We start from the raw sequence: 144,179 nt of genomic DNA on the forward strand, positions 1-144,179 counted from the left end.
GCACACACAGCCAAAGCACTACGGAAGGCAACAAACGCGTGCTAGAGATCGGGCATTCAAAGGACGCCCTGCTGTTCTCATCCGGTAAGTGGTTGCAGGCAAGCTGGTTTAATTTAGAAATGACGAATCTCCCATTTTGGAAATTCATGTTTATGGCTCTTCCGACTTCATGCTCAAGTAGAGCAACTCTAAGCTTCAAACTCTGTAGCTGTGCCGGCGTTGCAACGAAAGGTTACGTCAATCACGGAACATCTATTAGTCTGCTCGACGAACGTCACCGGGCCACCGAAACAACTCCGGATATCATCGTTTGGGTGCTTTTTGCGTGCACCGGGAACAATGCACATTAGGCCTAATTAGGCCTAGCCATTGGACGACGAACAAGCGTTCGTGAAGTCAGCTCGAATTCATCTAGTCAAACACACGCGTTTTTGAAAGGACCATTCAAAGCAACTGTGACCCTGTCATTGTATGTTCCTAGTTTTGTCTGTTTCGTGCTTTTTTTTTTTTTTTTTTTTTTACCGGTCAGCGGTTTCGGCATCTGCCCGACCTCGATTAGCAGACAGCGATTCCGCGACCATCTCTTTACCCCGGTTTGGTTAACCCACGAGAGCAGTCTTCTAACCTAAAGATGGTGCCTCGTGCAAAACTGCATCTGCAACATTGTTTAGTATTGCTTTAATTGAATTCAAAGTCGGTTCTGTAGCGACCTACAGTTCACGTGATCTTCAGAGTTTCGTGCATAGCAGCAAGAGCTGCTACATCTCCCGCAAGTTTGTAGTTCGATCAACATGTCCTTCCAAGTGTCTTTTGGAAGCTAACCCTGTCTCGACCGGGCAGCTGCTATACGGCGCAGCACTTTCCTACGTGTCCGACCGCCTCGTCTGCACTAAACCCACTGTTTGCGGCACTGCTCGTTCTGTTCAAGAGGCCTCAGCTCCAACTGCAGAATGTGTATGGCCCAAAATGGAATACAAGACTGTATAAAGCTGTAAAGAACGAACAAAGACAAGCACAATTGACAGAGACGAGGAAGCATACTTTTAATAGCTCATCCCAAAGAATCGTGGCCGAGATGGGAGGAAAGAATAAAGAGGAATTGTGAAAGCGGCAGCTTCATTTTGAATCGTTCGACAAAGTGTAAAAATCTGCTAAAAATTTTTTTTATTTTTTTTTTTAAATGAGCCAAGTTTATGTCAAGCAAAACTGAGATAAACAGGAATGTGTGCTTATCGAACTAGCTTTGAGCCCTGTACTGTGGCCACCTTTACATTGTTTTTTTTTTTTTTTCTCGAATCTGAGCGATTTCAGATTATTACCTTTGGGAAACGATGGATCCCAAGATAATCCTCAAATTTCAGTCAAAATTGGTTTAGCTTTGGTGTCTAAATTTGGCTCACTTCGAGAAAAAGAACAGAAAATAAACTTCTCTTCAAATATGTGTCCCTTCCAACTCGCCGAAAACGGCAACCCAATCTATCTTTCAAGGCGGCTAAAAAAACAACCTTCGGTCGCAGTGGCACGACAATCGTCTTTGGATGCCGCTCCCACGCGTCATACAGTTCGCAGCAACCGGCGTACAAAACACATCCCGCACTACTTGCTTTGCTCACAGGGTAACAGGGTCCCACCATGACTAGTATAGTTCCACTTCTCCCACACAACAAACATTTACAGCGAAGGATCCCGCATTGCGCGATTTCTCGTTTCAGGGGTCAACGACCAGTCCACCACTGACATGTTTTCTTCCGCATCTGGCTGCTTGGAGCTAGAGTGCCTTCATGTTCGAAGCGGGACATGAAGGCACCCTACTTGGAGCATGCCAGAGACGTGGCTCTTTGTTCTGAAAACTTTGTTCAGAGCAGCGCCGTTTCCGAAAGGACAGGTCGGGAGGCTGTGGTGGGGGTCAGAGTGCGCCGTAGCGGGGAGGCGGCTCGCGAGGAGAGGCAGTGTCGCCGACGGCGCCGTAGTAAGGTGGTGGCGCGGGGCCGGTACGCAGAAGCGGCCGCCCGGCGTCGCTGCGTTCTCGGAGCCACTTCTGGTATGGGGACTGAGGGAACGGGGCCCTGCCCCTTTCGCTCCAAGTCTGCAGCACCACTCCCGCAATGCAGAGGCCGGCCCAAATCAAGGACAGCAGGACGTCTGCAGTAATGGTGGGAACGTATCGGGACCCAGCCGGTACAAGATTTCCAGAAGACATCAATTTGTGCACACACAGAGTGGCAACGCCAGTGATGCGGTTATATGAGGAACTACAGTCGAACCCGGATATATCGAACTCAAAGGGGATTGTAAAATAGTTCGACATCTCGATAACTTGACATACAAAAAAATGTGAAATTTCCGCGCGTCTCTGCTAATACCGAAGGCTGCAACAAACGGGACCTTACCAAATAGAGCCACTAAGAGCCGCTAAATACAGTGGAGCTTAGCTGGTGAAGATCACAAACACCGCCGCGTTTACGCGACGATGTGTTTGCGATCGTTTACGCCTGGCCACGACCTCCACACACCGCCGGCAACAAAACACGAAAATAACTTTAAAAAATGAAAGGAAAAAGTCAGCCCATAAAATAAAGTTAAGCAAGCAACAAAAAAAGAAACCACTAAATTCAGTAGGCAAAAAAAAAAAAAAAAAAACGGCTAAAAGAAAATTGTGAACAAAGATAAGGCGTTCAAGGTGCGATTGCTCAACCGTTGTTGTCAACGCACTCAACTTGAGAAAAACTTTTTTTTATTTTTTATTTTTTGCTTATTTTATTTTGGCGCTAAGGAGTCGCGCACCGACAGCGGTGTTTCGGGGAAAGAGCGCACGCTTCCGTTCCAACAACGGGCACTCTCTAGTACCTACGCGCGCGCGTGCCCCTTGCTTTTGCCATCCTCCACCTTTTCTTTTTTTACGTTTTTTTTTTTTTTTTTTTTTTTTTTTTTTTACAACTGATCATTTGCTGCGTATCCCTGCGTATCTCAGTGCGCGTCTGTTGGCTTGGCAGCCCCGCAACGCCAGGTATGTGCTCGCCGCCGGCGCAATCCGACCGCGGGAGAAGCGACGGTCGGCCGTTTCGTTCGCTGTATGAATTGTCCCCGCCGTGAGAGTTCGATACGGAACAATGTGATTTTCAAGGGGATGTTTTGACTGTTCGATATAAACAATAATTCGAAATACCCGGGTGTGCTATAACCGGGCTCGACTGTATACTTGTTTTCACCTCAAGAACCGCAGTAAAAAAAAGGCCGGCTCCTAGCAGAGCTTTTCTAATTTCCCCCTTCATGAGAATAATTAAGATATGTTAGATATAAATTATATTATCAAGATGTGCACATTTCAAATGCCAAAAACATCGCTCCTTCCTCCAACAAGCAATCTTGCAAGGATTACTCGCGCGACTTATGAACATTACGCAAAACTTGCTTTCTTCTTGAGGTGACAGCAAATATAGCCAATAGCTGCTTGGACACCCACGGTTCAGCCGGGAACCAGGAACCAAAGATGGTAGTATATGTGGATGATTGTAAATAAGTACAAAACGAGCGTGTTAGTAACAGTAATTAAACAGGCGGAAGATACATAGAAAGGGGGGACAGACCCTATGTATCTTTCTCATGTTTAATGACTGTAAATACTTTGTAAAAAGATCCACCAGCAATGGCCCACGAAAAAGAAGACAGATACACGAGGGTTACATAAGTCTCGACAATAGAATGGACGGTCAAACTAACCAAGCTGCAGGCCCTAAGCAACAATCAAAAAACAATTCATTTAGCTCTTTTCTTCATCTTGTCAAATCGACCAAGACCTTCCCAAACCGTAGTAATATTTACTTTATCTGTGCTGTCATTCCCATTTCGGTGCAGGCAGCACAAGAATACAAGTGTGGTGACCTGTTTTCTCAACTGAAATACAGATGAGTAATGGCTACACAAGGAAGATTCATAGCATCAATTTGCAAACTAATGACGTACCATTCATCTGGAAGGGCACCTGGTTGCTGGCACTGTAACCACCGGGAACCAGTGACCGTCGAATCACGTTGAGGATAATGTAAGACAGAGACGTGCCTAGGTACACATCTGCGGCTAGGATGGCGCAGTAGCTTCCCACCAACGAACAAGACAGTATGCTTAGCTGCAACAGAGAACATGCAGGGAACAGGTCAGGATTCTGAACGGCAGTGAATGTCGAAATTGCAAAGAGAAAATGTTAACCAACTGCTTTAGCAAACAAAGGGTGTGGGGAGGGGGGGTGTTAGTCTGGAGGAGCTTTTTGTCAGACTTGGAAAGTAATCCATTCCATGTGACGGATAACTTGTAATTTGTTACCTTTTAAGTCATTTTCTAATTGCCACATTACTTTTTTTTGCAGCAGTAATTTGTGAGGCAATTTTGTTACAAAATATTTGTAATGAACTATTTTAATTACCCGTTACTTTTTTTAAAATATGAATATTATACATAACCTGAAGCAATATGAACAGGCCATTCAGCAGCATAAAGATAGCAAATTCAACAAAATAGGAAACACTGCGAAGAGAAGAATAACTGAAGAGAAGACACTATTTTTTGTATGACCGGTCACTAGAACCAGCAGAAAAACGTGCAAGGCCTACGCAAAATATGCGAAAAACAAAGACCAACAATACAACGCCAAATGGGCGTTGCCTTCTTGATCTCCTAGCGGAGGTAGACGCTGCTATTGAGCATGTGCACTCCTAGCTTTGTCTGCAAAATTCCAGGGATAATTTCCGGTCGCCATAAGACAGCAGGATGGCGGATGTGGTTGCAGCTTTTGCTGCCTTGGCGGCTTACAGGTTACAGGGAGTGCACCTAGATTCCTTCTCTTAAATACAATATTTTATTTTTACAAGGACTGCCATAATGCTGGCATATGAGAAATTGATAGTGTTGCAGAACATTTTTGAAAAACATCAAATTGTTATTTTTTTTTTTTTTATGAGTGTACGGGAGACGTAAAGTGAAGTAATTTGCAATGTAACGAGTAAAGTAACCCACTGCTTTTTAGCAAAAGTAATTTGTGATGAAAATCGATTACATTTGAGACTTGGTAATTTGTAATTGTAATCCATTACATTTTTTAAACAACAGGCAAAAGTCTGCTTTTTTTTTTATGACTACTGGTGTAATACTGTTTGAAGATCTAAAAAAAGGGAGCTTGTGATGAAAAACTATGTGTTGGACATGCCCCGTTTCTCTCATCCTACAACCAGGGGTTACAAAAGCTATGAGTGCAAGCTTGTTATCTCAGGAAGTGCTTGTGCAGTGATAGTTCTTTTGACTGGCAGAGTTCATCCTTGTAGCCCTCAGAAAAGTGTGAATAGCATTTATTGTGACTTGTTTGTGGCACCGAAAATGCTAAGAAAGCGCTTCCAAGAAGAAAAAGACAGCTAGAAAAACACATCTATCACTTATAGCCTGCTGTAAGTTTATAAAGATGTCCAACACAATGGTACTTGCTGTCAAACATAGCTGTGCAAGTTAAACACAATGGGTTGAATGACATTTGCAAGAGCTGAATGACATTTGCAAGAGCAGAAGATGCCCACCATTTTGGTCTGTGGTAGCAGAAGCAGCAGTGGCACCAAGGTGAAGCAGCCCAGGAAGATCCAGTAGCTGATGCTATTTTGCAGGAAAGCTGCTTCACCTGCAAAGAGCACAGAGCCTTGACATTAGCAGCAACAAAGAACAAAAGCCAGGTGCACAACAGCTCAAATCCCTCTTGTATTATCTATGTGAGGATCGAACGCACGGTCACCAACAAGCAATTACGTACAGTGGTACCCTAGCCCCGTCCTCTATAAATGCAATACATATACTGGCAGGATCCACTCACCAACGGGTGTGAAGAGAAATATTGCTGCTATCAGGAAGCCCAAGAGGAGACCTGGCACAACTATGGACAGCACTGGGATGGCCAGGAAGTACCACAGGAGCATCCAAAAGATGCCACCTAGCACACCACCAAGTAGGGCAGCCAGAACTCCTTCTGCAACAACAATCGGCCCCTGCTCAGTCCCCACAAGGACCCAATTTGCTGCAAACTATGGACAGGCTCCTGCCAAGTAAGTGACAGGCACAAGTGACCAGGCCTGCCATAAATCTTACGTCTGCTTCTGTCTTGACACAAGCACTTTCGAGTATCTGAGGACTTTTAAGCGTCTGTCAGGCAACAGGGCCATGCAAATGACAAACCTCCATCGGTTGCAACCAACTGTTCTCACAACGAGGCTGAATGGTATGTCTGCTGTAATAAGCAACATTCTGAAGTCCGGTAGTTGGCATTTGGTACGTGCTGCAGCAGACAAGTATATCTGACAATGCCCAATGAATACCAAACTGCAAAAGTCATCAGACACTAATCTAATGATGCTGGCTAATCAGTTCCCTTTTGACAATACAAAAAAAAACATTCCACAATCAAATGCAATAAAAAGATTACTCACCATTTGCTGACATTCTCGTGACTTTTGTGAAGAGCATGAAGCTGATCAGCGAGAGAGCGAGGAACCCGAAGAAAAACATTTCTGCAAGAGCGGACACAGGACAACATCAAGTCCACACTCGGGCCGAGCAGAAACTGCGAGGCGAACCCACTTACGAAAAGGAAAGTACCGGTGACCCCTGAAGCAAATGATGAGCCCTGCAAGGCTCAAGAGCAGAGACATAAAAAGAGCCCAGGGACCTCCTGAAAGAGAGCAGTCCAAAACATTACCAGGCATCTGAGAGACCTTTTTAAGTGCAAAGGACAAGGACAGAACAAAGATATGGACACGACAAGTGCCTACTGTCCGACCGAGTGTTTAATGCATGAAAAGAGAAAGAGTTCTGTCCTTGTCCTTTACACTTTTGTATTTTACCCACCTAGCCCAACAGTTCATTTTAATCCGCGAGACATAAAGCTGGTGGCACCCTACAAGAGCAACTTAGAAATTAACTGAACCAGGACAGGAGGACAGGGATCCGGATCAATCTCTATTGGCCATCTGCAACATCTCCAGCTACAGCCGGACAGACAACTACAATCGGGGGTGGATTTACGGGTCAGGCTAGGGGGAGTGGTGGGAATTTGGCCGGGGGTGAGGGGGTCACTGCAACAAGGCGTTATGTCAAAAAAATTTAACCTGACAAACAGATGTGACGTCACAGACAAAGGTAATTGCTGTTTCACCAACGACGAGGCAATTTGGGAGAGGGCCATTTGCCCCCCCCCCCCCCCCCTTTTCCCTTTAAATTTACCACTCTACAATGAGGTGCGACCAACTTTTCTATACCTGTTCTTACTCGCACAAATGGGGGAAGGGGACAAATAAGGGCGAAAGGCCGCATTCTGAGCCCCTCCACCAAGACGGGAAGCGTGCCCAAGAACTAACCGCGTTGGTTGCAGGCTTCCACTCGTGAAAACCACAGGCAGCCGTAGGTTGCCACGGGAACGTAGGCGGCCTCGAACACCTGGCCTTCCCGCGTCGTCTGTCTCACGATGACGTTGTAGATGGTGCCCTCGCCGGGGTAGGTCAGGAACAGCGCCCGTGTCTTGGGGTTGTCCCGGTACGCACGTACCTGAGCAAGGAGAGACCATCCAGCTGCATGCACTGCCAAGCATTTGGCCTCCACTTCCTGCCATTGGGTTTATTACTGCACCTTCCAAAATGTATTAAGTGCATTTACAAACCCTTTTCGAGCTATGTTATGGGTAAAGTTTCCGGTTTTCGTATATTTTATAGTTAAATTCGGAGGATATTTTTTAGTATATTTTTAAAGCATAAAGTGCTTTTTAATGCTACACCCCAATCCCAAAATCTTGTCTGCCCGTTTATTCATTTTCTGCTAAATTTAGCGGTGATATTGATATCACAAGGCATATACACGAATTCAGTTTCTCAGCTAAATTTAGCTGGAAAATTGATGTCACGTGGCCCAACACCGGGACATACAGACCAATTCAGTTTTTACGCTAAATTTAGCAGGAATATTGACGTCGCCTGACCTATACACCTATTCAATTTCCCAGCTAAATTTGGCGGGAAAGTGGCATCATATGACCTATACATACACCTTGGGGAAATCGCCGTCACGTGATCTATACATCAACTCAGTTACCTGCTAAATTCAGCAGGAAAAGTCACGTCTTGTAACCTCGACACAAATCCAGTTTTCTCACTAAATTTAGCGGGGGACATCAACGTCACATGACCTAACGTCATGTGACCCATACAGCCATCCAGTTTACCCGCTAAATTTAGCGGGAAAATATACGCCACGTGACACACTAATTCCTTGTAATGCAGTTCATGCATTACAGGACTTTGAAAATCAAGGTCACTGCCAATTTTTTTTTATAGAAAATTTTGCGTTAACCACATTTTACCGCCGTTACATGCCCAATTCTTTACAAGTTGGCATTTAGTTTTATCTTTTGCGGAATTGTCCCGACTATGAAATAAAGAGAAATAGTATCCTTGTACCAACACGTCAGAAGACATTGAAAGTGCCTTTAGCTGTGAGCAACATTTACAAGAATACTGCACCGAATCAGGGCTTGTTGCATAATAATTTAGAGGATTCTTTTCGAGGTTTTTGTCGCTTTTAGGCCTCCTTTTGACGTTTATGCGGAGGACAGAAAAAATTAAGAGCCTCAGCTCGCAATGCAATACCACTGGACACTGGACAATATGTCATTTCCACTCGCAGCTTACGCGAGTGTGAAAATTCTGTCTTTTCCCCTGTAACAAGGCCTGAACCATGGCTAGTACAATGTATGTGTTTCAATCAGTTTCCGCCATAGCCCCAAAATATGGCAGCACTCGTCCATTTTCAAACACAAACATAGACGATGAGAACATCCGTCAATCATCTCGGCTCAGGAAGGAGACTGGAGTGACTTCTACTTGGTACCAGTACTCCAGTAATCCAGTATTTTACCAAGAGTAATGCATGGTATCCCAGCTTTTTTTCGCCGTTGTGACATCGAATATTAGGAGTCTTTCACATAAATCTTGACGGACACAGTCGTTATCGGTAAGTGTATTTTTCGATTTGATCCAGAGACTCGGAATTTGAGTTCTATGCAAAGGAGGGGGCGCCGTCAAAGACAGACAAAAACGAAACTCAGCCTGCAAAGCATGAAAAGAGTGAGATGTTAGAAAGTAGGCGGGAGCCCTTCGGAGCTGGCTCATCCTCTCGTCCGGCGCCCTTGTCCCTTTGGAGCAGCATCCCGCCCGACGTACCGCATGGGCGTTGCTCCTGATGGACGCGGGGTCCAGCATGCGGGACAGCGCGTCGAAGTAGTGGCTCTCGGAGAAGTCCCACTGGTCTAGGTAGTACAGGTACGGGTCGTAGCGGAAGGAGGACAGGCCCCCGTCGCACTGCGGGGGCGGGGCCTCCCTGGGCGCTCCCGCGCTGGCGTGCTGGAACTCCAGAGTGGCGTCGGCGGAGCCCAGCGACAGCCGCAGGAACGGGGACACCTCCACCGGGAACTCCAGGTTGCAGCCTCCCGGCAGGGGTTCTGGGTGGGAGATGTGGAGGTGGGATGCACCCTCTGCGTCGGGCAATTTCTGGGCCCGAAACGAGCTGGCGGAGACCCAACCCCGACGGGTTCTTCGAATGCAAGTTCCAATGCGAGTCTGAGACCGGCCACACCACTTTTATTTGGAACTCAGACTTCCTCTGGCATCATGCAGTCTGTGCGAAAGAGTCTGTGCCTCGAGGGACCCATTACCAGTCAAATATTCAGAGTTCTGCGCCGCCACCGCACGTAGCAGACGAAAAGCGAGAGAGAAAAGCCCCCACAGTTTTCTCGCGGTGAAAAAGCTTAATTTCAAGACGGAACTAAACAGCGTGCAAAAATAGACAAGGACGAAAGGAAGGTGCGAACGACACAAGTGCTGAACTCACAACTAAACATTTATTGAAAAAACACTAACGAAGTAAACCGCACTATCGCTTCAGCACATGTCAAGATAGGCAATTTCTTTTTTGTGAAAAAAAAAACAATGTCTGGCTGACGCATGCATCTTGCCCCTCTTTTGTTATTGCATACGCTTCCAATAATTCCCTGGTATCTGTGCCCCTCCCGATGATGGTGATGTTGTTGAATTTGGGCTGGCATTTACAGGCAGTACAATGCAGAGGCAAGTGACCCCCGGCAGTCGACCTGAGTGGCCGGTCATGTTCACGTGCCCTGTCATTCTCTTCCGCAACTTAATTTCGAGGCGCAGAGAGCTAGAACGTTTGGCCCTTATACCGGTTGGGCAGTGAAGTTTGATTCGATGAGTGAGGCCATCTCGTGCGGAATTCTCTCGGTTTCGAGGCGGTGCACGGTGACAATCGTGAAGCCTAATCTCGAACGCCCGCGTGTGGCCTATCGCTCGATGGCATGTCTCGCCCGAATACGCAGTCTCTGGCCCCGAGCCGGCCGAGGCGCCTCCCATTTGCTGCCCTGGGGTCGAGAGTCGTGTCCCAACGCGTATGTAGGCGGGCAGACATACCTTGTCGGAGACCGAGACCCTTCAACTCGCTCACCGTAAACATCACCTGTTGGGTAAAATATTGCGCACGACGACCAGATACAAGCTTTTTGTTCGATTTTTGCGCTAGCAGTAGTCTTCGCGAAGAGATAAGAAAAATCCGAATTACAGCTCCACTTCACTCGCACTGAAATCTATACGACAAGCCCGCCAAACTTGGTGGAAATGGTACGCACTCGCACCACTTGTTTGCACGAAGGACTAGGGCCGAATGCAGTAAGCTACCTGACGTGCCGTGCGCCGAGACGACGAGGAGAGCAGTCACGTTGCCCTGGTTCACGTTGTGGACGTAGACCACGGCGTCGACTGCCCACGCATCCAAGAGAACGGCCAGGCCGACGTTGGTGCCGGTGTCGCTAGCCGAGCTCGGTGCCGGACTCCGCGTCGAGTAAGACAAACTCACGGGCAGCGTCTGCGTGTGCGCTTGAAACAGCAGGTAACGGGTCGTCGACGGAACGTTGATCGCGTGGAATGGCGTGATCGTGTGGCCGGGCAGCACAGTCCTGGTGCGGAAACTCGGAGAGTCGCTCACGTCAGCGGTCACTTCGGCTGCGACTGTCTTGAGGACGACGCCTGGAAAAGGGATGGTCATGGCTTTAGTTTGCGTCCCTGTGAAGGATGTCGCAACAAGGACAAAAATGATAGGTGAACACTCGAGTTGGTAGCGCAGAAACGTGGTCGTGACGGCCCGAGGCGTGGGCATCCGTGCGACGGGAGTGAGCAGATGGACTCGCGTAAGACCTTCGGCCTCGCTGCTTTCGTCATCTATAGGGAGTATTCACTGGCGGCCATAGCCGTCTGTGCGACTGCTGAGTGCGTGCTGATGGCGAGCTTTCACCTTCTTTTGCAACGTGCATTTCACTCCATCAAGACTGCTAATCCTAGCAGCCTATTTATGTGAGCTCGTTCTAAGCATGTGCTCTAAACAGCACACTCAAATGTGGCATCCAGTGAATACCGCTATACCACGTTGCAGTTTAAGAAAAGCAGGACAAGCTTTTCCCACAAAGCCCAGCATTTTTTAGACTTTAGCAGAACCAACACAGGCGAGGAGGCGAGTCCCACCTCACCTCCTCTCTAGCATTGACTCTGCCAAAGTGGAAAGGGGGAGGGTTTACCGGGTGGAGCTCTTCAGAAACCCGTAGGCACAACGCATCGGGTAGTTTTTGTTACCACTCTCCGCTCGCATAAAAACAACTATTCTTAACTTCGACGTGACTAATATACATATTTTTTTAGCGATCGGTTAGAGAGGCGACTCGAGCAGTTTGGTGAAGACGGGCACCAACCACATACTCGCTGCGGTTCAGTTTTACTGGCGGCCCATCGTTGATTCTGAGACTCGATACGATTGTTGCCGAGATCCGAAAATCCTATCTTTGATCGGACAATTGGTGATATCTCGGCGATAACGTTGGCAAAGGAGAAACCCGAGAGATCGGGCAAGAAGTCGGCTCCTGCGATGTCAACGCGTTCGGACTGTGACTGACAAGAGAACCGCAAGGAAAACTGGCGTCGGGTGTCTCTCACCTGCCGGGTCGTCAGTCACCGCTTGGGCGACGAAACAGATGAAGACTACTAACGTCTTCATTTCCGCGATCGGATGGACATAGAGACGATTTCTTTCAAGCCCCAAATCTTCACCTGTGCGCAGCAACGGCCCACCTAAACATTATCACGAACAGCGAAACAAAACAAAACAAGTTGTATCAGACGTCGAGACAAAAAAACTAGTTTCGTATTTAAATTGATTTATAGTTGTCAAGTAAATTACATATAGTAATTATAAAATAATATAGAAATTATTAAAACCTTAAAATTATAAGGTTAAATTTCAAAATTTAGATACGAAACTGCTTACTTCAGTTCGAACGGAAGCCATCTTCGCATCTCGGTTCTCCGAATGATTCTCCCCCGGACGAGTTGGGTTGCTGTGTTTCCAATCGGTGTGACTTTCGAGATGTGAGTTTTTTTCCGACCACATTTCCCGGGGATATTCCTGAAGTATGGGCAAAGAGCAGGAGCTGCTGGATGCGGCGCGCAACGGCAACTTGGCCGTCGTTGAACGAATCCTGAGTCAGCGAGCCAAGAAGACCGGACCGCTGGCGAGGTAAACACTCGCTTCTTCGGGGCGTTTTCCGACTTTCCTAGTTCAGCTGTCGCGATCCGATCTGTTCGTGAGCGGGCCAAAAGCCTGTAGCGAACCTTCTTGGTAATGATTCCGATCACTGGCGACCCCGGAACTTTGTCGATGGTGTTCTAACGCCGGTGCGTCGGAGCTCACCGGGCAACTCCCACTTCGCGAGCTTGCCTCTTTTGGCACCTGATCGCTCGTGAGCCCGAGCTCGGATGACTCTCCGATCCGAGATCTTCGGAATGTGCGCTTTGATCAAAGTGCAGCGTAAATTTCTTGGATGCAGCGCGAATCGCAACGCATTTCATCTCCTAACCAACCTCCTGACATCTCTCCCGATTTTTTTTTTTTTTTTCGCTCGCCTTTTGGATCGATTCTTTTGAGTGGAAGGTCAATGCCTCGCGCGCTCTTGGGTCCACTGTTTTGGGTTGAATCTGCTTTGGGTTCGTCACATGTTCAATTCGTCTTCTACGCAAAGTCACGATCGTTCTATATTTTCTAAGGAAGCGGCGTCAAGGTTTGACAGTTTTGTTTTTATATATATAGTTATTTTTGTAGGATATGTGTCAGTTGCGCCGTCACCCGTCTTGATGGCGGCTTTTTTCCATGAATATTACCCTAGTACTAATCTCAAATACTAACCTTAACCTCACATTATCTAATACACACACACACACAAAAAAAAAAAAAGGGGGGGGGGGGGTTTACAAACTGGTCGTTTTGAGATTAAAATGTCTGACTCCTGGTGTTGTTTATCTCCGTTCGATCTCGAGCTTGAATATTTGACATGTAACTCGGGTCGACATCGAAAAGCGTCTGTGCTCCTTTCGTTCATGCCTCATTGAACGAAACGGATTATCCGGATTATGGGATTAAGAATGCGGAAAGAAGCGACGCCAAGACAGGGTGTCGGGCTTAACTTATTAACCCCCATTTGAATCATTAACGTCGTTGATCATGATGTTAAAATCCCGAGACTGGGAAAGGAAACTTGAAAGAAAAAGTGAACACAGAAATAAGGGGGAAACGGCGCCCTTATTTCTGACAAGGTTTTCATTTACGTCGTATAGGAACTTATGTACGGTTGGACTACTTTAGAGGTTGTTAAAAGCTTGCACCTGTGTTGTGAAATTAGGTTTACCGACGTGTGCTGGCTGTCGCATCTGCGCTGGCTCGTCTAGTAGGCGGAAATGCTGCTTGTGCAGTTGTTGGAATGGAGAGCAATGTTGCTTCTGTGTAGCTTTTTTTTCTCCCTCCTTTGTATCGCTTGTCAATGCTACGTGACAGCGACCATGCAGCAGGCGAACTGTCAACGAGCTACGATAGAACAATAAAATAAAACCTAAAAAGAAATGGTCGTTTTGTTAGTTGACTTCGCGTGTCTCCATGTTTAAGGGCCATTCTTTTCAACATGATCGTTCACTCGTTCACACATCAACGTGGTCAGCTGAGCTCATGAAAAACTGGATCTATATTTAGTACATTAAGCGTGAATGTAAGCACGAGCCAGATATTCAGTTATATGGCCCCGTTCTCCGTCCAAGGCGTGACTCTGCCGACATCGTGAAAGCCATAGACCGAGGAAATACAGCGAATTGGGACGTTTTCGCGATGTCCAAATTTTGGGAGAATTTGTAGTAGAGCGTTACGACTTAGAAAAACAAAAGACAAACCAGGAACACTGCAGGAAACATACCAATCGTTCATGGCCTCAAATTTCTCGATGTACATGTCGAGCAGTTCACTTCTTATAAGGCGATGCTAACACGGCCAAATATTTCTGTAAAGCTTTTCTATTTATTTGATGCCAAGCGAAAGGAAAAAAATACGCCAGATGTCTGTCCCCCCTTCCCCATCTCGCCTTTAATAGTCGCACAGACATCTCTGACATATCAGCATTCTCATGTAGAGAAAGGCAATATGCCTACATTATATGCTCACACTTTTGTAATTCCTGTTATTTTTAATCAGATCTTGGTAGTTATTTTCGTATCTAACTGTGTAAGTCGAAATTTATTAGTAAGTATTTTACTTTCTTGCTGCTAAAATAAAATCAACAGTCAAAAGTGTCAGTTTTGTTTGACGTCATGTAGTATACCAAGCGAGAAATGTTACTAATATTAAAATAATTATATATATATATATATATATATATATATATATATATATATATATATATATATATATATATATATATATATATATATAAATAAATTCGCGGCTAATGTGCGACCGAACATATTAAAATCATCCCCCAAGAAACTCTACCAAGAACCATTTGTGCAGATTAACGTATTCATCTTCTCGCAATACAGCAGTTTCTACTGGCAAACTAAGGAGCTGCGGATCAAATTATTTTTCCCCCGTGAGCTTAATACTAAATACTAAACCAACTAAAAAAAAAGAAGAAAGTTTTGAAGGGATTGAATTGCGTTGCAAATCATGGCCTAAATACTATAAAAATGTTATAGAAAAAATATTCTGAAACGTTAAAGGTGTCAGTCTTTTTTGGCGCAATAAGACTTACTCCGAGAATGTTCTAAGAAAGCTTGACCGCTCTTTAAAGGGCAACTCCGCTCTATATTTTTTTTTCTTTAAAAAGATGGGATTACGAGTGTTTTTAGCTAAAGCAGTGTCCATAAACACAAGTTATCATTATTTTTTTCTCGATATTGTGTTTAGTTTGATCAATATTAGGGCTCAAAGTTTGGTTGCGGGCCGTCTACGGCAAAACCGAAACTATCTGCTAGAGGGAGGGCAACACTGATCATTAGCCGTGCGGTTAAGAAGGTTGGTTAAAAGGCAGAATAGGTGGGTTAGCCACGCTCCGGGGGTTTGTATGTCTCAAAACAGGAAGCAACTCAAGAGAGGAAAATACACAACATTTGGCATGCATAATGAGGGATATCAGGCAAATTGATCGGAACCGGGAAGTTATTATCACGGGCGACATGAATGCCCCTTTTGGAAGACTTTGATGGGGCTACTGGTGCAGCTGGGAGGATGTTGCTAGAGTATTGCGAATCCATGGATCTGGTAATGGTTAACACCCAAGTGAAATTAGAGGGAAAAATAACAAGCTCAACGTTTTCGCCGGAGTGCGTAATGTCGAAATTGGCACCAAGCGAGTTGAAGCAAACCGAAACTATGCCTACTCGTTATAAGTATATAATTCACAAAAATAACCGTAGGTGCTTGAAATTAATTACACAGAGAGTAAAATTTACAACTGTTCTTGCCCACAAACAATTTTCCTCTCGCAAAACCGCGTATAGAATTTTTTTTTTTTTTTTTTTTCAGTTACTGGATATAGCATTCATGTAGACTCTCGGTTGGTAACAGTACACTATTTTTCGACAATGGCAAAGAAAAGCACGTGTTTGAAAATGGCAAAGAAACGCATTTGGAAGCAGGACCTTCTAAATGATTACATGCAACTGAATTGTGAGTGTGACTGTTTCCTAGGCCCTAGGGATTAGTGCAATATGTCAACGTTTAGAAATAAGAGCAGTTATTTCCATTAATTTTTTTTTTTTCCCAATCTCAGCCTTTAGTACGCCCTCCTCCCTCCCTCCCGGAGGTGGGGAGAACGGTCTATGGAAGCTCCCTATAGAGCAGAATACGTCCTATTCCGAGAGTGTTTCACATTTTCGAAACACTCTCTCCATTCGAAACAGATATAGCGAAAGACATGATGTCGCACCTAGTAAATATAAACTTATTTAAAAAAAAAAGAACTTTTAGCTTTTTTACTCTGGCGAAGAAGGAAGACCATGAAAGCTGTACTATGGTGGGAATGAGGTATTTATAAATGTAAGGATTAAGGGGTGAATGGGTAATTGGTTACTTGAAAGATTAAAGAATCAGACATGTATATAACGATCCGGGGTGGTTATTTATGTGCTCGTCTCGTGTGTTTCTTCTTTGTCCTCGTATGTTTTTCGCACTGTTTCCTACGATGAATTCCCACCAACTCACCCAACTATATCCATTCTTCTGTGATAGCTGGAAAGGTTGTCGCCATCTATGAGCGAAAGCGGCCACCAGACTAGTTGTCTGGCTGCCGCCGTCGCTCATAGATGGCGGTAGCTTTCCAGAGTTTTGTGTCGACATTTGTTCGGTACCGGACACGAAACTGCTGTAAAAAAAAAGGGGGGGGATTAAATGGGGGAATAAAACGGGGGGGGGGGGGGGGGGTGAGCGCCACAGCCTGATTCGCCCAAGGCGCTTGATGGTGTAAGGCCAGTCCTGATGACGAGCAATGCAGGCAGTCCTAATAAAACAGAGCATGTCGCGCATTATGGTTCGTTCCGGTGTAGTGAGCTTCTCGAGCATTCATTTCGTACCATCAAACTTCTTGTAACCCAACAGGAACGAGCTGTGCTGCTTCCAAATGACATCCTCTGTTCACGTTTCCATTGTTGCCAACAAAACCCTCCTGTAAACGAAAAAAAAAAAGGTACCGGTGATGACCAATTGTAAACATTGAAAAACTTAAAAAAAAATCTAAATGTTTTGATTTGTAATTTTTGCTACTATAGTTTGGTTGTGCCTATTATTGTGTCCAACCAATTTGCGGCCAATCGTCGGCTATATCAATTTTGCCGGAGCCAAAAAAAAAAAAAAAAAAAGGAGATCAGACGTGATTTTTAAGCCAGACATGCGATCGCCGATAGACAGGGAATGAGTCGATTTTCGCTTCTGCCGCTGCCTTCCCCTTTGCGCCCTCATCTGTTTCAACACGATTAGTTAAGATAAAATGACTCGGATACGGTTCTGCTTTTGACCTGGCTCCTCTTTGTGATCCCTGGTGCACGGTCACGTGACTTTATTGCGCTGCTTACTTGACGGACAGGATTACGCGTGGTCAATGTCAATAGAAAATCACTCAAAAACACACTGGGCTGGTCTGAATTTCGGGGTTTTCCGAGAGGGACTGCTAACAAAAGGGGAATGGCGTCATTGTCGAGGGTATGCGAACACGCGAAACAGAACTTTGTCACACGGTTTGTCTGACAAAGTTATTTTTGTTTGGAGGCTATATAAGATTGTTCCGGGTGGCTCTGGTGCCCTTTTTTCGTGTTTACTGCACACTAAAACGTATAATTAGTCTTTTTTTTTTTTTTTTTTGTAAAACAGCGGTTAGGCATTTTAGAAAGGGTGCAGACTGGTCGTTGAGGCTTCCCTTTCGTAGCCAGTCTCATCTGTTGGAATGTTCGTAATGGAGCTTTCGAACTTCGCTGGCAGTAAACGCGGGTGTGCGTACTCTATCCTGACAGGAAAAAACAGTTACGACATAAAAGCTTCGCATCAGTTAGCGCATAAATCTAAAAAAAAAAAAAAAAAGAAACATTTATGGGTGAATTTTAGAATTGACATGATTCAGTTTTCAGTGATTTCGAAAGCTCCTTGCAAAGGGACGCGACAATGAGCTGTACTTGTGTTCAAACAAAGCCGACGTAAACAGGTGCGCGAACTTGCGGTGGCTTGGACCAAACCTGGACCCTCTGTGCAGCAGGGAGTGACGGCCCGACCGCCTTTTTTCGAAGGTTGGATTGCCGGCAATTCGAGATCTGTGTCTTAGGGAATCGTTCGGCCCGCGGTCCGAGTAAGGCCGTCAAACAACGAGCCGATAGCGGTAACGAGAGACTCGTACCCCCCATTAATTCGATGGGCAATGCTCGTATAGTTAATCGGTGACTAACATTTTGTCGAGTTTTCTGACGCTGTGCCTGGCGTCGGGAGACTTCGGTTCCTTTGAGCCCAGGATAATTCGGTCGTGAGGGCAGAAGCACGTTGCTCCCACCGTTGGAGTCTGTTTTGTCGTTTCGACGGATCGCTTGGCCTATATACGGAAGAAGGTGACGTGACGGCGTATACGGAGCTTGCAACGGGAGTAGAACAATTAGCGATCTCCTTTCGGACGCATCCCGCTTTTCGGAGGAAACCCGTCGAAACATCGTGGCAACCCCGTCACGACCCAGCGTGCAGGCAGGGTCGTCCTCGTTTTGCTCGCGGCCCGCGAGTTCTCGTTAGGGGGTTTTCGTAGTCCGCGTTTCCCCGTTCCGCTAAACCCTCCGCAACGAAGCAGCCGCTGCTGCGCCGGCGCGCCGATGGCCTTGACAGTATAGTTGCGGTTAGCGTAGCTGGTTGCGGAGGCCGTTGCGGAACAGCCGAAACGATCTACGAAAACTCCTTCTTATCGCGCTGCTGACACTGCGCGCTCACGCCGAGTTATCGAGACGTTGACGCTCCGTGTTGTCGTTGCCTTCTGAACACTTTGTCCCTGTCCTTCGGCGCTTCTGTCCGGTCAAGAACCAACTAGCCCAACCGAACCTTTTGTTGAACTCATCAAACACAAAGTTGGGGCCGAGGTTTGACGGAGCGCCCCGATTGGCTTATCACGACGATGACTTTGCACTTTTTTCGCCGACGTCCAGTCGGCGCGCTCAGCGAACTATTGGCTCCAACTTTGTGTTTGACGAGTTTAGGGCCCTGGGGCCCTAAACTCGTGAAACACAAAGTTCGAGCCGAAAGTTCGCGGAGCGCGCCGATTGGATGTTGGCGAGAAAAGCGCCAAGTCATCGTCGTGGATTGTCCAATCGGTGCGCTCCCTCAACTTCGGCCCCAACTTCGTGTTTCACGAGTTTAGGGCCCCTGGTCTGATTAAAGCCGAGCGTGTTGCAATTATAAGAAGTTCAAAACAACAACAACAACAACCCAACCAAAATCTTCTCAATAAAAAGAGAGAGAGAGAGAGAGAGAGAGAGAAGCGATCAAACTTCGCGATTGCGAGGTTTGATTGTGACGACTTTCATTTGGTTGACAGATACTGCAAGTCTGTGTCATGCTGGAATGCATTCTCCGCGTGTATGTTTCTGCACGGAAATCGATCGGTAAAGCTAAAAGAAGCAAGCGGACAAACCAATGACGCATATAGGCGAGTGGCAAACACTATGCGCCACCACGCCATTCGTCATAGTTTTAAATACGACAACATTTAATGTTGCTATTTAAAGCGGAGATGTTTGGAGGCTCGCTGGCGCGAGTCACCGGCATTTACAAAAGACATATGCGCCGAGAAAGTTACGGAAAGGCGGAGACGACAGCGTTCGGGGACGTCCGAATTCCGAGCTCTGGTTGGAACTACGTGATATCCCGAGAGATCGCCCACCTAGAATCGAGAGAAAATTGGGTACTTGTAGAGCTCGCTGCCGGCTGCACTTTTTTTTTTCCTTGTCGATTTCATTTATAATATGCACGGCCATACCATACACCCGTGGCACGCAGTGAAACTTGCCATCCTTGGCAGGAAATTACCCGCGGCATCCGCTATCTAATCAACTAGGGGTCAGTGCCGTCGTCTATACAAAGGGCTGCATTACGCTACGTACTAGAATAGAAGCAGTGGCAAGAACAAATCCGTTTTAGAAAAAGAAAAATAATGTTTATATATGGCTGCGTTTTCTAGATTACGAAAATAAAGTTTGCACAAAGAAATGAAGTCATCAGCCTCATCTCTTGTGCAAACACACCTCAAAGAAATATTAAATATTGGCTCTGAAGGGGAAAAGTGAAACGAAAAAAGGAACTACAATAGATGGATGAAATAAACTTTTAGCAAAATATAAACACGATACAGTAGGTTCAAAGTAAATTGCACAAAAGAACTAAAAAAAAATAAATAACAATGAATCGCTTGGAGTAAATTAATTTCTAGATCAGCAAATCGCTCGATGATAAATATAGTTAACCGAAGCATTCTCGAGCACTCAAGATGCCAATTGCTCAACGTTCATTGTTTTTGAATGATTTCTGGGATGGCTGGGAAATAAACGGTGCTTCGGGAAGGTAACCGCCTCTGGGGCGCAGTGGCCACTTCCGTCCAGAGTCGAAGCAGCGGAACGACATTCTTGACGCCTCAAAGTGACCCAGTTTCCCCCTTTTTCTCGGGTGCCTTCGCTGCTTTCTCCCGTCCGTTGGGCGTGCCGTGATCGTATAGTGGTTAGTACCTTGCGTTGTGGCCGCAATAACCCAGGTTCGAATCCTGGTCACGGCAACTTTTTTGTTTATTATTATTTTTCTCTTTTTTGTGTGTACGCTTTCTTCGAGCAAGTGCAGACGAAACGTTTCGAGACTGGAAGCCTCGAAACGTTTACTCTGCACTGCAGAATATAATATAATAGAACGTTTACTATGCGCTACGGAATGGTTGTAGGTCATGGTGATACATCCAAAAGTTTTAACTAAAAAAATTGTCATTTTTTTATTATTTTTTTTTCTAGTTTCGGGCTTGTCATCATAAACGTAGTTCATCCGTGCGCTTGCTTGTCTATTATCGGTAGTTATACAGGGTGTTTCTTTTTTCTTTCTTTTTTTCTTATTAAAAAAATCCGTGAAGGCTACACTTATGCGGTTTGTGCAGGTGATTTACACGGTCAGGGGGACATAGTATGCGGAGTTAATCGTAACGATCAGTCGGCTAATTAGGTAAAGTTTGCTCATTAACTTTTTATTTAGTGAAAATAGACATATGGTTTGATTAGAAACTTGCTGAGCGTCATCGAAAACCACTTGATTGTGGAATGTACAGATGTCAACCAATTTGAACATCTGTTGACTAAACTGATTTTGTAACCCTCCCCTGCTTGGGCAGCGTGGCTGCCTGCAGTGTATGTAAATAAATAAATAAGGGTGGTTTCATTTGAAATCGAACACGCTTGTCGGGGTGGGTACTTGCGATTTTTTTTGGATAAAATATATGTAATTGCCCCATTTCTGGAAAGAACGAAACCGCTTTTCAAAATTTTTTTTACAAATTTTTCGCTTTACAAAAAAATATCGAGTGGAGCAGGGTGAAAATCTGTTTTTTACTCCGTGATGTTTCGACCCAGTTCTCTACGCTGGTATGAATACGGGAAGCATGCAAAACTCACAGTAATTTTTTGGACTATTTTTTAGTTCAAAGGAAAATACGTTGGTAGTTTTGTTTATTGAGGTAAAAAATGCCAAACATCGTCTCTTTGACAATCCGGTGACATCTTCAGAGCCTTGTAACTCATGAGTTATTATATTTGTCACTTATTAAATACTATGCGGGTGTGGCCCTATACATGGGCTATCGACGGGCATAAGTTTTGTTTATTTTATTTTCACTGAAGTTTTTATATAAAATTTGAAATATCGTCGAAAATGAAATTACTTGATATTTTGAACCCACTTTATCCAAAAGGCCATTTATTATTTCGTTCAATTATTTTTTTTTTTATTGCTGCCGATCATATGAACTTTTAATTGGCTTGATGCGATTTCCCCCTTTTCTTGTTGTATCTTCTCAAGAAGTGATCGAAATCGCTCCCACGTTCTCTGAACGGCCAAACGCAGTTTACGCAGGTCGGCTTCGCTGCAAAGACTATACTGTTTATTTCTGTGTTCAAATGCAGCGGGTAAATTCATTTCGATTGAGAACACTCGTGCTTGGCTACATTGTATTTTATTAATTTTTAATGATGGCAACTGACATTCCTTAGTCTGATATTCAGCGGTGCAGCGGATGTTCCATTATACGATGTTTAAAGCCAGGGCGTAAAGGGCGGAGAAAACGGAACGAGCTCTTCATGGTAGCCAGACCGGGGTAATATACCGCTAACATGCATGTGGGCGCTGCTACATCGAACAGACCGGTCGATGTATTAACGACCGAGCAGGCGAACATGCAGCAAACCTTAGGAACCTCGCGGGACCAGGACATTTAGCTGCCCATGGTCGGACATGCCTGTGTAAAGCAGAGCTCGACCATCTTCACATAATAGGACACCATAAAAACCAGGTGGCAAGGGAGGTGTTAGAGGCCCCTGCTATAAACGAAGAAGATAACAAGTGCGTGAGCATCCCCTCAATTACCTTGCAAGCCAGAGAAAAACTCTATATGCACGGCACACTTCGTGGGTAGTATGAAAATCAGCGAAAAAAATAAGAGCAATGGGAAAGAAAAAGAAAAAGGGAGAATGGATATAAATTAATAGAAGAAGAGGAAGATGTAATAAAACAGTTGGTAGTCGGCGGTCGGTTCGCCCGCGGTCGGTTCGCCATTCTTTTCTTCTGTCATCTTCCTTCCTTTGTTCAGCTAGTTTCACCCAAGATGTAGTCATAGTCATATGCAAGAACATTCGTGAAAGTACACCAGAGTGTCGTGAATGTTCTCATGTCATTGTTGGCTTTGCTTGGCTCAGTAAAAGCCGACAATGTCATATGTGATAATAATAATAATTATAATTATAACCATCATCAACAACATAAAAAAAGCAACAATCAAGAATCAGTGTAATGAATGTTATTAGGTGCGCAGGAAGAGCCGTTTGGTGCTGGCACACCGAAGCTTACTTATAAACTGAATACACCAATACACAACGAATGCATTGACAATACATGCACCATATTGCGCACCGGGTAGAAAACACACTCCGAAGTGCACGGCATGAATATTACCATCACATCTTGACAATAGTGAATTTAAGGAATTTAAAACACACACACAAGCGCACACACACACACCCGCTCCTGGCCCAGTTTTTCGCCAGCTCTCTTTCCCATTCTCTTCCCCTAACTTTAATGCAATAAATTCCTTGATAACTCTCTCCCCTCTTTGTTCACAATATTACTACGGCTGGGCTTGTCAGTCTTACCTCACTCCTAATTTTATATAGCTATATAACTTCTTACAAGCTAAATCCAGCCTCTACCGTTTCTCAATGTCTCGGTGATCCTGATTAATAATAATAATAATAATAATAATAATAATTTTATTGCACAGATTTCAATACAATACACGAAAAAGAGGGTCCGTCGAAAGCCAATAGCGGCTTGTGGGACTGGACCCAGCAGCGGCGTAAAGGAAAAAAAAAAAAAAACTATAGTACAAAAAAAAAAAAAAAAAAAAAAAAAAATTAGCAATTACAAAACATTTGCAATGTAGCTAAACACAATGGGATCAAATACAACCTATAAACAATCGAAGTTGGAATAAGCTAAACCACAAAACAAAAGCACGAACAAAAGTACGTCAAACTATACAAACCCAAACTTAGCCGAAAGATAGCGGCGAAAACTCAAGAAACGAAGACCAAGCAATGCAGATACTTTTCAGCGCTGTCGACGTATACAAAAAAAAAAAAAAAAAAAAAAGGAGAGATGAGTAAACACATAGAGAAGCTTGTTAAATAATCCAAAGTTGAGTACACGAAACTCTAGCATAACGTTTGTAAAGCTTTTTATAACTGACGCATGGAAGTTATTTAAAAAACAAAAAAAAAAAACAAAAAAAAAACAACCTATCTGACATGTTGTTTTAGAGCTCAGGGACGTAAAAGGAACGCTGTCTTTTTCCATACTTAGTATATGCGCTTGGAACGACAAAAGGTTCGCTAACCTAATTAATAATAATCAATCAATCAATCAATGTTTTTATTCGTGCCCGGGAACAACCTTGCGGTCTTGGTACAGGTGCACTGTGTTAACATGTAAGGCAGAACAGGGTATAAAGCAATAGTACGGACAACACAAACAACGGACAAGCCCTAGAAAAATACACTTAAAAATTATAAAAAGTAAACACAAAGTCACAACATACGATAAGCTTAAGGGTACTACCGCCAACACCAATTGCTAGAAAGAAAGAAAAAAAAATGCATTCAAAGTGGGGAATTTCGGCGTGAACGCCGCAAGTTAGTGCGTACAGTTCTAATTTAAGTGATGGCCTTTAACGTTTTTACAAACTGCAGCGTGTTATTGTTAAATATGTCGAGTGTTTCAGAAAAAGAAGAATTATAAGTATGCCCAAGTCTGGACACAGGATCGTGGAGGTTGAGTAGACGCCTGTTGCAGAAGGACGCATTTTGCCTTGTTGTTTTTAGAGGAATTTTTAAGAGTACTCTTGACGTCAATACCGTGCAATCAGTGACGGCGTGGACAAGTTTGTATAAAAATAAGATATCGGCAAGTTCTCTCCTACGAAGCAGGGTAGGTAGTGCCACGCTACGCTGAACAGGGACAGGGACATCAGTAGTGGTGGGTACAATGCGCGCTGAGCAACGATGTCTATAGATGGAAAGAAACTTGTTCTGAACCCGTTCTATTTTCAAGGAATTTGTGGCACAAATTCCATTCCATACAACAGAAGCGTATTCAAGCTGTGGTCGACACAATGCACTGTAGAGTATAAGAAATGTGCAGGGGTTAATAAACTCTTTAGTGATGCGGCACGCACTACCGAGCGTGCGCAGAGCTGCGTTCACGATGTGATCCACATGACTGGAGAAGATTAAGGTGCTGTCAAACACTACGCCAAGATCTTTGATTCTGTTCATACGTTCCAAAAGGTCTGTCTGAATAACATATGGGAATACAATGTTATGTGTCTTACGAGTGTACGACACGACTTTCGTTTTAGAGCTATTTATCTTTAGGTCATTCCCCCGGCACCATTCTTCAAAAGCATCAACATCTCTCTGTAGCAAAACACAGTCTCGGTCTTCTCGTACCTCCATAAACATCTTAATATCATCTGCGTACTGGAGAAATGAAGAGTGACGAATCACAGTCGAAACATCATTAACAAAAACTGAAAACAGAAGAGGGCCGAGAACGGAGCCCTGAGGCACACCCGTTGTCGCCTCATAAGTAGCAGAACAATTATTATTCGAGCTAACAAAGCACTTCCGGTCACGCAAATAACTTTCGAGCAATGAAAGCAATGAGTTGTGAATATCTAGCTTTGACAGTTTAGCCAGTAACATTTCATGATTAACAATGTCAAACGCTTTACTCAAGTCAAAGTAAATCACATCAAGCTGGCCTCTGTTAGCGACGGCGTGAGCAGCGGTTGACATAAAACAGGCGAGATTAGTTGTGGTCGAGCGACCCGCCATAAATCCATGTTGGTTAGGGATAAGATAACGCTTGAGATTGAATGACAATATTTTGTGTAGTGCCACTTCGAGGAGCTTCGAAAATGTGCAAAGAAGAGATATAGGTCTGTAGTTCGACACATTTGTTTTTGGACCGGACTTATGCACAGGTACAACAAGTGCCGTTTTCCACATGGCGGGAAAGACCTCATTCTTTAGGCAGTTGTTAAAAATCTGTACTAGAACAGGAATAAATATGGCACTGTATGCCTTCAAGAGGACTGACGGAATACCATCATGGCCAGAAGACAATGATGGTTTCATTTTTTTTACACACTCATGCAGTAGCTCCTCGTCAAAGAGTGCAATACAGGATGCATTCCCAGAGACAGCTGGCGCGGCAGTAGTTGAAGGGATTGGATGATGCTTAAAAACAGACTGGAAGTGGCGTGCAAAAATTTCACAAACATCTGTCGTCGAGTTTCCCTGTGAGTCCAGCAGGGTGATCTCTCCTCTACCTTTTTTCTGGGACCGAGAGCGAACATACTTCCAGAATTCTTTGGGATTTTTAGTTAGCTGCAACTCGACGGAATCAGTGTACGCCTGACGATCACGTTTAAAAACTTCCTTGCAGAGAGACCTAAAGTGCCCAAATTCTGATTTTAATTCGGGGGTATCGTTCTTTTTAAACTTTCGATGAGCGCGCAATTTCTTATTCATTAAAGTACGTAATTCGTGCGAGAACCAGAAGGGAAACTTTGAGCCTGATGTTTTACGAAGCGGGATGAATTGATCCATTCCTTCTCGGACGATTCGAGTGAAATCGCGAACCTGTTGATCAACGTCAGAACACAGGATAATTGAGGACCAGTCGTAATTGGAGAAATGATCGTACAAACTAACATAATCTCCAGCGCAAAAATTGTGTCTATTCCCTTCAGGATGTTTCCGTGAACAACGTCTCATGCCCTGTCGGACAGGTATACTAATCTCCAAAGGGGGGTGATATCCGTCGGGGGGAACCAAGCCTGACGCACCCTCAGTTACATCTATGCAGTCAAGATCCGAGAAGCAAAGATCAAGCATGTTGCCCTGGGTGTTCGGGATACAGTTATATTGTCTTAAGTTCGTAAATGATGCGAAATTAAGCAAAAGATGAGATTTTTGAATAATATAGTAATGTTTTGAGGACGCAGAGGCTGTTTCCCAACATATGTTGGGGACATTAAAATCGCCAAGAACCATAAATTTAAATTTTTCAAGGGCGTTGGTTGTGCGCTCAATGCCTAGTAGACATTGGCTAAAATCATCAGGAGAGGTATCAGGGGGCAAGTAATAAGAGCCGAGAAGGATACGCTCGCCATTAGCGCATTGTAGCTCTACCCACACTGACTCAAATGATGTCTCGAGATCTGGACGCCTAACGCATTGTAACGACGTAATAATAATAATAATAATAATAATAATAATAATAATAATAATAATAATAATAATAATAATAATAATAATAATAATAATAATAATAATAATAATAATAATAATAATAATAATAATAATAATAATAATAATAATAATATTATTATTATTATTATCTGCATCATCATGATTATCATCAGCATCGTTTATAAATAATTTTTTTAAGTGCCCAGGAAATGCCGTACTGTCTTGGTGCTGGCCACACCGAAACAAATTACCCATAAACGCAGCAAACGCAAGTTACACACACACAAATACAAATACATTGACAATACGTACACATATACTCTATTGCATACCCAGTAGAAAGCGCATGACATGGCACTGCATGATAATAAAGAAAAAAAAAAAAAAAGAAGCTTCTCGCATCATGTAGAAATATAGTACAATAGTGTTGATTTGATGCCTTCAGCACCGTAAACACACTTTCACGCGGTAAAACTAGTTTAACTGGGCAAACGGTCGTGCGCCTCTTAGTGATAAAAGTAATTTCATTAATCTACAAATAATGCAATTTGTTATTGAAAAAAAAAAAAAAAAAGAAAGTCGCCACCGGGTGGACTCGAACCACCAACCTTTCGGTTAACAGCCGAACGCGCTAACCGATTGCGCCACGGAGGCGAACGGGCTTTGCGTGGAAATAGGATGGGTAGGAAGACGGGCCGGTGAATACCTGGGTTCTGGATTGCGTCGTGGTAGTTGTGTACTTCTCGGATGGTATCGTTTTAAAATAAAACTTTGGTGGGGTCCAGTTGGTTCATATCATTTAAAAGCTTAAAAAGAGCGAACTGAACCGCGGACGAAATAAGCAACTCGTGCGGCAGGGGAGAGGCGCCTGTCTTTGGACGTGTTTCCGTGCTTCAGCTCGCGCTTTTTAACCTTCCAACTGATATCGTTTTGGTTTGCTTGTAGTTTAGTTTGAGAGTTTTTCATTTTTGTCTTACCTGACTGCTACAGTAGTCGCGTCCGGTGTGCTTCTGCCACTTTTGTGTGCATAACTGTGCTAAGCCTTTCATTGCGTTTTTTTTTTTTTTTTTTTTAATATGTTGTGGTTTTTAGACATTGAGCATGAGGGCGAAAAAGCAGGAATTTCTGGGGTTGTTATTATATTTTGTTTTCGTTTCATTCTTGATCCTCGATGCAGCGTCCATCGGGCGTGCCGTGATCGTATAGTGGTTAGTACCTTGCGTTGTGGCCGCAATAACCCAGGTTCGAATCCTGGTCACGGCAATGTTTTTTTTTTTTCGTGATTTTTGTTTTGTTTTGTTTTATTTTGAGCGTTAGACATGCATGGAGACAATGCTTTCGGTTTTTTTCCGGTGTCGAGCATTATCACCGCCGACGCCGGCGGCCTGACAAACGCTGCGAGCCAAGTACGTGGGTCAAATAATCGCTCCTGTTTTCTACTTTATTATTATTATTATTTTTTTATGCGGATACAGTCAACAATGCCTCGTTCTGAGTAAGGAAACATAGCCGGGATTTCTCGGCTAGTTGTCCTTAAAGTGGCGGTGCAACGACTTTCGGACTGTCGCCAATTAACTGCGGAAATTAATCTGTGTCACCTGTGGAACGAAGAACAGAAAACCGTATTTTCTGAACCATGTTGAATAAACCTGAGACTGGGGCAAAAATGAACATAAAAGTCGAAGGAACAGAAAGGGACAGGACAGGTTTACTCAACATGGTTAACATTTACCAGCTCGCCTTACTATTTGATCTCGTATTTTCTTGCGAGCGCTAATTTTTATTAAAAAAAAAAAAAAAAAAAAAGGAACAAATCGATGGTTAATGTGTCTCTCAACTAGGGATGCCGCGAACCTCCCGAAGCTGGGGTTCAAAAGGTTCGAACATTTTCGAACCTCTCAAAGGTTCGAATTCGTAGAGGTCGCAACTTTAGAACGCCGCTGAGGTTTAAATTCGAATAATTCGAAAATGTTAAGGTTTCTGAAAGTTTAAGTTCAAAAATATCAATTTTTTTATTTATTATTATTATTATTATTATTGTTATTTTACAGAGAGTTAGAAATATTTGAAGATTCAGGGTCGAAAAATACGAATATTTCGAATTTTTCAAAGTAAAAGTTTGAAAAGGTTGAAAGTTTCGATTTTAAGTCACCTAGCCTGAATTTCACGAGTGGAAACTAAATTCCGCAGTTTCAAACTAAGTTTTTATAAATTCATAATATATATATATATATATATATATATATATATCGCGAAATGTGCTACATTTTTTACTAAAAACGTTGGCCATTTTTCTTAGGCCGTGAGTATACTCCTTCAAAATTGTAAAATTACCCGAGACTATATTATGAACTTGCACCAGCTCACTTGCGCATTCACATTTTGTTTCTTTCATACTTTTCCCTTCGCAGTCGGAGTGCTAGCTGTGGTACTGACCGTACTACCTGTATTTCTGCTTAATTGTCGTAAATTATAATACAGGCGTTGAATTGGTTGTGATTCTAATGCAATTAAATGCAAGGTGCAAACAAGCAGGACAAGGATAACGGAAATAATCCTTGGAGAAGGGGAACAAGAGGGACAAAGGACAAACACAAATCTTCCAAAACTGGTCGAACGGCTCATCGAAAAGCCCTAAGGCAGTCAGGTGGACGTACTTCCTACTTATTTGCAAACAAGTATAGTAATCTGATTAAACGTCGCCTAAATGCAACACTGGCGTAAGACAACTAAATATGCAGGAGAACGCGTTCACATAAAGGCATCCAGGCTTTCCAAAGAAATTTTAGTTGCTCTGAGCGTTTATTTTCGGCAGGGTGACCCGTGGAAGGGAGAAAACACTGAACACAGGTTCATCACCCGACACAAGTCAGGGTTGAGGAGAAAATCCAACCAGACTAAATCAGGGGACCTCCCGCGGGCTCAATACAGCTGATCAGGTCGCGACCGGTTGTTATCGGGCTAACCAGATTGACGCCTCCGGGAACTTTTCTTCTTCGACGATTGCTTTACAAGTGCGTCATTTATAGCGCGATTATCTAACGGCAAGACTCTGAGTGCAATTTCAACTCCACTTCACACATTGACACCTCGTGTTGTTTATATTTGTTGCCTCGAACCTATTGGGGTGAACCTGGTTCGAACTTCGTCGAACGTTCGTTCATAAGTTCGAAGTTCGTCGAACTGTAGAACTCAACAGGTACGAAAGTTCGAAAATTGTCGAATTTGTTAGCGGAATATAAGTTCGAAAATGTCGAATTTCATAGCGCGAACAATCGTAAGTTCGAAAACAATTGAATTTCTCAGCGCCAAAAATTCGAAAGGTCGAAAATCGTGGCATGTTTTATGTAATAAGTTGGACGTTTCGAAACTACGTCCCTCGAAAGGCGACGTGGAGAGTTGAGAGTAGAGATACCGCGAACTTTTTTTTGCGAACCTGAGGTTCCAAGATCGAACCGAGAGGTTCGAAGGGTTCGCAACGACAGAAAAGACGGCTCGCCACGGGGCTGACGGCGGGGAACAGGGTTTGTTGACTTCCGCGTATCCCCCAGAGAGGCTGTCTCCGTAGTTCCGATAACCGCCACACGCGCCACACGGCTGCAGATCGGCAAATATTTCGTTTCTTTTTTTTTTTTTCTTTTTTGCGATCACGTAGCGGAGTAGCAGTTTATCGGGGCAGGGCGACGCTTTTTTGGTCAGTTGTGCTTGGATAAACAATATAAATATTCCAAACTGCCAATTCTTTGAATGTTAAAATCGTTGCACTACCCCTTTAATAACACCTCGCATCCGGAGAATCCATTTCTTCGCGAAGCGGCCTGTTCACGCACTTGCGTTTCCTTATGACACCCTATTAGCCCCGAGAGCGAACACAAGCGTCGCTGCGGTCGCCGCGCCCTGATTGGGTGAGGTGTACCGTGACGTCAGGCCGAGTACCCCGCTCCGCGATCTCGCATCGGGTCGCTTCCCAGCACCAGTTTCCTGGTTTGGCGTTGTGTGCCGCAAGCTCTTCGAGGAGCCGGACTTCGTTTACCCGGTGTACAAGACGTTAAATTAGGCCGATATTAACGTGCTTCCGTACATTTTATAAGCCTGCTTGTCCCTTTTACCTTTAAAATTGGGTTACAAATCCCGAAAACTATCGGCGGAGGCAATTACGCCGATGAACCTCCCCGTCTGTCCACACGACGCAAGGCAATGTTGAGAGGGGTCGGTGAAGCGGTGACGAAAGTGTTTCAGACGCTGGAATTCTGTTCCTTGCATGTTCATGATTTAGGACGATATTACATCCCGCTTTCAAGGCATCTGAAGCCGCCTTTATATCATGGGCCTTTCGGTGGTCGGCAAATTAGCTCGCGACCCCGACTCTGCGCTGCCACTCTGCATGCGCTGGTTTGCAGATGTTTTAAAGGCCCTGCGTCTGATGATCTTTGAAGTGCTCATGAAACAGGGTTGTTTTACATAAATGTAGCTTCTTCCTGAATTAATTATATAGTTTATACGCGTATGCAGGCATATTTCTTAGAGGATTCACAATTACTGGAAATTAGTTTGTATGGTAGCAGCAAAAACGGCCGAATTTCCCCAGTTGCCTCTATGATATGCAGTAAACTGCCCAAAATATGCACAGCAATAGTGCCGTAATTTGGAATGTTTATACTTTTTCCTGACATTCTTTATTCCAGCCTTTGGTATTCTGAAAATACACCGTTAAGTCTGAATTGTCATTTCCATTTAAGAGTCACTGCCGCAGGTCCCCAAAAGCTTCCTCAGCCTCCAAACTCCCTGCAACTGGACTCTCTGACAACAGAGGAAAACAGGAGTAAAAGCAAGCATTCGAACGTCTGTCCAGTGGTAGATGCAGCATTGGTAGCAGAAAATTTGGAACCTGTGAAGGGTGACAGTCTGCGTGAGAAAAGCTTCTGGTACTTTAGCTTAGGACAATTCGATTTAAGTAAAATCTAAATTTTAGGGCTTAATGGACTAATAACGAGCTAGACACCTTAACTTACGTTTGTTGTATATTACTTGAGGATTGATATAAACAAGTCCACAGATACCACCCGTGTAGTCCATTGAAATACTATCCGAATCCAGCAAAGGTCAAGTGCGAGCAATGTATATAATAAATGTTCCTTGTTTGTTTTTTTTACTTTGCCCCTGCACTTGGGCTGTCTTACTTGTGATTCTCTCCCCATGGCCGAGACTGTATTTAGCACGTTGCTCGAGCAGCATGCAGCTTTTCTGCTTCGGCGATCTTGTTTAAAGACAGAGATACAAAAAAAAAAGAGTATACATAACCTGCCAATTCATTCGAACCATCAGCAGCGTTTATTGTGCGAGATGTAAATCTGTAGTGATGCCCCTGCAATTGTGGCCATATTTCTTTATTTTCACATGCCAGCTGTGGTTCATGCGTTGCCTGGCCTGTCAGCCATGCTTAAAATGTTCGTTGAAGTTTCGCCTGTAGCTACAGGCCATACCTCAATAAAGGCGTATATAAAAATTTACACTTCCTACGAAAAGCACGCCAAAAAAAATTAAATAGAAACGAGCGCGCCGACAGCTAGCGTCGTCACAGCGTCCACAGGGCGAGCGGGGCGAGTCGAGGAAAAATTCTCTCCTCGCCGTGACGTCACCCCGGTTCGCCGAAAGGGGGCGCCAGGCGAACTTCTCGGGGGCGTAATCAGAAAGTTTTTGGGGAAGTGTGTGTGTGTTTGGGGGGGGGGGGGGGGGGGGCTCGAAATGCATGTGTATACTACAGGGTGGGCTGGATTTTAGGGGGGGGGGGGAGAGCCGAGGTACCATAAGCCCCCCCCCCCCCTCCCTCGCCCTTCCTTCAGGACACCACTGCCTAGGACCAAGCTCTTGTGATGTCTTACGACGCGGGAGCACACTGGCACGCTGGCGCCATCTATGAGGTGGCCCTGGAACTACATTTCACTAGACCGACGATTTTGCCATATTTGCGAGATCAGACGTACGTCTATGACAAATGGTCGTTTCTAACATTTTCAAGAGGTTTTCGAAGCCAAGAAAGAATGATGCGGCAACAAAATAGGAAATATACGGAAACTCCACGGCTAGCCCGATGGATATCGCCAGTGTGTCTGCTCTCGTCGCAAGAGGTTTTAAGGCACACGGTCCTTCGCAAGTGTGGGAACCAGCCTCAACTGTCCCGCATTCGGGAAGAGCTGAACGGTATCGTCAGATGAAAGGGGAGAACGGGAGTCCATCTGCTCCGTTGCCTTTGGGCGGCTTTCAGCCTGCGGCGCGGTCCGGGCACAAATGCGCACGACCAGAGCGGCTACACGTCGCTGCACCACTCGGCGCTCAACGGGCACCCGGAAATCGTGGCCCTCCTGCTCGACCACGAGGCGTCGGCCAACGTGGTGGACGGCCAGGGCTCTACGCCGCTCCACCTGGCCGCCTGGACCGGCAACACGGACGTGGTGCGCCTGCTGCTCGAAAGGGGCCCGTCGCTGGCCAACGCCAACCACTCCAACCAGGTATAGACCTTTCCATTGCTTATCACCCGGGAAAAACTGCCGAGTCACTGAACTGTGGAAGCATGTGCAGTGTTTGATATGCCGCGCAACAAAGCTACGGCACATGCTCAGAAGGCGTTCCACAGCCCAGCAGACAAAGATGGCAGCGCGCAGAAGGCGATTTTTGCGAAGGTCTATCCGCCCTCTGTCGGCGACCACGGCCACCTGGAAGACAAGGCCTCTCTCCCTATGACGTCGTCACTAGTGGATCCACGCAGTGCCGCCTATAGCTCGCGTCAGCGTCGCCGCCAGCGCGCTTCGCAGCGTCTCACAACGAGTGCGACGCTAGCAGGCGGCGACGCGGAGACGGACGCGTTCTCTCGTCGAGCTTTGGCGTGTTTGCTGCTTGGGGCGGGTCGGGGATCCACTAACGATGACGTCACGGGCGGGCCTCGCCTTCCAAATGGCATTGCCACATCCGGCGGCCATGACGCTGGTTTCGGAAACCGTCGGGGGACACGGCGTTGATCGGACCGAGTCGGCTGTGTGGCCCGGTTTCTAGGCGGCGAAACTTGAATGGTTCGCGTCATCGGGTGGTCTTGAGCTCGTGTCTCCTGGGGTTACGTTCGGCGCAACGTCATCGCTACGGCTGCGACGTCGTCTGCGTACACTCGTCCATGCTGTTCACTTCGTACATCTAGAGAGCCTAGATTGAATTGAAGGTCCATCTCACACCATGGGGGGAGGGGAGGGGAGGGGAGGGAGGGAGGGGGCTTGCGTAGTGACTGTTTCTACGTCCACTTTAGAGCTTTGGAGTTCGGACCGGAAAGTGATCGAAAGTGGCAGTGAAGTAGCGTCGGTGTTCAACAGGCATTTTTAGAAAACAAATGTGCAGTGAACAGCACTTCTTATAACCTTTTAAACAATGTAGAATAAAAAATAAAAAAAAAAAAACTTCTTAAGGTTACATCAGCTTTCACGCTGCACGTAGCGTTTGCTTGGTTGTGCCCCACACACATCGCAGAATGCGGTACCGTTGCTCTTCACGATTTATTTTGCGCGTTTTATTTAGACAAAGGAGCTGAAAGCCATGTTATAACATTTGCAGTTGATTGGAAAATGCGTGTAGCTCGTACAACCGCGCAAGGACCTTTGTTCCCTCGCACCTGCCAAGAAATATCAAGGAGGTAATGTTTACATTCACGACCTTTTATTTGACATCCCCGTCGTTTTGTATATAGAAGAACTTCTGGACGTTATGGTGTTTAAATCGATAGCAACTTTATGTACACTATTTACAGTCAGAAAAGGGACATCGAAGCTAGGCAGAAACGGTTGTAGCCGGCTCGTTCCCCCGCTGCTCGTGCTCATCTGGTCGTGCTCGAGCCTTGGCTTGTTCAGTCCGCTGTTTTGTCGTTTTCTAGACCGCCGTGGAAGTTTTTACACACTGCCCCCAAAATGAACTTTGTTCATTTTACTCTTACTTGGTAGAAACTTCTAAAGGAAAAAGCAGTTGAATGGGTCTTTTTACAAATACTCTGCCGGGTAATCTGATGGTACCAGATCGTATTTTTCCGTCTCTTCCGATAGAAACGTCTTCAACCGTTCCCATCTGCCATCGCTGTCTCGGTAGTAAGTTGTCTTTGATTAGGACAAGGTCTCCGACTTTTATGTTGTGCGTCTTCGAGGTGATGGTTCTTTGCATATTTCTAGTTTCCAGTAAGTATTCTGTTGACCACCTTTTCCAGAATCTGTCCAGAACCTCTTCGCGGTGTTTCCACATTTGAAGAAGTTGATCTGCAGAAGTGTGGGTAACCTCTGTAAGTCCAAGTGTGGGAAAAGATGTCGGTCGTTTTCCCGTGAGGAAATTGGCTGGCGACAATGCCTCTGGTTCTCCTATGTCGTTGTAGACGTAGGTGAGGGGTCGTGAATTTATAACAGCCTCTACTTCTGTCAGTGCTGTTAGAGTTCATCGGAGGTTAGACTCCTGCAGCCAAGGGCTTTTTTCAGCGACAGCTTGACCGAGCGGACAAGTCGTTCGTAAAACCCTCCCCACCATGGAGCCCGTTCGACGATGAATTTCCAGTGAATCTTGAAGGAACTCACTTGATTCGTGACTTCTTCGTCTCTAATAATGTTCCACAGTTTGTGCAGTTCCTTCTTACTTCTTTTGAATGTTAAGGCATTGTCCGTATAAATTATTTGTGGGATGCCTCTCCTTGATATAAATCGTCGAAAGGCGTGTAGGAAGAATGTTGCGGTCATGTCTTCTACGAGTTCCAGGTGTACTGCTCTGGTCACGGCGCAAGTGAATAAGGTTATATAAGCTTTCTGTGAGTTCGGCTTGCTTTTGACGAAGAGGGGGCCTGCGAAGTCAATCCCAGTCACCTCAAATGGATTGGCCTTTGTTACGCGATCGAGAGGTAACGGTGCGGTGACTTCAGAAGCTGCTCTTGAATTGTAACGTTGGCAGATAACGCACTCTTTGATCACCCGTCTCACCAACTGTCGACCAGAGATAATCCAGTAGCGTTCTCTGAGTTGTACAAGAGTATCATGCACTCCGGCGTGGAGGAGTCTTTGGTGTTCTTGAAGCACGATAAGCCGACAGTATCGGTGTTCTTTTGGTAGAACAATTGGATGTCGCTCGCTATAAGATGCGTTGCTGTGTTGTAGTCGACCAGTAGCGCGTAGCAGGCCCTCCTGATCGACGAACAAAGGAACGTCCTTCAGTTTTGATTCCATAGGTAGTTTTTGAGCTCGCTGCGTGCACTTAATTTCTTGTTGGAATGATGCCCGTTGTACTCTTCGAATCCAATACAGCTCGGCTTCGTGAATTTCATCTGTAGTCAGCGGTCCTTTTCGGTCACTCTTGTGTCTCAGCTTGCGAGTGAACCTGAGGATCCAGGCTGTAGTTCGGTGAAGTCGCTGAATTGAACTGTAGTGGTTTTCATCTAGTATGGCCGGTTCAATTGGTGTTACAGTTTGCAAGACGTTCGCAGCTTTTTTCTCTTCCAACTCACAAGGGAATTCTTCCTTTGGTATCGTCCTCGGGGGCCACGTTGCTTCATTCATTGTAATCCAGGTGGGTCCTTTCCACCATAGCTGATTGGTAATTAGTTGCTCGGCAGATATTCCCCGTGTGATGAGATCCGCTGGATTTCCCTTTCCAGGACAGTGTCTCCAGTTTTGGTTTGTTATAGCTTGGATCTCGCGCACTCGGTTCTGAACAAACTGCTTCCATCTGTTGGCGTCTCCAAGGATCCAGCACAACGCAATCATGGAATCCGTCCAAAAATGTGTCTCCTTCCATTTCTCTTGAAAGTGAGTTCTGATGTGATCATAGATTCTTGCAGCCACGAGGCAAGCCAAGAGCTCTAGTCTTGCCAAGGTTACCTTTTTCAGTGGAGCCACTCGTGATTTGCAGAACATAAAGGTTGAACATGTTTCACCTGATATGTCCGTTGTGCACAGGTATGCTACAGCACCATACGCCACAGTGCTGGCATCCGCGAAAATGTGTAGTACCGTTCCTTGTGCTGTTTCAGTCATTTGATTTCTGTAGAACCGTGGTACAGCCACTTGACCCAGAAGGGGAAGTCCTTCACACCATCGATTCCACTCTTCTAGTATATCGTCGGTCAACGGGCTGTCCCAATCGATGTTCATACGCCAGAGTCGTTGGAAACAAAGTTTTGCAAGTATAGTGAAGGGTACCAGCATCCCAAGCGGGTCCTAAATTCTTGCCGTTGTCTGTAATACGGCTCGCTTGGTGTCTGTTCGGTTTTGAGAAAAGTTGACGACGTTGTCCGACGTAAATGACAATACGTCGGAGCTTGGTGTCCACGTGAGTCCAAGTACCTTTACGATACCTGGCAACTCTCCTAGCGATACCTGCTGACCCTGGTCTTCGTTGATTTTCTTTAAAACTTCTGGAGAGTTGGACGACCACTTGTGTAGTTTCATGGAGGCGAGGTTAAAAATTTCATTCGTCTCGGAGTAGATCTGTAGAGCTTGTTCTTCGTTGTCCGCACCCGTTAATATGTCATCAACGTAGATCGATTTCAGAAGTTTCTCAGTGGTTTCAGGGTACTGTGGGTTCATGAGTCTCAGGTGATGTTGGACTGTCGCTGCTAGAAGAAAGGGACTCGACGTCGTGCCAAAGGGGACTCTCGTCATTCTCCAGATTTCGATTTTCGGAAGTGGATGTTCTGCCTCTGGCTTGCTTTCAAACCACAGGAAACGCAAGGCATCTCTGTCCTTGCAGTTGATGGAAATCTGTAGGAATGCCTTCTCGATATCCGCGACGAGAGCAATTTTATGTGTCCTGAAGTTTAGAAGTAGCCCCACTAAGTCAGCATTCAGATTTGGGCCGCTCTCTAGGTTTTCATTTAAGGACTTCGATCGATGGCCGTGCGAAGAAGCATCAAAAACTACGCGGAGCTTGGTTGTTCGACTTTCCTTGACTACTGCTTGATGTGGCATGTAGTAGGTGACACCGTCACTGTCTTCGCTTTCTACTTTCTCGGCCATACTCTCTTTTTCATATTTTCTTATGACTGAGTCATACGCAGACAGGATATTTTCATTACGTCTGAGCCTTCTGGTGAGCTGCATCAGTCGTTTTTCAGCACCTTCCTTATTGTTCTGTAGGTGTACCAAAGGCTTCCAAGGAAGGGATACCTCGTAACGTTCTCCGTTGCTCGTTATCGTTTCTTCGAAGGACGTTAGTACGGAGTTGTTCGAATTATCGCATTCGTCTTGCTTGACTCCTATAGCTTCCAGATCCCAGAATTTTCGTAGAATGTTTTCGGTGTTCCGCGTTATCGCTGACGTCTTGAGTGCGACCGTTTGGGAGTGTTGTAACACCGTGGAGCTTAGGCTCATGGGACCGTGCACAGTCCATCCGAACGACGTCTCGATGGCCTTGATATTGCCGTTGAGTTTCGTGACTTGTCCAGTTACAAAATCCCAATAATGTTCAGCGCCTATTAAAATGTCAATATGGTTGGAATTGTCGTCGTTAGCGATAACCGCGATCGCATAATTCAGCTGACGTAGCTCCTGTATGACGTTGTTATCCGGTTCTGGCAGTCGTTGATCGCAAATTATGCTAGTTTCAAGAGCCTCAAGGTGGTAAGTATGTCCATCGTGTTTGCTTTGCAGAGTAATCAAGACCCTTCGAAAGTTCTTCTCCTGGTTATGTCCACCGAAATACCCTACTGCAAGTCGTTCGCTTCCCACAACTTTGCAGCCCAGTCTCCGAGATAAGTCTTCGGTTATAAAGGATCTCTGGCTACCGCCGTCAAACAATACTCTCGCCATCGCTTTGTTTTTGGTTCCAGAAGCCCACGCTTCGGCCGTTTGTAACAGCACTATCCTTTGGTCCGAAGTCTCAGTCGTTGATTTTAGCTGTAACGGAGCTGTGCTAGCGACATTCTTTTGTCCGCCGTTCTTAAATTTGGGGTCGCACATCGTGGAAGCGTGTCGGCCTCGGCAGTGCCTACATGTGATTCTTCTTCGGCAGTTCTTAGACATGTGGTTCACAAGGGTGCAGCGGAAACACCTGCCGTGTTTCTGTAGCATCGTCTTCTTTTGTTCCAGCGAAACTGTGGAGGTGCACTCTTCCGTCTTGTGTTCTTTAGATTTGCAAATGAAGCACGGTGTTCTGAGATCCGTTTGTTGAAGTAGTGCAGACGATGATGGTTTAAAATTGTTCTGCTTATCAGGATACCTTTTACCTCCTGCCAGTGCATTCGTCTTTTTTGTCAGAGGGTGCTCCAATCTCGCAGGAGTATACGTTTGTTCTCGACTTTCGATTTCTACCTTCAAGGCTTGGAGTAACGATGTTAGCGCTGCAGGCTGTTCTCTAGGAACTCGCGCTCGCGCTCCTTCCTCATTTTGTTCTTGGGCGTTACCTTCTTGTCGAATCGCCTCTCTGTTATAGTGAAGCATTATCTCTGAAGGAAGGAGCCTCACGAGGAGATGATGTAGCATCGAAGAGTAAGATTCTTCACTCACCCCGAAAGACTTGAGTCCACGTACATGGGCCTGCACATTATCGTAAAGACCTCGAAGCCCACGTACGTCTTGTGCAGAAGGTACCGGGTTAAGGTCAAGTAGCTTTTCCATATGATCTTGTATGAGCCGTTTCTCGTTGCCGAATCGGCTAATAAGGATGTCTACTGCATCCTTGTAGCAGATGGACGTTGATGGGAGTCCGACGATGGCTGCAGCGGCTTCTCCCGTTAGCGAAGTTCTCAAGTAATTGAACTTGTCGCAAGCTGTTAGTGCCTCGTTGTGATGAACCGCTTGCTGAAATTGCTCCCAAAACGGTTGCCATTGTCGTTGTTGGCCGTTAAACTTGAGAAGCTCCAGTTTGGGAAGCTTTACCTTTAAGGTACTCGTCGGTTCTCCAATTCTTGCACTGTTTCCAGGGTTTGTTGTTTCGGTTGGGGTTCGTTGTTGTAGAGTTCGGATTGAGTAGTCCAACCTGAGCCAGGTAGGTGACGGCGCGGTCGTTGTACTCGAATGCCCGGGTGTATTCTTGTTCCGCGTCGTCCCCCAGAAAAGGCTCGATGTCGACATCTGTTTCGGTCATTTGGGTATGCAGACTACCCAATCGCTGCCTGAGGATTTCGATGTCCCGTTCGATGATCGGATCACGTTGAAGAGCAGCGTCGATGTCTGGTATCAGCCTTGTCAGTTGGCTTCGTAGGGCCTTTCGTTTCAGTTTCAGACGATCCATGAGTAGTCGTCAGCCGTGGCTTGAATGGAACGTATCAGTAGTCCTGCGTTAGTTGCTGAAGATTCGGTAGTTCCCTCGTCCAGGTTCCTCTCGTTGCGTCTCGTTCCCGGGTTTCGGCACCATATAGAAGAACTTCTGGACGTTATGGTGTTTAAATCGATAGCAACTTTATGTACACTATTTACAGTCAGAAAAGGGACATCGAAGCTAGGCAGAAACGGTTGTAGCCGGCTCGTTCCCCCGCTGCTCGTGCTCATCTGGTCGTGCTCGAGCCTTGGCTTGTTCAGTCCGCTGTTTTGTCGTTTTCTAGACCGCCGTGGAAGTTTTTACATTGTAGTTAACCCGCTCGTTATACACGAATCAAACAGAAAATGTAAACTAAACGAAGAACTCACGAAATTCGGTTAAAAGCAGGGCGGGAGCCGGATGCAAAGCGAGACTGCAACCACACGAAGACGCGCTTTGCACGATATGGAGGCACACAAGGCGTGCCGAATTTTTCAGTGCTACGTAGTGTACTCACTTACATTTGTTACGTGCAGGCAGGACAGAGGGATATCCAGCTCGCCTTTGTTGTAGATTAAACAAAATGAAGTTAGGCGCATGTGACATGCGAGCTCAGAACGCTCGGAACATCGCCGCCGGGCGTGTCACGTCTGAAACCGAAACTTCTTAGGCACGCAATACGTGGATCTGTCAAAACGATCACCACGACACCGACAACATCATCAGAAACTAAACAGAACGAAACCTCGGAACGGCTACCACTGCGACTGCTGCATTGGAGGGGACGTCGAAATAATAAACTCACTATGTTGACGTCTTACGGAAGTGGCTTCACAGACGCCGAAATAAATTTTGAGATATTTTGACGGTGGATGGATGGATGGATGGATGATGGATGGATGAATACGGCTGAGCCCTTTGGATCGGGCGGTAGCTTACGCCACCTAGCCATTTTGTTTTACCATTTAAGCTTAGAATATTTAAATGTGAAATCTATATTCACTTCGCAGTGCAAAGAAAGTGAGGCTATGAAACCCCCTTGCCATCAGTGATTAAGAAAATACCTAGTTTTCTCTCGATTTCTGCCACCATTCACTTAATCTTTGCTTGGTAATCTCTACAGTCGAAATAGTCACTGCCGTTTGCAATGCTGGCGGACGCCTCCCGCGGAGATTGGTCGCAAGTGCGCATGCGCGGCGTTGTCGCGTGGCGGAGGAACAATCGTGCAGGGAGGCGGAGCCGGTTGCAGACGATCGACGTTTTTGCCACCACCTGGTAGCAGCTCGTATTGCAAACGCAGTTCATAAAGCACGTGGCCCCCGATCGAGCAGTTGGCGTAACACCTCCGGAGTGAGGGGCCGTCTGGGGGCAGACACCTTGTCGAAATGCGGGGTTAGAACCCGACCCACTTACCGGTACGGAACTCGGAAGGGGACCGGGCCCGACAGCCTCCGAGTGGCAACCGCCGTTTCACCATGGGTACACCGAAGGGTCCAAGTGACCCAACGAAACGTGGCCCGACACTCTGTGCCAGACTTGAACGTAACTTATGCGGAATGATTCGCCGATGTTGGAAGAGGGGGTCGGATGAGGCAGTTATTCCCATGGCTGGACAGCATTCACGTTGACACTAATCCAGTGGGTTGTAACGTGTAGCCTCCTCTATACTCACAAAGCCTGGCAGTTCGACGACGGAGCCATAGGGTGCCCGGTCGCAGATTTGGAGCGCGAGGATCGGGTAGCACAGAACATCAACGAGCCAATTCTCGGGGAACCTGGACGTCAGCGGACAGCGTTCACAGCGGTTCGGGACCACGCCAGTCACGTGACTCTCCTCTCATCCGTTGTCTGCCGCTCCACCTTTTCCATTTCGGCGGCCGCTTATCGTGGCATTCTGCCAGGCTTTGTCAGCATATTAGAATATAGAATTTAGATAGAGTATACTCTATCGGTTTGCTTTCTTACCTGGTACTCATTAACTTAGCTTAGACACTTTTTTTGTACCTTGTGCAAGTCTGTTGAGGGCTCTCGCATGGAGGTTTTTTTTTAAAGTTCCTTTACAGCTTCTACCACCTTCTCCTGCATAGAAAGTCTCTAAACGAGGCTTGGAAATAAATGCCTTTCGGCGCCGTGACAACGTGCCTGAGGAATTAGCTTGTAGACGGCACTAAACGCTTTTCGAACGTCGTAACTATACTTCGTTTCACCTTACGGCCTGCCACAGCGGATGCTACGAGTTATATTGGAGCCAATGCGAGGCCGTGTGAGTGTCTCGTGACCTTGGAGAGGATGCGCAGTGACGGGAGGAGAGAGTATCACATGGCTACGTTCACAGGGCTGGATTCGCTAGGATGCCTCGTAGCGTCCGCTGCGGTCTCACATAAGGTGAAACGGAATATAGCTGCATGATCATTTTGCCTAGCGACTGAGGTGACTCCCTGTTGACGCTCGCTCGCTGGAGTCGGCGCTCCGACGACTCGTCTTCGAAACGAGGTCGGTGGCTGGACGCCGAGGCGGTTGCTTTTCGGGCCCCAGGAACAGGAGACGGCCCTGCACTTCGCGGCCCAGTACGGCCACGCGGACGCCGTGGCCCTGTTGCTGTCGCACGGCGCAGAGCCGGGCCTCCGCAACGTGCGCGGGGAGAGTCCCCTGGACCTGGCTGCTCAGTACGGCCGCCTGGAGAGCGTGTCGTTGCTGGCCGGTGCCCAGGCGCACTCGCTGCAGAGGCTGGCCACGCCGCACCACTCGCCCCTGCACCTGGCCGCCAGGAACGGGCACCGACAGGTTGTGCGACTGCTGCTTGACAGGTAACCCCCCTTCCCCCCTTCCCCCCCCCCCCCCCCCCCCCCCCACACACACACACACATACACTCCGAGCTCCTCACGTGAGGCGCTGGCTGTGGAACGCGCAGGCCTGATTTGCCTGATTCGCACACAGCCAGTTAACCCTAACCACCGCAAGGTTGAGGGACCGTTTATGTTCGCCAAATAAAGTTCCTGATGTGTAGCTTTAACCGTCATTTCGAGTTGTACATAGAAAGGGTGGTGCAGTGTCATCACCTCTGGGATGTTGTCATATCTGACGTGCACTGTATTGACTTTTTCTAGAAGTGTCGTTAGCGCTATAATTTCTCGGTGTCATTTCGACACTCTCGAATGTTTTGTGCGAGATGGAGGTGTTTGCCGTGTCCGACAGGGGTTTTCCCGTCAACTGCCGGACGGATGGCGGTACCGCCCTGCACGAAGCGGCGACTTTCGGCAAGTTGGACGTGGTGCGACTGCTGCTTGACTACGGTACGTGGACGAGGAGGCACGTGGGCTGGGGCCAGATGCACGGCGACTCGGCTTCCGCTTGAGATAGCGCTCTTCTGTGTCCCGAGCCGCAGGTGTGGACCCGGATCTGAGAGACGCTCAGGGCCGAAGGGCCACCGATGTCCTCGAAGAACTGAACACGGGCATCGCGAAGCAGGCGAGAGACATGATACGCGGTACGTTTGCCTGCTCTCAAGTGCCTGCTTGGGGCGGTTCTGCGATCTGAACCTCTGACCTCGTCTGGGAGGACGGGGTCCCCGCGATTCTCCCAAGCTGAGATCGGTTTTGATTTCGTCACTCCAGCCAAGTTTGGGATGCTCAGAATGAACTAGTATTCGTGTTTATAAACGTGGAACTTTGTTTACACGCAATGGCGAAAGATGCATTCGCGAACTCTGTTGTTCCTAGTTCGTCTGTCCATTATACAACCTGGTTCACAGTGGGCCACGGGACCAGGGCCCGTTTGCTCGAAGCACTAACCGCGGCTAAAGTTAGCCGCAGTACCTAGGACAGGGATTTTTAAATCACGTGACTGGCTCGGTAGGGACGCGGGGAAACATGGCGGCGCCCCAGCGAGTGAGCGCCGCTCGCTTTGGAAATAATATGTCGTTGTAGCTGCAATATCGGGCGCGATAGTCAGCAACGAATGGTGCAGGAGGCTTTCGCTTTGCTTTACCTCACTTAAACCGCAAAGCATGGGCAATAACATCGCAGCAATTTTTAGATAGTCTTTCGATTCTGGGCATTCTTAAGCCTAAATGAACGCGATAATTGTCGGCATGGCAACGTCTTTGGAAAGCGGATTGCCTTGACTCAATCGGCCGGGTATTGAAAGCACACAAAAGCAGACAGCGTCCCAACAGACTTTCTTCTAAATTATCCAAGCATCGCGAGGAGAACGCTGGAAGTGTAATTCTACGGTCCACGCGCGCTGGCCTTCCTATTATAAAGGATTCCAAGTAAAAAATCATAATAAGGCTTTAACGAACGCGGGTGCAAGGCAAAATTTGTTTTATACTTTTTTGCTTTAGAACGGTTACTAGCAGACGCCAGCACGTGCGACGCGTGCAACTACAGTCGTAGCATGCACCTCGGTGCTTGGATAATTTAGAAAAAAGGTATGTTGGGACGCTGTCTGCTTTTGTGTGCTATCAACAATCCGCTTTCCAAAGTCGTTGACATGCCGACAATTATAGCGTTCATTTAGGCCTAGGAATGCCCAGAATCGAAAGACTAACTAAAAAACGCGGCGATGTTATTTCCCATGCTTTGCGGTTTAAGTGAGGTAAAGCAAAGCGAAAGCCTCCTGCACCATTCGTTGCTGACTATCGCGCCCGATATTGCAGCTGCAACGACATATTATTTCCAAAGCGGGAGGCGCTCACTCGCTGGGGCGCCGCCATGTTTCCCCGCATCCCTACCGAGCCAGTCACGTGATTTAAAAATCCCTGTCCTAGGTACTGCGGCTAACTTTAGCCGCGGTTAGCGCTTCGAGCAAACGGGCCCAGATGCGATGTTCGCGTAGCTTTATTATGATACATGGTTATTTTCCTGACTTTCTCACGCCAGCTTTTAAATAACTTCACTCTTGTCCATCGGTGTGAACCATTACCTCTGGGGGCTGGGCCTCTGGGGTCCAAGCGTCCAGTAGACCACTGGACATTTGACTCGCATTTGGTACGATGCGCGACATCCGCACAGTGTGTAGTTTCACGTCTTTCTTCTGATCATTGAACTAACGTGGCCCAAGGGTCCTACCTGTTAGCCCTAGCTGGACCTCTGCTCCACTTGGGGCCGGAGTTGCAGTAGATCAGTGAGCTCTTGTTCCAGGTAGGGTGTGGACATGAAATGTTCCCGCAGTCTTGTCTCGATAGAAGACTATTTGCCTGGCTTAGCCTCATGCGGATTGTTGAGCTGTATTCTGCCTAATAATCCGGCCTGACATCCTAGACCAGGAGTCTCCAAACTTTTTGGCTAAGGGGACGGATTAGGGATCTGTCGCGGTCTTTATGGCCGAGAACAAAAATATAACTATAAACGAGGAAGCGCTAAATAAATAAACCTAGACAAGCATTCTTGTAAGGACCGCGTACAGTCGGGGGCCGGTCGAAAGACATCCGCGGGCCGGGGTTTGGAGACTCATGTCCTAGACCGTTGCGCCACATAAGGCCCAGAGGCCCATTTGACCACTGGGCTATACACACTGTCTCGTCTGGTTAGATGGCTACTTTCTTCGCATTTTCTAGCCGAGTGTTCAGACCGTGGCGCGTCCATCGCGTAGGTATGCCATGTCCGCGGCATGGTCGGCTCTTCTCTCGGTCCTTCTCTCTCACGCGGACCGTTTGGGAAGTGTTCTGAGCGGGATTCTCCCTGTGGCCAGAGCGCGCGGAGGCGGACAGCGGCGGCTCGGCCGACGCCAGCCCCCGGTCCATCAGCCCTCCTCCGGCGTTCGCGAGTCCCGCTGCCCGGCAGGGACTGCCCCGGAGGAACTCGGCGGGGCTCGGGTCGCCGGACCTGCTGGCCGACATGGCGGCCGCCAGGCACGCCAAGAGGCCCTCGCTCGGGTGAGCCCCGCGCCGAAGGAACGCTCTTCGTATGCGGCCTCCTGGACAGCGTGTGCTAATCATTGGGCGTATGAACCGACACGAATCGATTTCTATATCGAGTCGTTCTTTTTACTTTCGTTGTTTTTGTGTTTAATTGGAGCTCGTCAGAATGTTTAGCCACGTCATCTCAGAAAGAAATCTGAAACGTGTCACCGCGGAAAGAAGAAAATGGCGAATTCTTCTGTCGACAGACGACGTGCGGCTCGCGTCGGGTTAGCTGACACAGGAGTAAGCCGTCTCTTGAACCGTCTGCTAATTTTCGCGTAAATGAATAAAAACGGAACAGAGAAAAAAAAAAATCCTTCTCCGTACTTTTTTTGGCGATGGCTCGAGGCAATTGATGCACCGACACAATAACATGGAGTGAAATGAGGGGCGTCCGTCCCGTCGCAGGGACGTGGCCCGCGTGTCCCTGCGGGCCCACGAGGAGCGCCCTGGCGGCCCGCTGGTGCTGAGCTTGAGCCCCGGCGAGCTGGCCCAGGTGCCGCCGCCAGCCTGCTTCCAGGTCAGGTCCGACGAGGACGGACACTGGGCCGGCAGCGGCTACCTGCCCATGGCGTCCCTGCAGCAACCCAAGCCGCAGGTAGGCGCTGGCGTGCACCTAGCCGTCCCTTGCCGTCGCCGTTCACCGCTCGAAACGAGCGCGGTTTGCGACCCGTTTTCCGGACAGCGGAGTCTACGGCCCACGCGCCGTAAACACCAGTACTCCCGCAAAACAAAAAGCACACACATTTAGAGACTGTACGCGTATATAAACAACTACATAGCTTCTTTTTTTTTTGTATTTTATATACCCTACTTATATATACATATATTACAGTGAGAGCTGTTGTTGGCAGGGTTTCGCAGCGTATCCAGGGGTGTTTTCTGTAATCCGTGCCACGACGTCAAACTGTCACGTGACAAGCTCAAACAGTAACCTTTTCCCCTCTCCCCCAATTTAATCCGAGTGCCATCCAATTTAATTCAAACGCCTTCCAATTTAATCTTTGTGCTGCACAATTTAGTCCCGGCGACGGTGAATTTAATCCACAATATACATGCGCTTATATTTCTTTAGTGGTCGCATTTCGCTTACCCTTTCGATAACTAAAGTAATTGTTTAGTATGATTTTGTTTGGGACAACTGATGTTTTGAACAGTGTTTCGATTACTTGGAGTTATATAGTCGCATGATTGACATAGCTTGATTGATATATTGGTTACTCTTTTGGGAACCTCTCTTCTTAGTGGTGCACTCGACTTTCATTCAGCTGAATTGACCTTTTGTTGACCCTTTCTCATTAGTTTGACATATTGATACAATTCAGATGATAAAAGTGCAATAGACTTTTTGCTCTATTACCCACGCATCAAGGAGAATGCAGGGATTGGTGTTCCACGGGCTGCAAGTACTGGCCTCAGCAGTAGTAAATCTTCTAAAGCAAAAACCTAAAACAAAAGGCATCTTGCACGCGCCTTCGTCAACGCTTTATTCTGGTTATTTACTTCGAATCTTTTATACCGGGAAGGCGTGCGCGTGTGGCACGTGGAACACCAAGCCCTGCATTCTCCTTGATGCTTGGGTAATATGGCAAATTGTTTATTGCAATTCGTGATTACTCTTTTGATTACTTCACACTATTTTGACACTTCTGGCTTTATCTAAAGCTTAAGGAGGTATGGCTTGCAATTTTAATTACTTCAACCCATTAAAGCACGAATTACAAGATTAAAGTTCCACAAACATTTTGGATTACTCCCTCGATTACTTTGAGGAATTATTGACAAAATTGTGACTCTGTAAAAGCTCATTTGACCTTCTGATTACCTTTTGGTTATTCAGGTATCTTTGACACAAATAACTTTATAGAAACAAAATTTTCGTTACTCAGTCGATTAATTTGAAATAAAATTGCCAAATGCGACTACATAAAAGTTTGGTTAAGATTTTGATCACTCCTGTGATTACTCCGCGTTACTATTCACTCAATTGACTTTACTATAACTCATCTAACTTGGATACTTTTTACCTATCCTGGATATATTAGTCGCACAACTGAGTTTATATCAGCATTATTGACATGTTGGTTACCTTGAGTAACTAGACCTATCTGACTTTATATTGGTCTAATTGACATAATCTTCACTTTAATTATTACTTTGAGCTTTTATTCAACCGAGTGATTTATTTTTACCTCAGTTACCATTTTGATCACTTTTTTATTACTAGTTTGATTCGGTCTAATTGACATCACAATTACTCTTGACATTACTTTGAGTAAATTATAGACTAACCGATTTATCATGACCGCGAGTCACATTATAATTACTATTTTTGTTACTTCGAGTAACTATTGACCCAATTGACTTAATTCGCCCTAATTTACATCTTGATGACTTGATTACTTTCAGCTAATATTCAGCAATTGATATGTTATAAACTTAATTCATCTGGTGATTAGTAGTTCGGTTTCTTCGAGTTACTATTTACTCAATAGGCTTTATGTTGGCTTATTGACGTTCTGGCGCCTCTGTAATTACTTCGAGTTATTATGCAAATAGTTCATCTATGATTAGCTCAATTCACAATATTATAACTCTTAACTACCACAAGTTACTTTTGACCCATAGATTTTTCTTTTGATTACTTTCAGAAAATATTCAGCCAAATTATTTATTATAAGCTCAGGTGACATTATGATTGCTCTTTTGATTACTTTGAGTTACTATTGACCCAGTCAACTTTAATTTGGCCTAATTGGCATTTTGGGCACTATTGATTACTTTGGGTTCCTATACCACCTACTCATCTATTACAAGCTCAATTCACATTATTATTACTCTTTTGATTACTTCGAGTGATTTTTGACCCATCTGACTTTAATTCAGCCTAATTGACATTGTGATGACCGTTTTGATTACTTTGAGCTAATATTCAATGAATTGCAATATTATGAGCCCAATAGACATGGCGATGATTATTCTGATTACTTCAAGTTGCATTTGACCAAATTGACTTTTATTCGGCCTACATGACATTTTGATGACTTGATTAGTGAGCTAATATTCACCCAACTGACTTATTAAAAGACTTGTTGACATTATGATCACTCTTTTGACTACTTTGAGTTACTATTGACTCAGTTGACTTTATTTCGGCCTAATTGACATTGTTATCACTGCTTTGATTACTTTGAGCTAATGTGAAACCGATGGATTTATTATGAGCCAGACATGAGGATTACTATTTTGATTACTTTGACTTACTATTGACCCCATGGACTTTAATTTGGCATAATTGACATTTTAGTGACTCTCCTGATTACTTAGAGTTATTATATCACCAGTCGATCTATTTTGAGCTCAGTTCACATTTTTATTACACTTTTGATTACTTTGAGTTATTTTGACCCATTAAACTATAATTTGGCCTAATTCGCATTCAGTTACACTTTTGCTTACTTTAGGCTAATAGTAGCGAGACCATAGTTGGTTGAATAGCTCAAAGTAATCAAAACGTTATTGCAGTGTCAATTAGGCCAATAGTGACTCGAAGTAATCAAAAGAGTAATAATCAAGAATGGGATTTGAGCTGATAGATTAATTGGTGGTATAATAACTCGAAGTAATCAAGAAAATCACCAAAATGTCAATTACACCGAATTAAAGTCTAATGGGTGAGTAGTAACTCAAAATAATAAAAAAAGTAATCGTAATGTCAACTAGTACCTCATTATAAATTAAATGGTTGAATATTAGAACAAAGTAATCAAGAGTCAACACAATGTGACATAGGCCGCATTAAAATCAATCAAGTCAAAAGTAACTCGAAGTGATAAAAAAGTAACATTACTGCGAATTCCGCTCATAATAGTTTAGTTGGTTGTATACCTTGAAGTAATGAAATATAGTCACTAAGATGTGGCCGAATTAAAGTTCGATGGGTCAGGTAACTCAAAGTAATCAAGAGAAACCATAATGCCTACTAGGCTTATAATAAATCAATTGGTTGAATATTTGCTCAAAGTAATCAAGAGCCATCAAAATGTAAAGGCCGAAGTCTGTTGTGTCATAAGTAAGTTAAAGTAATCAAGAGTAATATTAAAGTGATTTGAACCCGTAATAGATCAACTGGCGATATAATAACTCCATGTAATCAGGAGAATCACCAAAATGTCAATCATGCCGAATTCAAGTCTATTGCATCAATAGTAACTCGAAGTTTAAAAGTCATCATCAGGCTTATTGGGCTAATAATAATTAAATTGGTTGAATATTAGCTTAAAGCAATCAAAACAGTCATCACAATGCCAGTTAGGCCGAATTAAAGTCAGCTGGGTCCAAAGTATCTCGAAGTAATCACTAGAGTAATAATAATGTGTAATAAGCTTGTAATAGATGAACTGGTGCATGGCATAGGGACCCAAAGTAATTTGGAGTCCCCAAAATCCCAATTAAGCCGAATTAAAGTTAATTGAGTCAATAGTAACTCAAAGGAATAAAAAGAGTAATCACAATGCCAATTGAGCTCCGAATAAATAATGTTTTAGAATATTACCTTAGTAACCAAAAGAATCATCATAATGTCAATTAGGCTAGTCTATGGGTGAAAAGTAACCCTAGTAGTCAAAAGAGTAATATTATTGTGAATTGAGCTAATAATAAATGAATTGGTAGCATATAAGACCTCGAAGTAATCAAGAGAAGCACAACAATGTAAATTAGCTGACATAAAGTCTATTGAGTAAATAGTAATTCGATGTAATCAAACTATTAATCAGAACATCAGTTAACCTTATAACAAATCAATTGGTTGAATTTTAGATAAAAGTAATCTAGCCATCAACATGTCAAATAGGGCGAGTTAAAGTCCATTGGGTCAATAGTAAATCGAGGTAATCAAAAGAGTAATCATAATATGACTCGTGGTCATGATAACTCGCTTAGTCTGTCATTTACTCAAAGTATTAAGAGTAATTATGATGTCAATTAGGTCGAGTCGACCTCCATCGGGTCAGTAGTGAGTGGAAGTAATAAACAAAAGTTATCAAAATGGTAACTGAGCTGAGAAACAATCACTCGGTGGTATAAAAGCTCGAAGTAATAATGAGAGTGAGGATTATGTCAGTGAGACCAGTATAAAGTCGGATAGGTTAGTTACTGAAAGGTGTCAAAACTGGTGATATTAACTCAATTATGTGACTGATATATCGGGGAAAGATAAAAAGTAACCACTAAGCTAATTGAGTTAATTTAGGGTCGGGTGAATTGTAACACGGATTAATCCAAGGACTAATCAAACTCGCCATGGTCAAAATTAGGTCAAAGTCATCAACGTGGTAACGAAATGTTGGTTTCTATAAAGTTGTTTGTTCAATAATAGCTACATAACCAAACAGAAATCGGAATATCAAATGAGCTCCTACAAAGTTATATTTTTGTCAATAATCTCTCGAAGTAATCGAGAGAGTAATAAAAATGTTCGTTAAACTTTTATTATGTAAATTGTGTTATTAGTAGGTGGAAGTGATTAGAAGTGGAAGCGATTTTAAGTCAGGGGTGTCAGTAACAGCGAGAGGTAGTAAAAAGAGTAATCACAAATTGCAGTTGTACTTATATCATCTGAACTGTTATTAAGGGATACTACAACGAAATTTCGGTGCTCATTTTTTCGTGTATATGTGTTCAAAGGAGCAGTATCACATCGAACATACATCTTGTTAAAAAAGTCTCGAAAAGGAATTTTAAAACGAATTAAACGATTAGCAAAGAGCACCTGGTGGATGTCGCTAACGCCTCGCTTGTAATGCCCGTCTAGGAACCTTGACAGCTAGTGACGGAGATTGTCTCGCCTCCAGCCACGACGAGAGAAGAGGCGAAGGAGGAACCAAATACCGTTGAGAATAATACAGGAAACTCCGGGCTAAAATGGGAGACGGAAGTAGAAAGCGATCCTGGCGGTGTGGAGTGGACAACTCGCCACTTTCCCCGGAAATGAATCAAGTGGGTCTGACTCACTAGAGAAATTGATAGTCTATGAAATATTCCCATTTTTTTGATGCAGCATAGGCAGCATAAGCTTGTGATATTGGACCTCTTGGTATTTTGATGTCAAAATGCAGTGTGTTGTATAGACCAGTCAGGGTTTGTATAGTGATTTTGTACAATCGAAATGATTATTAACCTTTTCTGAGCTTGTTGATTTATTTGTTTTATTCCTATCGAAACCTATGCCCTTGGCTCCAAGTGACCATAATTGGCAATAGTCATCAATTTTTTTGTGAGACCGACTTGAAATGACTCCAAGTGACTAGAAGTGATTATTATTGATAATTATGTGATTTTTCTGTTTGCTTACTCTTATGAACGGCTTCAGGTAACTTTTGTTGGCTATTAGCATCATCTTTGACCAGATTGAACTTAAATGGCTGCCAATGGCTATTGATGAGATAATTGACCATTATCTCTTTCGGCATTGGTGAATGCATATGGTTTCAACTGGCTATTATTGGATATCAGCCTCCACTTTTATATATATTTGATAGATATAGCTACAAATATTAATGAGTAATTAAAACTGAGCTATTTCTATTTATAAACTGGAATTTCTTCAGGTGGCTATTGTTGACTATTAGAATATATTTCTGACCAGATAGGCTCAATGGCTACTAATGGCTGTTAGTCAGTATAATATCAATTATCTGCTGTCTGAGTGTTTATGAATGATAATGGCTTCAAGTGGCTATTATTGGCTATAAGCACCTATTTTGGAATAGATTGGCTGCAAATGGCTACAAACCGCAATAAGTAGATAACTATTACTGGAGCTATTTTTATATTTACGAAATGGATTAGCTTCAAGTGGATAATGTTGGCTATTTTTATTTATTTTTGACCAGATTGAAATGGCTGCTGATGGATATTGATGAGATCATTAAACAATTATGTGCTATTTCAGTACTTACAAATGAGTATGGCTTCAAGCGGCTATTATTGGCTTATGCATCAAATTTTAGATAAATTTGATTGAAATGGGTACAAATGGCTATTAGTGACTAGTGTTGATATTTATGGGTGTTTTAGTGTTTACTAACTGGAATTACTTTAAGGGTCTATTGTTGGCTATTAGCATATATTTCTGACCAGATTGGCTTCAAATGGCTAGCAATGGCTATTTGTAAGTATGATTGACAATTATAGGTTATTTCACTGTTTATGGATGAAAATGGCCACAAGTGGCTATTACTGGCTATAAACATTTATTTTTATTGCAATGGCTTAATTTGGCTACAAATGGCTATTAATGACTACTGTTGACAGTTATGAGTGATTTTTGTGTTCACCAACTGGACTGGCTTTAAGTGGCTATTGTTGGCTTTTATCATCTATTTCTAACCAGATTGGCTTCAAATGGCTAGCAATGGCTATTAGTGAGTATAATTGACAATTATGTGCTATTTCAGTATTTTTGGATGAAACTGGCTACAAGTGGCTATTACTGGCTATAAGCATTTAGATTGGCTTAATATTGCTACAAATGGCTAGTAGTTACTAATGTTGATATTTATCAGCAGGTTTTATGTTTATTAACTGGAATGGCTTTTAGTGGCTATTGTTGGCTATTAGCATCTATTTCTGGCCAGATTCGCCTCAAATGGCTTGCAATGGCTATTAGTGAGTATAATTGACAATTATGTGCTATTTCAGTGGTTTTGAATAAAACTGGCTACAAGTGGCTATTACTGGCTATAAGCATTTATATTGGCTTAAAATTGCTACTAATGGGTAGTAGTGACTAGTGTTCATATTTATAAGCAGGTTTTATGTTTACTAACTGGAATGGCTTTTAGTAGCTATGGTTGGCTATTAGCATTCATTTCTGGCCAGATTTGCCTCACATGGCTTGCAATGGCTATTAGCGAGTATAATTGACAATTATGGGCTATTTCAGTGTTTTTGAATGAAACTGGCTACAAGTGGCTATTACTGGCTATAAGCATTTATATTGGCTTAAAATTGCTACAAATGGCTAGTAGTGACTAGTGTTGATATTTATAAGCAGGTTTCATGTTTACTAACTGAAATGGCTTTTATTGGCTATTGTTGACTATTAGCACCTATTCCTGGCCAGATTTGCCTCAAATGGCTTGCAATGGCTATTAGTAAGTATAATTGACAACTCTGTGCTCTTTCAGTGGTTTTGGATGAAACTGGCTACAAGTGGCTATTACTGGCTATAAGCGTTTATTCTTTATCGAATTGGCTTTAAATAGCTACAAATGGCTATTAGTGGCTAGTCTTGATATTTATGAGCATATTTAGTGTTTACTAACCGGACATGCTTTTAGTAGCTGTTGTTGTGTATTATCATTCATTTTTAACCAGGTTGGCTTCAATGGGCTAGCAATGGCTATAGCAAGTATAATTGTGGATATTCATGAATAGCCATTTGTAGCCATTTGAAGCCAGTCTGGTAAAAGATAGATGGTAATTGCCAAAACTAGCCGCATAGAGCCGTTTCAGTTCATAGACAAAGAAATAGTTGCTAATTATAAGTACTAGTCACTTTAAGCCATTTGTAGCCAATTCAAGCCGCCCGGGTTAGGAACAGATGATTATAGCCAATAAGAGCCAATCCAAGCCAACCAAGTCAAGAATAGATGCCTATAGCCAATAATATCCATTTGAAGTCATTCAAATCTATATAGGCTCCAATTGCATAAATTGTAAATAATAGTTGCTGATAGCCATGTATAGCCATTTCAAGCCAATTCAGTAAAATAGATACTAATAAGCCAATAATAGCCATTTGAAGTCATTTTCCATCATAATCACTGAAATAGCAAGAATTGTGAACTATATTCATGAATAGCCATTTGTAGCCATTTGAAGCCAGTCTGGTAAAAAATAGATGGTGATAGCCAAAACTAGCCGCATGAAGCCATTTCAGTTCTTAGACAAAAAATAGTTGCTACTTATAAATACTAGTCACTTTAAGCCATTTGTAGCCAATTCAAGCCGCCCAAGTCAGGAACAGATGATTATAGCCAATAATAGCCAATCCAAGCCAACCAAGTCAAGAATAGATGCCTATAGCCAATAATATCTAGTTGAAGTCATTGGAATCTGTATAGATTCCAATTGCATAAATTGTAAATCATAGTTGCTGATAACCAGTATGGCCATTTTAAGCCAATCTAATAAAAATACATGCTAATAGCCAATAATAGCCGTTTAAAGTCATTTTCAGTCATAGTCACTGAAATAGCATAAAACTGTCAACCATATCCACGAATAGCCATTCATAGCCATTTGAAGCCAGTCTGGTAAAAAATATATGGTTATAGCCAAAACTAGCCGCATGAAGCCATTTCAGTTTATAGACAAAGAAATAACTGCTAATTATAAATACTAGCCACTTTAAGCCAATTCAAGCCACCCAAGTCAGGAACAGATGATTATAGCCAATAGTAGCCAATCCAAGCCAACCAAGTCAAGAATAGATGCCTTAGCCAATAATATCTAGTTGAAGTCATTGGAATCTGTATAGACTCCAATTGCATAAATTGTAAATCATAGTTGCTGATAACCAGTATGGCCATTTTAAGCCAATCTAACAAAAATACATGCTAATAGCCAATAATAGCCATTTAAAGTCATTATCAGTCATAGTCACTGAAATAGCATAAAACTGTCAACCATATCCACGAATAGCCATTCATAGCCATTTGAAGCCAGTCTGGTAAAAAATATATATGGTAATAGCCAAAACTAGCCACATGAAGCCATTTCAGTTTGTAGACAAAGAAATAGCTGCTAATTATAAATACTAGTCACTTTAAGTCATCTGTAGCCAATTCAAGCCACCCAAGTCAGGAACAGATGAATATAGCCAATAATAGCCTATCCAAGTCAACCAAGTCCTGAATAGATGCCTATAGCCAATCACTATCCAGTTGAAGTCATTCAAATCTAGACCCGCTCCAACTGCATAAATTGCCAATAATAGTCACTGATAGACATGTATGGCCATTTCAAGCCGATTTGGCCAAGAACTGCCCATAGCCAATAATAGTAGACATTTGAATCCATTCATATTAAAAAAAAACACATCGTGATTACTATGTCACTAAATGTCACAATGTTCATTCTGAAGCAATTTAAGGTGATAGTGTTAAGATGATATGCAATTGCTAACAATAGCCACTTGAAGCCATTTTCATTCATAAGTATAGAATAGCAGAATATTGCGACCAATAACCAGTAATAACCATTTTTAGGCAGTTCGAGCCAACCAGGTCAATAACAGATGCCTATAGCCAATAATAGCCATTGGAAGCCAACTCAGCCTGCATAAAATCCAATAAGTCGAAATAGTGACTGATCATTGATAGTCACTAGGAGTCAGTTGGACCCCAAATTTCCCATAGAATTTATAAACATGATAATATAGCCAATAATAGCCATATGAAGCCAAATCAGTCTGCACACAATCAGGTAAGTCGAAATAGTGACTAATAGCCATTGAAAGTCTCTAGAAGTCATTTGGACCCCGAATCTGCCATATAAATAAAAAATGATTGTATAGCCAATAGTAGCCATTGAAAGCCAACTGAGCCTGCATAAAATCAAATAAGTCGAATTAGTGACTGATAGTGATTGATAGTCACTACAAGTCATCCGGACCCCAAGCCCACCTTATAATTTATAAACATAATCATATAGCCAATAATAGCCATATTAGGCCAACTCAGTCTGCACACAATCAGGTAAGTCGGAATAGTGACTAATAGCCAATGATAGTCACTAGAAGTTATTTGAACCACGAATCTGCCATATAAATAAAAAAATATTATTGTATAGCCAATAATAGCCATTGGAAGCCAACTCAGCCCGCACACAATTAAATAACTCAAAATTGTGACCAATAGTCATTAATAGTCAGTATAAGTCATTTGAACTCCGAATCTGCCATATAATTTATAAATATAATCATACAGTCAATAATAGCCATATGAAGCCAATCAGTCTTCACACAATCAAATAACTCGAAATAGGGACTGATAATCATGTACAATCACTAGAAGTCATTTGGACCCAAAATCTGCCGTATAATTATAAATATGAATGTATAGCCAATAGCAGCCATTGGAAGCCAACTCAGTCTGCACACAACAAATAAGTTGAAAAAGTGACCGATAGTGATTGATAGTCACGGAAGTAATTTGGACCCCAAATCTGCCATATAATTTATAAACATGATCACATAGCCATATGAAGCCAGCTCAGTCTGCTCACAATCAAATAACTCAAAATAGTGACCAAAAGTCATTAAAAGTAACTAGAAGTCATTTGAACTACATATCTATCATGACAAATTTTGATCAAAAAGCCAAAATTAGCCATTGAAAGCCAACTCCGGCAGCGCGCAATCAAATAACTCGAAATAGTTACAAATAGTCATTGATTGTCATTAAAAGTCATTTGGAACCGAAATCCGCCATATAATTAGGAAATAAAATCAAATATCAAATAATAGTCATTCAAATCCAATCTGCGACATAACATTACAAATATCACGAGATGGTCACCAATGGTCTCTAAAGTCTATCACAAATGGAACTACCTAATAAACAGCTGCTTGGTCTATATGCCCCGAAATAGCTTAGGATATTGGCCCAGAGCCATTAATAGCCCTTGGAAGGCAATCTAGTTTATACTCGTTCAAATAACTCAGAAATATAATCCAATAGTAATTGCAGTCAATTGCAATCAATTGCAGTAATTGAAGTAAAACCGAACCGGACACTATTTCTACTTCCTTATAAATACTGACTCTTCGTTAAACAGCCAGTGTAGCATTTACTGGCTGTAATTACTACGTCGTGTAGCATTTCCAGACTCATTGGAAGTGAATCTAATGCAATTTAAAATAATGACCTATGGAGCAATTACATATTCGAATTGCTGTGCTTCATTTCTAACTGCAAAGAGCCAGTCGTCACTACAGCTAGTAACAGCCATAGCCTTTAGAGTGGTCCATAAACTGTCAATTTACTAGAAAGTCACTAATTGGCAGTAGGTCTTTGTACCAGGTGTAATACATAGGTCTATATAATCTAAATACTTAGTGCTAATATGAAGCGCACCTCATTATCAGAAATACCTTGAATCAGCTCTTGCTCAATTGAAATCGGCACACCGATTTGCCATATATTCACAATTCCTGATAGTGTGAAGAGAAGAAATAGTGTAGTGAATGACTGTTTTCCTTTTAATTTCGAGCGCATAGTTTACCATCCCACACCGAGAGATGGCAGCACTTTTGTGTCTCCCGACAACCCCATGTATTTTGGCTGGAGTTTCCAGTATTGGTAGTCAATGGTATTTGGAGGAACTCTCCTGTCCCCGAAAATCTCTTTTGTGTGTCGCAGAAGTCGCTATCGTCCTCATACGAGATTATAGAAGATTACCCGTCACTCAAAATTCGTGCAAAAGCAGCCGCTTCAGTGGCTGGAACGACTAGGCAATCCTCTCGCGTCAGCCTCGCCATAGTTTTGCTCGTCTTGAGACGACCTACGTCACGATTGCGTTGAATGTCACGTGGTCTCTGCTGGGCTTTCTCCGAGGGCTTGCCAGAGTGGGCCGTTTATAACGAAGAATACAGCCACCAGGCTCAAAATACAGACATGCGATTGTCATTTACGGATATTGTGAATCGTATTCAACCTATTTTTGAACACGACGGAAATATTTCAAATTTCGTTGAAGTATCCCTTTAATAATAAGTCGAAGTAATGAGAAAGGGTAAACGAAACGTCAATTCAGCTAAAGTCGAGTGTGCCATTAATAACTCGAGGTTGCCGAAAGGGTAATCCACATGTTAATAGTGCGACTAGTAACTCCAAGTGATCGAAATAGTAGGGAGTTTTCGTAGATCGTTTTCGCCGTCCTGCAACGGCTCGCCGCAACCCGCTACGATAGATACCCCGAACTCTACACTCAAGGATATCGGCGCGCAGGCACAGTAGCGGCTTCTCCGTTGCAGAAGGCTTAGCGAATGAGGAAACGCGGTCTTCGAAAACTCCCTAGTGATGAATAGGTCGGTGGTCCCCAACAAAAACTAATTCTATAAATAATTACCCGAATTTATCAAAAGTGTAAGCGAAACACAACCACTGAAGACGAACGCGTGCACGCATATATTGTGGATTAAATTCACCAATCCAAATTGAATGGCACCTGGAATGACCACCCGGAATAAAATGAGCGGAAAAACTTGTAGATGGCTCCTCAGCAGGAACTCCACGGCTTAGGTAATAACGTTGACCATGACATCACGCGAAAAGATGCGTTTTAGCCAATGCCGGCCAAAGGCGGAGGCGGTGAGTGTCGCCGCGCGTGGCATGCTTGTGCCTGGTGCAGCCGCCGGCCAAGCCCCCTCGGCGGTCCGTGGCCCACTCGCCCGGCGTGTACGAGCAGCTGTGCCTGTCGAGCTCGGGCCGACGGCGCCGGCTCTCGTCGGGGGACTCGCGCTCGCCGCCAGCAGAGTACGTGGACATGCGGCCCAACCACGACGCCTCGTCCAGGCTGTGCGAGCTGAGCAGCCTCTACGACCAGGTGAGAGCAACGGGCCAATCAGTCAGAACAGAGCGGACACTCCTGAGAGTGCCTCTGGTTCCCATAACGGTTCCCTCCCGACGTTCTCCAGAGTTAGTAAACAGGATAACTGGGCGAGTTGGTATGGATTCATAATGGAACAGCGCGAATTTTTGCAAGGACAGAGGAAGGAACTGGACAGGACGAGCGCTGCCATCTGCGCTCGTCCTGTCCAGTGTTCTCCAGAGGGCACTTAGTGGCGCTCTTTGGCGAGCCTGCCATCTGCCGTGCTTAACGACGAGCACCGTGCTTGAGCCTCGTCGGTTGTTGTTGTTTTTCCCTCTGGTGGGACGCGGTACGCACTAAAGTAACTGAATCATGGGATACAGTGACTTTAGGGCATACTGATGACGGCCTAGCCAGGTGCCTCGGGAGCGTCCGTCTGTCTGACGGCGGCCGATTCCCGGGTTGCAGGCGGCCAGCGAGTGCCTGTCCGGCCGGCAGCAGCACACGCGGTCGGCGAGCGACACGACGGGGACGTCGGACGAGCGGCCGGGTAGCCTGTCCCTGGGCGCCAAGCGGGCCACGGTCCAAATCCCACTGAGCCCGAGCCACTACGCCCAGCCGCCCACGCCCGAGTTCCCGCCGCCGTCGCCCAGCACGGCCGAGTCCGGCATCCACGACCGGATTAGGCCGCTGAGCAGGGTACGCGCGCCCCGCGGAACTCCGTCAGGTGGCGTGGACGGCGGCCGTTGAGTCCTATCGTACGGGAGTGCTGGGTCTGAAATTTGGTAGCAATAAGTCGTCAGTCTCGATTTTTATTGATGACGAGGAGGAACAACTTAAAATATGAGATCTAAATGTAGCGGAAATCGCCGGTTCTGATGATCTCCTCTAGTCTTCGCGTCTTCTACTTTCGGAAGAAAGATTTACCTACTATTCTCTGGGCATTGCCTAGAATGCAGAAACGGCCATTTCCCGAGAGAAGATTAAATTTCCAATTCTTTATTTTTCTCCGCTGGGAGAGGGAAGGCAGAGAAAAAAACAACTTTGGTGTTGCTCGACAAGCCTCTGCCTTCTCCAGAGCAGCAGGGAAACGACTTAAACATACACAACATTCAAAATAGTGATACAAATGCACACGAAAATATTTATTAATATGTTAATGAATTTAAGGGCAACTTCGTTTTATTTTTGTTTGTAAGAAAACAATGCAGTACTCTTCAGTATCACATAGGAAGACCACACTTCACATATTACGACCTAGTTCTTTACAAAAATTATTTCGTATACATACAGCGTGGACGAAATAGATTTCGTAGCTGACTTTTTCTCTTGAAGCGTTAGCATTAGAACGCTCGTTTTGACGAAAACCCGGCGGTGTCCGTTTGTCAGTGCCGGGGAGAGAGGGAGAAGGAGGGGGAGAGGGTGACACATGCGACGCTCCCATTGGTCTAAAGCGCTGACATCAGCATACGCCAACCTCTCACTCTCTCCCCGGTGCTGACAAACTGACAGACATCGACGGGTTTTCGTCAAAACGAGCCCTTTCGTTTTCGTCGAAGTCGCGCTCACAGACGGTGCGGAGCCAGAGAGGAGGATGTGCCGCGGTGCGGTGGAATCCGGGCGTGCTCCGTTGCCGCTCTGTCGTCGCCGGTTGTTCTTCGCTCTGGGCTTCCTTAGTAGCGGTGCGTTGGCTGCGATGTGTGTGTGTGTAATTAAAACGATCGATGCGGTTCCTCCCTCGAGTGGTTCTTTCCACGAGTGATATGAATGACCGTATCCAAGGGTGTCGACTGTGGTGTCCAGAGGGCGCTACGAGCGCGGGGGCGGTGGCCGGACAAGACCTGGTGCGCACGGCACTTTTGAGTTGTACTCGACACGGAAGACGAGATCGAGATGTTCGAGCTTCGAGGGACACGTCCGAGGCCTCTGCAAGTAACAGTGAACGTGAACACGATTCCCCTGACAATGGAAGTAGACACCAGGGCGGCGGTGTCTGTGCTCCCGCTATACTGTTTCACCTTATGTTGTACCGCAGCGAAGGCTAGAAGCGCGAGCTCATAGCGTTGGCAGCCGCTTTAAGTCACGAGAGCTTGTGCCGCCGAGATGTGTCCCAGAGCAAGGAGCTCGCGCTTGCAGCTTTTCCTGCGGTACATCATAAGGTGAAACAGAGTATAGACGCTTTACACACGCGCCAATTTACAGCCGCCACTGCTGACCTTCTCTTGTCTTGCCGAGATGCCGAGCAACTGAAACGGTAGTTGACGATCCTCTACAAAGGCTGATGCTTTAGAAAAGGACCCAGTCGAATCTAATATGGTAATAACCTGGCCTGCTATGAAAATGATGAAGTGAAATAAACGAAATAAGAGGAAACAAAAACTGAAGGTCAGTTATGGCGGCGACCATGCACAGCTGCTGCAAAGCGTCTATAGAACTGTACAAGAAAAGGCTTCCTAATCTGGTCAAGGAAAGAAGTGGAGCTGTTCTTCGAGCATTTACGGGTAACAATGTGAAGCCGGTAGGGGAGGCGCAGGTTGAAGTGGAGTACCAAGACCAAGTTCACAAGTTGCCGCTGCAGATTATGGACTTCAAGGGTCCCCCGCTTTTGGGACGTGACTGGCTAGAAGTGCTGAGGCTCGACTGGACTAGCATCAAGGCTGTCCAGTGCTTGGAGAAGGGGAGCAAGGAACATGGTCGACAAGCTTTTGAAGGACTTTGCTCAGGTGTTCTCAGACGATCTGGGCCGCCTTCAAGGGATTGAAGCTCACCTAAAACTGAAGAGTGGGTACACTCCAAAGTTCCTCAAGCCAAGACCAGTGCCCCATGCCCTGAAGGCAGCAGTCTCTAAAGAACTGATGGCGCTGAAGGATGCAGGGATCCTGACCCCGGTGGACAGCAGCGAGTTTGCATCGCCCATCTTGCCGGTTGTCAAAAAGAATGAAGACATAAGAGCAAACTACAGAAAAGGAATGAAAAAAAAATTACACCAAAGGGGGGCGTGTGTGGCGTTTCGCAAAAATCGTGCTCACGCATTCCCTTAGAATCCATTAATGGATCTTCCTCTAAATTTTCTGCCTGTATTTCCGTTTGAACTCGTGCACCCCGGTCCCAGGGTTTACCACCACGTTTTATATGCACCAGCTCGCCTGCACTTTACGTATTTTTTTCGTCGTCGTCCTTTGCGCGCTTACCTGTCACGATAATAATGACAAAAAAAAAAAAAAACTATAAAAAATGTTTGGTCTTGCCTCGTCGCGATTACCTTCCATCAAATGGTGATCGGAGCTTACCTTATCCAGTTTCTTTTGTCTCGTCCGTGACAGCCAAGATACTGGGTCGTGAGATAGAACCGGTTTTTGTACGCGCGCGCACTTCGACGTTATCACGTTAGCGGCTCTTGACGTCGCGTAAACAGAGTTTAGAGGACCAATAAAGCAACGCGTCGCCTAAAAACAAGTGAAAAAAAAAAAAAAATAAAAGCTTGCAGCAGAGCTGCCTTTGTATTGTTCCGAGAGATGCCACAAGTGCGGTTTTGATTCGAGGCGAGGCCGCATCGCATTCCGCATATGGTCGTCGCGAGCTCGCCCAAGCCTCTCGCAGTCAGTGGTGCGTTACAGGCTGCCGCCTGCGTCGTCCCGTTGTGGTGTGTACGTTTACGGTAACCCGGACCGCTCGATACGTAGTGCTTGTGCAGCTTGGATCACTCGTTATCGGAGCGGGCCTGGCGGGCGGTCGCTCTGGCGACGCTGATACGGGCTCGCTCGTTCCGAGCGTGTAGCCGTCGATCTTCTCGTCCTTCGAGAGGCTTTTTTGCGACGCGGAAAGAGCTTTTTCTCGCGGACATTTAAGTGCTTGGCCACGCCGTAACTGGCCACAGAGGACTGCGGGAGTGCGTCGGTGAGTGGGCCATTTCTTCTTTCGCTGCCGCAGTGTTTGTGGTGGGCTTAGTTCCACAAGCATGACGACACCGTGTTTGCATACCGCCCTCGCAAAAAAAAAAAAAAAAAAAAGTACGAAAACAAAACAGCTTTGACGTTTCGAGGCATTCTCCGTAGTGCCACCTCGTAAATAAAGCATCGACGACGTGTAAAAAGGAAATGGAGCCTCGAAAATAGAAGGAAAACAGCTCGATCCTTGTCTGGCGCATTGGGAAGTGACGCGGAACTTGGCGTGACGTTCCGGGCGTCGGGAATCGCTTAACGCTCGATAACCGGAATTCTCGCTGCCGTCGTACGCGGAGTTTGGCGTGCATGTCGTCTTCCTCGTTGTTCGCGTCGTGGTTGAGTCAGCCGACTGCGCGAGTGAGTGAGCGAGCGGGACAAGGTCGCGCTTATCGACCGTGGATGTTGCTTCTCGCGCCATGCGGGGTGTCCATCAGGAGTACGTGGTCCAGCGTCGGCGGCGGCTGGGCAGCGTCGGCGGGTCGGTGGACGGCGGCCGGCGGAGCTCCCGGGACGCCGACACCCTGACCGACGAGGACCCGCTGCTCCAGCTCAACGGGGGGGACCTGGCGCCAGCGGGGAGCGTCGAGGAGATCGTCGAGGAAAACCCTTTCGCAGGTGGGTCTCTCAAGACCAGGCGTGTGGACCGGAGTCGTCCCTGACCCGGTTTCTTGGGCTTCGGTGCTCTGCTCAGCGGGGTTGGGTCAGATAAGCGACCGTTCTTCGAGCTGCCCGCTCGTGCCGCGCCCACCTCATACAAAGATCTTTACAACCTGGTATTTAGAAAAAAAGAAAAAAAAAAAGAAAAAAAAAACGTTTTTAAAACGCGCATTGTATTAGCCTTTTTTTATTTTTTTTTTTTTCGTGAACGATGCGTAGATTTGTTGACGCTGGCGTGCATGTATACTCCCAGGTTCCCGAGCGTCTTCCTTTAACTTGACCGTCGACCGTCTTTTTAGCGCTTTTATCCTATGCAAATACAATGAATCACCAACTACCTGAAGCATATACATACCATTATACAGTCACTGAAACTCTATAATGGTATGTATATGCTTCGGGTAGTTGATGATTCATTGTATTTGTATCGGATAAAAGCGTTAAAAAGACGATGGTCACGTCAAAGGACGGTACAGGACTGAAGGCGCCGGCGGGGAAGACCGGGCTCATCGCTCCGTCACCAGTCAGCGACATATTCACCCCGAGCGAGTACACGATTGACTCCACTTTTCTTTTACTTTTATATCGACAACAACCTCTCTCCGAGAGGGTGTGCGTAGAGCGAGCCAACCGGGCTCCGCCCGTGTGCGATCATGAAAACCCCGTCGGGGGCCATCGCCTGCCGGAAGGTTACCCCTGCGCGTCGGGCTTCCCCACGATGAGTCGACCTCGTCTGGCAAGGCGACGGCGATGCCAGCGAGAGTGCGAGGGGCACTTCCGCTCTCGCCGTGGAGGAGAAGGGGCCCTTCGAGACGCTGGCGACGGCAACAACCGCGGCAAGAGGCCTCCCGCAGCGGCAGGGCGGCCAGGAAGGACCGAGGAACCCGTTTCGACCTTGGCAGCCTCCCGCCAGCCTCGACGTCGTCATGGGGCCAGCGACGCAGCAGCCGGCCGTCCACGCCGTTGGATGTAGTGCGAGTCGGTGTTGTGTGGTGTTTCGGCGCTGACTACTGGGCCGCGTGCGTTACCCGATTTGGAGTGCGGGCCCGGAACGGCGAGCCCGATCCCGTTGGGCGAGGAAGCCACGGAGCAACCGCCCGTCTACCTGTTCACCTTCGACGACGTCGGCATGGTGTTTCAGCGCTGGGGTGGGTGCCTGCATGCCCGCCCCTTCCTCGGGCACGGTCGTCACCGGCGCGTGACCGGGGCGGCTGCGCCCTTCTTGCCGCGGCTGCCTCCTCGGACGCCCCATTAGGGCCGTGTGGGTCGCGGCCCCTGTTGCTGCGTCGACCCGAGGCCTAACGCGCGGACCCGTCAGCCCCGGGGCGTCGTCGACAGACTGTCTCGCCTCGTTAGAGCGGGCGGGGCTAACGAGCCCAGTAATTAGCGCGTCCCGCGGCGAGTGACCGCTGCCGCTGTTGCTCGTGTCGGGGCCGGGCTCGCGTGGCGCCGACGGCCGATCGTTTTGCTGGACGCAAACAGCCGGAAAACGGCCTCCCCCCACCCCCCTGGCAGTCGGGTTAGAGTTCGGGGAGGGCGAGTGGGGTTCCAGCTCCGTCGTCTGATTGGCCATGGCTTAGAGGGTGCCACGAGTGCTAGAAGAAAAGGCAGCCAGTCGGATTCTCCGGCAGCCCGACTGTAGCCTGTGTTGCCCATCCATACTGTAACCCAGTTGCATTCCCGAAGCAGCCAACCCGTAGTCGACCGGATTTTCAATTGGTCGTGTAGTAGTGCATAGGCTAAACCAGGGTTTCAAAGTGTCTCTGCACGAACACGATTGGAAATTAAATTTCATCAGAGGTACGATGTGGGGATGTGCATTTCTCTAGTTTACTCGCAAAGAAAAGTAATCCAACTAGGTATACTCGTCACCGAAGAAAAACTGTAGTGTTATATGTAGGTCGTACACCGCACGGAGTATCTATAAGGTTTCGTTGTCGGAGTATAAAAATCATGCTTTTTGAGCTCAAAACATGCGCGTCTTGATAAAATAGCAGACGACTGGTCTCAAATGCTTGTGCAAGTATCTTAATTCACTGCATAACAGAAGAAATTGGCGACGCCCTTCGAGGAGCAAAACTGTTTACTATGGTACCTGAGGAGAAAGAGAGTATAGTGCAGTGTGATGGCTAGCCTGTATCATTCGTGCACATCGTGCAGTGTAGTGCCATGAAACCAGTGAAGTTTCTCCTGTGTGTCAGCATCTTCTGGGTTCATCGCTGTAGATGCACATTGTCAAGTGTGCACCTTCGAAAACCTCTCCAAAATCATTGTGGTATACGAGCTGCACCTTTAAAAATATTTTAAGCACGACGGCGTGTCTACTGCGCTCGTCGCGCAGAATGTCCGAGGAGCTCGTCTGACGATGTTGCAAGGAAGCAAATTTTGGTTCACAACAACACTGTGGCTGTGTTCCAAATTTTCCTTGAATGGATCCAAATTACTCTGGCGGATGGCAGATCATGTCACATGGTAAGACAGATAGATCAACACTGGGTGCGGGTAGGTGTTCGAATGCCAAGGTACGGAACCTTTATCCTAGAGTGAGATAGAGTAAATTTTGTAAGACTGCCGGTGTGTAGGCGTCTAAAAAGATGAATCTTGTGCGTGATCAAGCATTAACCCAGGTTTCTCAGAATAAGCCTATTAAAATACCGGTCATTCGGCATGACAGTACAAGTGGATGTAAAATTGATGACCTAGCTAGTGCCCATCCCCCCACCATTTGCAATTATCTAGACATTTTGAGTTGGCGCACCTGCGGTACTTAACTACAATTGATTCCAGAGCAAAGCATTCCTCCAGCTACGAACATTCTGGTGTCATCTCGACGGCAGGACTTCCGTATTCCGAGGAGCGCCACAAGACGAAGGAGCGGTCGTGCAGTGTGCCACTAGTTTAGAAAATAGAATTTCTTCAGAACCAATGCGCTCGTCGAGTCTCCATTCCGCTTTGCTCGACGAGTTTTTCACGTGGCATCTCTCGCTCCAGAAGTTTCCTTCATTGTGTCGGCTCTGTCGAGTTTCTCTTTAAAGGGGCGATGCAAGAGTTTTTGTGCTTTCACTAAACACCGCTTAAAATTATTCATTGACATTCATAACATGTGGAGCATGCATTCATTTTCTTCTCTCCATAAAATGACAATTAAAAAAAAAAAAAATCTTGGAAAAATTAATAGCGCTTATTCTTTCAACTTGCAGCCAGAACAACTGGGCACTTGATCTGGAGCCGATTATAAGCCTCCAATGTTTGTCATAGCCCCGTGCCGGGGTAGGAAAAGCTCCAGGCACATGCAAAGTTCCACATATTTTAAGGTTCGGCTATTCCCCCCATCGCAGCGATTGGGCATGAGCCACTACCCGAATGCAGGTCGAGGCATTGATTGTCACAAGCCCAAATTGAATGTTCACACGGTGCTCATGTCCTCTGTATGAGCCGCTTTTAAATATCGTCACCATAGGGATTGCGGAGTTTGATGGCTAAATCCCGGGTATCGCATTGCTGACCACGTCAACAATGCGATCCCCACAACCTCGCCATGAGGCTTTCCAAAGGAGAGATTGGTTGAAAACATTCTCTTTTATCCTCAAAATCGCACGGCGACAAGGAAGCTCTCCGTCGGTGGCGTTGCGTTGGAGTATACTTGGGTCACATTAGTGCCAGGAAGCTCGTGTAAAGTGGGAAACAGTCCTACTCAGTGGCTTTGCACGGTCCCTAAGACGACGGCGGTGAGTCCGAAAGACGAGCGTGCGTTTTAATTTGGGGCTTGCCACACGCAGGGCTGTGTCGGGGCTCCAGCAAGACGGAGGACCCGCCGACCCCCGCCGTGGAGCCGGGCAGCAAGCCCCGCCTGGGGCCCAAGCCCGCCCCGCCTCCACGCAGGCGAGTGCCACCCGTGGACACCGGTACTGGGGTGCGTTGCTTTCGTCTGCTTGCCGCGTAGCTCCCTCGCATTGGTACCGTCCGATGAGGTTCTTCCGACGATTCGTTTCATTGACTGCTTTGTTGTAGGCCTCCTTAACGTCCACGAGTGTAGGTTTTCATTGCACAAAAGGAACTTGATCTCTTGTACCGAAAGCTGAAAATAATAATTTTGTAAAACTTGGTGATTTGTTTTTCTGCACCTCGCTTTTATTAGTCGTTTTGTTTGGAGGCAGTTGACTCGGATGACGTGCCGCTCACTGTATTTTTTAAATTTTTTTGTTCTCTTTGTAAACTTTTTGTTGTGCAAGTAGGAGGGAATTGTTGACAACGTTGAATATTAGTACAGTTGATGAAACATTGACGAGACGTTCTAAGTGCAAAATTCTATGGCCGTGATAAAGCTGAGTGTCTTACGGTAAAGCGTTTAGTTCTTTCAAAGCAATGCTTTGCAAGGAAGAATTAATTGGAGCCGTGGCAAAACCTCAGAATTTTGTTTCTTTAGACTGCTCCTTCGCAACAACAACTTTTACGCGAGCCAAGAAGACAAGTGAAGAAACGAAGGTTAGAAATTGTGAACTGCCATCTAGACTTTTCAAATACTGTTACCTGGTGGCGATCGTGGATGCAGTTTGGCGCAACGGCATGCCACTGAGAAGAATTATTGCGATTGTTCACGCTTGCCTAGCTTTTCTTAGTGTTACCATGCCGCGTCAAGGTTGCCAGCTCACTCTATCGGCAGCCTCAAGCGACCGTGGCATCGGCCCTTGCGTCTCCGGCCGCAGTCGTTTCTCGGAGGCGATCCGGCTGCTTTTCACCGACCCGAGCTTGAGACTATAGTGCCCAAAGCGCGTTTCCGACCGGTGCATTTAGTGTCCCGTTTCCCCCCACGCGTCGGAAGTGGTCTTGAAGTGGCAACAAATGATGTCACATGGGTCAGAGTGTCACGCTTTCGGATGTTGCGATTCCGGCGGTTGGTCGTAAAAAGTACTGGCGAAAATCACAAGTGAGTGTGAGTGTTGCAATAATTGCAATGTCCCAACTCCTCGCTGCGGAAGCTTCCGTGGGTTATCGAGCTGGAGGGCGACCTGCTGCAGAACGGACATCTGCCACATCCACGCCCGCCGCTGCGACATTGCCAGGGTAGCGGCAGGAAACAAAATAACGCTTTTGTGACACCATCGGGTGGGAATAGAGAGACCGCTCCTTTGGCGGTAAATGCACCAGTCTGAGAAGGGCTGCAGGCACCATGTGCGAGATGTCCCGTATGTTGGTGGTTGGTGGTGACGGTCCTTGCCACCGCCCAGAACTCCCACGGGGACGGCGAGACTGCGGTGGAGCCGTCGCGACAGCAGCCTTCCAGTCCGTTCGACGAGAATGCGGAGTGGGCCGAGATCGCCGACATCATGGCCTCGTTTGGCAGCGGCATTGCCCGGGAGTCGGTGTTTGCCCGCGACATGGAGGAGGAGTTTGCACGAACCCTGACGAGGCAGAAGAAGCAGACAGGTGCGTGCAGCTGGCGTTGGCCCCTGCCGAAGGGCGCCCTGCTGCTAGGCCAGACCGTCCCTCGTGGGGCGGCGAGCTGGCACATTGTCCGCGACATTCCGGTTCCCACTCAATTAATGCGATGAGAGAAATTGGGCTCGACAACGTATTCGTCGGCGTGCCGTCGTAAAAAGAAATGCTTTTTTGTTATTGCCCGCGTTAATTGATAGAAACGTGTAACTAAGCTTAGTGCTATCTGGAGTGAAAGAAGTGCAGTTAGGTGCATGCCCACGCTCTCGTCTCTCAAAAAAATAAAATCGCGAGAACCCCACATTTTTGTTTGTTTGTAGCTTCCCGTCAGCATTAAAACTTTCTCTCGACTTTCTAAAGGTTACCTCACCTGTCAAAAAAGATTCCTCGGGAAGGTGAATCCTCTCTTAGAGGGGGGAATATCAAAGATCCAAAACGAAAAGTATCGTCGTATGCATGAAAAGATGTGTCCTTTGGGCGCCAAAACGCGTTCCTACTCCTTGTATGTTTCGTACTGGAAGAGTGTTAGCCTCCTTTCAGGGTTTTTTGCGGTGCTCACGGAAGTGCCTTCTCTGGTGTCGCGCAGCTCCGACCGAGGACGGTCTGTCGTCCGCCCGGCCAGAGACCATCGACCAGTGGCTGCTGGAGCTCGGTCTTCCGGAGTATGCCAACCTACTCCTGGTGAACGGCTACGATGATGTCCGCTTCTTGGTACGCTCTTCAGCTCTGCCCGACTCAAACTGTGCAACCAGGCCGGTCCTCCGCCCAGAAAAAGGCTGTTCGAAGCGAGGGCCATGTCTGACTAGTTTGACTTTCACATACTACTGGGAGCATTCTGGTGGCACAGTACAAGGAGCAATATTTTAAGTATAAATAATACTGATGTATTTTTTTTTCCACATGAAATGTGCTCTACCTTAAGTGCCGTTCACATACTTGCAACCGAGTTGGACGGAGAGAGACAAGAGACGACAGAGGTAGTGGCGGATTCAGAGGGGGTGTGGTCCGGATCTCCTGACCCCCCTCTTGAATTCTGCATATGTAAAAATTTAGGGCGGGGGAAAAGGAGGGGGGGGGAGTTTTCAAACATATGATACGCTGACCGCTCCCCTTCCCCCCTCTCCCTCTGGAAATACCTGCGTCTGCTCCCGGATGGAGGACCTGCTCCGCAGGAGGGTATTCGGTGCTCCGCCATCACAAAAAGCTTAAAAACCTGTCCTGTCTCTCTCGGTTTTATTCGGTTACAAGTGTGTGAACAGTGCTTTAGTTTGCGGGTGTGCTTAGGGTAGTCCTGGCGCACATTTAGGGTAAAACTACTGGACAAGACTTTGACTCGAGTCGATTTGAAAGGGAGTCCAGATTTAGCCAATAAACTATATCCAAATTATTTGTAAAGATATCTCCTTTATGCACCCGACCTCTGTGATAAAGAACATGGTTTTAAATTTAAAATGTATCTTCTCATGGAGAAGAGTGCAGCCAGCAAAATTTCGGATGTCTCCCAAGTTTCACGATGCATTTTCCATCGGGGGCCCACACCAGCACTGAAAGAAAAAGCTTGCCATAGAGGGTGTTTGTTTATATACAAGAAGAGGCAAAGGTGGACTCATTGTTTTGTTGTCGTTTCAAGACCGGTGAGGTTCAGCAGCACCTCTGTTCCCCAGAAGTCGGACACCTGATCAGTGCACCTTTGAAGGGGGCAGTAAGGGGATTTCCGAGCTTGTCTCTTTGGGTCAATACCTCAATCTGCGCACTCATCCTGAAAGCCCGAAATTGCAATTGTGTGTGACTTATCTGCCATTGAAAACACTGTCGTGGATTGCTGCACACCACTTTCTCGTAGGAAAGGGGGCACCCGATTCTGTCTGTGTTGGGTCAAGCTATACTTTGCGTCAGCATTTTTTGTGCGACCTTGACAGGGCTAGTACAGTTCGTGCAGCACTCTGAGAAAATATCGTAAAACAAATAGAGAAGGGAAGACGTTTTTTTTCTTGTCCGTGGAAGAGAGAACGGCGCAGCCCCTCTTATCCTTTCTTCCTCGGTCGTTTGAGGTCGCAGCGCTTCGAAGACTGCTCTGGCCTTGCCAACGTCTTCCTGAAAAGTTGACATGTTCCCATTATCAGGTGCTCGAAACATAAAGTGCCACTTTAGAGTTTACCCCTCTAGGTAACTCTAAGTAACCTAGAGCCTCTTCCTCCAGGTAACTCCAAGTAACCTAGAGTTTGCTTCTCTAGGTAGGCTAGAGTCTACTCCTCTGGTAGCCTGGAGTCTGGTGTTCTGGTAGCCTAGAGTCTGGTTCTCTAGGTAACTTAGAGTCTAACCCTCTGGATGACTCTGCTGATGAAACCTCTTTGGGCAGGGTGGAGGGCTCGTGGAAGACCAAGACCTCCTGGATATGGGAGTCTCCAACGCGGACCACCGGCGTGCCATGGTGGAGTCTGCGGCGGAGCGGCTGCCCCGCGTGCCGCAGCTGGAGCCCGGCTCAGACCCCGGACTGGACGCTTGGCTCGACTCGATCGGACTGGCCTGCTACGCCGAGCGCTTCCGTGAGAACGGCTTTGGTTCCGTGGACCGCTGCCGGCTCATCTGGGAACTGGAGCTGAACACTGTGCTGGAGATCAGCAAGCTGGGTCACCAGAAGCGCATCCTGGCTTCGCTGGGCGAGCGTGCTCCGAACCGGTTTGCGGATCTGGACGACCTGGACCTCGGGCTGTCCAAGCTGGTGAGGATTCTAGGGATGGCGCGAGCAGCAGAGTGCATGTGGCCTGGGGCTCTCGTTGGGAATGTTATTGTTATTAGGGTTTAGGGATACTTGTGTGCACGTCATCTCGCTTCCTTCCGTATGTGGTGAGTGCTTTTCTTTCGAAAAGATAAGTCTGGAACAGGTAACGTAATTTCTGATGTCCGACGTAGTTATTTACTATGCATGACTGGTTGTGCATGCACAGCTGTCGATCGGCTAGGTAGAGTTGTTCGTTTATGTGTATTTGTCGAATTATGGGGCAGTGCATTTAACAATTTTGATTTCTGTCTTCGGAAGACTTGCATAACGTGATGGGTGCAATTCGCCTTCGTAAACTAGGCTTGAAACTCGACAAACAAGCTCTTTAAGATCTAGTTGGACACACTTACCATCCCGGTTCCTTTCCCCTTTCGAAAACAGGTCTTGCTCGAAGCCATTACTGATGTTTAAAAGCTGGCTGGACGGAAATTGCTCGCACATCACCAATTCAATTGCACTAAGTACCGGGCACGTGCGGGAAGGAGTGTCCGACGGGTCGTACGATGCGTCGAGCCACCTCGGTATTTCTGAGGCGAAGAGCCGGTCTTCGGATTCACGAATGGCAAGGTTGAATTGCGGCCAAGGTGCCCGCTATCTGGCAGAGGCTATTTGTGGAGAAGGCGCCGTAACCGACATTTCGGTTGCACGCCAAAAAATATTCAGTGGTGAACTAATCCTCAGTCCTCCGCTTGAGCGTGCCAGATGCCCTTCGTTAATTTAGCACTTACATTCCCCCAACTTTTTTCCTTGCACGATGCGTCGGAGAGACGTTTGAATCTGCCCAGGCGTGAGCCAATTGCAGCAACATGCACATTCACGCAACGCCGCTGTTAATCGGCACCCGGCTGGGTTCAACCATCTCTTCACCCACGTGTCCAGCGCGTTCAGTTAATCGGGCAAACGGACGATCACTATTTTGATGGGCACTGCCGTACCTATTGTAGGTGACAGAAGTCGCAAAAGATTTCGCTCTCGAGGGTTTCTAGTAGGCCGGAGAGAAGGATGAACGCCGAACGGAAAGCGTGCTATGGATAACTGCAGATATGGCATAACGTGGGCTCCGATTCACGTCCGATGCCTCACTTACGCGAGCGTTCTCCACCACGATCGACTCGACTACTGCTGGCCGGCAGCGGCTCCGGCCGGTAGCGACTCCGGCCGGTAGCGACTCCGGCCGGTAGCGACTCCGGCCGGTAGCGACTCCGGCCGGTAGCGACTCCGGCCGGTAGCGACTCCGGCCGGTAGCGACTCCGGCCGGTAGCGACTCCGGCCGGCAGCGACTCCGGCCGGTAGCGACTCCGGGTCGTCTGCATGAAACTGCGTTGCGAGGCAGGAGGTGTGACCTCCATGCAACCATGGTTCCTCGGACGCGTTTCCGAATGGTGCATTTACCGCATCCAAAAGAGCGGTTCCTTGATGTCTGCCTAACGACGTGATAGAGGTGGCACGTCGTCGCCGGATGCAATCCTTGCAGTGCTACAAAGCACTGCTGGATGTGGCAGACGTCCGTTTTGCTGCGGGTCGCTGTCGAGCTTGACAGTTAAAAGAAGCTTTGGCAGCCAGGAGTTGAGATGCCACAATGTCGGCGGCACTCACGCTTGCTCGTACTTTTCAAAAAACTTCTACGACCAACCACCAGGATCGCAACATCCGACGGCGTGACACTTTGGCTTTTGTGATGTCATATTTTGCCACTTGGGGGCCACTTTTAATGCATGGGCAGAACGGGACGCTAAACACATTAGACAGAGACTCATTCTGGACTCCATAAGGCAACCGTGTCGCGTGCACTCACTTCAGTTCCGGACGCGGTTTCAGAACATGGGCCTGCGTGAGCTGGGGGTGGAGGAGGAAGACCGGCCGCCCCCCTGTGCTCTGCGCATCCGTCCCCCGACGCAGCTGATGAGCGACCCGGGACGGTCGCCCGCGCCCCTCGGGGGAGGGGCCCCGCCCGCCGCCCAGTGGAGGCACGATCCCGAGCTGCTCGTCCATGGCTGCTGTGACTACACTGCGCAGGTGAGTGACAGTTGGGCATCCTTTTTGGTCGGTGGCGGCGATTTCCAAGCCACCCGTGTGCGCCCGTGAGACAGGCTGCAATAAGCGGCGCTCGCGCGTGGAGCCTCGGACGCTCGACGAATGTCTGGTTTAGCTCTCAAATTTTGCCGTGGTGGTTTTCAAGGCGTGGTTCCGTTCCTGCGTACGGTGGCAACAAAATCCTTTCGAGTTTGGCGGCCAAATCTCAGTGCGACGGCCGGGTTTGACATTCAGTCTCTGGAAGGATTTTCGGACGTCTCAATCCTTTAAAACTCTGGTTCGCTCGAAGGACGGCCAAGAAATCAGTTTTTCCCGGTGTTCTCGCCCTGGAAGACAAAATTTGAGCTTCGAAACTTCCTTATTAATGACCTAAATCTAATGTTGTAAGTAGACCCCAACGGCCCGTTGTTGCTTGCCGGTAAAATAATTAAATTACTCAAAGACATTTTTTTAGAGCGCAGCTCTTAGGGGCCCGTTTCCGGTTTGAGTGGCGTCGCCGTCGGTGTATGTGCAACGTCACGTGACCACCCCAGGTCATGTGACCCCCTGAGGTCACGTGACACCCCCCCCCTGAGGTCACGTGGTCGCGTGACCCCCTGAGGCCACATGACTGCCTGAAGTCACGTGACCCCCTGAGGTCACGTGACTGCCTGAGGTCACGTCATTCCCATGAGGTCAGGTGGTTCCCCTGAGGTCATGTGACCCCCCTGACGTCACATGACCCCCCCTTCCTAAGGTCATGTGACCTCATGGAGTCACCTATCCCTCAGTACGCTTCCATCCTCCTCCTCAAGAGCTGCACTCTAACCGGCGTTACAGTGAATTGTAAACGACTCATTTTTTTCGGTATAAATAAGAAATTACTCTGCCCGCCAAGAAGCTCCTCTTGGGTGCCCGGAAGGCTCGAGCTTAAATGGAACGACGAGCAGAGTCACGCTTCTTTCCGTTGCTCTATGCTAAACTATGCTAAAGCTTGGAAAGCAGTTTACTGAGGGATAGCGAAAACTGAGCGAATTTAGGCCTCTTGGAAGCTCCCGCGGTTCATCTTGCAACTATTCGATTTCCGGGAAGAACCTGCTTTGAGAGCTTGCGGCGTGCATCATCGGAGCTATGCTGCTAGTGTCTGGCCGTGCGAAGGTCGCCAACTATGTTTTTGGTGCCAGGGCCCGAAATTGTCAAGATGAGTGGAGACACGGCTCTTGTTCTAGTTAGCATGAGCGGTACTCGCTCCCTTTCACCTTGTTTCGATCGGTACCCGATCAAGTGTCTAGCAGAGTAAAACTGTGTCAAGCTGGCTAGTTACTGGTAGTTAAGAGGAGACAACAACCCTTGTTTGAACTGTCGGCGTCGTTCTTAGTGTCCTCCTCTTCTTCCAAGGTGCTTGTCCTTTGCCCGTCTTCTTTGCAGTCATCTATAGTGACCGAGAGGTCGAGAAGGGTGGGGCGTCTCTCTCGCATGCTTGGCCTCCAGCACAAGCTCTTTGCATTCCGACAGGCTTCGTCTCGTCTCGTGCACGGTTGGAGCGTACACGAGACATTAAAGCGTTTTCGAAAGTCGGAAATTGTCCGGCTTCCTTGGCGGGAAGCCGGACAACTGAAAGGTCTCCCTGCCTCTCTCATCCCGCCAATGACTATAGTATGTCGCAACGAATAGTTGCGGACACCCAGATCCTTCTGCCTGTCGCACGTAGAGTTGCGCGCAGCGCTGGTCTCTCCTCATTCGACCCATCTCCTCCTACAGTACCTGGGCTCCACGCTCGTCAAAGAGCTCCAGGGCACGGAGTCGACTCGCCAGTCGATCCACAAGTTGAAGGCATCTACGCGCAACATCGGCAAGATCCCCAGCGTGCTGCTGTCGGTGTCGCATCGCGGCGTCAAGTTTGTCGACGCGGTAACCAAGGTAAGTCGTCGGACGAGGAGCCGACCGTTTCTGCGGGCTTCCTTTTTTTTCTCTCTGAAGGCTTTCGCGGCTTGACGGGATCTTTTCGAGTGCAAAACTTAATGTGGGTATCGCGTTTTTGTTGTTTTGTGCAATGGGAACGACACTTGGCTCGACGTTGTTAACGTATTAGTTAATGCGAAAGCAAATTGATATACCTTGGCGCACTAATCGATATCCGACTAATTATTGAAAACATTTTGGGGGGGTTTCGAAATATAATTACCGTTATAGTTCACGTATTGACAGCAATGTCTGATGAAATGTGGAGAAATATTTTATTTATTTATTGTTGAAACAGTTACTAAAAATTGAGGTTTCTGCAGTTGGTTGCACCATCGAAGTACAAGCTCGTTCCCCAAAATTTGTACCACAAGGGTATCTTTTATGTAACTGAGCCGCTACGAGTGTTCATTCTGTGGGTGCCATTACAGTACATTTCCTTCACGTCCCTCATTTACGTTAGATTCTGTTACAACTTTTCGTGCAAGTCGTTTGAGCAGAATGCGACATCAGAAAGCAGCGAATACGCATGGATTTTTGGGCGCATTAGTTTAAGTTCCTTCTGCTGTAGCTACAAATCTTATCATCTTTCGTGAAATCTGTTATTCTATGTAATTACCTTCTAACGTGACGATACAGACATCGACGACTTGAGAACTGTTCACTCCCTTCCTTAGTAATTGGTTCTTGGGCATTCTTATCATGCAAAACCACCCTCTTAATAGCTGTGGAGCCATCAGGAAACAATTTGGACTGGCCACGCCCCGCATTTCTTCGGCCGTCGGTGACCGCAGAGGTCCGACGAGGCAGGCGACTTTCGTGCCGAGTCTTTGAGTTCGGACCGGCCAATAAGAAAATGGGGTGTTTCTGCAGCGGCCGGTGTGCGAGCACGAGATCCGGAACATCCACTGTGCCTGCCAGGATGCAGACGACCTCACCCACTTTGCTTACATCACCAAGGAACACCAGACCAACCACCACTACTGCCACGTGTTCTGCGCTCAAACGATGGTCAGTGCCCTGGCTCCCTTTCCGCCACATTTTTCGGATCTGGGTTCGCCTCTTTCTGCCCGCCTGTAGGGTCGTGCCAGCAGTTTGGCAGTTTTTCTTGAGTTTCGCGAAGGCCACGAGCTTATGCCTGTGGGCAACTGCAGATACACGTCTATCCTCTCTCGGGTTCTCCGTAGTCGTTACGAAGTATTCAATTAATTGTAATGCGCGTTTAGCTCGTAGTTATTTTTATTTTGTCGTTGCCGGGCGCACCGTAAACACCTCCAGTGTGGCCTTCGGGCCTCACCTTACGTGTTTCACGTTTGCAATCAGCGGGCAGTTTGGTCGATAGCATTTATCGAAGCGGGGGTTTTCCCTTGGTTGGGTGTTGTTTTTTAAATGTGTCGTAAAGTATTAGTTACGATAAAATCCAGTTTTGCATTAAATAATAATGAAAAGAAATATCGGGGAGGAGGGCCCTGCATTTTGAACGAGGGCAAGAAGTGCGTTACTCGAAAGGTGGACGGAGGTGGCGGCAGCCCAGCCACCGGCCCCCATTTCGGGGGCCCCTGCCTGACCCGTGTCCCCCCGCAGGAGCTGGCCACGGAGATCATCCTGACCCTGGGCCAGGCCTTCGAGGTGGCCTACCAGCTGGCACTCAGGGACCGAGGGGGCCTCCAGGAGGCGCCGCGGGCACCTCCGGCTTCGTCGCAGCGCACGTGACAGTTGTCCACGAGGTTCTGAGAACCTCTTCGGGCCACGGAACAAAGATGCGGACGGTTCCGCCTCGTCGGGGGCGTCTCCCGTGCCCCCATCCCCGCGTATGGGCTCGCGCCAATCCGCCCGATTGCCGATTCACGTTGTCTTCGGTTCCGATCGGCCTACGGGGAGTCGCGGAGTTGGTTTCCGCGGACCAAGAGCAGTGCCCAGGCAAGCGGTTGGAGGAGGCTACCCCGCGCGATGGTGCACTACGCCCGTGGCGATTGTCGTCCCGCGTCCTCTTGCCGCGTCACGTCGCTGCGCTTTGCCGTTGCACTCCGAGGTCACATTTTGCGTACGCCTTTCCTTCGTTCGAAGCGGTGCCGCCTGGGACGACGCTTTAGTCGACGGTCGCTTAAATTGACGCCGGAAGTAGGAGGCACAATTTGATATGCGAGTCGTTTTAAAGAGGCAACTGGGGCGATGCAATACCACTTAGTCGAGTACAAATTAATGTTAACTGCGCCGAGACAAACCAGAAGCTACGTAACTTCTCTAACCTACCTACCGTTACGGCGAGGACGAAACAATCTTCTTCAAGAGGGTAGTTTGCCGAGCGGCACTCAAGACGTGCATGCATAGCGACGGCAGTGCAACAATGCCGTCAGATCCCGACAACAATCTGACGAACCCCCCCGTTACTGAAGGGCTTTAACCCCTTAACCATTTTTAGTTTTGGGAAATTTCTCACTCTCAGCTGTGCTGTCTTAAAAATGACATTTGTTGCCTTCAAAACAAAAGTTTTTAGCTGCAAACAAAATGGGAGAAAAATTTAAGAACATTTCAGTGCTGCCATTTGTTGGCAGAGGTGCAAACTAAGCCACGAGCAAGCCCGGTTCGTCCAAAACGGTTGAGTGCGTGAATTGCGAAATGTCGACGAGCTACACACTGACCCCGAACGGTTTGGGGAGGGCTCCGCATTGACGAGCTAGGCAAGTCCAAAATGGTTAAGGGGTTAAGCAACCGTTTGTCGAGCGGTCACTTGGAAGTTGGAACTGCACAGCCTTTTTTTGTGAACGAGGTTACCACTTGGTGCAGTGGCGTAGCCAGGACTTTTCTATGACTGCTGTTTTACTTCTCTGGTAGGGTTGGAGGGAGGGAGGAGATAGAGGTAAAGAACAAACATATTCACTTTTTTTTTCTTTCTATACTACCTACACTGAAAAAAACAGCGTGAAAGCAAGAATGTACATTTGGCTGCTACAACAAAAACTTTACTATGTGACTGGTACAACAAATTACGGTAGTTGGAGTTATATGTGACTGGTACAACAAATTACGGAAGTTGGAGTTATTTACTGTTTTTTGTTCACAAGCTGGGTATCGTGAAAGGTGCTGGCAGATTAAATGCACCAGTAAGGAAATAGCGTTGCTCCGGAGCCAGGGGAGAGCAGCGTGATTTCACTAAGCACCTTTTTCACGAGGGTCCCAAGGGGTTCGAGAAAGGCCCCCATGACGTGTGGAAAACTTCAATGTCCAGGAGGTGGACACACCGTTGTCCACCTCCTACAAAACGGAGCAACTCGGGCTTAGAACAATTACTCTTATCGGAGGTTAACGGTTCTTCGGAAAGGGAAAGGAGTGAAACTGTGTTCGACTAGGGCCATCAACTGAGTTATCCTCCCATTCGTCCTAGTCTTTTGGCTGTATGGATTAGGGCTCTCGCTGAAGCGGACAGGGTGTCCACTTGCATGTTTTGGTAGATGCACAAAAAAGAAGAAAGAAATAGAGCAAAAAATTTGGGGAGTGTTTTGACCCCCTTGGCTACGCCCCTGACTCGGTGGGCGGCCGGCCGGAACGTCGTGCACATTAGGGTCGATTGTATCCCGACAGGGCATGACGTCAGAAACTACCGTTTCTGACGTCACGCAAATGTGGCGGCGCCGGCCGTTGAACGGCTCAGGATATGCTGTGCTGGATGTCGGGATTACGTTCGCCGGCCGTTTGTGGGCGGTTCTTCCGAGACCTCCGTTTTCCAGGAGGAGAGGGGGACTGCTTTGCCGGCGTTCTCCTTTTCCTCCTGCTCTCGGTTCGAGTCGACGAAGAGCGATCGACGGTTCAGCTGGAACTGGCATCGCAGGTTCCAGAACTCGCGGCCTCGATCGGAAGCCGCCGCGAGCTAGGACAGGCGCGACGCTGCTCTGGCTGGAGGTCGCAGCGACGTCGCACTCTAGGCCGAAACGACGAGTGTCGCGGGTGATTGTGCGTGGCGTCGCGAAGACGGTGAGCTTGGACCACGCGGCCGGCTCGACTGCTGGCTGTCCGTTCAGGGCGTCCTCGGCCGCAAAAGCCCCTGGCTTCTGAACCGGTCCGACTTGCGCGACAAACACCGATTGTTTGCCCGCCGACAAAACACAACTGGCTCTTCCGCGGTACCGGCTGTTGGCACACGCGTTTTATCTTTATTTTTTGAGGAGGGGGAGGGGGGTTTGTTGCTGATGCTTGAGCGTCAGAGAGGAGGCCGCTAACGAGACGCATTTGAGGTGCTTGGGGACAGTGTTCGTTGTTTGTAGCTCAATTAGGGACGAGGCCGTGAATACCACCAACCAGTGCCGGACCTTTGGTGAGGTGACTTCACCGCTTCGGTGCAACGTCGCGTTTCTGATGCGGTGAAATGGAACATGCTCACGTGCGCCCCTCCTGCGTTTGTACGCATGCTCGATGCCCACGGATCACGTGACCCGATCCGCTCGTTCGTAAGCGTCGAGTTGCGCGGCCCTCTGTCGTTCCTCCCCCGCCCGAGGGGTCCACCCCGCGACGGCATTTAACGACGGGGCCCCCGCGTTGTACGGGTCGTTGCCCGTGTGCCGCCGCGACGGTGCGCGGTGGTCAATGGAAGATGAACACTCATCCGGGGCTCGGGTCCGTCGTGTCGGCCCGAGCGCGACTAGTCAGTGGCCGCTGGCGTGTCCGCGGCACAAAGCTTGCTCGGCGACGTGGTCGCCGCTGTACATAACGTATCTCGACACCGCCATCGGAGGCGCCTTGCGCGTCGTGCTGCGTGGTCGCCCCCTTTTTTTCTTTTTTTGAACTTACACGGTAATAAAGTGGACGTCCTTCGTGAGCCCTGTCTTGTAGCGTGGTGCTGCCCTTTTTGTACCTGCTGTGGTGTCTGAGGCGTGCGAGAACTTCCGAAGGTTCGCGCGGGTCGGTTCGAGAACCTCGAATATCCTTAAGGTTGTTTCTTCCGGGGGTTTCGCAAACGAAGACTTCAAATATTGAGGGCCTCCTGAATTCGGTCGTGTCACAAAAGGGGCTCTGGGACATTATCGTTGTTTTTATTACAAGAGGCTTTGAAAGGAACGAGAATGAAACGAAAATTGTTTGTTGTCCTGTTCCCGAGTTGTTTCGAAAACATCCCTCAAAAACGAAAGAAATAAAAACCTTAATATCTTTCTGTCTTCATTCGAGCACAAAAAGAGATGCCGCGGCACACATTTGCGTTTGAGCGCGATGCGTTTAGTTACGGCAGGCGGCTGCAGAACGTTGCGGAGAGCATTTCCGCGGAGCTTGTGCACATAGTTGGGTGCGTTAGCCTTGCCTGCAGAGTCCCAGATCTCGTAGCAGGTTAGGAGAACGTTGCGGGACAGCGGAAACCATCTACGAAAACTCCCTAATTAAGTGCAATCCACGGCAACGGGGCGCCCGGCGACAGCATCGGGGTGGCCGATCTCTGGGCGATTCCCCGTCTTCTGGTACATTTGTTCAGCTTGAACCATCGCTGTCTTGGGTGAGAACGCTCCCGTGTCCCCACCGCTCCTAGACGAGCAAAAGGAAGATTTTGGGGAGTTTTCGTAGATCGTTCTCGTCGTCGCGCAACGCCCTCCGCAACCCGCCACGATACAGCCAAGGCCATCGGCGCGCAAGCGCAGTAGCGGCTTCTTCATTGCAGAGGGCTTAGCGGAGGTGGGAACGCTGTCTACGAAACCTCCCTCTCGTCTCCTTTTGCTGACGGGTACGGGCGAGCACGTCACCCTTTCTTTCTTTTCTCGGCTTCTGGTTGGTCTACTGAAACGCACCGCGTTGGAAAGTTGGTCTGCTCTCTTGCCTATACCTCATGCAGCCGCTTCCTGCCGCAAGAACGCTTTTCCGCATTTTAACGCGTTCAAACGCAAATGTTATCATCATGGGCCGGTTCGGCTACAACAAGCGTAAGTTTGCCCATGTTCTAAGTACAGCTACGGGCCAAGGCACAGTGTGCGACTCTGTTATAGTCCGTTGCAACTCAAGAAGGTAGGGCGAGGGAAAAGAAGGCCGGGGAGGAGGAAGCAGACGGATCGCTGGAGAAAGGAGGAGGTTTCTGCCCTTCTCTCCAGCATTCCGTCTGCTTTCTCCTCCCCGGCCTTCTCTTCCCTTGCCCTACCTCCTTGAGTTGCAACGGACTGGCGAACGGGAACTCCAAATTCCACTAGCGGCACTAAGAAATGGCGGCGGAGCATCCGTTCGGTGCACGTGTTTTGCGCGTTCGCAGAGCAGTACTTGGCGGCACTTGTAATGCCCGCGTCCCACTAGAACCACAAACACCCGACATCGACAGCGACAAGCCTAACAGCGCGTGCTGCATGCACACGAAACTATCTGGCAGGCTTGCAATTACTTGTGCTCAGTTCACCAGCACCGAAATACTGCAAGCTTGCCAAAGCTTGCCGAACGTGTGCTGCACGTGTTTGGTGCTTGTCGGTATCGGTTGTTTCTGTTTGTCGCTCTAGTAGGACTGGGAGATAAAAAACGCGGAGAGTGAATTTTATCGAGGGACTTTACGTTCCACCACAGTAGAAATTTGAACGACGGCTTTTTCAGTCGAGACACTTGAGAGAAGCGGGAAAACCCGGTGATGGGGCTTGTTCGCGCTAACTGTGCCGCGTTCCGTATCCCCGGGCTACAAAATAGGGAGTTTTCGTAGACCGCGCTTCCCCCTCCGCTAAGTGTTCCGCAACGAAGAAGTTGCTACTGCGCCTGCGCGCCGATAGCCTTGACTGTGGAGTTCCCGCTATCGTAGCGGGTTGCGGGCGGCCTTGCGAGACGGCGAAAACGATCTACGAAAGCTCCCTATTAAGGCCGCAGAAGCGTTGAGGTGGGCGCTACGAACTCCAGAACATCACTTATCGATAGCTCAAACAAATAACCATAATTTTGGAGAAAAAAACAAGTGTGTTCAAGCTAGGAATGTGACGTCACGATTATTTTCGAACAGTTGAGAATGAGGGGAAGCGGTTTCGCTTCTCTCCTCCTCGCTTTGGTTCACCTGCTCGAGGGGACGAAGCGAGGAGGAGAGAGGATGGAGAATCGTCACGATCACATGTCTTGTCGGCCGTGTTCAATCGCGCACTTCTTTTCCAAAAATACGGCCGTCCGTTAGAGATATCGTAGTATGAGTGATGTTTTTTTGTGTTTTGCAGCTTCCCGCCTATCGCTTTAGCCTTGTTTTGTGAGCTCAAAATTTCGGTTCCGCGTCTCCTTTAGTCGTGGTCCCACTGCTCCTATATCATAAAAAGGGCAGTGCTAACAAGAGTCACCTCAATATCCTTGGTTCGAATGCCGCGTGCCATATTGAACTCATTGCCATGTGGCATTCGAAGTACAGATCTCGCGCTCGCATCTGTATGCAGGCTTTCATATGACGCATAAGCAGTGTGGCCCACGGTGACTCTTGAAACGCGCCTCCTGCACTGCAGGGTTGTGCTTTCTACTCAAGGACAGCTTTCTGTGGCTGTGCAGTCAAAGCCATATAAGCACACGCGCTTGCGCATCTAGATCGCCTATCAAAAGCTGCACACGTGCACGCTTCAATTCCCCTGAAATGTCACAGAAAGTTATTGCGGGCATCAGGCAGGTAGCCAGGATTTTGTTTCGGGGTGGGGGGCTTAGCCCATGACAAAAGGCTGTATGAGGGGGGGGGGGGGGGGAGGGGGGAGAGGAGGTCCGCGCGCCGTATTTGCGCCGCCGTTTAACTAACCGTTTGCTGTTTCGTTGAGATGCCCAGCCAGCGAAATGGGCAGGGGCAAATCAATATAGAGCTTGCTTTAGGGTACAAGAACACTGGCGTCGTCTAGAAGGTCAACAACCTGTCGTCAGACCACTTTGACGAAGTGAACGTGATATAAGAAAATAAAAAAAGAAATGAAGGTCAGCTATGGTGGCGCCCCGTGTACAGGTGCCGAAAAGCGTCGATAGTATCGCTAATCATAGAACGCAACGTACAGTACGCGTAGCCGTTTTGAACAGTTGCACCCTTTCTCTTTGGTTTCGGTTCTAATTGGAGGGAAGCGATATCACGGGATAACGTTACATACTACAGGCAGCCCAACTATGGTGGCGGCCCCGTGTGCCTGGTGCAGTTGCCGATAAATGTTCAGCTATAGCTACCAGCCTCCTTGCCGATGTGGTCTTCGACTGGACAGTCTGGTTAATTTTGTTTTCATCGACGGAAATAGGAGTAATGTCAGATTCTCAGTTCTGACGGTTTTGGAATCGGAATGTAAAGTTTCTAAGCTTCCACCAGACCAGTGGCGTACCAACCTGTTGAGGGGGGGCAATGGGGCGGACAACCCCCCCCCCCCCCCCCCCCGCACACTCTTAGGGCCGGGGGGCGGTGCCCTGTATCCCTTGGGCACCGCCGGCCAGTGTTCGCCCTGCCCAGTGGCGACTGTTTCAGGGAGGGGGGGGGGGGGGTGCAAAGCACATGCCCCTCCCCCAGGTTGGTATGCCCATGCACCAGGTTTTCGACGCACATAATCGACGCAAGTGATAGTAAGTAATTGGCCACGAACGCGAAACCAAATATTCGTCGACGTTGTTGGTATCGGAATGCGAACCCTCCAAGCTTCCACTAGGCTTTTTACGCACATGACCGAACTGGTTCGCAAGTGATGGTAAGTGATTGGCCTCGAACGCGAAACCGAATATGCGTCGACGGATTGATTGTTACCGAGCGCATACGTCCGAGCGACGCAGTGCTCGTGTCAAATACGTGAGCTGGGTTCGGCTGACGCGTGCATGGACTACGAATGCGTCACAGTGAAAGGCGAAGCTCAGAGCTGTTTAGACTGAGAGAGTTTGGCTTAAGGAGATTTAGATAGCGTGGCAACCACAGCAGCGTAGCGTGACACCCGGGGGAGGATTACTTCCGTCCGCCATTTTGTGGCTGTGACTCGTAGGAACTTTGCGATTTCTCAGAAATAAACAAGACAAAGAAGTAATGCCATTTTGTGTTATCGTGAAATCCGCTGGTTCTAGCAGGCATCAAGCTCCGCCCATCGGCCAAACCTTCGGCTCTGGCGGAGCGCTTTTCGAAAGGGGGTGTGAAAAATAGCCAACTTTTATTTTCGAAATTTCCTACCTAAAACAGGTTTTGGGCTCTATACCTCGTCACTGATGTGATTGCTGCGCCAAACTGCTTACCCTGCTACATCCTGCTACATGTCGACAACATGTGATGAATTTTCGCCGAAGTTGCGCCAGAACGTAATTTTACTTAATTTATATTAAAAATGTAGCTGAAGACCCACTACACGGCGGGATCGTTACGGTAGGCTTGTCCGAATTTTCAGAACTTTCGATCATCGCCTTGAGTAACGTATTACTCGATTGAATCTCTGTACCAAACAATAACAAAACTGGGTGGGTAAGATAGCTCCGTTGAGTGCGCTTCTCACCGCCTACCGATGCACTGCAGTGAAGCGAAAACCGCAGAGTAGGCATCGCGATGTTTTGTCACAGAGTTATTATAATGTACGCTAGAGGTTCAACTGGCGCTAGTGTCTATGCGACTTCCGTGAGGCAAATTGAAGCAGACAGCAACCAGTCTACTTTTGCGGTGCTCCTGTGCATTCCTATGGGAAAACGCGCGTGCATTTTGACTCTTCGCCGGAAAGTAACTGAAACACCTGTTATTTGGGTCGTACCGAATAGTATGCACCTTTATTAACATTGTAAAAGCATACTTGCTTTAGTTAGCGCATTTTTCTTCATCAATGAACGATGTTTAACTTCGCTATATTTCAAGCACAAACTTCTATTCCGCAGCAGGTGTGTAAAACTAAAAAGAAGCAACGATTCTAAGCAAAATAATAATAGAAAGGAATTCAGAGCGTGTTCAAAGCTCGTCAGCATTCCGGTGACGCTTATATATTGCCCATATGCCCGTCTTGTCAGTATATAAAAATGACCCCTTCTTGCATCTCTACGAGCGGTTAAAAACATTCAAAACGTAAAGAACAAAGTACATACGTGCGGGTATGAAAAGTGTCTCTCTGCGGGCAGTCTTTATCGGGCCCTTTTTATTAAAGATTTCGAGCGTGCGGGTGATGGTCTGAACGTAGAACAGGCATATTCGCACAGAACAGAAAGAAGAAACCAGTGTTTATTGAAAATCTGACTATATTACCTGGCCTTACATTTATTATGATTGGACATGCGGAGGGAGTTACTGATCCAGTGTTACTGCGTAGTTCTTGCCGTCTTAGTTTTCCAGATGTCCTTCGTTCGTTTGGCGCGTATATCCCCCATGCTGAAAAGCGCCGACGTCGTGTTCGCGCCAACAGTGTCCGACAGTGCACATAAATACACCTACGAAGCCATTTTATCACCGTTTTTAATGCCATTGATTTGGAATAAAAACGCCGTAACTGACCGACTCTTTCGTCTGCCTGACTGAGGAATGTTCCAAGCTGCCTAGTACGTACAGATTATTCGTGATATTTGCTCTTATAATCGAGCGCAAGGAGAAAATGCACTCACTTTTTCCCCATAGAAATGCATTACCGGAAGTCAGTTTTCGACTGGTTGCTGTCTGCTTCCCTTTGCAGCAGCACACTAGCGCCAGTTGAACCTCTAGCGTATATTATAACTCTATGGTTTTCGCATCTTGCTTCGCCGCAACGCAGCCACGTACTAAGGGGAAAGCTTTTCTACAGAGTGAGGCCTTGCGCACACAAGCGTCAAGTATGTATTAAAAAAATGTGTGTGTGTGTGTGGGGGGGGGGGGGGGGGGACTTGTAAGTGCTAATGTAACAAATCTAACCTTGCAGTAATAAAAAACAAATTCGAGTTTTAGCAAGGATACTTGTGTATTGCGGGAAGTGTTACACAGACTGCTCTATAAGCTTTTTTTTTTTTTTTTAATGTCAACTCTGTGGGTTAGGGATTACCTTAACTTAGGTTCCATCTGTGCGATGGCACGGTGAACGAAATAAATTGGAACTAGATGAGCTGAAGGAGTGGATAGAAACTTGGGAACAACCTTAACGAGTTTGTAAATTGTGTATGGTGCTTGTTTATTGTTCACATGCCGATTTTTTTGTTTATCATGAGGTCCTACATATACATTGCAATAACAAAAGCTTTGTTTTTATCTGAATTCATAATTTCAGTTTTAATGCAACCTTTAGGACTTCAATGACACGTCAACTTGGGTACTAACATTATAATGTTGTAACATGATTTCTGTGGAATATACTATTTGGTTTACCCTTGGTTTGGCACTTGAAATGACTATTTGTAGCAGTTTATAGTGTCCTTCATCCTTCTGCATATTGTTGTCGCGCTTGGTACGTATTTCTACGCGCAACAGCTAGTTTTGTGTTTGAGGGAATCAAACCTGCCGTGAAATTGATGCCAGCAAAAAGTTGCACAGAAGTGGAAAGGCAAAGGGGACAATGCTTTCTGGTGGACAGGCCCACACATTAATCTTAACATGCATTATTTGCTGTGGTAGGAAGGAAAATGAAATGTAAACATGTGCTCCAAAAGTTCGTTTTTTTTTTTTTTTTTTTGCTGCTCTAATTTGTTTTTTTTAGCTGCTCCCATAGGTGCTTCCAAGTGACTCATACCGATCACACCATTGCCTCGTGCATAGCTTTCTTTTGACCCTTTAAACAATATGGACTATACACTGTCGGTTTTGTTTTTAATTTTATTTTTAGTATGGTTTTTGATTTGTCTTAAAATTGTCTCAGCACACAAACAAACATAGCTTAACTGCAGCCCCAATATTTTGCAAAGATTTTTTTTTTTTTTTTGCGAGGCTATTTAATTTTAAATTTAGTTCTTTACCATGTTTTTACACTAAACGTTTTTGCTGACAACAAGGAAAAGGTGACACCAGCGGCCTGCAGGAGTTTACTCTTTCGCCGGTAGAATTTATTCCCAACTGGTTACAAGGAACACGTGGTGTCAAATGAATGCTTTGGAATCTCGCTCCAGCACTCGCGCATCAGGAAGAAACAAATGCTCGGCTTACTGCGTTTTCTAGACTGCCTGCTCTACCTGCAAGGCCGCCCACCTGACAGTGACGTCAGTGGGAAATTCAATCAAGCGCGGGTTCATTTGAATGTTGGTTTTGGCACATCCTTCATTTGCCGTTTTCACAATAACTCTTTTGAACATCCGGAAAATATAGTTTGGCAACTCAAAAAATCACCTGAGCGCGCCAACTTTGTCAGCGCCTCTGGGAAGTATACCATCGAGAAATCCTATTTTGGCGTCGCGTCCTCTCTTGTCCGCGCATGGCCTCGCAAGCAAATATCTATCGGTTAGTTTAGAGATATTTGCTTTCGAGGCCATTTTTTGTTCAGCATTTACTTGTTTCCTTTTTTCCCTAAAACTAGTACTATTCTCTCACGGCGGATGAAGTAGTTGGTCGTTGATGATCGCACGTAAAATGAAAACCATCGCAGTTCAAATACTATACTCTATTTCACCTTATGATTTATCGCAAGAAAGGCTTCAAGCGCGAGCTTCTTGCTCTAGGGTAGAGGTATGCACGGACCGATATTTATGGGCCCGGCCCAGCCTGGCCCAGCCCGGCCCGCTGTCTCTTGTGCCCAGGCCCGCCCACGGCCCGCTATCCATTTCCAACAGCCGGCCCAGCCCGGCCCGGCCCGACGCTGATAAGGCCGGCTCTAATTTCAACCAGTAGGAATAGCTCACAAATGGCACGGCATGACAGCTCGCTTGCCACTGCTACACATGTTGACTATACGGTACCCAATAGGCAATGCAGTAAGCACCTTTTTTGTTTTTGTTGCTAGTGTTAGTCGGAGCAATCTGCGGGCCTAGGCAACTCGGTAAGAAAAATCTTCCCCATCGTCCTTTTATGACTAAACCCGCGTATCGGAAAGGACGTGAAAATAAAGATGGCAAGCAGCAGTAAGCAAAACCACGTGTCGAAGTTGAAAAAGAAGGGAAATTTCGCGACTGGTTCGGTCAAAACACGAACAAAGTTTTGAATTGCCCACTCCCGCTATGTATACCCCCCCCCCCCGCACACACACACACTATATATATATATATATATATATATATATATATATATATATATATATATGTACAACGGACATGGGTGGCGGGAGGCCGAAGGCGTGGGTATATAACTGAGAAGAAAAAACCCTTAGTGAAAACAGCAACAACGGACGATTTAATCTTCGACGCTTCGGCCGGACTCCGGCCGAAACGTCGAACACACACTTGCGTCGAGTCCGACCGGTGTGCGACTGTCGCAGTCGCACACTGGTCGGACTCGACGCAAGTGTGTGAATCTCCTTGAAGAGCATTCGCTGCGCGCACACCGGACCCTACAAAAACGCAGAAATACACACACACACATGCTTTCAGAATTTGGGTCTCGCTCACTATGATCCCTCCCCCAAACCCTCCCCCCCCCCCCTTAAAAAAAAAAAAAAGAACTTTTAAAAAATTGCTGCTAAAAGAAATGCTGCCGGTTTGGCCTGCCTTGGTCCGCTTTGTAGACTTGAATGCAAGGCCCGTGCCCGGGCCGGGCCCTTCATGCATGTAGCCACGAAGCCCGGCCCGTGGCCCGCGGGCTGGCCCATACCCGTGCAGGCCTCTACTCTAGGCCACATCTCGCTCGCGCCTCTTTCGCTGCGGTACTACATAAAGTGAAACAGAGTATAGGCGCTGTCCCTGCTGTTGGAGCGACACGGAACACGGAGTGTTACTCGAGTGTGCAACGCAAGTTACGAAGACACAATGAAGAAACATAAGTGTGAGAGGGCGTTTAGATTTTGGCCGCCTCGAGAAGTGGCACGGGGTCGATGGAGCCGTTCCTTAGTTCCTCGAACGCCCGCTTCGGCGCCAAGGTACCCAGGCAGGAGCACCTAAGAGACTAAGGCCTGCGCATGACGTCATCGTTAGTGGATCCCCGACCAAGCGGCAAACACGTTGAAGCTCGACAAGAGACAGACGCTGCAAGTAGGGGGGGAGGGGGGGGGGGGGGCCTCGTTTTTTCTTTAGTGTTATTGGCCCTATCTGCGGGAAGCCGGGGCGAGCCGTTGCCGCCGACTGCTCCAGCTGCGCGACGTTGGCGGCGGCGGCGCGGAGCCTCGACCCGGCGTGCGCGTCCTGGGTCGTCCGGGAACGACGGGCAAGAGGGAGGCTCTCGGGGAGAGGTTCCCTCGGTCACGCCTCCCGACGCGGGAGAGGCAGTTTTCGGGAGGAAGGCGGGCTCGCCCCGAGAGCGCCGGAGCAACAGCCAGCGATCCATCCTCCGTCGCCCTGCGGAGCAAAATAAATGGAAGCGAGGGAAATCGGAGCTCGGGAGCACAGGGGCGGAACGCCGAGGCTCTTGGCGCACGCCGCCGGTGCCCGAGACCCGCAGCCAATCGGCGGCTCGGTGTGCGCTTTCTTTTGGCGAGCTGCACGAACAACTGGGATGAGTGCGCCCGGGGTAAAGGGGGCTCTTCCCCTTTTCTTTGCGCCTGGCCGGCTTCCTTCGCCGGCAACGGGGCGAAGATGGCGGACGTGTGACGGCTTCATCGCCATTTGGACACGGGTCATTTAGCGCGCTGTAGCGCCACCGGCCAACGCGCTGCGAACCGTCCGGACGGAGCCAGGTGCTGGCCGGGTCGACGGACCGCTCACCTGCTCCTCCGCATTCCCGGGTCTGCAATCGCGGCGGCCGAGGGTTTCCGAGGCTAGGCTCCCGTTCTTCGATGGCTGCCCGAGGTCTGCCGACGCGCCGTCATTCGTCGTCTGGCGAGCACACCGCGCTCTTTTCCCGCACACGCGTATGCTCCGGGGCGTCCTCCCCACACCCCTTGAAACCTCGCTCCCCACCCGGGAAAGTGTTTCCTGGGTTACGATTGCACCTGTGCAAAGCCATAGCCTCCTCTATACTCACAAAACCTGGCAGTTCGACGACGGAGCCATAGAGTGCCCGGTCGCAGATTTGGAGCGGGAGGATCTGGTAGCACAGAGCATCATAGAGAAATTTCTCGGGGAACCTGGACGTCAGCGCACAGCTTTTGCAGCGGAGAGGACCCGAAACACACTTGTTGGCTCGGGAGAAGTGTGTTTCGGCGTATCGCCGCAGCGGGGCGCCAGTCACGTGGCTCTCCTCTCGTCCGTTGTCCGCCGCTCCACCTTTTTCTTTTCGGCGACCACTTCTCATGAAGATCTGCCAGGCTTTGTCAGTATATAGGAGGCTATGGTAGAGCACACTTGGCGAAAACGGCATCTCGTATGCCAGTCCCTCTTGAAACTCGGGCGGAACTATCGCGCAGTCAAAAACGGCGCGCTTAGAGTTGCACAGTGCGGAAGCAGTTACACCATTGTTTTCGGAATGGTCTCTTCGAGACTTTCATGCGGAAATTCCTAATCCTTCTCACCGTGGGCTACTGCGTTGCGGTGGAGCGACGTCCGTGATGTAGTTATTGCGTTTTTGCATGGCTTTGCCGCAGCGCAACCGCGTGCTGAGGGAAACACTCTCTTCGAGAAGGTACGGTGGGCACTCAGGCGTCGGGTAAGAAGTTACATTTTTGCGGAATACCGATGTGACAACTTGCTTTGTAGGTAAATTCTAAAAGTAAAACCGTGACCTGTCTGTATTGACTGTAACATATTGACGAGTTGCGCGAATCATCAATCGTGACTGTTTTTTTTTTTTTAGATTCGAGATTTAAAGGGATACTTCAACGAAATTTGAAATATTCCCGTCGCGTTCAAAAATAGGTTGAATATGATCCACAATATCCGTAAATGACAATCGCATGTTTGTATTTTGAGCCTGGTGGCTGTATTTTTCGTTATAAACGGCCCACTCTGGCAAGCGCTCGGAGAAGGCCCAGTGGAGACCACGTGACATCCAACGCAATCGTGACGTAGGTCGTCTCAGGACGAGCAAAGCTACGGCGAGGCTGACGTCGAGAGGATGGCCTAGTCGTTCCAGCCACCGAAGCGGCTGCTATTTTACGAATTTTGAGTGACGGGTTAATCTTCTATAATCTTGTAAGGGGACGATAGCGACTTCTGCGACACACAAAAGGCATTCTCGGGAAGAGGGGAGTTCCTCCTGCCCCTCTTCTCTCGTCGTGGCCGGAGGCGAGACAACCTCCGTCACTAGCTGTCAAGGTTCCTAGATGGGCATTACAAGCGAGGCGTTAGCGACATCCACGAGGTGCTCTTTGCTAATCGTTTAATTTGTTTTAAAATTCCTTTTTGTGACTTTTTAAACAAGATATTGGTATGTTCGATGTGATGCTGCTCCTTTGAACACATATAGACCAAAAAATGAGCACCGAAATTTTGTTGTAGTATCCCTTTAAGGTAACTTTGTATAGCAGCAGGACCATAGCCTTTTATTTTTTATTAGGTTCCCTTTTTTTTAGCTTTTTCCTCTATTTAGGCCTTTTAAAAGGCAGTCAATGCAACCTGTCAATAAAAATAAGTTATACTTTGGCAGTTCACGAATGGAAGCTGGTGAAAAATCATAATGAGTTCAGCTGGATTTTTCAAATTAGTATATTTAGCGCCCACTTACTCATTTCGCATTGTCACATGATACGTGAAAAGTGCGCCTGATGTTCATAACTAAATAATAAAAAAAATATCTTTTTTTGACCGGATTAAACATTTGAGCGTTACTGCAACCTGCAGAGCTTGAGCAAAAGGCTTCATTTTTTTACTCGAACTAATTTATTCTAACATTATTTCTAGTGCAGATATGTACGATACTCATTACAAGTAATAAAATTACTTGTAATCAATTACTTTTTGGCATAATTTTTTTATAATTTCATTACTTCGATTCGGAAGAAATCACACGGGTAATCTGATTACTTTTGGAAGTACTAAACTTGCAGCTGTTACTATACTTTTCCTTCCCTTCCATCGGTTTTACGAATTTACCTACCAAAGAATGACCAAACCAAGTTTTCCCCACAGGGGGGATGGTGTACCAAAACGGGTGGACTGCGAACATGGACAGTTTATAATACGGTGGTTCTAATCCAATAATGAACAGAACGAAAGGCCAGTTTTCAAACCGGAAGAAAAATCCGGCGCTTTGAAAATCCGAAGTAATTGGAACTAACGGTCAGTTAGTTTTCCCGTCAAGGAATCGGGTCATGTAATTGAATACATTTTAACCAAAAGTAATCGTAACTGATTTTTTCTTGAGTAGTGTGTGCAAGACTGTTTCAGGGTAGCAGAATTTGATTTGCCTTTGATTTTATACACCAACCTGACAGATGTTCGTGCTCTATTCTCGAACCAATTAACACCTGATTCAAGAGCGGCTGCAACAGTGGAACTTGTTGAGCGAATTTAATGACTCGAGCCGTAGCGTTCTTGCTGCATTGCCTGGCGTTTTTAAGCGCAAGCAAGAGCTAGCAGTTGAGTGTTTGAATGAATCGAACTTGCGTGTGGAACGAACGCTGGCCTCACCAAAGAAAGCGTTATATTTCCGCTTGGCAGGCCGCCACCTGAACCTCAATATAATATTCGCGGTAAAATGAATCAAAATTACGCGCATGCTCGTGCTCCAAAAGTATTTTGTCCTGCTCTAAAATGAACGTTTGGCTGCTCCAAAGGGTGCTACAAAATGGCTCTGGCCAATCACATCACTGTGATCGTCGTAGAACAGGAGTGCGAGGTTGGGTTTTTCGGTCGCCCTGTTCGGCAGATTTGTGTTTGTCCTTTGTCCCCCTTGTTCCCCTTCTCCAGAGATTATTTCCGTCATTCTTGTCCAGTTCGCTTGCACCTTTGCATTAAGTGCATTATCATCGCCAAAAAGGGCTATTTTTTTTTTTTTAAATTAGAGAGCGCGATTTTTACTTTGGGGTACCACCATCGCCTAAAGTTGCGAATTTGGTGTCTTTATGCCTCGCTTTGGGCTTGCCCCCAGACTGCAGTCCCGCGAGACGTCCCCCGCAGTCCCGCGAGGCACGTCTCTTGCGTCGAGCTCGGAAGGAAGCAGCGCGCGTGCTGCCGGTCGTGCACCGTGCCGACGATCGATGAGGGTCCGCTCCCCTGGCCCGCACGGCCACCGGCAGGGCCTTGGGCCGAGCCAGTGCCAGCCACTAAGGCCGCAGCGTTCCGAGAAATGACGTCACCAACGTCACGACACGTGGGCTTTGAGACGGTTGGACAATTCCCGGGGAACTGCGACGAGCCGCGTTCTTAAATGCAATAGCTACACTAAGGGCTGGCTGTGCAGGTAAGTTATAACAGCCAGGGGAACATAATATAAGGATAATTTCCTCAAATCTGTTCAATAAACTTTTAATTACTGAAAAAGAAACACGTGCGGTTACCGATTTCGCTAAAGGCCGGTTCACAGAGCACCGTCTGCTCACGTCACGTTATGGCGTCTGGCGTCTGCTTATGTCAAGGGTCACTGGAACACCCGTGCTTCGTGCACGAAGCGTTGCGACCAGTTGAAGGAGAAGCTTTGCACGCGACATTTGAGGCACAAATGTTCCGGGGACTTGTAGCTAGTGATAGGGCGAAACTTTAACCGAAACAGGTTTCGGAAAGTTTCGGAAGAACGGCCGAACCTCGGTGTGCTTAGGATAGGTTCGGACAGTTTCGGTGCGTTGCCAGAGTGGCCAGAACACATTATTGAGCGTTGCAACTTTTTTAACATAGCAATCTTATAAGCCCCTTTAAATAATTAAAAATTGAAATATAATAACTTCATTTAGTAAAATAGGCTTTTTCAGATAAAATCTAAGATACGGAGAAGTAAAATAACTCACATTGCAACAGAGAATAATGATATTTTGTGTCGCTAGTCAAAATGGTTTCGATTTGGACGACTTCTGTATCACGTCACGTGACCAAAACAAAGCGAGCAGGTAGGTGAAATCGATTATCGCACATTGCAACATCTCGTCGACGTGTGTGGTATTCGTTCCAAGCGCCGTGAACGTTGCGGTTTACGTTGGCACAACCACAGGTGGCATGCCGCATGTGAATGTGTCTGTGTCGGAAGATCTCCGACATTTCTTATGCAATCGACCCACCAGGGCTGGGCACCCTGGCGGCTCCCCAGCCCAGTTGCCCGACTGCGAGGCAAGGGTGCCGAACTTTTCCCGCGTGGCGGCGACGTCACTCCAGCCACGCACACATCGCGTGCACCGCCTTGATAAGGCGCATCAGAGGCGGCGCACAGAGAGCAGCGTCGGTAGCAATGTTAATCGTCTCGTCCATGTCCCATTAAATGTAGTTTCTTGTTGTTGAAACCGTTGGCTCCGTGTTATTCCTCCGGGTCGGGTATGCAGCAAGGCAAACCGACCACAAATTTTAACTGCCGAAATCTCTTTCGCGGCGTCAGTTTCATTTCGACATACCATAGCCTCCTCTATACGGACAAAGCCTGGCATATCGCTACGAGACGCGGCCGCCGAAAGTGGAGAGGTGTAGCGGCAGACAAGAGGCATGTAACGGGCGCCCCGCTGCGGCGAGACGCCGAAACACACTTGTCCCGAACGATGTAATGTCCGCTCGTGCTTCTCCCGTTCCTCGGGCTACCACTTCTCTTCTCGTCGGGTTTGGAAACCACGTTTCGGGTCCTCGCCGCTGCAATAGCTGTTCGCTGACCGCAGGCTCCCCGAGAAATGCTCTGTGCTACCAGATCCCCGCGCTTCAGATCTGCGACCGGGCACTCTATGGCTCCGTCGTCGAACTGCCAGGCTTCGTGAGTATAGAGGAGGCTATGGACACACACATGCATAGTAAAACGCACGCAAAGGCAGCTGTAGTTCACCTGCAGCCTCGCGCTTGTTGTTATTGCAGTTCTGGCACGCTCACTGAAGGCATCCAGGCATCTGACACGCACGCATCTGGTGCCATTTCTATCTCTCACGTTGCGTTTCAAGCGGCACATGATGACAAATGCAAATCGAGCTATTCTTGAACACGTGTCGCCATCTGTATTTAATATTTGAAACCTACAACTTGCCGTAACTGAATGGAAAAGGTTTGTGATTGAATGCTAAACTTCACGTGTAATCTATCGACATGCAGATTCTGGAAAATGTAATATCAAAAGATGCTTCGTAATTTAATGTATCGTTATTTTCATTAGTTGACGTGACTCCGTTTTTATAGCACGAGGAAATAACACTTTTCTAAACTTTAATCTTTATTTGAAAATTTACATCCTCTACGCAGTTCATTGCTTTTGTAATTCATTATCTCCAGCAGACCATTCACGTAAGTTATCGTGGACATTGGGACGTTTTAAGTCGAGAAAAAAAATCGTTTAATATCAGAAACTGCGGTTTATTATAAGTTAAATATTAAACTAACAGCTAAGATTAAAGGTACTATCGAGACATTAAAGTATAGTTTAAAAGCAGTTATTTAATTCAATATTACCTTTATGACTGTAGAATACATAAAAAGAAAGTTATAAGCCTTGACACATCAAGAAGCAAAAACTCAGTTTTGCGAATTACTCATGCGCTGTGCAAAGTAGTTTTTGCAAGATTTGGTGGTCGAAAGAAGAAGATGGTTTTTGACCTTTGGAACGTGTACGTATTGAATAAAGAACATAAATCTAATTTAAGATGCCCATATGACTTAATTCAACATACGAAGGAGTTAGCAACGTTGCGCAAAGCGTCAGAGTTTTTTTACAACGGTTACTGGGATCAATACAAGCGTAAACCCAGGTGGCGCTATCGCACCAATTGAAGTAAAGCCCCTCGATAAAGGGTACCGCCAACCGGTTGTTGTGGAAAGGCGCCAGACACATGCCACAAGCGGGTACCCCGCCGCTATTCGCTTCCAAAGGCTGCTCATTTCAGTGCTGCGCCGTCATTTGCTGTCGAAAAGGGCCACTCGAGACACGGGCCTCGTACACTGGCGCATTTGGACGCTACTTGCAAAACAAACGCAGACACATCGAGAGGGTTTAGGCTAAAGCGGAGCTAAATCTAGCTGGAACGGGACAAACAGCCCAGGGACGCGCTTGCACGGGTAAGACATTTCGGGTCAAAACGTCACTGAATGTGAGCCCTGCAGGAGAGGTGCACACTCGTGAGAAGTTTCCTACCAGAAGCCCGAAGTGATCGGTCCGCGCTGGCGAGTTGGCCGGAATTAACTGTCCCAAGGCCACGTGACAAGTCCGCGTTCTCCACATCTCGTGCCGATGCGACCTCTGGCGGGGTCCAGGCAAACAGGGTCGCGGCTCGATTCGAGTCTGCCGCGGACGCGACGCGCGATGCGTGACCGAAGCTCGCTGGGGATAATTGGATCTGGGGGAAAGGCGAACACTGCGGCACTGGGAGGCAGACATACCTCTGTTTGTTCTTCGGGGGCCGCCGGAGGAGCGGAGGGGGGAGACCCGACCCCACTAATTAGCTCTCTGACGAATAATTAATGCGCCGGCCGCGTTCGCAATATGCAAATATGGCCGACATCCCGCGAGTCTCGGCACGCCATGGCAAGCTGCTTAGCAGGCGGTGGCACCGCTGCGACGCCATGTCGCCCTTCGCGTTTTTTTTGTTTTTTTTTTTGTGCCTCGAGGGGGAAGAGGCATTTGTTTCTCTCTGTGTTTGCCAGCTCAATTTGCTGCTTGGCTTTACGCGACGAGGGGGCACCTTGGGTTGTTTTCCGCGCGTGAGCTGCGAGTGTTGTCGACTTGCACCGCACGCCGCGTTGAGTAACGCCTGCTGCTGTCCGTTGGCTTCGCTGAAATGGCGCAGTCTTCTCTCGGCACAACACTGCCCGCCAAGTCTGTTGGTTTTCCTTTCTCTGCAGTTTCTCCTACGCTTACCCCGCCAAGTTTGTCATGAGGTTCTCGTATCGCGATTGGTTGGGTCTAACACCCCCCGAGTGCTACATTTTTGTTTCGTGCTAACCGCAGGCTTCTCAACACGTTTGAAGCGTTTCTTGCACATACGTGTGCAAGGAAGTTCTATAACCGTCCCCGTCTCCCTGTCATGGCGTCGCAGCCGTTTGATCGTGCTCTCTCATCTTTCCCTTCCCCCGAATCCCAGCGCAGAGTGGCTGGGTGTGAAAATGACGACGGCGATCGACGAGAACACGGAATTCCGGAGACCGTGTACGTGAAACAAGAACACAACTCCCAGGGATGACAATACAGATACGTTTACGCAGTCCTTTTCAAGCGCAGCCATCGTGTCCATGCTTTTGCATGGTATCCAGGTGGGGGCGACGGCGATTTGGACCTGCCTGGACGTCGTATATACTTACGGGCATTTACACCTCTTCGGAATCCTGCCTCGGCAGGTCAACCCACCGGTGTCGTTCCATCGTCTCCCCGCCTCGTACCCTTGTCCAATTCATGGTTTTCTCCTCTCAAAGTCCACCAACTTCTTGCCGCGGTCTTTCAGCAAGATCCACATCACCACCGCCGTGCCTCCGGGCTAACCACTCTGTCTTTCTGTCGTCAGCACCGGCCGATCTCGGAGTCCGTTGGACGTGTATACTGCAGCATGCTCTGCTATACTCCGTTTCAGCGTAACTTAGCAAAAGCGAATGCTCGTTGTCCAGTGCCTCGCTCCGACCCCCTGATTGGCTCGCTGGGTCCATAGCTCCTGTGCAGGTTCTTCTCCCTGCGTCATCTGGTTTATTCGAAAGACTGGCGCAAAAATAAACAACGAGTTCCTTTTTTGCACCGTGGTAGGGCGAGATTAAAAAAAACTTGCAGCCTTTCCACCTTGGTGAAGAAGGAAGATTAGCGAAGCTGGACATGGTGGGAATGAAGTAATGGCCGGCCGCAAGTCGGCAAGCCAGAGTGGAAAGGCTGGAAAGGTTGCCGCCATCTATGAGCGACAACGGCAACCAGACCACCGGCAAGCCAGTTGTCTGGCTGCCACCGTCGCTCATAGATGGCGGTAGCTGTCCGAGTTTGGTGTCGTCATTTGTTTGCTGACGGACACGATACTGGGGAAACCAGCCCTTAACAACTGCGCTGTAAAAAAAATAAATAAAAAAAATTGCTGGGGACATTGTTGTAAAAGAAACACGACAGGACAGCATTGTCCTGTCGTGTTTGTTCCTCTTCGTAGTCCGTGTTTTCCTCATCATGTATAACGTCAACCAACAGGCCCAGTTCACCACCTTATTAAAGAAATCTTCCGTTCATTTGTCAGTCCGGACGCGCTGCCATTGCAGGCGGCGCCAATGCCCGCAAGGGCTAACGGTGGAGGGTGAATATAGGCTCGATACTCGCTACGAGGATGGCGATGATTATATGGTGGCAGGTGGCGCGCCGACACACACCGGAGCAATCCTCGCCGATCTCGCAGAGACGCTTGATTGCGCGCGGTGTCTCAATGGCGTCGCAAGACGGCAGAAGCAATCCCCCCGCGCCATCCGACGGCAACGCAAGGACAAAGAAGGAGAGGCGATGCTCAGGAGTGAGCAAATATCTGCGGATCAACAAAAGTGGCGCGGAGTCGGAAGAAACGTGGATCGAATCGGAGACATACGCGGGAGTCCTTCTGGGCAACTCGGTGCTTCAAAACGAAGAAATAAAAACAAATAAAAAGTCAGGACAGAAAAGAAAAAAGATAAACGACTGAAACTAGCGTATAGTAAACGGACGAAAAAAAAAAAATAAAAAGCCCCGCATATGGGGGCAAGCGTCAGTCAGGCTTGAGATCCTCGGCCAAGCGTTTCCAATGTGCGTCCTACTTGTATTTTGTAGGCGTCCGTGTGCCGATGCTTTCTAGATTTATCTACTGGAGATTTGGAGAGTTTTTTTTTCCCCCTTTTGTATTTAGCTGCACTTTTTTTTTTTACCCTCGTGTGTAGCGATGGCTTTCCGCGGGGTAGCGCTGCGATCGTTGGGCGAGGGTCCAGGGTTGCAGTCGACGCGACTTTCTGACCCCTCCGTGGGGTTCGAACGGCCTTTTTTTTCTTTTTTTTCAGTGTTTTGGGCACTGAGTGCACTTTGCGATGTCGCTAGATGGAAGCCCACTGTACTCCGAGTACAAAAACAAAGGCAAAAAAGAGAGAAGGTCGTTTCAGTCGGCGCTCGACAGGCTGCTGCAGGCTGCGAGTGCTCGACTCGCCAACCGATCGCAACAGAAAGGAGTATTCCCGCCGGCAGAAAAAGAAAAAAAAAAAAGAAAAAGAAAAAAACATTCTACGAAAAAAATAAAAATAAAGATGGAGGGAGAGGGGGCTTACGCGGTGTGTTCATGTAGACGTTATTGAAGAAAAGTAACTAAATTTCGTTACTCGCTGAAGAAGTAACAAAGCACGTTATTCGTTACAGAGATTAAAAGGAACATGCGTTAGCTCAGCTCAAATCTAACCAATTACATTGTACTTATTCTGAATGTCTTTTTTTTTTTTCTGAAACAGTAGCCGCCTTTTTATTTTTTTTATTGCGTTAATAACGCCTAGCTTTTTAACGCAATGCGTGTGCGAAAACCAAATAAATTAACGTGTGTTGTACAATGAAGTAATTAAATACCGTCACTCGTTCCTCCTTCAAAAAGTGACGAAAATAGGTTACTCGTTCTTTCTCTCAAAATGTGGCTAAGTCGTTATTTCGTTACTAAAACTAACTAGAGAGAAGTAACGCATAATTGTAAGGCGTTACTTACGAATCGAGTGTTCCGCTTGCGGGACTTTGTTCCTCGAGGTCTGATTGAGCGTGGTTCAGACGCGGCTCCTGCCCCTTCGGCAGAGACCTCCAGAGCGAGCTTTTCGGTGCCGGCAGTCCTCGGAGGAGTGTCGACAACTGCCCCTGCGAGCGCACAGATAGCCCTTTGCTGCGATCCCGTCCTCTACATCCCGAAATGGTTTCGCGAGAGGGACATGTGGTAAGAACCACGTGCTCGCGATGCTACAAAGCAAAGAGAGCCAGCGTTCGACTTCGCGTTTTCAACACCGATGCATTTATATTCGTACGCGAAACGAAGTTGTTGCTACCTTGCCAAGCATAGCTTCAGCCGTCAATCGAGTATAAAAAAAAAAGAAAAACAAAAGGCCGGTGCATAAGTGTACTATAGGGAAAAAATTATCAAGATCCCTGCTCTTCCTAAAGTTATTGTTTTTAAACCTTTTAAAATTTCCTCCTTAAAAAAATAACCTCACGGGACAAGAAAAAAAAAAAAAGCGCCTTTTCTTTTTTGTTTTAGTAAAACTGTAACGAGTTTCCGTTCCAGTTCCACCGATGCGGAATGAAACGGTGGCGTTCCTTCGTTCCTCCTAAAAGAAACGCGTTCCAGGAACGCCGTTCCGTACAACACTGCTTGATAGAAAGTGGCACAAGAACTACGCGGGAGTTCTATTAGTCGTATTATTATTTAAGCCAAACCGACTGCTTGCAAACCAAAACCAAAACTGCTTGCAAAATATTTGTGTTACTTCGAAGGTGAATAGTAAAGTATTTAAAACAAGAATAAAAAACAAATAACAAAACAGGACCAAAATGGGATACTAATTGTTTCTGCAGAACCATTTTAATGCCGAACACACACTGAGAACGAACACTAATTGCGGTTCTAGCTAAGGCTTGCAAAGATTCAAAAAGCGTGAACTACCATGATTCCTCATCTTTTTCGTTTTACTCTATATTTTGTTGAAACATCGTAGGAGCTTTCTTTAACTGTAAAGTTAATGCAGAAACAGTCCCGCTGCTAGAGAGTGCAGAGCGCACAATTTCCTCTGCGTTCCCAGCGCCCGTGATCGCACAGTTTCTTTTCTTTATTTTTACGTCGGTCCCCACACTGCACGATCATTTCAATCGTGGTTTCAGCCGCAGATCTCTCGTTTAAACCACGTAATTCAAACCGTGAAACAGGCTCCGACGGCTTTGTATTATTCTACTGGCTGTATACTTACAGTGCCCGCAGTTGCTACTAACTCAATTCAGAGGAGCCCAACGTCGAAATTGCATTCTTGACACAATAAAAAAATATTTCCCGCATCTTGCGTTCGTTCAATCTAAGATTTTTTTTTTTCTCCTCAGAGCAACTTTTTTTTTTTCTTTTCTAGTGATTATTTTGACGCGTACTTTCAGAATAAGTTTAAATTTTATTTTAACGTTCGTGACGCTACTTCCTGAAGACGTGAAAATATTGTTAAAATTATTTTGACGTCCCCTGTCAAAATATTTATTCTCCATATTTTGACATCTCAAACTTGGAAATTCGGAGCTTCGGAATTCGTACTGGAACGTGATCGAAAGTGGCGGTTAAATAAATATTTTGCTCGCTGGCGGTGTCACGGTTCAACACGGATTTTTAGAAAACAATTGTGCAGTCGACTGCAGTTATTATAACCTCCTATATAATGTAAAATGCGAAAAAAAAAACACTCAAAGTAGTACATTAGCTTTTAGGCCGCACGTAACGTTTGCTTGGTTGTGCCCAACATTACAGTATGCGGCACCGTTGCTTTTCAAAATTTATTTCAGAAGTTTTATATAGACAAAGGAGCTGAAATTCGTGTCATAAAATTTACGGTTGACTGGAAAATGCGTGTTCGTTCACACCGGTGAAGAAACATCGAGGAGGTAATGTTTGCATTCACAACCTTTTCTTTAACATCCCGATCGTTTCGTAATTAATCAGCTCGTTATACTCGAACCGAAACGAAAATATAAGCTAAACAAGGAACCCAGGAAACACGGTTAAAAGCAAGGGGGGAGTCAGATGGAAGCCGAGACTGGACCCACACGAAGTCCGCGGTATGGAGGCACAAAAGGCGTGCCGAATTTCTTTGTTCTACGTAGTGTACGAACTTATATTTATTACGTGCAGGCAGTACGAAGGGATAAACAGCGCGCCTTTGTTATATATTCAAGATTTTAAGTGAAACGTGCGCCGAAATGACGTGTGAGCTCAGAACATCGCCGCCGGGCGTGTCACGTTCGAAAGCATCAACTGTCGAGCCAGTCCTACACACACGCTGAATAAGACATTCCCACTGTCAAATAGAACCGAAACTTATCCGGAGAGCAAGTTTGTCTGCTACTTTTGCAGGGGTTATGTTGACATTAGAACGCCTAGCTCCGATTGAAGGACAGTTGGCAAAGCCGTTTATAATGGGAGAGTTTGGCCAATGGGCGGAGCTTGTTGCCCGCTAGAACCAGCGGATTTCGCGATAACACAAAATGACGCTACTTCTCTGTCTTGTCGCATAGAGTTCCTATGAGTCAGAGCCACAAAATGGCGGACGGAAGTAGCCATCCCCCGGTTGTCAGACTACGCTGCTGTGGTTGCCGTGCTGTCAAAATCTATTTAAGAAGGCCAAACTCTCTCAGTATAAACTGCTCTAATAGTTGGTAGACCCCAAGGTAGCTTGCTTCGAGGTCTGCCCACAATCCCTCGACCACAACCAATCAGAGCTCGGCGCCTCTCTGACGTCACCGGAAGTCCTGCGCCAAAAGCAGACTTGCTCTGCGTCATTTGTTCAACAAATGACTCCGTTAACACAACACCGCCCACATCGGAAACCAAGCAGAACAAAACCACGAAACGGCTTTCGCTGCGACGGCTGCATTGACGGGAGGACGTCGAAATAATAAAGCCACTATTTTGACGTTTTACGGAAATGACATCAGAGACGTCGAAATAATTTTCGAGATATTTTGGCGGTGGACGTAGAATTAGTCAGTGCCTTTTCTTTTTCCACAGGCGGAGCAGAAGTACCGCGTACAGAAACGGCGTGCTGGCAAGGCATAGCTGTCGAGTACGTACCACTCACTGTACGGTGTCATATCTTGAAACGCGTGATCTTAGAGATACAATCTTCCCAAGTAGGGCTCACTCGGACACGTCCCAGGAGCGGATAGAGCAGCGATGCTCCGCCGACCGGCGTTCCAGGTTCGAAAGGGTTCGCTGCGTCGCAAACGAATGAAATGGGACGCTTTGTATCTATAAGGTAGCGGGAATAGAATGGCGTTCGTCGCATCCATCCGCTGTTGAAAAGGTTCATTGAATCGCAAACGGGACACTATCGGTACGAGAACACCCCGATGCTCCCTTTTCTTTTTCTTCCCCCGGCATCCCCCCTCCCAAATTTTACCCACGTAATCCAGTCGCGTATTGCCATTGGCGCGTATTCAATTAAAGACTGGAATTCCATTCAAAACTTTAAAAAAAAATTAAAGAAAGAAAGAAAAAGACACGTCGCGGAATGGTGCCTCGTCCCCCTCTACCACTCCCACGAAACAGTGCCGTCGCTCTGTTCCGAACACGCACGGGCCACCGAAACTCGGTGCCCCAGTTGTTTCTTTCCCGTCTTTTTTTTTTTTCTCTCTCTTTTTTACACATTCTTTTTTGAAGCGGCACACGACGGGCTCTCAACGGGAGCGCGCACATCGCACGCTTAAGCACACGCGAACGAATAGCTGCGCCAAAATCAAACGAAACAGCGACCTCGCTGACGCGCGGTTCGGCGACGAGCGAAGCACTCAGTCGAGGGCCAGCGCCGCGCGTGTGCATCTGTGTGTGTGTGTGTGTGCGTGTGTGTGTGTGTGTGCATATGTACGTGTGTGTGCGCACTCTTCCAGCAGCAGCAGGACCAGAAGCGCCCCCCTCCTTGGGCTGTGTCGCCGGGCGGACGACTAATCTGTCGAGTCGGCGGAACGGAAAACTGAGCTCCGCTGTCGCGTGCAAATGGAGGCTGCTCTGGCGGACTCCCCTTTACCTTCTCCCCCCCCTCCTCCCACTGTTTCAGTCTGGCGCTGACGGCTAATTTCGGGTCGGGCTGACCCAATAGCGCCTAGAAGACAAGGCCCGCGCCTGAAACGTCATCGTACAGTGGATCCGAGCAGCCCTTGCGACATTGCCGCCAGCGCGACCTGTAGCGTCTCCCAACGATCGCGACGCTGTACGACACGTCGGTCGCTCTGCGGTGACTCTCCTCGAACTTCGGCGTGTTTGCCGTTTGGGGCGGGATCCACTAACGATGACGTCATGTGCAGGCCTTGTCCTGTAGGTGGTATTAGCCGACCGCGCTCTCTCCGGCGTCGGTGACGTCGAGGTCGTGGCCGTTTCCCGACAACCGCCGCAAGTTCCCACGTCCTGAAGACAACGAGTTTGTCACCGTACTTGCGAAAATGCCAACTTCCTACTATTGCAATGTATACTTTGTTACACCTTATGTCCGGACGTAGTCAACGCTATACTCCAGGGGTCTGAAACACGCGGCCTGTGGGCCGCGTGCTGCCCGCGACCCGCTGGGACGCGACACGTAGGCAACCGGCTACGAGTCGCGGTTCCCATGTCTCGAGCGCTAATAGGGGCATGCGCCATAGTCATCTCATCTCGTCGATTCATTTTTGTTCGCAATGTAGCTCTGCTTTTTACGTACTTCCCCCTTGTTCCGCTTATTTCTTGCTTCGCGGCTTTTTGTAATGTACAAGAATTCTGCTACTAGGCTGCAAGCGCGAGCTCTTCGTTGAAAAATGTATCCCGGCTGCGCGAAGTCTCGACCAGGACGAGCCACTGCGAAAGATAACGCTACGAGCTCGGGATTCTCGACTTAAAGAAAAAAAAAAAAATCACCATTAAGAGCGGAAAATATAGGAAAGCAATAAATGTCAAATTATTAGATTGTTTTTTAGACACATGTTGAGCTTGGTTAATTCCTGAATGAATTGAGCAACTGGAACAACAGTGTACGTGCTCTCTGGTTCTACTCAAAAAGCCAGCACGTTGGCGGGGCGGTGTATTTTGTAATTGTTGTTATCACATCCGGTCAGGACCTAGTAGTCATATAAACAAATAAAATTGGAAAGTGTCACTGGCAAAGCTGTGAGTTTACAAAATACATGACGCACGAGATCTCTTATCTTTAAGATCTTTTGAACCCCCCCCCCCCCCCCCCCCCCTTTTGTCTTGTCTTAGTCCTTGACCTGATGGCGTTGGCTGACTAAATTTCTCATCTACAGCAGAGCCACCAGACGTCCGTTGGAGCTGACGAACGTTTCGCTTTCAGATGAACACGCAAGACACAAAAACGTCGGATCACTCACTTAATGTGGTCCAAAGATTTGTTCGCGGCATTGTATTAGCGGGTGACCCCACTTGATGTTGATACTCTCTTCGTGCGTGCTGTTTTATATTGTGCCACTCCTAGTGTGTTCTTTGAGTAGAAAAATTACGAAATAAATAAAGAACATAAGTAAACTAACTAAACCCTTAAGAGCTTCTCACGCTCGTAGCCCTACGGCCTGAACACGCGATGTCAAAACAAACTTAACCGGGAAAGTCTTTTTTTTTTTTTTTTCAGGTATTTTTTTACTGTTAGGTTGGGCGTAATTTCTGGTACAACTAATGTTTTTCTTGTTTGTTATGCTTTTTTAAGAAGAATTGCAATAGAGAGGGTATATGCACAAAAATAAGTAATTACAACAGAACAGCACGGAATCGCTTATCATCACAAACCCGCAAACTTCCATCTTTACACTGCTCTGCTTCAGCAAACACTTGAGCTCAGTTAGTGAAAACATATATCCGACAGAGTTTTTTCTGTAGGTCATTGTATATATTATTTATAGGGATGTATACCGATTAAGACGTTTTTGCCCTGCTAATCGGTAACGTTTATGCAATTAAATAATCGTTAGACCGTGTAATGTGGAAACGGATAGAAGTATTAAAACATGGCGGAATATAACGTGATACATTTGGGAAACCGATCTGGTGGAAATTTAACATTTTTTCACAGAACCACTTCAAAGTTCAGATATTATCTTCAAAAATAAGCAATGTCGTAATCTCTCTTGAAAAAAAAAAAGTGTGTGTGTGTGGGGGGGAGAGGGGGGGAGGGGGGGAGTTGTGAAGGTGACTTGGCGAGCACTCACAGAGTTATCTCAATAGCAAGGCAACGTCGACAACGGTAAAGCAGCATTAGAATACAATAAATATTAATAAGTTCCATTTTCAATGTCTACCATTAAACCGGGGACACTTTGCTTATACGTTATACAAAAGAAAGTCTGTAAACACGAACCACCACAATGTTCGTAATTCGACTGCCGCGTGCCAGGTTTTCTCCTTGAACTTATTGCCATACGGCATTCGAAGCGCACGGATCTTGCGGTGACTCGCATTCGAATTTGTATGCAGACAGTCCTTCGTACGATGTATAGGCAGTGTGACCCCGGCTTTAAGGAAACATAATAAAACATTATACATTTTATAGTTCCAAAATAGACAACATCTTAATTGACCGATACAACTACAACAACAAAATTATTGCATGCCATTGAATTTATTGCTTTATAAACGGTTGACTCAAATATGCACGGGACAGTGTATTACAGTCAGACCGAAGCTTACCTAGTTTGTTTAATAATGTTTGTACGTTGTACGCTGATTGTTTGGCACAATTAGGTAGATGACGCACCATCAGCTATTTTTTACAAATTCGAGGGATGCCGCCTCGAAGATGATGCCGCCTCGGATGTTTGCTTGACTTACGGCCCTCTCAGAAGTTCGGGCCCATCCTCGCGAGCGCTTGCTTCTACGCGAAGTTACTGTCACGGGCCGACGCTTTTAGCTCCCAGGCTGTCGTTGCTTTTGCCGCCAGAACTACTTTTGCTTAGCGCTAAAATCGCTAACCGTCGTGTCGCCGCGGTCCTCGGTGGTCCGTCAGTGGTCGCGTCAACGCTGCTCGATTTCACGTCGAACCACGAGCGCGAAATGTCGTGGTCGCCTGCCGCTGTGGGATGAGCGGGACGCTCCAATAACTCGATCAGGGCGCCGGATTCGCCAGCCTACAGCCGGCTACGAGGCGTGCTGCTCGGCGTCTTCCCGGCCCTCGTGAGCAGGACCTCCTCAGAAAAGGTGCTCCGTTCCTGCCCTCTTCGAACAAGCAAACCCGTGGAGAAAGCCTCCGCTGCCTTCGCCGCCTGCCGCACAAGCGCTCGGATCGGGCATCGGGAGATCGGGGACAGGCGAGCGGGATTAGCCGAACCCAGACCAGCGCGGAGACGACGCCTAGGCGTTCCCGTTGGACCGGCCTTGCTCAATACCAGGTCGAAGGCCTGCGCACGGAGTCATCTATGGTGCGTCTCCGGTCCACCCGAAGGGGTATACACGCTTAAGCTCCACGGAAGTCAACGCAAAGCGGTAGACGCTTTCGTATTGGCACTGCCGCGTGCTAGCGTCGTGCTTGTTATGAGACACTGCTAGACGCGCTGGCGGCGATGCTGACGCAAGCTAGGCGGCGCAACGTGGATCAACTAGTGATGACGTCAAAAGGGGGAGAGGCGGAGGCCTTGTCTTGCATAGGTGGTATTGCCTCGCCCACCGCTCGCTTCGATACCTTCGGGTTCCGGGGAGCGGCTTGTCTCGGCTCGACGTGGCCCACCGACTGTCGGCCGGGACTCGGCGGCGTCCCGGGCCCCGCTCAATCTTGCTCGGAGGGGAGAGAACGCTTCTTAGGCGGCGCGGGGGGCTTCCGTCGACGGGCGACTCCATCCTCGGCGTCGTCGGGGCTCCCTCGCGGAGACATCTTGGCGCACGCTGCAGGCGGGGCCGGCTCCGGTTCGATGCACTGACCCCTCGGTCGGAGACGTCACCGACGGCTTCGTGTTCGCTACACGGGGCTGCCCGAAGAGTGCCACCCCTGGGTTCGGGCGCTTTCGAGCCAGACTCTTAGTCCGCCGGCGCCTCTCGGGCAATCTAGAAGTCAAGGCCTGGCCCTTCACCCCCCCTCCCCCCCCCAAACGTCATCACTAGAGGCAACAAATGACGTCACAAAAACCGGCGTGTCCTGCAGTCTGATGTCGCGGTCCTGGCGGTTGGTCCCAGATGTGCTGGCGAAAAGCACGAACGAACGCAAGTGTCGCTTTCGTCGCAGCGTCCCAACTTCCGGCCGCCGAAGTTTCTGTGGTCCACCCCAATGGAAACCGACCTGCAGCAGAACAGGATCGCGACCGGCGACAGCGTGACACTTGTATGACGTCACTAGGCGGAAGTCGAGGGACCCCTTTTTTTAGACGCGGTAAGCAGTCCAGTCGGAGACGCGCTCGCGTCAGCACTGTCACCACCGCATTGTGCTGCGTCTCGCAGCGAGTGCGACGCCAGTCCGGATCGACGCCAAGCTAGACGCGCGCTCTCGTGGAGCTTCGATGTGTTTGTGCCACCTGGGGCCGGGCGGGGATCCATCCACTAATGATGACGTCATGCGCAGGCCTTGTCTTCTAAGTGGCACTACTCACACGGAGAGCACGCTCACCGAGCGATATTGGGCTCCGTTCACCGAGTCGCCGAGCGGCAAAGTCGATCATCGGCACCTCGGATGTAACGCATATCGCGTTGAATTTGTTTACATTTTTCAGTCTTCGCTGCACTCCAATCTGTTCTAAAAAAAAAAAAAAAAAAAAAAAAAAAAAAAAAAAAAGTCCAATTAAAAAAAAAAAAAAAAAATAGCGAATGCGGCAGCAGTTATGCACCACTTTTGTCTTAGGTAAGGGCGGTACCACGCAAACTCTAGTGAGTGCACGTCAATGTAGCGATCGTACTCTCACTGTACGGTTCCGAAGGGCCGAGGCCGAAACCCGAGTTTTTCCGGCTAAAGCGACGCGCGTGTAGCTGCGCGACAGAAAAGCGGTGAAACGCGAACCCGCGCTCTGCGGGAAGGGTGGAATCGGCGGAGGCTATCCCAAGAGTTTTCATCTTCAGATGGCTCGTAGCATCCGCTTGCGGTCGGTCGGAACTGCTCCGAGTCTCAAGGGGGAGAGTGCCCCTTCAGACTGTACACCCACGAGCGATATGAACGTGAACAGCCCCCTTCTTGTTTTTGACGCTCCTGCAAGTTTTGCAACAAGGTCTGTTCCAGAAGAGGGCTAGGACGCAAAGTTTAGACCCCCAAGCCACGTACCATTTGAGACGTTGAGAGTTAATACAGCTTTAGGGAGCCGTAAAACAGGCAAGAAACCAGGTAAGGTGTTCACCTTCATATTGCCGTTGGGTGTATTTCGGGAGATTCACTGTGACAGGCGGAACATGAAGAAAAGACCAGAGTGCATGGGGGTCTGTGCTGCGCAGCTGAGGTCGCTGGCTGAGATTTCTCTATATTTTGTGGGTGGCGGGCAGGGGGAGATTCATGCAACGTCCGTCTGATGCCTCTTCAGACTCCCGGTCACAGAAGATGCGAAGAGCGTTGTCGGAGGTCGGGCATTTTTTTATACTCCACGGAAGTCTTATAACGACTCGACCTTGCGAGGATTTGGCTTGTCTGCTCCGGTTGTCCTTGCGAACGCGTCCTGAAAGAAAGGACACGCCTGCCGCTCCGTCTGAACGCTCGACTGACACATGTTCTGTGGACAGCGTTCTGGAAAACCATCGCTGAAAATCTGGTTGACTTGTGTAGGTCTCGGGACAAACGAATCGAAATGTTAGAGTGTCCTTCGTCTCACTGATACGCAGCGTAGCGTAGCGTACTTGGGATAAACTTTAGCACTGCAATTAATGTAACTTGTTTGGTTACCCAGGTTTGATGACAAGATGGCGGCCTCCACCATAGACTTCTGAAGGAAAACAAAGCTGCGACAAAGTTTTCTTCTTTTCTTTTTTTGAAAGGCAAGACAGAAAATTTGCACACTACGTCAATTCTTTTGAGTGACAAATGCCCCTCCTATGCTAGAGTAAAAAACTGGGTTGACCTGTACAGGGTGTGCCATTTCAGCATAGAAGACGAGGACTGTCTTGGAAGGCCTCCAGTCGTCAGTGTCCCGGAAAATGTGGAGGCACTGCACAGCCTGATTTTGAAAGATCGGCGAATTTCTGCCAGGCGAAGAGCAGGAATTCTGGGGATGTCGAGAGAACATGTTGGCTTCATCATCAAAGAAGTTCTAGACATGAGGAAGCTCTCGGAAAAATGGGTGCACTCAGAGTTGAACTCCGATCAGAAGCGTGATCACGTGATTGCTTCTCAGGCAATCCTGAACTATTTTCGTCAAGATGCGCACGTTTCTTTCTTCTTTTTTTTTTTGTCGCGATTTGTTAATATGAATGAAACCTGGATTCATTTATACAATCCCGAAACAAAGAACAATAACAACAACACCAAGTAGCGGTTCTCCACGTCCAAAAAGTTTAGAACGCAGAAGTCAGCTGCAAAAGTTATGGCATATGTCTTTTTGGTTAAAGACGGGATACTTATGGACATAGAACAGGGCACCGTAATCTCCGGCAAGCTACTACATATTGCCGTCTGACAAACTGAAGCAAGCGCTAGTCTCCAAACGGCGTGGGAAGTTTCGCAAAGGCGTTCTGTTTCTTCCAAACAACGCCTAACCTCAGGGCGCCGGTCTCACACAACAGAAATTGGTTGATTTATGCTTTACAGTGTTGAAATACCCGGACCATGCACTAGACGTTAGTCCCATCTGACTACCATAGTTTTCCAAGTAAAAAAAAAGAAAGAAAAAGTTCCAAAGGATTCAAATTTTCGAGCATCGAAGATGCCACCTCTCCTGCAGATGCACTGTTTGCAGCCCAATCCTCCTCCTTTCATTTTGAAGAGCTCGAAATACTGAATCAATTTTAGAAGTGTGCTGACCTCCAGGGAACCTGTTGAAAAAAGTATAAACTACAGCCCTCTAATGGTTAGCTTCTTTGGAAAGCGAAATACTTATAACCGCCCCCTCTGCTTCATAACAGCCTCCATGATTTCGAAGCGAAGCTCCAGCGTATACAGATTCATATTTATCAATCAATCAATCAACCAATCAACCATTCGCTCATTCAATTAATTAATTAATAATTAATTAATTAATCGATCAATGTTTATTATAGTGCCCAGGAACAACCTTTCGGTTTTGGTTCTGGCACACTACCAATAATAACAATAATAATAATAATATGATAATAGTAATAACAATAATGCTTTATTTCCATCCTTTATGATGGTGGGGCCCAAGAAAAAAAGCTGCAGTAAGCAGCTTGACGAGTCCCTGGGCCCCTACAATGGACAGCAGGAAGTGTGCGGGAAAACAAACAAAAAGCAACATAACAGCCTGCTAGAGGCAATGATGTAAGAAATCAGTGCGCGAAACTAAAAGCACCTTTTGCAAATGTTAAGAGAGAAAATTATCAGGTATACAAGCATATAATAAGCGCAAGTCTAAAAGTTAGACTTTCTAGATCAATGTTATTGCTGTTAAGGCTGTTTAACAAATGCGGGAGTGTGGAGCTTATCGACCAGTATGGCGTGTTCCCATGTCAGGCCAAAGAGTTTGCAATTTATTTCTTTATCGCGTTTTCTCTTATATGTTCTGGTTCCCGCTGGCGAGAGTAAGTTTTGCCCTGATAGTTATTAGGTAACTATTTTAATCTTACTCACACATTGAATGGCGTAGTAAAATACGAAGAAACAACAACAAAAAAGTAACATTTTGGTTTCCTTATCAGTTTATGTAGAGGAGCTTCTAAACGTCCAGAAGGGCAGCGAAGAAGTGAAAAGCTGCCTTCTGGACGATCTGGCTGGGCCAGCCCGCTCTTTCCTTCAGCAAAAACAACAACAACACTGCCGGCGACTAAAGAACTCGTCGGGCTTCCCGTAACCGCATAATCAGGGTGCGCCGTCCTGCCAAAAGGAGGCGCCCGCACGACCTAATGCAGGACGAGAACGTTCCACCAAAACAAGAAAATGCGCAAACAAAGAAAGATGAAAAAGAAGAAGAAAGAGTGGGTGAATTAAGCAACCGAATTCTTAAACAATCGAGCGGACGTCAAGTACGCGACAAAACGGGAGAAGTGCACGCAGAAAGGCCCAAGACAAACAAAATACGAAACCAGTACCAAGGAACGTCAAAGTTGGTCGGCGGCACGCTTCGAATTCTGGGAGGGCAGACGGCGCCGAGACGAGCCGCCGGCACTGAGCCCCACCGCTCCGTCTTCTTTGGTCCTCCGCCCTGTCAAGTCTCCGAGCGGTCCAGAGACCGAGACGGAGCCGGCGCCGAGCGAGAGCGCCGGATATGTGGCCGTTACTTGGAACATGCAATAGATTACAATTACAAATTACTAAACTTTAAATGTAACGTATTATTGTTACTAATGAGATACTTCCAATAATCCTTGTATGCAAGACTGCGCGCGTTGATTATGGGACCTCTTTGGCTATATAGAAAGGCGTGGCATGGTTTCGATTTTGATTGCCCCGTTGACGAAGTAGTGCGTCTCAGCGCCGCATGAAAAGGAAGTCAGCACTCGCTTGTATTGCACCCATTCATCTTCGCGAGAACCCCCAGTGAGACATTGAGACGGCGGGATAGGATGATCGGCCCAGTGCAATGTTTCTTCTTCCTTTGCTTACCCGCTAACAAACTCTGGTACGTCGGGAGCCCCCCAAAACGTTCCTTAGCATTCTTTTCGTATTGGTAGGCAACGCGATCATTTTAAGGAAAGTCACATATTCGAAAATGCATGCGCTGTATTTGGTCGTGATGGGATGTCGTGATTTGAAGTTGGCAAATCGAAACCGAAACTGTGGCCAAAACACCAAAGACGCGTTGCGCGGCACTACGCTGATAGGGTCGCTTCGATTTTGCAAGAGGTCTATTTGTTCCGTAAGAAGTAATCGATTACTCCTTACATTGCGAGTTACATTCACGTTACGGGTACACATTCTTTCGTCGAAACACGTTTCGTGGAAACAAGTTGCGTTGTAACTCGCTTCGTGGACAGATGTCCCTCCGACGTTTCGTCAACAACGCATTTCTTATTTGCTCTTTTTTTACTAAGTTGACTGGATTCCTGGTTTTGTTTCGTTTAGCATATACCGGAACCAAAGTGGGCTCACCTGCATACGGCTCCGATAGGGCAAAAGCAAATTCCCTCCCAAACAGGTCCACCCCCCTCGCCCTGCTGCACGAGGAAACTTTAATGGAATCTCGGGGCCGAGCTTGCACCGGTCCTCGTCGGAACCGCCGAGGACTCGGCAAGCTATAGGCTACCATCCGAAAGCCGGCGACCGAGGAAATGGGCGCGGAAAGACGTTTTCGCCGAAATGTCGCGTGTGTCGGTGAATCCATCGCGGGAACCTTTCGATGAAACATCGTAGTGCCGACGACACAATCCGTCGATTAAACGTCGTTCGACAAATTGATTGCCGTCGTCACGTCACGTTACTCGGATACTTTTGGAGAAATAAATACACGGAAATGCGGTGGTTTCACAAAGTGCATCGCAATGCTGCTGTTTTTTTTTTTTTTTTTTTTCACATTGCCACTTTGAGGCCTGTTCACATATACAGCTTTGCAAGTGGGATCCCGGCTTAACCTCGAACCGCGCGCCGAGGTGAGGCGGATTTGTTTTCCAACCAGGATACAGTGAACTAGAATAAGACTAGATGCAAGCTACATAGGTCCTCGTACAGTATTCTACTTTTTCTGTCGTTATTCGTGCACCCTATCACCGAGCAATGGGGTCCCGATGACCGGGGGACTGTCGCCATCGAAGACCGTGACTCTAATTAAGTTTGGGACTTTGAAACAGAGAAGAAAGCGCGAACGAAGTTCGGGCACTGCATGCACCCAACACCGACGAAGCCGCTGTTCCGGGACTTTCACTCTTTCTACCGACCCAGCGAAGGGGAAAGCGCCGGTAGCCCTTTCCCCTTTTCTCTCTTGCTCTCAAAATGGCGCTACCCACGAGGCTGGGCATGGGGGAATCAACCTTTACTGTAGTCGTTCCAGAAAAAACAAACAAGAAAACATAATACTATACTCTGTTTCACCCGCCGTGGTTTCACCTTAATTGTACCGCAGCGAAGGTTAAAAGCGCGAGCTGACAGCGTTGGCAGCAACACTTGGTGCACGAGTGCTTGTGACGCCAAGATGTGCCCGAGAGCAAGTATCTCGCGCTTGTACTTTTTCCCGCGGTACAACATAAGATGAAATAGAATATACTCGTACTACACTGGCCGAATCGCCGCTTCCCGGTGGAGAAATTGTGACGCCATATTTGATATCATTGATGCGTGCTGTTTTGGAAGGGGTATTGCAATACCTCTTCCAAAGCTTTCATGAACCTGCATCTGGCGCTGTATCGCCAGATACAGGTTCATGCAGAGCTTTGCTTGCACTAGCGCTTGTGCGTTTCAACATTTTTTCGAGTGTCATATACGCTCGTGCCCGGACTGCGCTCACCTTCTCCACCAGTTATCAGGGGCAAAAAAGAAGAAAACAATGAAAGACGTTTACAAATCTCTGTAATACGAAACTAGAGCGCAGCTCTTGAGGAGGAGGAGGTGTAAGTACGGAGGGGAGGGTACGCCCCTCCTCCACCTTCGTACGCTACCCTCCTCCTCCTCTTCCCCCTCCTCCTTTCCCCCTGCCGCTGAATGTGCTTCTGGGTGACGGGACACGAAGTCGTGGCGTCATTTTCCCCGCTAAATTTAGCGGGGAAACTGAGTTGGTGTTGAGGTCACGTGACTTCAATCTTGCCGTTGAGTTTAGCGGGGAAACTTAAACCGCTAAAGTTAGCGGGGAAATTGTTCCGCTAAATTTACCGGGGAAACGTATGCAACGCGCAAGTATACGCCGACGCCGACGTCGATGCCGCTCAACCTGGAAGAAGGCGCCAAAAAGCTGCGCTCTAAAAAAAAAAAAAAAAAAGCAAAAAAAAAAGCCCAGGGTTATAGGCTATCTAAAGTTGCGTAGGTTCGATGGATATAAATAAAGTATATAATTTTCTACCTTGGCTCTTTGTATGTAACTCTTGTCCTGTGCAGTCACCTAAGACGTAACTCAGGCCGATAGACTGTTACATAAATGAACTCAATACGGACTTCACCGGCGCATGTAATTAAGTGAGTACGATCTGATGTACGGCTTCTTCGCTAGCGATTTCGCAAGCTTTGTTCAAAAAACGCAAATAAATGTAACATTGGGTGGCATACCGACAAGCAAGACGGAAAGAGCATGGTTGCATGCTTTGCGCGGCATCGCTTCTCTATTGAACTCTCCAGCCTCACTCATATCATGGATATATATTGTGTTGTTTAGGTTTTTGAGACTGTTGGATTTACTGAATAGAGAGCTTTAATTGTCATATTTCGTCTATATTTTTATGAAAGACGAGTAATCACATTAATCCGTTACGGATACTTTGTAATCAAATTAGATTATAAATTATTGCCGCGAAAATGTAACGTGACAATTTCATAATTACGCCAAAAAGTTACGGATAACAGATATTCTTTTACCTGTGAAGGACTACTTAATGTGGGTTGCCCCAGTTCTCTGTAAAAATGTCACCGCGGCTCTCTCACGGGTTTGCAATGCAGGAAGTGAACGGGCGTGCCACCGGATGTTACCCGAGAACTTGGCTTCTTAAAATCTCGTAAAGGGAAGAGTTTCACTAACATATAACTGAGCTGCTGTTCGACCACGCTCATACTATGCCAACTCAGTCGACATCCGAAGGCGAGGGTTGAACCTGGGAAGAGACCCGCTTGCTGCTAATGACGAGTGCGGCAGAAACTACCCAAAAAGAGAAAAAGAAACTTTCCCAAAAAGAGAAATGCAACGCGTTTTAAACCGAAAGGGAGGTTGCAGTTTGGTAGACTTGTGCTACCTTACGTACAAATGGACTGCTTTTGACTCGGATGGATTGAAAGTTCGAGTTTCGTTTATTTTTCTGGACAAAAGTTTGCCCCCCCCCCCCCCCCCCCCCCCCTCCCCCTTGCGGCTCTTGCAAGTTTCGTGGTTTTGTTTGCGGCTCTTTGGCAGGGTCAGCTTGGCCTTTCCTGCACTAGACCTATTGCTAAATTACACAAGCGTCAAGGAAAATGCTGACAATGAAGGTCTACGCGCCGATACGTGCTTGCGTCTGCAGCATGCACTGTTCTAAATCGAAAACGACAGGATTTCGTTAGAGGTATATTTTAACCGAACTTCATCTCCCATTGCTCTCGGCAAGACGAAAATCATCTCAACTAAAAACGTTTTTTTTATGATTTCTCGTCACTTGTACAATGTCGAGTTTCCACTATGCTCAATCCTTGAGGCTTAAAATGACCAAGATATAATCATAAGCATCAGTTTAAAATCCCGAAATATTATATCAACCCATATAGGTATTCGTTTTTCCCAAGAGCTATACGTGACTGGAATAACCTAATTAACTCGAGCGCATTGTTATATTGATTATATTAAAACGAAAGAATACAACGTTAAAAACGTACACAGACGACCAGGCTCATTCAATCAGCAACAACACATAGTGTGTGGTCGTTCGTGTACGTCTTTATTTTAATCTTTCGTTTTTAACGATGAAATAACCTTCTGCGGAATATTGTGTCAATAAACCGTCCACGAGAATTTGCAAGGGGATTTCAAATTTATGTGGGACCCGTTAAATATGTTAATTTTTTCTTGTTCTCGTCACGGTAATTGATAATTAGTGTTGACTGTTTGGATTCTTTTTTCTTTCGTACTATTCAAGTCCATTATGTCTCAATGACAGTTTCTTTTATCGATTATATACACTCATTTTAGGCCTAATGGGCGGTATTGTTCTGGTTAATTTTTTGCTTTCTATCGTATATTTTATGTGAAATTTTATTGCATATTACATGTGATATTATGATCCACACCTGTTATAGACCCCGTTAAAAGTTACGCTGTGGCTAGCGTTACGTCCGGACGGAGCACTGAAACGCGTATACCTAACCTTCCCCCCCCCCCCCCCCCCTCCTCTCTCTCCCCCGTGGACCTAGGGAAGGCGGAGATTTGGACGTAACTTGGGTTACGTCGGACGTAACGCTAGACACTTCGTAAAAGTTAACAGTATTCATAAAAAACAACAACCTAAAACAAATGACATCTTGCATTCGCGTTCGTCCACGCCTTATTTTGGTTATTTACTTCGAATCTTTTATACGGGGAAGACGTGCGCGCGCGGCGCGTTGACCAACATTCCCGGCATTCTGGTTCATGCCTGGCTAATTTAGCAATAGGTACATTTATGAAAAGAGATCCCGCGTCGAGAATATAGGTTTTATAAATATTGGCGCCGTGCGCGAAGGAAAGCGTCGCTGTGGTCGGTTTTCCACGACTGGCCAAACGTCTCAAGTCCGATGAATTCTACTTTCATTATTGAAGATAAGAGGGATGTCAGACAGTCAACCTCGACGCCTATGGTTTAAGGACGCGATGGATACAAGCCCAGCTCACCGTGTTCCACGCCCACCGTCGAGATTTCCGCTGGCAATCGCTAACCCGGGTCGTGACGTCGCAGATAAAAACCATAAGAGGGGACACCGAAACATCTCAAAGCCAATAGAATGCGCCAGGGCAATCTTATAAGAAATGGTAAAGGGGGGGGGGGGGGGGGGGGCATATTCAACACTTTCGAGCACGTTTTTTTAACGCACTTCTCAGATTCAGACACCACGATGGGTTTCTGCATCATTATGAACGGTGCTCAGGCGCGAGGTTTCGCCTAAAATCAATTAAAGAGTCGGACAACCGATCAGAGTGTTTAGACTCAGATTCGTTTTCACCGATTCCTCCTCGGGAAATGCGTAGCTACAGAACGTTGGTTTTGTTTTAGGCGTATACATATATCGGCATGAAATGCGCTAATCTCACAAAGCGCGACGGTGTACACCGTGAGACACTGTTAGCGCAAACAGGACTAGCGTTTTTTTTTTTTTTTTTTGCTTTTTTTTTGTTCTTGATTTTGTTTTGAAAGGGTATTGGCGGCCACTAGCATTTACCACTTGGGTTAGCATCCCAACTGAGCACTTTCCACCACCACAGTAGTTTCGATGACAGTCTTTTAATGCTGAAAAAAAAAAAAAAAAACAGAGAAGGTTGGCGATGGCTCGCTGGCGCTAACGGCGTCGGGGCGCATCTTGAAGAGTCCAAATCAGTGGACGTATTTCGACCTCCAATTTAATATGGCCTCGCAACAGAGACGCCAAATAGGATTTCTCTCGAAACCGACGTCCCCGCTGTTCCTTACCATGACCTCCTATCGTTGCGAGTGAGGGTTCTGGTACGTACTCGTAACAGCAGCTCCGGCATGACTCGCGGCCTTCCAGGTAGTGCAATCCTGCGGGTCGCTCGCGGCCTTCCAGGTAGTGCAATCCTGCGGGTCGCTCGCGGCCTTCCAGGTAGTGCAATCCTGCGGGTCGCTCGCGGCGTGCTCGGCGTGCGCTCGGCGCTCCCTCTCGGCGGGGCCCCCAGCATGCTCGCAGCGGGCTGCCCGCTGCCCGAACGTACACCGCCGAGTCGGCGTGCCTGCCGCACCCGGCTCCTCGACGGCGCTCCTAATCCTCCCTGCTTCTGGGCGCACGGCAGACTGCGCCCAGTATGTCGTTGTTTCGCGGGAACCACGACGAGTGGTTCGCTCAGAAAGGCCGATCCAACCTTTTCGCTTCTAGCTTGTCCAAAAATAAGGACACTGCCTGTGAAACGTCACGCTGTTGTTGGCAACATTTCCTCGTGTAGCTTAAGAACATGAACATGACACAATCATCGCGCTCGTATAGAGATCAATCGCTGTCTTTCACATTGCCATCTTCACTCAATTCTCTCGATCATTAAACTACACTCCTTTTTTTTTTCAGTTATCACCCAACTTTGCTTATGTTGATTATTTTATCCCGCGTGTCTTTGCTGTATATTTATTTGGCACATATTTCCTGCCTCGCGTTTGCTATTTCAATATCACCGGTGTTTTCCCCAAATAAGCGCGAGAAAATGCCGACATTTCGGATGCGGGCCAATGAATAATCGAAAGCCCCTCGTCGGCGCCCTACCGCGGCGCTCCAGGTTCGTAGCCAGCCGGAAACATCATTTCTACCTGCATCCCAAATTCGCTCCCTGCCGCACTTTGGCAATGCCTTACCCACGGCGCCACCCTCTCTTCTTCTAGCCGACTTCTACGACGAATCTAGGCTCTTTCTAGGCGGCTTCTACGCCGCTTCTGCTCTGCTTGCTCCCGAATTTCCGCTCCGTTTAGCGAGCCCGCATATTTCGGAAGGCCGTTTCCGAAGCGAAAGACGAGACCGAACGCGGGCACGCAGGGGCTGCCAGCAGCGCCCCTTCCCGAAACGCGTCCAGTAAACCGTGTAGGGGCGGCGGGGCTGTTCCCTCGCGCGCTCGTCGCCGATTGCCGCGGGCGGCAGCAGGGCGCGCGCGCGACAGGACGAGCTGGATATGCAAACGAGCTCGTTGCATATTCAGCGGTCGGAGCCAGCAGAGTTCGCGGACCGCTCGGCGGCGAGTCGCTGCGCCGCCGCGCAAACCCGCACGACCGCAGGGAACGCGCGCGCTCTCGCGCCGTCTTCGACATAAGCGCCGTATACCTCGAACCGCGCCGGTGAGCTCAGTCAATACCCGAAGACAAGGCCTGCGTGTGACGTCATCGTTGGTGGATCTCAGACCGGCCCCACAGCGGCAAAGTCGCCGAAGCTCGACGAGGGTGGCCGCCGAGCGGCGGACGCGTACGTCTTGGCGTCGCAGCGTGCTCGTTGCGCTCGTTGTGAGGCACGGTGTTCAATGCGTTTGCGGCGACGCTGACGCATGCTAGGTGGCGCTTCGTGCATCTAACGTTACTAGATTAACTTAGTTACGGAACTGCCCATAGACGCTGCTTCTGCGAGCAGTATACTTCCTCCCGTCGTTCGACGCGCCACCGTTTTGGGGACGGCAGCTATATGGTAACTGTAGTGTATTCAGTGGAATATATATGTTTTGAAGCGCAGCGTCTAGATGGCGTTTCACTGTGTACTGTATCAGAGCCGTATATTGGGAGAGTTTGGCCAGTGGGTGTGGCGACGAAGGCGCCGGAGAGGAGAAAAGTGAATGAAAGGGAGGAGAGCGCCGAAGGAGCGAGACAGAATGAAGGGAGCAGAGAGGAGACGACCGCCATTTTTTAGCAACGCTGTCGGAGACTGGTCGGAGAAGAGCACTGCTGAGGCTACGCGTCGTCTGCTACGGGCCGACTTCTTTTTCGCCTGAGTAAAAGTTTGTGGCCATACGCCGAAAAAGATTCATTGATTAGCTTTTACACCCACCGAGGAATAACAGAATGTCATTTTCTTGCCAGAGCCAGCGATATAAAAGGCAATAATCGAGATTTAGATGCCGCTCCCACGCATTCCGCCGGGAGAATGATCGAAGATGGCGGCCCTCCCCACTCAGGTGGGAGCAGCCGGGAGTTCACGCGCATGCGCTCACTCCTCTCGCTCTACGCCGCGTGCTGATTGGCTCACTTGGGAGGAGACTGACCAAACTCTCCCCATATACGGCTCTGTACTGTATGAAATACGGAGTTATAAAACGAAAAATTAGATGGCGCTTCAAATGCGTCGGGCGGACTGAATGGGTGAAGGGGTATCCGCCCCCCCCCCCCCCCCCCCCCCCTCCGCGGGAGTTCCACAACTGATCTAATCTGGCAACATTTTCTGGATCCAATAGTGATGTCGCTTGAGGGAGAAAGGCCTTGTTTTCTAGGTGCTATTGGCTCAGTCCGTTGGTTTCCTCCATTTTAGACGCACCTCCTTCTTATTTGGTTTTCTCTTCAGTTTGATGGTAAGCCTTTTGTTGTCCCGTCTTCGTTCTCAGTCAGAGTCGCTGTCTCAACATTGATCTCGTTAGGAACCACGCTGGATTCTGCTGAGACCTCCGTTTGAGTAGTCTCTTCTGACCCATCAACTCTTCGGAAGGAATCCCGAGAGACGCGTTGGTTCGGTTGGTGTCAGTGGGAATGCAGTCTTCGGACTCGTGACCGAATCGCAGACATATGGTGCACCAAGGAGCGCGGCACTGGCCTCTGATATGGCCTATTTGTCTGCAGCGCAGATATTGTGGCGCCCTAACTGGCACAGAAACCACAACGTTGACGCCACAATTTTGAGCTGGTGCGGCAGGTTGTTTGCAGTCACTCCATCATTCAACTCGATCGAAACAATCCTTGTTGTGATCTCCAAGCCTTCATAGCCAGAATAATGCCACTTATCTCGGATGAGGGTTTTGACTTTTTTTGAACGCAGAAAGGTCGCTTGCAACGTTGACGTCTGGGCTGCTGATGGGGATCCAGTGTAGTTTCGTTGAGAACGCAGTATTGCTGGTGTCTATGACCAAGCACTTCTTTTCCTTGACTTGCATTTGTCGAAACAGCAGCCATTTTTCTTTTCCTTTCGTTGAACGCAGTGTGAGCAGCCATACATCATTGTACCATAGAAAGCTCCGAGTGATGTCATTCCTCCTGTGTTAAGTACTTTTTTTAGAGCAGTGCAGAAAGCGCCGATGCGATATGGTCAGGCCGATGGATCGCCATGAAGAATTAGGGAATTTTTAAGCAACTTGCTGTGGGTTAGTTCTGGCAGAAGGACCTTGTACTCTGCTGTAGTTGTCGCAGATTTAGCCGAAGCAGATTTGTTATTGATTTCAGAAGATTCCCGGTTATGCATAGGAGTTGAGGTTGCCTGGACGGAGTTCATTTACAACGCGGTTGTTGGCCTGGTCGTCGTCTTCGAACTCCGCTCGGCCACCGATCCCCCCTTTTCGAAATACGAAAATTCCAATATCTGTAAAGCGAACACAAGTACATGCACGCGCTGGGGGGATCGGTGTCCGAGAGGGCTAACGCACACCAGCTTGGAGCATGTGGAGGGAAAGCTCGCGCTGTAGCCTGGTAGATCGCCTCGAGACGCGGCCACACCGAAAGTGAAAAGGTAGAGTGGCAGACAGCGGATGAGAGGAGAGGCATGGAACGGGCGCCCCGCTGCGGCGAGACGCTGAAACAAACCTCTCCCGAGCGATGGAATGTCCGCTCGTGTTCCTCGCGTTTCTCGGGCTATACCGCTGCTTTGTCGGGTTTGAAAACCATGTTTCGGGTCCTCGCCGCTGCAAAAGCTGTGTGCTGAATACCAGGTTCCCCGAGAAATTATCTCTGCTACCAGATCCTCGCGCTCCAATCTGCGACCGGACACTCTATGGCTCCTTCGTTGAACTGCCAGGCTTTGTGAGAATAAATGAGGCTATGGCAGAACCCATGCATTCTGGGATCAGCCCCCACCCCTGCACGTTTCGATCTGGATGAGCATCGTACCGACGTGCGGTCGCGTATCACTACTGAGTGGTGGACGTTAAAGACCCCGGGCTAGCGGTTGTACTGCACTGGATAAATATATGCTTGGGAGAAGGAGAAGAGCGTGTTGGTTCAAGTGATGGATGAAGAAAGAATAAACAATTAAGACTGGGACAACACAACCACTTCTTTAATGAAAAAAAAAGAACTGGTTGTGTTGTCCCAGTGTTAATTGTTTATTCTTTCTTCATCCATCTCATGGCTAAATTTCTCATCTACAGTTGAGAGACAAGTCGTCCGTTGAGGGACGACTTGTCTCACATCGTGGATTCGAGCCCCAATTTTTTTTGCCTCCCTCGCGGACTTTGGAACGCGCTTCAAACCTACGAGGGGAATTCACCATCAGTTCTCATTGCGCTCGAGATTGTTACAGAAGACAAATATTGCCCGCGCTAAAGACGATTTGCTAAAAAGAAAACGGCACTTTTTTTCTAATTCGAACCCATTTTTAACCCACTGCACGCGGGTTAGTGCGTCCTTGTTTCTGCGGTGCTTCGCTACAAGCTACGACAATATGGGATAGCATTGCGTTTCTTCGACGAATGCCATATTAGCCGATTAAATTGAGATGAACCATATGCGGATAACTAAGCATCAAATGTCCGGACATATTCATTCAAGAGGATTTCTTTAGTGCGCAGCTCTTAGGCCGCTTGTTTCAGGGTTTCACGGCGTCGGCGTAATCGCGCTAAATTTAACGGGGAAATGATCGCGGCATGACCTCGACACCAATTCAATTTCCCTTTAAATTTAGCGGGGAAAATGACGTCACATTACTTGGTGCCACGTCACCTATGAACAAATTCAGTTTCTCCCCTAGATTTACCGGGGAAATTGACGTTACGTAACCTCAAGAGCAATTCAATTCCCCGCTAAATTTAGCGGCAAAATTGACGTCACTTGACCTCAACACCAATTGAATTCCCCGCAAACTTTGGCGGGAAAATTGGCGTCACGTAACCTCAACACAAATTCACTTTCTCCACTAAATTTAGCGGGGAAGATGACGTCACATGCGCTGGTGTCACGTCACCTATGACGAAATTCAATTTCTTCACTAGATTTAGCGGGAAAATTAATGTCACGTGCGGAGGAGGGGAGGTGAGAGGAGGGGAGAGAGGAGGATGGGAGAGGAAGAGGTGGAGGAGGAAAGGAGGGAAGTTGACGAGGAGGAAAAGAGGAAAAGAGAGGAGGAAGAGGGGCATATTCTCTGTCCATACCCTCCCCTCCTTAACCTCAAAAGCTGCGCTCTAATTTCGCGTTTCAGAGATTTGTAAACGTCTTTAATTTCTGTCTTTTTTCTTTTGTCCTTTCCTTACATGCTAAAGGTGACGCGTAGTCATGGCGATGACATACGTCATGCCTCGTTGGAAAGCCGAACGCTGTCGTCTTGTTTCGGCGAAGCACGACGAACGCGCTGATTCTCGACGCGCCGCAACTTTCGTTCAGCGATGTCCTCTTAAGTCGATCCCTCGCTTCCCTCGCTCCCTGCACGCTTTCCTTTCGCTATCGTATTCAATGCTATAGCCTTTAAAAAGCAACAGATTCAAAGTACAAAGAAACGAACTTATTTCTTTTGAGCCAAGGTAAAGCTTTCCTTTTGACTCTCAGTAACGAGTAACGTACTTTCTTACTTTGTGAGCGAGTAACTATATTTAGTTACTTTATTATTTTTTTTTTCGGTAACGTGCACAACACTGCCTGAGAGATACTGGCTCGAGGAGGGATGGCCGGGCTTCCCTCGCTCCCTGCACGCGTGGGCGAGCGGGCGACCACCGCGGCGGCTCTTCCCGGTTGCGCGCTTCGAGGCGGAATCGGCCCCGATAAGCGCTTCCCCTGGGGGGACCGGCCGATAAGGCCGCCGCGCTTAGAACACGGACCTCCCCGGGAACGCCGCCGGCCTCCCGAACCAACCCGACGGCGACGAGAATGTGCCCGACTCCCCGGGTTCCGCGCCGCGCCCAGCCTCGGAGTCAGGCGGTGGACCCCGGGCGCGGCCGATTGGTTTCGGAACGCTCGCGGCGTCGGCCGTGGTCCGTCTTGGCGCTCGCCGGAGCGCGACATTCACGGTCCGGCGCCGGCCGCGACCACCGCTTCCGCGACCGCCCCGTCGGCGCGGGTAGCGTCGCGGTCGTTCCCCGGTGCCCCCGGGGAAGTTGCGGCGCCCCCGCAGTCCGCCGCGGGGTCGCCTCGCCCGTGCACCCCTCGAACCGAGTCGGGTGAGCCTGCGGGCGTCGCATCGTCTGCCTCGACGACGGTGTGCGCGGACGCCCATCTTGCGCTGCAGGTGGCGTACAGGTCGTGGGGCTCGTCCAGGTTCTTCGATCGACGTGGACGTCGGTTCCCGACTGGGTGTTCTTGACCGCGAGCTTCTATTGTAACCTACCTTTATTGTAACCCTTAAATAGCATTATGCTTTCGTAATAATAATATTAATAATAATACTATTATTATTACGCTTTCTGCAATGCATGATGCTATCCCATCTGCGATTTCCGAACTTTTCATGATACACTCACACCTATACACTATGGGCAATATTTAACAACTCGTTAAGGCCAGGAGTATTGCCCGAAATGTGGGAGATTGCCGTGGTCGCTCCGGGTCTAAAGTCGGAAAAGAAAGGTCCTGTTTTCAACTATAGACCGATTTCTCTTCTCTCTTCATTTTTCAAACTCTTTGAAACAGTCATTCATAAATTATTGTCTTTCAAATTTCTAAACTTAACCCTCCTTAAGCAGTAGGCTTTATGACCGGCAGATCAGCTACTACGAATCTTGTAAGTTTTGTGTCTACCGGATCCCAGGTAGTCTGCAACAGGGATCAGCTAAACGTGGTCTTCTTTGACCTAAGTAGGGCATTTTGTGTTGTAAATCATACGATTGTTTTATCAAAGCTTTACGCCTACAGGGCTTGTGGCACAGTATACGACTGGTTTCAAAGCTGTTTGTCAAGCAGGAAAGCGTACGTTCGAGTCAACAATATGAACTCTTCATTGTACGGGGCTAGTTCTGGCGTTCCTCAGGGATCCGTCCTAGGACCGCTTCTTTTCACAGTTTTTGTTAATGACGTCTCTGGTGCTATTTCTAATTCTTCGTCCCTGCAATACGCTGATGACATTAAAATTTACAAAGAACTAGTTACTTTAGATGATTGCGCTAGGCTTCAGGAAGATGCATGTTCTTTCTTTAGGTGCTCAGCCAATAATCTTCTCTTAAACCGTGCTAAAACCAAGACTATGACATTTACTCGGAAGGCACAAAATACATTTTTCGCATATAGTATTCATGGTGAGCCCCTATCCCGGGTATGTGCAATGAAAGAACTCGAAGTAGTGTTTGATTCTAGCCTGCCATTCTCTAGCCACGTAACTAGGCTCGTTAACTTGTCTCTGCACACGCTAGGTGTTGCCTCTCACTTAACGAAGGACCTCAAGCATCCTTCTGCGTTTCTCACGTTGTACCGCTCGTTATGCTTGCCCCAGGTAGAATATGCCTCAGTTGTGGGGAACTTAATCCCTAAAACTAACTCACTGGAAATCGAATGAGTTCAGAGAGAGATTATTTCCATCTTTAAACGTCGTCACCGCCTTATGAAGGATGTTCATTGTTCAACTTATGACGCAACGTTAGAGCGTGTTGAATTGCTAAGCCTGCACCGGCGTCGGCAGAAGGCGGGCCTATTGTTTTTTGTTTAAAACGTTGCATGGTTCGATTAATTCACCAAGCCCCTCGTCTGAAGTGTGCCTTAGGGTTCCATCTGCGTCCACCCGGAATCAATCATCATTTTATATTTCCAAAACTTTTAGTCCTTTAAGCCCAATGATTAGACTGACTTGGTGTTATAACCAGTACTCGGAGAAACTCGTTCTTTCAACTCGTGTTTCAGGGCGTTTGTTATTTTTATCGGAGACCTGTCCGGCGGGTGAATAATGATTGTGGTTCACTTTAAAATTGATTTCGGAGAACACAGACATTGTTTGGGTTGTGCTCGTGCTACTGCTTCGTGTATTATTCGTTTTGAGTGCCTCTCACACTTGTTTTTACATTACTGCGATTTCTCATCATTGTACACAATACCAGTAAATTGTATTTTGTTATTGTTCAGCTCAGTGTAAGTCGTGTAAGATTTATGCAGTTAATGTATAGTGCATTGCTCTTCTGTATTTGTGTGTTTTATGTATTCATTTCCATCCTGTGTGCCAGTACCAAGACCGCAAGGTTGCTCCTGGGCACTATAATAAACATCGATTGATTGATTCATTATTATTATTATTATTATTAAAATGATAGTAGTAGTAATGGTAGCAGTACTTATAAATTATTCTCCTTGCAGCTGTAAGGTGGGAACCGAGAAAAGATTGGTGAATATTTACGCCTCCCGTAAGATTAAACACAGCAATAGCTGAGGTGTGACTTCGGAGCCGGTGTCATTTCGTAGCAGACGGACTAAATGAAGGGTGAAGGTGCGAACGCGCACCATAGGGTCCGCATAGGCCGTTTTGTATTAAACCAAGTAACACACCGGACGAAAATTCTATAGCGTTTTTGGAAACTACTAGGTGGTATAAAATTAAAAGCAAAAAGCAAAAATAAAAACACTTTATGTTTTCTATATTAGTTGCATTAGCCGGAACAGGCCAAAGCGCGTGCATTCCGGTTATATCAGAGCCCTCTAACGGTGCTCAACTGCAACTGCAGCGAAGTGGAAGCGCTGCAGTTGAGCGCCGGGCCATCTGGGTGCCCTGTAGACATGGATACACGTTACGGAAATAAACTAACCGAATACTACTCGCTACTCACTTAAAAAGTAACTAAGTGCTTGAGGTGGAGGAGTGGGAGAGTTGGCTACTCATACTTGTAACCTGCAGCCCGCACAAGAACCCCTCACATTGAAACACGCACACCAGTAAGAATACTCGCAGCGCCGAGCGAGTGATTTATTTTTACTAGTGTGCGTGCTCGAGTGTGAAAGTAACGCATTATTTTCTCGTTACTTTAAATGCGTCGTTTTTTTATGAAGCCGTAACCGCTTCCAATATTTTTTGTCGTCATTAATTCCTTGTTTCTTAAAGCGCTCATTCAGAGATAACTGTGGCTGCACTGACATACCTCGTGCACCTCCTTTTTATGGTCCATCTAGCGTTTTCTCGTCGTGCTAATTACAACCACGAGATGGGGGTGAGGACTAGGTTACGTAATTGTACTGTTCACGTTCCCCTCCACAAGTAGCTAAATAACGTTTATCATTACCTAATCACAAAGTAATGAAAATACGTTTCTCGTTCCTCCTATCAAACATTAACTAGGTCGTTATGCTTCGTCACAGAAAAAAAAACTAACTAGATAGAAATGACGGGATACTTGCAACGCGTCATGTAAAAATCTGATGCTCTGATGGTAAACCCGACGCCATGCGTTCCCACGTTCCAGCCAACAGCTCCCCGAGTCGGTACCCTAGCGACGTCGAGAGTGGTCTGACGGGTCAGCGGTTTTGTCTTCTCCCTAACAACTAAACTAGCGAGTCTCGACGGTGTATCATTTACGCGTCCAGTCCCGTAACACACTGGACCGGTTCATGACGGGAGAAATTCACGCCTCTGGCTTCTCCACTCGCGCTCCAAATGAGCGTCCGTCCTCATCCCCCCGTTCACCGACGTCCGCGGTGTGCCAATTCTCGCCAATTCTATTTTGGCCCACTTGCTTCGTCGTTTGGCGAAGTTACGAAGTCCTCTTTGGAAACTCAACTTCCCACGAACTTTAGGAAGGAGTTGGTACATTTATTTATTCATTCAAAATGTCCCTGAAGACACCTCCCCCCCCCCTTCCTCTTTCCCCGCAGAGCCATTATACATGTAAGCGGCAAAACGAACATAAAACAAAAAAAAAAAGTTATCAAATAAAAAATACAGTACACAAGACAAAACTGCATGGAGAGGACGGCAAGGGGCGGGGGGGGGGGGGGGGGGGGTTAGCCTCCTCCCCCACGTTCGCTCTGTTTAGCTCTGCTGAAGAGGAAACTGGTTGGAGGAGCTTCCACTTCACTAATTAACCTGTAATTGACTATACATGCTAAGTAATGCCTGCGCGTCTACTTAAGCGCAAAACACTGGAAGAGCCAATCTCTGCGATCTAGAAAATCAGCTCAGCGAATGATGAGGCGGAACATCCGTTTAGACCTCAAAATTAAGTCTGCGCTGTGGCATTACGCAATGCAAGCATGACGCTTTTGCATTGTGTAATGCCACAGCGCAGGCTTCATTTTTAGGTCTAAACGGATGTTCCGCCTCATCATTCGCTGAGCTGATTTTAAAGACTATAGAGATTGGCTTTTCGAGTGTTTTGCCGGCAACTAGACGCGCAGGCATTTTTTAGACTGTAGGCGACCTTTTCCGGCTTGAGCGGCGTCGGCGTAGCCGCGCGCTCAAGCCGGAAATAAGCTAAATTTGGCGGGGAAATTTTTCCGCTAAATTTTTTACATTCAATTTAGCGGGAAATTTCCCGCTAAATTTAGCGGTAACATTTCCCCACTAAATTTAGCGAAGAAATTTCCCCCCTAAATTTAGCGGAAAAAGTTCCTCGCCATATACTATAGCGGGAAATTTTCCCCGCTAAGTTTAGCGGAAAAATTGTTCCGCTAAATTTAGTGGAAAAGTTTCCCTGCTAAATTTAGCGTAGAAATTTTTGTTAACTTTAGCGGGAAATTAAGCGAAAATTTTTCGTTGAATAGGAGGGGAGCGAGGGAGGAGGAGCATAGGGGGAGGAGGGGCATACCCTACCCTCCGTACCTTCCTCGTCCTCCTCAAAAGCTGCGCTCCAATTCGGCATTGCAGAAAATTGTAAACGTCTTTAATTTTTTATTAGCCAAAATAAGGTACATACAGGTAATTACACATATACGTACCATTCTACGTACCTTACACTATTTTTCCAGATAGTCCCCACACCGGTTCAGACATTTGTCCCAACGCAACACGAAATTTGAGATGTCCCCGTGGTAGAATTCGTCGGGATGAGGACAATTCGTCACATGCGCACTCGTCACAGGACGATTGGTCACAGGACGATTCGTCACATAGGAACATTCGTCACAGGATGACTCGTCATGCGGGCAACTGGTCACACCGATCGCGTCTGCCCACATTCCCTGATGAGGAGTTTCACGATTTTTTACTGTCACATAAACCAAGGGTTAGAAAAACTAATCTCAAATACTCATCCGCTTTTCCTCTCATTATATTACGGGTCTTCAGCAGGTTGATCTCAGTTGCTGGCTTGAACGAGTAATAATCCGACTGGCAGCCAAATCAGTAGTTTTGCCTTGCATACACCTATCTGACAAAACCAATAAGTATCAGAATTCTTTCTGCTGAATCTGTACGAGTACGCCTCGTGCAGCATCAAGGCTCTACCCCTCTCTGTTGCGATCACCTCTATCCTTTTGAATGTAGTCTCAGTTCAAAAATAGTCGCTCTTATATGGCCTCCGCATTGACCGTTCCGGACGGACCCAGTAGCTAAAACGTCTGTTATAAATTCTTTGACTTTGAGAAGTGAAAGACATGCTAAGATAAGGGGTGACCCTCTTTGCCATGCCGGACCAACATTCAATGTTCGGGACCGAACCAGAAGCTGAAACGTGTGTTACAAAATCTTCGCCTTTCAGAAGCCAAAGACATACTAAGCTATGAGGTGAGCCACTTTGTCCGCCCGAACCAAACTGAACAATACATTTTGGGGGGACGAACTGTTGTGGGACCGGTTGGCCGCGTGACGAGTCATTCTATGACGAATGTTCCTGTGTGACGAATCGTCCTGTGACCAATCGTCCTGTGACGAGTGCGCATGTGACGAATGGACCGTATCCCGAATTCGTCCGGCTGACTGTAGAAGTTAGAACCACCGTCGGACTGCTGTCTTGGCTTCATCGGTGCACGTGAATCGCTCTCCTGCCAGGAACTTCTTCTGCGGACCGAAAACGTGGAAATCACTGAGGGAGAGGTCCAGACTGTAGGGTGGGTGGTCCAGACTCTCCCAGCGAAATGACCGGAGCTCGTCGGGGGTTTCTGATTGCCAAATGGGGCCTCGCATTGTCGTAAAGGATAACCAAATTGTCCACATCGAGAATCCCTCGGCACTTTCGCCTGGTGGCAGCCAGCAGACGTGACAGTGTGGAACAATAACTGTCGGCATTAATGGTTGCACCTTGTGGCACGAAATTCAGCAGGAGCTGTCCACGGCGATCCCAAAAGGCCGTTAACATACTTTCCCAACAGATGGCACTGAACGTTTTTTTTTTTTTTTTTTTTGTCACATGGTGAATCCGGGCGTTTCCACTCCATGCTGTGCTGCTTCGATTCCGGCGTGAAATGCAGTATCCACGTTTCATCGCCAGTAACAATGCGGCCGAGGAAACTTTCACCCTCCTCGGCATATTGTTGCAGATGATTCAGTGAAGCAATTATTCGCTTGCTTTCATCATGTCATCCAACTGCTTAAGCACCCACAGACATGCAACCTTCCGGTACCCTGAGGACCCGTGAACGATGTCGTAAACACTCCCATACGAAATGCCAAGCTGCCGGGAAATTTCCTTGAGGTAGGTGCACACGTTGATCCGCTTTCACCATTGCATCCTCGCGGAAATTGTTGTTGTCAGTCAGCGACGAACGCGACCTCCCCGACCGCTCCTTATCATGCAAGTCTTCACGGCCTTTTGCGAACTCACAACACCACCACCTCACACTTCCCAAAGTGAGACACCTTTCCCCACGTGGCCTGCATTCTTCTCTGGATTTCGATCGGCGTTCGTCCCTTGCTTCATAGAAAACGAATCACGCTTAATACGTTGCTCGTATACGCCGTGGACGTGTGAAGCACAACCGCCATTTTCAACAACTGACAGCAGCGCCGTGCCGCGGAGCTACCGGCAGATAAGGCCGAGCCGGTCCGAAAAAGGCCCACCGCTGGAAACGGATATGTTGACTTCGCATCTACAACCGTAATTTAGCTAAAAAAATAAAAATAAGGGCAAAGATTTTGTGATTTGCCCTCTAAATAAGATAACATATTTTATCCGCTCGAGAACGTTCGGTTGAATATTAAGTTGAGCAAATTGTAGTAAAAGTCTAGAGTGGGGCTCGGTCAAAGGCTTTAAAGAAGTCAAGAAATATTTTATCAACCTGAATCTGGCATTGACATAGAAATAAGTCCTGAACGCATTTGGCAAGTTGCGTGTCACACGAGTAACGCGTACGAAAATAGTGCTGGTCTTTGAAGACGATGTTATAGTCCCCTAAGTAATTCACGAACGGAGAATTAGTGACGTGTTCCGGGAGTTTACAGATAGCTTTGATTAGTGAAATGGCTCGATCATTTTGGGGGGAAGAGCGATCACCAGAGATAACCACTGGAAAAGGGTGTTTGGGTTGCTTTTTTTTTTTTTAATATAGAAACACTTCTGCTTTCGGCAAACTTAATTTCAACATAAGACACACATTTTAGAACGGGGTGACCCTTCCATACATAACATATCTTTCGAGGGAAAGCATCCATTAAGCACGTTAAACAGCAAACGTGCGCAAATTAGCGAACTAATTATTATTGAACGTGACATCTAGCAATGTAGCATAGAAAGCACGCGATACAAATGGAACACTATTTAAAGAGCGCCGTTAATCGCCCAGAAAGAAAAAATCATCCAAACCTAGTCCTCTCACGCTCTCCGGGCCAGCACCATTGAGCCAGCCAAGTTTATAGTCAGTCACCATATTCCACATGGTGGGCGGTAGCTTACGCCACCTAGCCTACAAACATTTACACCGCCTCTAAATGTTGCCCCGCCTTAATTCCCTAAATCCGTCGAGCCTCATCACCCATAAATTCCATGCGTAAATTTCGTGACTTCTCCCACCAATCCACCAAAAGTGACGTTCACCGGAAGAGGCTGACCACTGGGACGTTGAACCCCGGATCGACCGAGAAGAGTAGCTCTTTGAAACGTCTTTATTGGAGTGAAGAAGTACGACTTGGGTCTTGGTCGGCTCTGGCCCCACTCTTGCTGGGCAGCGATGCTCTTTCGCAAGCAGAAAACGACCGTGACCCTTTCGCGCTCGCTGTTCCTTGCTTCAGATAAGACGGCACGTGGCAGTAAACCGAGCAGTGTTCACAGCGCGACCGGCGAGACGTGCTGAAAGAGCCGTAAGCGAGCAAATCTCCGAGGCGGCATCATCTCCGAGGCGGCATCCGTGTACGCGTGAAACACTGGCGGCTGTTGAGCCAAGCCTCGAGCCCTCCTCCCATTTCTCTACCGCGTACACCAGGGTAATGTGTGGATGGAGTCACAAAAGGAAGCCGGGGCCGCGGGAGTCGCGTGGCGCCGATCACGGGAGAGCGGGGGCCCGCTTTGTCCCCTCGGCGGTGGGCCCACCCGTTGGGCTGAAGGGGCCCTCGGAGGGAACCCCGGCTGTGGTTCTCGTTACCCGAGCTCTCGGGCGCGCTGTTACGGCACGTAGCGCGGCAACCGCCCCGTAATTGGACGTTCTCGTTCGAAAGATCGCGAGGCACTCCAAGTCGGCCGGGAGCTCTGACTTTGGGTTCGCCGCCGCCGAGATGAGTGGGGGACGGAGATGTGCGCGCGCGTGCGGCTTCGCCGCTCGAGTTGTCTCTCGGCACGCTGCGGGGTCGCGCCGTGCCGTCAGTGACTGCTACCAGTGTTTTATGTACGGAACGCGTTCCTTATAGGAGGAACGCCGCCGTTTCATTTTGCATCGGTGGAACGGGAACGTAGCGTTACGTTTTGATGAGAACGACAGGTGGAACGGCGTTCCTTTTCTTTTTTTTTTTATCTGCAATCTTACTAGGATTCAGTAGGCATTTAGTTTGTTTATAATTGACTTTTTCAACCTCCGACTTCAAGGAATGGGGAATGTGTCCGAAATAAAGTTGAAAACGAAAAACAAAAAAAAAAATACATATATCTTTTTCACTCTGGTGAAGAAAGAAGACCAGCGAAGCTGTTCTATGGTGGGAAGTGGAAAGGCTCGAAGGGTTGCCGCCATCTATGAGCGACGGCGGCAACCAGACAACCGGCAAGCCGATTTCATGGTTACCGCCGTCGCTCATAGATGTCGATAGCTGTCCAGAGTTCTGTGTCATCAGGTCGTTTGAGGAAGAACACGATCCTGGGGAAACTAGCCCTTAGCAGCTCCGCTGTAAAAAAATGTGATTTGACTCGACATGTATAGTTCGACGTAGATCTTATCTACAAATGATCCGGCACAGTGATTTAATAAATTACGCAATGGTAACGTTACATTAACGAAACGTTCGAGTCTTAGAAACGTACGAACACGTTCCTTTCGAACCACTGGTAGTTGTAACGGGAACTCGTTCCAAGATTGAGGGGGAACGAGGAACGAGCTTTCAATCCTGTTTTTGAAGAACATTTACAACACTGGCTGCCGGGGCTTGGTTGACGGGCCCTCTCTTGCGCCCGCGTACTGCGCTGTACTCTGTGCTCGGAGCACTGGGCCGGCCGGACCTTGATTCGGAGAAGCAGGCTTCAACCCTAACCGGTTGACGGAAAGAGGGGGCGTCTTTTTTTACATGAACTGAACCGAAACGCCGAACCGGGCGTTGCGCTTTAAAATCGGGAGGCATCGCTTTATTTCGCGAAACAGGCCACGTCTTTGGGTACTGGCGCTGCGACAGTCATTTCCCTAAGTGTCGAGCTCTACTTTCACACGTGTATATACTCCCCGAGCTTCTGCGGACGTACACATCGCGACGCTGTTAGCGCGAACACGACATCGGCGCATTTTCGCATTTTACTTCTAAATAGTATTAGCGAGCACGAAATTTTATCGCTTACATTAAAGAACTAAATGAGCTCTTTCCGTAGCATTAATAACTTGAATGACATCCATTGGTTTCAAAGAGAAAAACGTGGAAAACCCGGCAATCGCTCGTTCGCGCTAACAGTGTCGCGCTCTGTACTACTCGCAGCTTTCGATTTACCGAACAGGACAAGTTCCTATCGCGCTCCCAATGATTCTCTCGTCCTTTAGTCTTATTTTTTTTCTTATTTTATCATTTAGTTTTAGTTATAACTTTACTAAAGTAGTACCGCTGTAATCGCCCTGCATTCGAGAGGAACGGGTTCTCTAGACGTTAAAGACAGTCGGCTTACGATGTGACTGACGTCTAGACTGCTCGGCCATGGATTTGGACTGACGGTGGTGAGGAGACTGTGCACGCTTTTCAAGAACTGCCGTACGCGGAAGTCAACTGGCTAATTGCATTTTCGAGCCGACGGCCTCGGAACGACTGGATGAGAACCGGCGAAAGACGCGTCTCAAAGCGGACATCACCCTGACTTGGGGCAGTTGTCGGAGTTGGCCGGTCCAGGCCACTAGCGTCGGAGATAGGGAGGTTGCCCTTGGTCCAATCAAGCAGACAACACCCGAGATTGGACTTCACCTTTGCAAGGAATAGCCTTCGCCCGTTTTCTAGCCATCGTTTAGGGATGCGCAGCTTCGATACAGGAAAACTAATTGAGTGAACTGAGCGCCTTTAGGAAATTACACAGTAACGAAAAAAATACATAAAAGCGACGACACAGACGTCGTCCCTTTTATGTATTTTTTTCGTTACTTTGTGAAAACTAATTGTCTTTCGATAACGAGTTTGGTCTAGGAAGTCGAAAAACAACCTAACCAAATCGGCCAGTTTGATTCTACAACATGCACACTAATGCTTCGAACCCACTTTCAATGATGCACAAAAAACGGTTTCTCAACATATCCGCTGCAATTTTCTACAGAGATGTAGCTATGTTATGAAAGCGTGGACTGAAAATATAAACAAAAAAATTGTCGGAGTTTAAATCTAAAGGTCGTCACGCAACGTCAGGTTCGTGCTAGGCTGAACCTCCCCTCGGTTTCCTTCTGTCCCCGACTGCGAGGCTGTACCGGAGGAGGGCGAGTCTGTCCACGAGACGAGGCTTCGCACACTGTCTGCCTTCTCCTCGGCTCGGAGGGGAGCTGATCGAACCCCGGGTCGAGGACGAGGCCGGGGAGGGAGGGGGCGGCGGAGGCGAAGAGGCCGCGCGCCAGCCTCGGAGACGATCCGCGCGGATCCTCTCGCACAGGCGCCGAGGCAGTCGACCCCGCTGCCCCATTCCCTGGCTACGTCATCGTAGTTGCGTGCGCGGATTACGCAGATACCGGGGACGGGCCCCTCCCCCGACCTGTTCGTGCGCTTACGTTAATCCGCCGTCGGTTCTCCCGCTCGCAACCAAAGTGGAGGGGAAAAACACGAGTGCTACGAGGCACACGAGGCTGCCCTCGTCGGGACAAAACAAATCTCCGGCGGATTATGACGAGGCGCCCCGCGGGTCCTTCGCGTTCCGAAACCCCCCGCTCGAGCCTCGGCGAGGCTGGCCGAGCCGCCGTACGTCGGTGCCAGCCCGTCCTTTTGCCCTTCTTGTCTCGTTTCGTGTCTGGTGTTCATCGGACGGACGCGCGTTGAACGGCGAGCTTCGAGCGCACCCACCGGACGGGGCAGCGATGGCATTCGCCGGCATTCCGGTGCCGTTCGTGGAACGCCCACCCGGTTGTGCGCAGGGACGTTTAGTGAGAGCGACGGGTGGGGAGCTCGTGTTTTGAATTGTCACCGACTCGTGTCTAGAGTGGTGAGTTGTCCGGCGCAGCACGGTTACTAACTTGGTTCTTTTTTTAATGCTGCTCGCGTTATAGATTTTACGCGGGACGACACACAGGCGAGAGGTGGGGTCTAGTAACCGCACGAATTACCGGAATTCTGAATTTTCAAATTGCCTCGTGACTTTTGACTCGAAGAAGGGCGTTATTTTCGCTCGGGCTGCAGAATAGCGCCTCTAGGATATCTATAAGTATTCTTGGAGGGATATTATTAATGTTTTATGTAAAGCGCCTAATAGGTAGGATGGCGCATAACGAAATGGGGAACGTAATGGGTGTTCCCACAAAACATCAGAGGGTCTTTCAGTAAGTTACTGAAGAACGCGTTCAAGATCTCAGCCATGAACGATGACACTAAGATGTTGAAGTTTCATATTAGCGTGTTATCCGAACCAAAAAGTTTAAAATGGTCTTCAAATAATGTTATTGGGAGGGCGGAGTATCCCGTAAGTAGTAGGCTCGACCCATCCCACCAACTTCCATTGTGAAGAATATTTCGTATTCACTTCCAAAGTACGAAGCAGCTAACGTTCTTTTAACAAATTTTAACGCCCTACAATCGAGTTCTATTCAACTGCAGCGTTTCTAAATAAACAAATATTGATGACAAGCTAAAAAAATGATAAACACGTAATTTTGTTTTCGCGCTTCGACACATTTAGCGTTACATCCAAGGTTGTTTTCAAACTACGAGTACTGTCTGCACCAAAAAGAAGTACAAACGTGCTTCCGACATTACTTTTTTTTTTCGCATATAATTTTGTGAAATCTACACCTAGAACGCTCCCGACAAATTTACCTCTTCGATAAGAGCAAAAGATATGTACCCGTAATCCGACCCCTCCCCTATAAGCAGCTCTGTAGCGCGCACAAAACACGCGGGCCCGTTTTCGAGCGAGGGGCGAGACAGCCACGCGCGGTTGGAATGTCGATGGATGGCGCAGAGCTGCGGTTTTTGTTCCCGCCGACGTTCGCTTTCTCCTCGATTCTATCGTTTCCTACCTCTTCGCTGTTTTTGTTTCCTTCCCGAACGCGACTTTGGCCTCCGGCAACAATATTTCCCCGCCGACCCTCGAAGCCCTCTCGCCCTCGTGTCATACTTAGGGGATAATCTTGCGACTCGGCCCCTGTGCACCCGCTTTTTGTTGCGCGCCGGGCCATGTCGAGAACACAGAGAATGCGTTTGGCGAGTGGGTGTGGGGGAAGGGGAGTCAGTACGCTTTTATTTGCCTCGTTTCCGAGGCATGTCGCAGGGTCCTCGAGCTCCCGGGGTCCAGGAACAAATCCCAACGAGCGGCTGAGGATGCTGACCAACCCTCCGGGGTTCTGCGCACCCCGGCCACGCCGCTCTCGCGGTTCCTTCGTCGAGGACCCGCGGTGCGCGGGGGTGCTTCGAAAACGAGAACTGTGGACATTCCAAGTGCGAACAGCGTGTACGTAAAAAAGGGGGGCTGTATTTCAAGGGGGGGCTTCGGTAGTGGGACTTTTTGGCACCGATATATGGTGTTTTGTTCGGAAGCCGCTGTAGATACTGGATTTTGCGAACCTGCTTAAAATCTAGCGAGGTTTTCGAAGGCGATTGCTGTTTCATCATAGAGAAGTGCGCGACCAATGTTATTCTTATTCTGTTTATTTTTGTGTGAGTGTGTGTGTGAATGGTGTGTGGTTGGGTCTTGGAAGAAATCAGACACCCAGTGGGATATCGTGTACATAAAAAATGCAGGGTTTTAATACGATTTTCACGAATGACAGCGGAGATTGTCTTTGCGGCCTCAATAGACGCTTAGGTGCCGGTGCGCCACCCACCCTAGATTTTTCAACATGGTTTTATTTATAAATTTCTTTTCTGAGAAAACTGAAATCAACCGTGCGTTTCTGATAGCTTAAAGATTAGTCTAGGAACTAAAGCATGTTAGCCTTTTGCACCAGTATGTTTATTTCGGGTGGAAAAGTAAAACCAAACACAAATACTAAAACTAAGTTTCGCTGGAACCAAATTGTCATTCGGCGCAATAAAAAGCTCATTGCTGTGCAAAAAAACATGATTGCATTTTGCGCTGCTTTATTCAATCGCACAATGCCGGAGATAATGCGTCGTTTGTGTGCATGTTTCTTATTCTTAGGTAGCTTGCGTCTGAGTCATTATATTTATTTCTTTTTATAGACGCTTCGCTGAAGCTGTGCATGGGCGCCAGCATAACCGACCTTTAGTTTTCGTTTCTTCTTATTTCGTTTGCTTCACTTCAGTATTACCACTTCAGGACAGGTTATTTCTAGGGCTGGGTACTTGATCAATTAACCTACGAATTAACCGATTAATGCGTTAATAACGAATAAGTATTTAACCGGTTGATGGCATTAAATTTTGACAAAGAAAGTAAAATTGCAACGCTTTCGACTACGCAGAGGTGGGCGACTACATTTATATAAAAGACTTTAGGCTAAATTTTGATCTAAAGTAAACTGTAGGGGCGAGATTTGTAACTAATAATAATAATAATAATAATAATAATAATAATAATAATAATAATAATAGTAATAATAATAATAATAATAATCTCTATTAGCACAAAAAACGAACTGTGTCCTGGGGGGTGTGCGAGGCGAAGCAGATAGGCGATAGCCCTTGAGAGCGTTGCTGGCCGACCCCCCCCCCCCCTCCCCCCCAGGAAACAAACAATAAAAACAGAAAACAAGCAGTCAGGGAGACAACAATCAAGCAACCGGGAAAACAAACAATCACACATTTCAATAAATTCTGAAGCAATCTTAATGCCCGACCTGCAGAACACTCTCCAGGAACGATGAAAGCCCCCCCCCCCCCCCCCCCCACCACCACCACCACCACCACACCAAGGTGCGACATTAAAGCCCCCCACCCTGTGGTAGGAAGCTTATCCCTTCACAAAAAGACGCTGTCAAGAGAAAGAAAAAAAAAAGGGGGGGGGGGGGTGTGTGCCTTGTCTCCTAGCTCACCAGGAGACGAGGCACACACGTCTGCTCCCTACCGCGACACTCACCACGTGATGAGTTCGGGACATTGGTTGCCCCAAGCTCGCGAGAACGCCCTACACAGAAGCACAGAGTCCTGCCTGTCCTGAGGCAAAGGGACGCGTATGTCTAGGGGAGCCGCCAAGAAAGCTTCAATGGCAGCATGGACGAAAGAGTGCCCATGTCGGAGTGTACGCGCCCTTAGCTGCTCGGGTTTCCCGGAACGCCTGTTGATCCGAACAACACTCTCCAAATAAGTGTCGCACATTGAGCCGCCCACGAGTCGGCACAAAAGTCTGACACGCGCTACGACCCGCCGGTGGTCAAGAGAATGCCAGTTCACTTCCCTAAGTCGATCCTTGTATGACTGTGACCTGGCAAGTGCCCAACAGGTGCATGCCAGGAGTGTTCGTGTTGCACGACGCTGTACTCCCTCCAGGCGCTGTGTGAGGTGAGTTTGATGTGGGCTCCAGAATTTGATAAGGTTATATGTGTCCCAACCAATTCAACGCCGTGCTTGTGTCTGTTTAGCGCAGTAGACTATTGCGGACAATCAAAAGAAATATGCTGTTGTCAAAGAATATCAATGAACCTCTGCTTCTGCGGCTAAAGTAATAATTTGTGAATGCAGGTTTTTTTTTACTGGTCTCAACTACACTTCAAGGTTAATTTAAAATAGGAAATTTCATGTTTTGCAGCTTATCACATAATCAGCAAAAGTAACAAAAATAATTTAAACTTTTTTAAAACAAATTATGCATAGGTGGGAACACAACCGAATAGTTGATTGCTTAATCGATTAAAGAGTGACGATTAATCGGGTAAACATCTCTTAATCAACGCCCAGTCTATAGCTTATTTCCATCTTAGATTCGACTGTGTCTTTGTCCCCAGCATTAGCATATGTAGAGGCTCGTCAATGCCGGCTTCAGTTGCTTGGCCTTTCAGTAAAACAAGAGAGGGTAAGAGATGTCGGATGTAATCTGGCGCGTGTGTAATGCGTCTATACGTGTAAAACGACATAGTTCGTGTCCCACTTAGTATAACCTCCTTTGTTTTAGGTCTAGACAGTGGGAGGAACGTCCGTGACGTTGCGTTCTAACGTGTCGCGGAAGCAGGTTGGTCACTGCAACGTTTGCCATGGACGTTCTCGGGCGTAAAACACACACACGCCAGTTTTTTTTTGATGACAGAAACAAAGATTATTCCAAAACGCAGCACAGTGGTGTATACGCGGGGGGCCGCCGCCGAAGCTGTCATCATCCGGCGTTCAAACGGTGTCGGCCTCGAGGATGTCTAGCAGTCACGGGGGTGTCTGCTCACCGAAGTGTGCCGGCTGTGTGTCCCCAAAACGTCCTCCCCGCGCGCGGTCCTGGTTCCCGCGCGCGGTCCTGGTTCCCGCGCGGGACAAGCCGAAGCTGCCGTGCCGGGAGTCCCGAACTCCAGAAGACGAGTCCCGCCGGTTTCGTTGAGACAGCGGGGTGATGTGGCCAACAGGAAAGTACTCCTATTGTTCGGGGGTCTCAGGGTGTCCACCTGTGGAGGAAGGGGGAAAACTGCCATAAATAAAACTAATAATTATAATTGTCATCATCATCAGCGTCATCATAGTCATTGTCATAGTCATTTGTATTCAAGAACAATCATGAAGGTATATAATAGTGCGGGTGCAATCAAAGCCAATAATGGCTTGTGTGACCCCGCCCAACTAAAAGTTACGGAGACAATTGTAAAAGAATGTCCGAGAAGAAAAGCAGTACCTGCCGTTGAGACAAAGAAAAGTGTGCACAAGCAAGGTGGAAAGCAGTTTGGAAAACACAAAAAAGCAAGATGACAACTATAATACATAATTTACACGTTCTAGATATAAAAATCATTAGGAAGCTTAACCGTTAGAAAAGATAAAGTCTTATTGTTCCCTTCAGCTGTCTCAGTGATTTAGCCTGCAGAATTTTGGAAGGCAAATTATTGAAGACATTATGTGCATAAAATTCGCGTGTAGACCTGCTGTATCGAGTTCGAAGGGAATTTTGATCTCTTGAAAACGAAGCGAACGAAGTGAAGGATTTGTGATTTTGAAATCATCTGACCAAAAGGTAGCGTACGTCAACAGTTTGAATATATAGGGCTCCGAGGACATGACAATTTTAGATAGTGAAACAAGTTAGTACCGTCAGGAATTTTTATGCTATTAGAAAGATTTTTCAATATATTTTTTAAAATACAATCAATTTTGTGATGCCAGTAGCCGGAACAGCTTCCAAACCCCATAACCCCATACCTTAACACACTGTATGGAAGCGCATGGGTGATTATTTTACGCACTAAAACAGATAAGTGATTTTTTTATTATATAGCGGGCAACAAGCAATCCTCAGTTTTCCACAAAGGGATATCAGTTGAGTACTCCACGTTAAACCACACTCGAAAACAATGCTAAGGTATTTTACACTTTCGACGCATACTAAAGGAAGGAGTGGGGAGATCCAGTCGCACGTATTTAAGGGGAATGTGGAAACAATTTAGTTTGGTCTTATTTTCATTGATATCTATAAGGGTTTGTTGAATCCAATCCATGACTCTGGCCGCAGCGCATCGCATTGGACTTGCAGCATCTTCGTAATTAATGACGCGTGACAATGGTCGTGTCATCTGCAGTATTGGTACAGTCTGGCCCCACAAATAAATGTAAGAATATTATTAAGAAACAAATTAAACAGAAGCGGAGATATAATTGAGCTCGGAGGTTCGCCTGCTCTCAGTATTGTTCATGTACTTCGCGACTTTGCTACAATTACAAGTTGTGAGCGTTTTGTAAGGTAGTTTGAAAGAAGGGAGATAAGATGAAAGACGTTTACAGATCCCTGTAATGCCGAATTAGAGCGCAGTTCTTGAGGAGGAGGAGGGCAGGGTACGGAGAGGAGGGTATTCTCTCCTCTCCTCCTCATCGCTCTTCCTCTCTTTCTTCTCCTCCGCTCATCCTTCCCCTCCTCCTCCCTCCGTCCTCCCTCCTGACGTCATTCGTGAAGGCCTCGTGAAGGTCACTGTGTAGGTCGTGACCTTCACCTGTGACATTCTTGACGACACTCGTGACCTTTGTGACGTCACTCGTGACCCTAGTGAGGTCACATCTGACGTCACGTGTGACGTCATTATGCGAAACGTCCCATAACGCAAAGCGCGGTTACGCCGACGCCGACGCCGCTCAAGCCGGAGACGGGCGCCTAAAAGCTGCGCTCTGAAACGGACCACGAAGCCCAATATTATATAACTTCTTCAGTATGAGTGAATGACTAATGGTATCAAATGCTTTTGATAAATAAAAAAAAAAATAGCGCAGCTAACAAGGTGTCTCTTAAAACCGGAAAATAGCAAATGTCCTCGAGCAATGGCTGTGTTCCCCTCTCCTGAACAAAACCAAATTGACTGGGTGAAATGACATTACGGACATCTATAAATGATGAAATAACATGAAGCATATATTTTCTAGAATTTGTGCAATAATAGGTAACACAGAAATCGCGCGGTAGTTTTCAGTCTGAATTTCTGCTGCACCTTTGAACAAGGGCCTCACAACTGCGGTTTTAAGTTCTTCTGAAATATTGAAACGCATAATAAGACCATTTAGAATAAGAAAAAAGTACTTGTTTTATAACCGCGTAATTCCTACGAAGGTTGTATACTCGAACGCCGTCGATTCCTGGCGATTTTGAGGATTTGAGACTAAATAACAATGAATAAGGTCGGAATCTGTCAGACGTTTGGCATGACTTAATAGTAGAGCCAATTTCTCACATAATGAAACAAGTCACAGTAAAGATCAAGTAAATAAATAAAGCTTTTATGATTGTGTTATGCCA

General features: G+C 47.4%; 2 protein-coding genes and 3 non-coding genes across 6 annotated transcripts; 3 read left to right on the forward strand and 2 right to left on the reverse strand.

Annotated features, from left to right (window-relative positions):
* Positions 1 to 1,018: 1,018 nt before the first annotated feature.
* On the reverse strand, positions 1,019 to 12,261 carry LOC8050835 (transmembrane 7 superfamily member 3). Of its 2 annotated transcripts, none has more exons than XM_029977820.4 (10): positions 12,069 to 12,261; positions 10,764 to 11,111; positions 9,240 to 9,517; positions 7,386 to 7,572; positions 6,614 to 6,700; positions 6,459 to 6,539; positions 5,849 to 6,001; positions 5,562 to 5,659; positions 3,964 to 4,126; positions 1,019 to 2,142 (listed from the first exon to the last, which is right to left on the reverse strand). In XM_029977820.4, the coding sequence occupies exons 1-10, from the start codon at positions 12,127 to 12,129 to the stop codon at positions 1,907 to 1,909; spliced, it is 1,692 nt and encodes a 563-aa protein (XP_029833680.3). In that variant the 5' UTR covers positions 12,130 to 12,261; the 3' UTR covers positions 1,019 to 1,906. The 2 variants fall into 2 exon arrangements, with proteins under 2 accessions (XP_029833680.3, XP_042142504.1); XM_042286570.1 differs by having other exon boundaries at positions 5,562 to 5,607; positions 5,863 to 6,001; positions 12,069 to 12,220.
* A 141-nt stretch (positions 12,262 to 12,402) lies between these two features.
* LOC8050794 (ankyrin repeat and sterile alpha motif domain-containing protein 1B) lies at positions 12,403 to 81,706 on the forward strand. Its single transcript, XM_029977818.4, has 18 exons — positions 12,403 to 12,648; positions 33,286 to 33,529; positions 42,798 to 43,069; positions 43,459 to 43,556; positions 43,649 to 43,750; positions 45,955 to 46,138; positions 46,574 to 46,763; positions 59,588 to 59,782; positions 60,236 to 60,466; positions 64,146 to 64,326; positions 68,148 to 68,281; positions 69,597 to 69,795; positions 70,391 to 70,515; positions 72,164 to 72,526; positions 74,405 to 74,602; positions 76,361 to 76,519; positions 77,435 to 77,572; positions 78,146 to 81,706. The coding sequence occupies exons 1-18, from the start codon at positions 12,545 to 12,547 to the stop codon at positions 78,272 to 78,274; spliced, it is 3,246 nt and encodes a 1,081-aa protein (XP_029833678.2). The 5' UTR covers positions 12,403 to 12,544; the 3' UTR covers positions 78,275 to 81,706.
* Positions 20,660 to 20,731, forward strand: Trnah-gug. Its single transcript has one exon. It is a non-coding gene; the product is annotated as a tRNA-His (tRNA).
* Positions 27,601 to 27,674, reverse strand: Trnan-guu. Its single transcript has one exon. It is a non-coding gene; the product is annotated as a tRNA-Asn (tRNA).
* Trnah-gug lies at positions 28,212 to 28,283 on the forward strand. Its single transcript has one exon. It is a non-coding gene; the product is annotated as a tRNA-His (tRNA).
* Positions 81,707 to 144,179: the final 62,473 nt, after the last annotated feature.

This window comes from Ixodes scapularis, unplaced genomic scaffold (genome assembly GCF_016920785.2).
Source record: "Ixodes scapularis isolate PalLabHiFi unplaced genomic scaffold, ASM1692078v2 PGA_scaffold7__128_contigs__length_106722199, whole genome shotgun sequence".
In the NCBI taxonomy this organism is placed as follows: domain Eukaryota; kingdom Metazoa; phylum Arthropoda; class Arachnida; order Ixodida; family Ixodidae; genus Ixodes; species Ixodes scapularis.

Excerpts from the sequence above, each read along its gene's own strand:
- LOC8050794 (XM_029977818.4), top strand. The coding sequence starts at position 12,545 with ATGGGCAAAGAGCAGGAGCTGCTGGATGCGGCGCGCAACGGCAACTTG. Across the intron at positions 46,139-46,573 it reads GCCAAGAGGCCCTCGCTCGG|GGACGTGGCCCGCGTGTCCC; the intron begins GTGAGCCCCGCG and ends GTCCCGTCGCAG. Across the intron at positions 74,603-76,360 it reads GCTGTGACTACACTGCGCAG|TACCTGGGCTCCACGCTCGT; the intron begins GTGAGTGACAGT and ends CTCCTCCTACAG.
- LOC8050835 (XM_029977820.4), bottom strand. The coding sequence starts at position 12,129 with ATGAAGACGTTAGTAGTCTTCATCTGTTTCGTCGCCCAAGCGGTGACT. Across the intron at positions 9,518-10,763 it reads CTCGGCGCACGGCACGTCAG|AACCCCTGCCGGGAGGCTGC; the intron begins GTAGCTTACTGC and ends TCTCCCACCCAG. Across the intron at positions 6,002-6,458 it reads CACGAGAATGTCAGCAAATG|AAGGAGTTCTGGCTGCCCTA; the intron begins GTGAGTAATCTT and ends TTGTTGTTGCAG.